The sequence below is a fragment of the Artemia franciscana genome, chromosome 5, assembly GCF_032884065.1.
Source record: "Artemia franciscana chromosome 5, ASM3288406v1, whole genome shotgun sequence".
In the NCBI taxonomy this organism is placed as follows: domain Eukaryota; kingdom Metazoa; phylum Arthropoda; class Branchiopoda; order Anostraca; family Artemiidae; genus Artemia; species Artemia franciscana.
In genome coordinates this window covers 21,360,572-21,487,596 of record NC_088867.1, presented here as the reverse complement: position 1 = coordinate 21,487,596, position 127,025 = coordinate 21,360,572, and the positions used below count along the sequence as shown (strand labels likewise).

Sequence of the window (127,025 nt, the reverse complement as noted above, 5' to 3'; positions counted from 1 at the left end):
ACTCAAAGTTGTTTGAACTTCTGCTTTTTATCAATATTTTATTAGTAAATGCTTGAAAAGAAATCGACGCCATTCCACTGATTCAAATTGAGAATTCAGAGACCCATCTATACCAGCTAGATTAAAAATAAGATAAAATAAAAACACAATTATTTGCCTTCTTTTGTAAACAATATTTCAAAAATCTATTTTTCGTAAATGATTACTCCGACCTTTGAAGGAGTATTTCGACTCATGTACATAGTTTTAAGTATTTACTTATACGAACCTTTATTGCTCAACATTCACCATTGCTCAACATTCACCATTAGTGCATTATGAATGTCAACATTCTCCGGTGAAAGTCAATATAAGCATATTTAACAAATATTTCGGACATACAGCAATAGACCATGTTTTTGTTGGCATTCACCGAAGGAATGCCAACATTCAACAGATTTCAGACATTCACGGTAAAATATATTCGAATGCCGATTTTTGGCCTCTTGGCAGAAAAAAATTGAAAAAAAATGACAAATTTGTCCTTCTAAATTTTCGTAACCTGACTCCACTGGTCCTGGCTGCATACCCCTAGATACCTTCCCAACGTCATAGACCTTAACATGCTATCACTGATCTAGACAGCGACAGATAGTCTGATTTGATGAAAGTCTGTTGTCATTCAAGACAACATATATATCAGTCATATATATCAGTATATATATCAATCAATTTTCTTAGAAGCACAGGAGCATTTTTCATGATTTGTTTTTCTTCAGTACCTTGTTCATGTGTTTATTTTTGTAATGACAAGCACTTTGTGCTTATTAGAGTTGGTGATAATACACAAAAATATAATATTGGAGCACATCCCATACTCAGTCGTCCGAGGCTCACTTTGGGAATGGGATAAGTGATCAAATAAGGGATCGACAAGTAATTAATTCATGGCTGGCCTTTGGTAACTAATAGGATATCGTGTTATAAGCTACTAGTTACAGATAGTTTATAAGACTCCAATTGCACTATGGGGACCTTAATAAATAACATTATTTGACCTGTGTTTTTTCTTACCTGCGTCAGTTCCAGCTGTCATTACATTTACAAATATGCGAATGTGGAAATGTGGAAGTCCAAAATCCAAATCCGGTAAGTATATATCTCCGAAATAGGGTTGAATTTCCAATAAAGTTGGTATTCTAGGGACTTAGAAGCCACTCATTGCATGCATGAATAAACAATTCCAATATCTGAGTCCCAAAACAAAACACAGTATGTTGCCAAGTAACTTTCACTTCCCTCTGACCAACGTATCGGAGAATCTCCAAGTCGTTAATTACGCTGAGATTGTTATTACATTAAAGGCACATTAAAACGCGGTAGGGTATATTAATTCAAAACAAAAGCAACTACGAAGGAAGAAATAAATTCTACAACAAACAAGAATAAAAAACAACCATGGAGATAAACTTGGAATAAACTACAAAATTTACAAAAATGTGTGAAAGGTCGCAATACACCACCTCCCCTTCCCTGGAAGAATGTAAAGTGTCAATTAAGCTTTGTGTGGTGTCATGAACAGTAGAAAAGTCGATACAGATTCCGTTTATCGCTTCAAACACTCTCATAACTATAGACAAAGCCCGACAGTGAAGTCATTTGAAAGGAAAAGATACGTGAGTATCGCCTAGATCCTCCTTGATTTTGAAAAATACCTTGTTTGAAGATATTTTTATTTAAAACGTTCTCTTTGCTATTTTTATAAAAAATTGACAAAAGCGACGAAGTCCCGTCTAAATATTGAGAAATGCATTCCCCCTTTAAATTTGTGTTAATGTATTTCTACTGGAGCAAAAAATATACACAACATCTTAAACATTAATTTAGGGAAAATATCAAAAACACAACTATCTATTTTGGGCCAAATATCCCCTAAGTCTCACTCTAAGAGTCTATTTAAAAGATCTGGATGTGCGTATCTGGACCTTCAATCATAAAGTCTTTCTGTAAATACCAATTTTCTTTATAGCTTTGTCTGAAAATTACTGAAAAAAAAACTGAAAATTAGTCTTTTAATCATATAATTTTTTTCCCTACTTTGTTGATAGGTTTCGATAATCAGTTTGGAGTAACTCTTTTGAATTAACACAGTTACTTGAGACTAACTGTACTTTTATAACTTTATTTTCAGAATGGTTAAAAATGGTGAAAAATCGGGAACCCTAACATTGAGAGAGAGTTCATCGGGAAAAAAAAAATTAAAAGTTCCAGTTCCCTTTTTTTGGTGACCAAAAAAGACTGGACAGAAGCTAGCCTCCCTCTCACACTCCACTTCTCCCCAAAGACATCCAACAAAAATTTTGTGATAGTCATTTGGCTCAGCATAGTTGAAATGTGCATTAACCGGGAAATCTACAAAAATTTTCTTGGGAAAAATTTTCCGTGGGGACGAGTGTTCCCAGGAGAATTCTCCAGGATAAGTTTTACACGGGGGAATTTTTGGAATTCGTATACATAATTCTTTTTATTCGTCTTATTTTCTCATTGGCTACTAAATTTTAAATGTAGCCAAGAAAGAATTCGTAACTTTTCCGTGGAGGTGACGGAGCTATTTTCCAAGGGGGCAATTTTCCCTGGGGAATTTGTCCGTGGAAGCAACTTTTCGGGGGGGGGATATTGTGGGAAAAAATTCTCTGCAGAAAAGGAGTTCCTGCATGATTTAGAAAATGATGAGAAATTCAATACAAAAGCAAGTTGTTTTTTTAAATAAAAGTTAGGAAAATTATCTAGTGAGAGTCATCCGTGGATAATTTCTGGGGGAATTTTTAACGAGGTAAAAATTGTCTGGGGAGAATTTTTCGAGTGTGTGTGTGTGGGGGGGAATTTTATACAGAAAAAATCTGTAGGAGGATTTTTCTTGGGGGAAGTAAACATCAGGAGAAGTTTTTCAGGGCGGGGCAGATTTTTTCTGCATGATTTAAAATCAGAAAGTTTTTAAAAAAAATTAAATTAAGAAGCAACATTAAAACTTAAAACAAACACAGATTATTCCGTATATCAGGGGGGGCTGTCGAATTTTCAGTCCCCCCTCTTTAAAACAGTTCGTGGTAACGAACTGTAGTAAGGAGCGACCCGGCTCAATAGTAACCAAAACTCTAAAAAATGGAATTTTGATACCAATACCTACATCAAAAAAATTGCATTTTAATGCTGATTTTAAATATATAAGTTTCATCAAGTTTAGTCTTACCCATCAAAAGTTACGAGCCTGAGAAAATTTGCGTCATTTTAGAAAATAGGGGAAAACAACCCCTAACAGTCATAGAATCTTGACGAAAATCACACCATCAGATTCAGCGTATCAGAGAACCCTCCTGTAGAAGTTTCAAGCTCCTATCTACAAAAATGTGGAATTTTGTATTTTTTTGCCAGAAGGCAGATCACGGATGCGTGTTTATTAGTTTCTTTGTTTTGGTGATCGTATCGACCCAGTTGTCCTAGAATGTTGCAAGAGTGCTCATTCTAACGGAAATGAAAAGTTCTAGTGCCCTTTTTAAGTGACCAAAAAAATTGGAGGGCATTTAGGCCCCCTCCCACGCTAATTATTTTACCAAAGTCAACGGATCAATATTCTAAGATAACCATTTTATTCAGCATAGTCGAAAAACCTTATAACTATGTCTTTGGGGACGACTTACTCCCCCACAGTCCCCGTGGGAGGGGCAACAAGTTACAAACTTTGACCAGTGCTTACATATAGTAATGGTTATTGGGAAGTGTACAGGCGTTTTCAGGAGGATTTTTTTGGTTGGGGGAGGGGTTGAGAAGAGGGGGATATGCTGGGGGAACTTTCCATCAATACTTTGTCATGGGGGAAGAAAATCTCCATGAAGGGAGCGCAGTATTTACTAGCATTATTTAAAAAAAAATGAAAAAATAAATATGAAAAAGTTCTTTCAGCTGGAAGTAAGGAGCAGCTTTAAAACTTAAAACAAACAGAAATTGTTACCCATTTGAGGGGCTCACCTCCTCCTAATACCTCGCTCTTTACGCTAAAGTATTTTTAGTAATTTCAACTATTTATTCTACGGCTTTTGAACCCTCTCATATATGTAACAAAAATATGAGAATACAAAAGTTCTTTACGTAAGCTAATTTATAAGTTACGTAAATCTTTTACTGATAAAAATATTCGTAAAAAATTAAAAATTCTAGTTGCCTTTTTAATTAACCAAAAAATTGGAGGGCAACTAGGCTTCCTCCCCCGCTCTTTTTTTCTCAAAATCATTCGATCAAAATTATGAGAAAGCCATTTAGCCAAAAAAAAAATGCAAATTTTGTTTTAATTATTCCTCTGCGGAGAGCCAAAATCAAAACATGCATTGATTCAAAAACGTCCAGAAATTAAATAAAAAAAAACAAGTTTTTTTAACTGAAAGTAAGGAGTGACATTAAAACTTAAAACGACCAGAAATTACTTCGCATATGAAAGAGGCTGCTTCCTCATCAACGCCCCGCTCTTTACGCTAAAGTTTTTTACTGTTTTAAAAAGAAGAATTGAGAGAAAGAGTCAAACTTTAGCGTAAAGAGCGGGGATGACTCTGTCTATCAATTCTTCTTTTTAAAACAGTAAAAAACTTTAGCGTAAAGAGCGGGGCGTTGATGAGGAAGCAGCCTCTTTCATATACGAAGTAATTTCTGTTCGTTTTAAGTTTTAATGTCGCTCCTTACTTTCAGTTAAAAAAACTTGTTTTTTTTTTTTTTAATTTAATTTCTGAACGTTTTTGAATCAATGCATGTTTTGATTTTGGCTCTCCGCAGAGGAATAATTAAAACGAAATTTGCATTTTTTTTTTTTTTTTTTTGCTAAATGGCTTTCTCATAATTTTGATCGAATGATTTTGAGAAAAAAAGAGCGGGGGAGAAAGCCTAGTTGCCCTCCGATTTTTTGGTTAATTAAAAAGGCAACTAGAACTTCTAATTTTTTACGAATATTTTTATTAGTAAAAGATTTACGTAACTTATAAATTAGCTTACGTAAAGAACTTTTGTGTTCTCATATTTTTATTACATATATGAGGGGGTTCGCCCCCTTTTCAGATCCTCGCTCTTTACACTAAAGCTTAAATTTTGTCCCAATTCATTAAGAATGACCCCAGAATCAAAAAAGCCGTAGAATAAATAGTTGAAATTACTAAAAATACTTTAACGTAAAGAGCGAGGTATTAGGAGGAGGTGAGCCCCTCAAATGGGTAATAATTTCTGTTTGTTTTAAGTTTTAATGCTGTTCCTTACTTCCAGCTGAAAGAACTTTTTCATATTTATTTTTTCATTGTGTTTTTAAATAATGCTAGTAAATCCTGCGCTCCCTTCATGGAGAATTTCTTCCCCCATGACAAATTATCGATGGAAAGTTCCCCCAGCATATCCCCCTCTTCTCAACCCCTCCCCCAACCAAAAAAATCCTCCTGAAAACGCATGTAGCCTACACTTCCCAATAACCATTACTATATGTAAGCATTGCTCAAAGTTTGTAACTTGTTGCCCCTCCCATGGGGACTGCGGGGGAGTAAGTCGTCCCCAAAGACATAGTTATAAGGTTTTTCGACTACGCTGAATAAAATGGCTATCTCAGAATTTTGATCCGTTGACTTTGGTAAAATAATTAGTGTGGGAGGGGGCCTAGGTGCCCTCCAATTTTTTGGTCACTTAAAAAGGGCACTAGAACTTTTCATTTCCGTTAGAATGAGCCCTCTTGCAACATTCTAGGACAACTGGGTCGATACGATCACCCCTGGGAAAAAAAAAACAAAACAAAAAAACAAATAAACACGCATCCGTGATCTGCCTTCTGGCAAAAAATACAAAATTCCACATTTTTGTAGATAGGAGCTTGAAACCTCTACAGTAGGGTTCTCTGATACGCTGAATCTGATGGTGTGATTTTCATTAAGATTCTATGACTTCTAGGGGGCGACTTCTATTTAAGACTATTTATTTATCTATTTATGACTTCTATTTACTAAAATAACGCAAATTTTCTCAGGCTCGTAACTTTTGATGGGTAAGACTAAACTTGATGAAACTTATATATTTACAATCAGCATTAAAATGCGATTCTTTTGTTGCAGGTATTGGTATCAAAATTCCATTTTTAGAGTTTTGGTTACTATTGAGCCGGGTCGCTCCTTACTACAGTTCGTTACCACGAACTGTTTGAAAATTGAGGTGCTAACGTATTATACGAGAAACATACTCGAGAACTTGTTCACGAACATGAGACATTACCTGTTCTTTATGATGCCAATAGCGGATTATTAGCTTCGGCTGTGAAAACTAAAACAAAGAATTATGGAAGGGGGTCCGCCCAGAGTGCGTTATATTGAGTAAGTAACCCAAACTAACCTAACCAAACCGAAATACCAACTGAATATTTAATTAAAATATAGTTACAATGTATTTTTCCACCGAGCCTTTTAAGCACCCTGTCTTTTCATTAAAAAGTGAGATGCTAACGTATTATACGAGAAACATAATCGAGAACTTGTATCGCGAATATGAGACATTACCCGTTCTTCACGATGTCAATACCGGATAATTAGCTTCGGCTGTGAAAACTACAACAAAGAATTATGGAAGGGGTCCGCCCAGAGCGCGTTATATTAAATGCGTAACCTAAACTAACTTAACCAAACCATATATATATTTAATTAAAATATAGCTACAATGTATTTTTCAACCGAGCCGAAGCTAGTTGTCCGGTATTAACACCGTCAAAAACGGGTAATGTCTCATGTTCGTGATACAAGTTCTCGAGTGTGTTTCTCGTATCTATATATATAAAAATAAGTTGTCTGTCTGTGGATGTGTGGATGGATGTGTGGATGGATGTGTCAGGTGACGTCACCTGAAAAAACTGGATTAGGTGACGTCAAAACTGAAAAAACTAAAAAAAGGCAAAAACTACAAAAAAAAACTAAAAACTAATAAAAAAAATAAAAAAGCTAAAAAACTAAAAAAACTATAAAGGTAAAAACCAATAAAAAACTAAAAAAAAAACTGAAAAAACTAAAAAAAGGCAAAAACTACAAAAAAAAACTAAAAACTAATAAAAAAAGTAAAAAAGCTAAAAAACTAAAAAAACTAAAAAAACTAAAAAAAGGTAAAAAACTAAAAAAAATAAAAAATAAAAAAAAACTAAAAAAAAGGAAAAAACTGAAAAATAAGCTAAAATAAAGGTAAAAACCAATAAAAAACTAAAAAAAAAAAGGAAAAAACTAATAAATGACGACACTCAAAGAGAAAGCGACCAGGACAAAAAACTAAAAAAAAAGGCAAAAACTACAAAAAAAACTAAAAACTAATAAAAAAAATAAAAAAGCTAAAAAACTAAAAAAACTAAAAAAAGGTAAAAAACTAAAAAAACTAAAAACTAAAAAAAAACTAAAAAAGGTAAAAACTAAAAGAACTAAAAAAGAAAAAAATAAATGACGACACTCAAAGAGAAAGCGACCAGGACAAAAGGAATGTTCGATTAGCAATCAACAAAGCACCGGGACACAGGGAGTATAAATGACGACCAGGACACAAGTAAAAAAAAAAATTAACAAAACTAAAAAGAAGGTAAAAACTACAAAAAAACTAAAAAGAAAAAAAAACTAAAAACTAATAAAAAAACTAAAAAATCTAAAAATCTAAATAAACTAAAAAAGAAAAAAAAGGAAAAAAATAAAGGAGAAAAACAAAACTAAAAAACGAATGTATATACAGACCGGTACACCGGGATACAAATGACGACCGGGACACAGGGAATATAAATAACGACCGGGACACAGGGACACAACTACAACGGGGACACCGGGGGAAACAGGGGGATATAAATGACGACCGGGACAAAAAAACTAAAAAGAAATAAAAACTAAAAACTAATAAAAAAAACTAAAAAATCTAAAAATCTAAATAAGCTAAAAAAGAAAAAAAAAGGAAAAAAATAAAGGAGAAAAACAAAACTAAAAAACGAATGTATATACAGACCGGGACACCGGGATACAAATGATGACCGGGACGCGGGACACAGGGAATATAAATGACGACCGGGACACAGGGACACAACTACAACGGGGACACCGGGGGAAACAGGGGGATAACCTGACAATCTATTTATATGCAAAGACAATGGGACAGCAAAGAATGTTGTATATTCGCAAGTTTTACGTAGTTAAAACCATATATATATATATATATATATATCTATATTCACAGGTGGGACATAGGGACACAACTACAATGGCGCGTAACTATTATGGCGCGTAACGACTTACGCGCGCGGGGGGGCTTGGGGGGGGCGCGAAGCGCCCCCACCAACTAGGTGTTGGGGTGGCGCGAAGCGCCACCCCAACAGCTAGTAATATATAAGTATCAGACAGTTCGTGGTAACGAACTGTAGTAAGGAGCAACCCGGCTCAATAGTAACCAAAACTCTAAAAAATTGAATTTTGATATCAATTGCTACATCAAAAGAATTGCATTTTAATGCTGATTTTAAATATATAAGTTTCATCAAGTTTAGTTTTACCCATCAAAAGTTACGAGCCTGAGAAAATTTGCCTTATTTATGAAAATAGGGGGAAACACCCCTAAAAGTCGTAGAATCTTAACAAAAATGACACCACCAGATTCAGCGTATTAGAGAACCCTCAAGTAGATTTTGAAGCTCCTATCTACAAAAATGTGGAATTTTGTATTTTTTGCCAGAAGACAAATCACGGGTGCGTGTTTATTTATTTGTTTGTTTTTTTCTTTTTTTTTCTTTTTCCCAGGGGTCATCGTATCGACCAAGTGGCCCTAGAATGTCACAAGAGGGCTCATTCTAAAGGAAATGACAAGTTCTAGTGCCCTTTTTAAGTGACCAAAAAATTGGAGGGCATCTAGGCCCCCTCCCACGCTCATTTTTTCCCAAAGTCAACGGATCAAAATTTTGATAGCCATTTTGTTCAGAATAGTCGAAAACCATAACAACTATGTCTTTGGGGATGACTTACTCCCCCACAATCCCTGGGGGAGGGGCTGCAAGTTACAAACTTTGACCAGTGTTCACATATAGTGATGGTTATTGGGAAGTGTATAGACGTTTTCAGGGGAATTTCATTTTGTTTGGGGGTGGGGCTGAGGGGAGAGGGCTATGTTGGAGGATCTTTCCTTGGAGGAATCTGTCATGGGGGAACAGAAATTCAATGAAAAGGGCGCAGGATTTTCTACCATTACTATAAGAAAACAATGAAAAATAAACATGAAAACGTTTTTTCAAATGAAAGGAAGGAGTAGCATTGAAACTTAAAACGAACAGAGATTATTACGCATATGAGGAGTTCTAAAAATACTTTAGCATAAAGAGCGAGGTATTTAGGAGGAGATAAATACCTCGCTCTTTATGTTAAGTATTTTTAGTAATTTCAACTATTTATTCTACGGCCTTTCTGATTCAGGGGTCATTCTTAAGGAATTGGGACAAAACTTACGATTTAGTGTAAAGAGCGAGGTATTAACGAGGGTACAAACCCCCTCGTATACATAATAAAAATATAAGATTATGAAAGTTTATTACGTAAGTTAATTCTTAAGTTGCGTATATTTTATACTAATATAAACGTTCATTAAAAATTAAAAGTTCTAGTTGCCTTTTTAAGTAACCGAAAAATTTGAGGGCAACTAGGCCTCCTTCTCCACCCCTTATTTCTCAAAATCGTCTGATCAAGACTAAGAGAAAGCCATTTAGCCAAAAAAAGAATTAATATCCAAATTTCATTTTAATAATTTATGTGCGGAGAGCCAAAACCAAACATGCATTAATTAAAAAACGTTCAGAAATTAAATAAAAAAAACTAATTTTTTTAGCTGAAAGTAAGGAGCGACATTAAAACTTAAAACGAACAGAAATTACTCAGTATATGAAATGGGTTGTCCCCTCCGCAATCCCTCGCTCTTTACGCTAAAGTTTGACTCTTTGCCACAATTCTACTTTTTAAAACAATTAAAAGCTTTAGCGTAAAGAGCGAGGGATTGCGGAGGGGACAACCCATTTCATATACGGAGTAATTTCTGTTCGTTTTAAGTTTTAATGTCGCTCCTTACTTTCAGCTAAAAAATTAGTTTTTTTTTTTATTTAATAAGTACCAAAAGTGAAAGATTGTATTTAAATTATGTGGATTCAAAAAGCTCACAGCTCCCTCGGGGTACAAACAAATTAATATCTTTCTTAACTCTGACTTAAATCGACTAATTAGGACTAGATAGGCCTATTTTATTAACTTTAGTAATTGCACATTTCAAAGAGCTGTGGTTTGTTTGCGCTTAAAAGTACAATGTTTAAGGTTCAGTGTCTCTTTTTTTTGCAAATTCTATTATCATTTTATCAGATACATTGTGCTGGTTGCGCCAGCATCATTAACATCATCTAGGCCACGATGCCAAAAATAATGTTAATATTATTGCATCTTACACATTTGTGTGGTTTATTTTCTTTGTGATATAATTTCATCAACACATTATTAAATACGTTTCTTGCTTATTCAAGTATCTTATTCATATTATTGCTCACTATTATTCAAGTGTCTTAAACGTGTATCTGGTTCATTTCTGCTGTAGTATTACTTTTGAATACTTTATTAATTAAGTTTCCATAAAGTACTTACCCATTTAATTTATACATAACACATGATGCGTGCGGCTCACACATGTGAGTGGGGAAGGGCAAGATGGACTTTGGCACATAAAATTCAAAGATTTTAAAATTTTAATAATAATTCAAATGCTTATTTTTCATACAATTCACCTTTTTACTTTTTAATTCCCCCTATAACCCATCTGTAAATTAAAAACTGATTGGTATACAGGGCTGCCACCACTGTCAGTTCCTAAAGTGCTACAGTTGCCCAAATTTGCCTGCTACACAGTGATTTTCGGTGCTACAGTTACAAAATTGACCGTAATAGTGGTAAAATCGCACTTTTGTGCTACAAACGGCAACCCTGAGTACGCGCTAAACATAATGAAATATTGATAAAATAGCACTTTCGTGCTATAGGTGGCAACCCTAGTCTATAAGAGGCTAGGCTTGGACCTGAAACCAGATATTGGATTAGTAATGAGAGCAGAGTCCGACCCCAAGCTTAGCCACTAAAAAAATAATTAACCCCGATTTAGAATTTCCTAATTGCCGAGCTTATTTTATCGTAGCCTACCAATCACCAATAAAAAAAATATTCAAAGGTAAATGGTGGTTGCTTTATGTACTTCATTATCGCGAAAGTTCATAAGTTATCTTAGAATGGATTCAGTCAAAATGACTTAAGAGGAGACAGTGCTCGAAGGTAATAAAACCTTTCGATATTCATCCACATTTTAAAGGAATATCCTCAAGGAACTGCATCGTAATTCCAGCATCATATGCAACCTAATGAAGTATAAACTCTAGCCCATAGTAACCGAAAACATAAAAACGCGGTTTGAAAAAGAAAAACAAATGTCTAATGAGGAAAAATCACCATCCGGAGTCAATTCAGAAATGGTAACTCTTATTTCGGCTAATATTATTGGTGAAATTCTAGCGGAAAAACAAATTTATCGGAATTTCGAAGATAGCCAAGGACCCTTGAATATGACATCAAATCAAAAATGCGTAATTGGAATCACCATAGTCAAAAATCCGGGTGAATTTCAGCTCCCCTCTTGACCAACAAGGAGTATCATGTCTGCATGGGAATAACGGTTTAAATTAATCAAGTATTATAAAGCTAAAACTTCAAAAATGTAAAAAAATTGAATTATCTAAATTGCACCTAAATACTCACATATTGTGTTAAATGCATTCCTTGCAATCTACTTCAGACTCTTAACAGAGTGTGATGTAGATTTAAAAGATATTTAGCCCTTGAGCCCTGCCTCCTGTACTTTCAAATCTATACTTCACGTTTTGGGTCTTCTCCCCCCCTGATTTAAGGTTCTCACAACTTGACCTACTCTCCATCCTCTTGACGCAGATATTAGTAACAGCTTAAAATTGAAGGAACTAATGTTTCGTTACAATGACCATTAAATTGCAAAATATTAAATTGAAAGAAAATTCATCTAAATTTTGTTTTGCAATTGGACCAGAAAATAATGCTTGAGAATGAAGTTGACTCGCAGAGCGTGAATTAAATTACTTGTATTCCTGCCACTTTTTTCCAAGCTCTTGCTAAGTCATGGCGTTTTGTCTTTTTTTTTCAAGTCACGGACTATGAGCCTTTTTATATTAAACAGGAAATGCCTTAAATCTCATCATCCGAGTCCATTCATATCGCTGTTATTAGCTTGAAGCTTCTGCTTATGAAACAGCATCCGTTTCGTGACTAACAAGGACGATTCGTGCTTTCATATGATGGTCAGAAGGACTTTCCCGGGAATACCGAGGTATGGGAATGCCAGGCGTACCCAGAACAACTCATCAAAATGTGGGTGATTACCATCCTATAGATAAAAACTAGGGATATCATCTGAAAATAAGGAATAAAGAGACATTATATAGTATAAATTAAGTTAAATAGTTAAATCGAATGAGATGGTGGAAAATATACGTTTTGGGACTAATATAGGGACTTTGGCACCAAATAGAAAATGCTTTCAAAATTATATCGACCAAAGGAGTTCGTTTGGTGGCAAAGGCATAGGCAGGGAAAGGTAGTCTGAAACCTCTCTGAGTATCCTCTGAATCAGGAAATACTAAGAAGTCTTGCAAAGGGATTTTTCAAAATGAAAATTTTAGGCCTCAGATGCGAGGCTTTTTCGCGGCATGATATCAATGAGTTTATTTTTTTAAATTACTATTTTATTATTTCGAATGAAAAAGAAATATGAAAGAGTTTGATTTGGGTAAGGTACAATAAATTATTGATAGGGGGACCAAACACTGTTTTGTGCAAAATAAACAAACCTAATTTTGATAGCAAAAAAACTCAAGGAAAAAAGTATTTTTTTTTTCTTATTAATTAAAAAAACTCTCCGAGAAAGAAGTTTTTTAAAGAAAAGTAAAGGTCCTACTAAACTTAGGATCAGCAGAAATAGAAACATACAATAACTCAAACTCAAAATGGCCAGAAATTACTATTAAAGAATAAATGAAACCCAAAACGAACATAAATTAAAGTAACGATGATAGGAAACAACCATACAATAGGAACTAATATACATGAATAAATAAATCTTAAAACGATTAAAACTTAAATGAATATGCAAATCAAGCTTGAAAGAACAAAAATCACTACAAAAAAGAGTTCGGATTTTGCCTTATTCTCTCACTGTAAAATTTTAAAACCTACGGGATCATTGGCGCTTTACTAAAAACTACATGTGTTTTGGAGAGTCTTGGAAAGTACAAATAAAATCAAACTGAATGTTTAATAGATGATTCAATTAATTGTTGAAAGATCATCAGTACAATATTTAATTTCACTGTAAATTTATTTCCATTCTCAATTCTGTAATAACTGGAAAAAACTATTTTTTATATAATTCTTTTTCAATGAAGCACCAATGACGCAGTAGGCTTTAGACTCTTACAGTTAGGGAAGGGGGCAGTATCCAACTCTTGTTTGTAGTGAAGCTATACTTGTCTTGAATAGTCTCGGAAAGAACAAATGATATTAAACTGAATATTTGATATATTATGATATTAATTGCTGAAAGCTCATCATCTCAAAATTTAATTTTACTGTAGTTTTTATGTTTATTTTCAACGTTGTAATAAGTACAAAAAAAGTATTTATGATATAATTTACAGTATAAGTACAGTGAGAGAAGGAGGCAAAACCCAAGCTCTTGATTGTAGTGATTTTTGTTCATTTCAAGCTTGAGTTGTATATTCAATTTAAGTTTCAATCGTTTTAAGATTTAGTTACTCATTTATTTTAGTACCTATTGTTTTATTTATTTCATTTCTGTTGGTTTTGGGTTTAATTTATTCTTTAGTAGGAATTGCTGGTCATTTTGAGTTTGAGTTATTGTAGGTTTTTATTTCTGCTGATCTTAAGTTCAATTCTTTACTTTTCTTTAAAAACCATCTTTTTCAGAAAGCTTTTTAATTAATAAAAAAATTGCTTTTTCTTTGAGTTTTTTGGATATCAAAATCATGTTTGTTTATTTAAAAAAAACAGCAATTTATAATGTTATATCTAACATTCAGTTTGATTTTATACACACTTTCCAAGACTGTTCAAAAAACATACAGTTTTCAACAAAGCGCCACTGGTACAGTAGGTTTTTGACTTTTACAGTGAGAGAAGGAGGCAAAACCGAAATTCTTGTTTTTAGTGATTTTTTTTTTAGTTTCAAGCTTAATTTGCATATTCAATTTGAGTTTCACTCGTTCTAAGATCTATTTATTCATTTTTATCAGTACCTATTGTATGTTTGTTTGCTATGATTGTTTATTTAATTTATGGTCGCTTTGGGTTTCATTTATGCTTCAATAGCGAAATATTTTTGTTTAATTTAAGCTTGATTTGCATGTTCAATTTAAGCTTTACTCGTTTTAATATTTTTTTATTCATTTATATTGGTACCTGTTTTCTTGCTATGATTATCTATTTAATTTCTGTTCGTTTGGGTTTTACTTATTCTTTAATAGTAATTTCTGGTCAATTTGAGTTTGAGTTATTGTAGGTTTTCATTTCTTCTGATCTTAAGCTTAATATGGCTTTTACTTTTCTTTATAAAACTCCTTGGTCGGAAAGCTTTTTTTTTTAACTAATTTCTTTTCGTTTTTAATTGCCAAAGTTTCAAGTTTTTCAAAATTCCCTATCTCTAAATATTTTTTTTTCCAAAATAAATTAACTGCTTTGTCAGGAACAAGTAAAACTAAACTTAATATTCAATATATAATGACATTAATGACTGAAAGCTCACTAGCTCAAGATTTTGTTCCACTCAGGGCTGGATTTAAAGCTTTGACACTGCTAAGCCCAAGTGTTTTTGCCGCTCCGTTTTGACAAGATTTTTTTGGGAAATTCTCAAAACTTCGGGAATAGTGAAAGTCGCATGCCTTTTGAGCGGATTGGTGAATCCTAGTCTGGTTTCACTGCAATTTTCATTTTATTTTCAATGTTGTAATAGGTACAAAAGAAAACATTTGTAATATAATTCATTTTAGTAAAGTGCCAAATACACAGTAAGCTTTATGCTTTTAGGCTACTGTTAGGAAAATGGGCATTAAAAACCAAAATCTTGTTTGTAGAGAAGAAAATAGGTGGCTTGAATAGTTTTGGAAAGAGCTTATAAAGTGATTTCCCGTAATTTCAGGATTGGAATATCGTTTATAAGCATTTTTCGGTAGGGGGGGGGCATAGAGAGACAGGGCGAGATCCCATGATTTATCAATCATTGATGTTTTTAGGGGGAGAGAGGGTATCAGCCAATGGAAGACCAGGACTCTTTTCCCATAAGCTTTGGAATAAAATATTGTTAATACATTGTTTTTTTTTGGTGAAAGGTCGGGCAAGGGAGGACAAGGGGGAAGTTTCTACAATTTTTGGAATAAAATATCGTTAATAAGTTTCTTTGGGGGGATAGGCGGGAGGCAATGCAGAGAAGGCCAGGGGTCAGCTCCCTTAAGTTTTGGAATAAAATGTCGTTCATAAGTTTTTGATTGGGGTTGGGGGTTGGACTTATGTGTCTTTGAGCTATTTTCAAAACCCTCGCATAAGAGCCTTATATACCCCAAGGATACAACACTTGCCCCCAGGCTCTTGAGAGATGTGTGACCCTGGAGTTTTTATTATCCGATCTTTTTACCTATTTTAATAAAATGGTTATCTCAAAAATTCGATCGGATGGATTTCGGGTAAAAAGAGCAGAAGGGTTAGTTACCATTCAGTCCCTTTTGGCTCTTAAAAAGGGAACTAGAACTTTTCATCTCCAATAGAATGAGCCCCTCATGATGTTTATATGATCATCTCTTCCACAAAAACCTAATATACCTCAGGGCATAGTTTCCAACACTTGCCCCCGGTTTCTGGGGGGCGGTTTGAACCTTTGAGTTTTGTTACATGATCTTTGGTCTTTTATTGACATTTGACTTTCGATTGGAAGCATTTGAGGAAAAGATGGCTGGTACGGGGGGTGGGCTAGTTACCATCAGATTACTTTTGATTCTAAAAAAGGAAACTAGTAGTTTTTAATTTCTACTCATTTGAGTCCCCTTCGAAGGTTACCTTCTCCATAAAAACCAAATAAGCCCCCAGGCATAAGTTACAACCCTTCCCTCGGGATCATGGGGGGTTTATATTAACCCCGAAGTTTTTTTTTATACCACTCCTTACATAAGAACCTTATATGTCCGCGTTGAATAACTTATAACACTGGCCTCCAGGCTCTGAGAGGCTATGTCAACCCCGAAGTTATTATTGTCTTATCTACAAACTGTCTTGAGCAAAATGCCTATCTCAAAATTTTGATCGAATGCATTTGGGGAAATAAGGCTTTGTAGGGTGGGGATCTAGTTACCCTCTGATCACTTTTGACTTAAAAATGGCACTAGAAATTCCAATTTATAATCGAATGAGCCACTTCCGAAGTTTTTACTACCATCCCTTCCATATAAACCTTATATGTCCCGGGGGCATAACTACCAACAATTGCGTTGTAAATAACGCAAGTTGACTGTTAATGGCTTTTGACTGTTAAAACGAGAACTGGAACTTTGAATTTCTAATCATTTGAGTCGCCTCTGAAGTTTATGCAACCATCTCTTCCATAAAATATTATATGCCCCCGGGACACAAATTACAACCCTTAGTTCCTCCGATTTCTGGGGGGGGGGGGGTAATTTGATCCCGAATTTTTCGTTATATGACCATTAAACAATTTCAAAGAAAACACCTATCTCAAATTGATCATTTGGAATTAGCGAAAAGAGGGTACGTGTGTGGAGGGATGGGGTAGATACCCTCTGATAACTTTTGACTCTTAAAATGTAACTGAAACTTTCAATTTCCAATCAAATGAGCTACCTCAGAATTTTTACGACCAGCCCTTACATAAGAACCTTATATGCCCCCGGGGCATAATAAAGAATATTTGCCACTGGGCCTAGTTGGTGTGTCGACCCCGGAGTTTCTGTTATCTGATAATAGAACTATTTTCAATAACATGGCAATCTAAAAATTCTTATCTGATGGGTTCGGGGAAAAAAGGTGTTGGGGGGGGGGGGTTTGAATTCTGATCTCTTTTTACTCTTAGAAAGTGAACTAGAATTTTCAATTTACAATAAAATGACCCCTCTGAAGTTTATACGAGCAGCCATTCCATAAGAACCATTTATGCCCCCTCGGTATAACTTATAACATCTGTCCCTGGGCCCTGGAGGTTTGTGTCGACAGCCGAGTTTTTGTTATATGATATTTGAACTATTTAAAAAAAAACATCGGATAAATCTGGGGAAAAAAGAGCATGGGGGCTATTTGCCATCCGATCACCTTTGACTTTTTAAAGGGCAATATAATTTCTGATCGAATGAGCCCCTTCAAAGATTATACGACCATCTCTCGATATGAAGTGCCTCCGGGAATAAATAAATAAATATCGGAGCTTTATGGCCATATGGTTGGTGGGGGGAGGCTATTTGCCATCGGATCACTTTTGACTCTTATAAAGGAAACTAGGACTTTCAATTTCTAGTCATTTGAGTCCCCTTCGAATTTTATACGACCACATTTTCAGTAAAAACCTTATACGTTGGCCCCAAAGGTTTGTCATATGATCGTTGGAGTATTTCAAACAGAATGGCTATTTCAGAATTTTGGTCGGATGCGTTTGGAGAAAAGAGGGTCTGCGGAGGGTGTATATGCCCGCCGATCACTTTTGATGACTCTAAAAAAGGTAACTAGAACTTACAATTTCCAATATAAGCCAACTCTGATATTTATGCAACCACCCCTTGCATAAACATTATGTGCCCCTAGGTCATATTTACAACAGTTTCCCCAGGCACTGGGGGGTTGTGTCAACCCTTGAAATTTGAACAAAATTGCTATCTCATCATTTTAATCGGATGTATTTCAGGAATAAAAGGCCTTTGGGAGGGGGCTGTTAGTTGCCCTCCGATCACTCTTGACTCTTAAAAAGGGCTCTATAAGTTCTGATTTACAATCAAATTAGCTCCCTCCGAAGTTTATGTGTCCATCTATTCCATAAAAGCCTTACATACCCACAAGCATAATTTATAACACCTGCCTCCAGGTTCTGAGGGGCGGTGTTATCCCAGAAGTTTTGTTATATAATCTTTGGTCTATTTTGAAAAAAATATTCACATAAAAAATGGCAACCAATGGCTGGTTGCCATTGGATCACTTAGAATCTTAAAATGGGAATTATAACTTTCTAATCATTTGAATCCCCTCCGAGGTTTATACGATCATTTCTTCCATAAGAGCTATATATGCCCCTTGGGCATAAGTTATAACCCTTCCCCGGGCTCTGGGGGGATGTTGACTCCAAAAATTGTGTTATCTGATCGTTGGACTCTCAGATGCGTTTGGAGAAACAAGGGTGCGTGTGCGTGTGTTTGTGGGGAGGTAGATACTATGTGATCCCTTTTGACTAATAAAAAGGCACCTAGAACTTTCAACATCCATTCAAATAAGTGACCTCTGAAGTTTATACGAGCATCCCTTCCATAAGAACCATATATACCCCCAGAGCATAACTTAAAACGCCTATCCCCGGGCCCTGGAGAGTTGTGTCGACACCAGAGTTCTTGTTACCTGATCTTCGAACTATTTTTAACAGAATTGCTATCTCAAATGTTTATCGGATACATTTAGGGAGAAAGGGCATGGGGGATTAGTTGCCATCTCATCACTTTTTACTCTTAAGAAGGGCACTAGATCTTCCGATTTTTAATTGAATGAGCCCCCTCCGAAACTTATTGGAACACCACTTCTATATGAAATGCCTCCTGGAAAAAAAATTAATAAAACATTGGATTCGTATGGCTTTAATATAGCCAACGCTATAGCGTTGCCTCTAACCAACGCTATAGGGTTGCCTCTGATCAGTTTGTATTGTTCCAAAGCGTGGGAAGGAAAAAAGAAAACAAAACTGGTGTAAAAATGGCCTAATGTTCAATAGCCAAATCTATATATCAATCAATCCCTCGCCCCCAAAAGAAAATCTTTAATTTATATCAAGTAGAAAATTTTGAAATCCAAAAGAAACAGCAACTTCTGATACTAGTTGACAAAGATTTTCAAATCCTAACATAGGCAGGATAAGTTTTACAGCTGGGACTAAATTTTGACATTTTTGAAACCTGAGAAATAAAAACGGATTTCGAAATAAGGGAACCTAACACATTTGATAGTCTGGATACACCTTAATATATTTGGGTTCCTAATGCGTCTTAATACTCAGCTGAACTGACTGTCGCTAACTTGTGTGGTCAATGAGACGAATGGATTGGTTTCTCCGCTTTAAGTTATTTAACTTTAGTTGTGTGCATGTTAAATTGTGCGAAAATGGTCTCAATAACGCAAGTCTGGCTGTTGTGTTGTTCCTCCCTTAGTAAACATTAATAATTCATCCAATACCGTAGGATAGTTTAAACAGCAATAGATTTCTATAGGATTTTCTAGCATCTTGTTCTTGAAAGTGTTAAGTTGTCGTTATGCGATCTGACGAAAACCGGTTAGCCTCTGTGCAATTGGTTATGAATTGCGTATTTTGAGTGAGAAAAACTACGCTGCCGGTATATTTCAATTAAATATTGATGTATAGAGGTGGTTAGGGGCTAGGTTAGGTATTTATTATATTCCGTTTAGGGCGGCCTGCTTTCCATAATTTTCTGCTGTAGTTCCCAGAACTTTGTTTCTGAAGCATTATATTTTCATTATTTTTCGGTATATTTTATTAGAATTAACCTAACTTCACTTCTTGGGTGTGTTCCATATATATTGCAGGGGAAGCAGATAAGATCAATCGATTAAGCTTGTTTTAGTTTGAGAGGGGGCACCGTAAATTCAAGATTCAGAAAAAAAGTCTTATAACGCCTCTTGACAGCAGAATTGCAATAGTTGCAACACATAAATATAACAAAAGTAGCGGGAAAAGATTGTTCAGTTAATCCGTTACTTTTTGCCAATTAAACTGACCCAATTCGATTGTTCTGACGCCAGCCACGAAAATACGAAACAAATTTAATTTCATGGTCTTTTTTGAACCCGCATCAACAATCGGTGATTTACCTATTTTGTCTGACGATATTGCTCCGTAAAATTAACAGGAAAATAGTTTTATTTTTTTTTTCCTACTACATTTTCCACGCTTTTTCCTTGTGGAATTGTTAAGTTTCCTAGAATCTTTTTTTGAAAAATGTTTTTTTTCAAATTTTTCAAATTTTTTTACTTTCTTTAAAAATAATAAAAAATTAAAAAAAGCTTTTGATTTCAAAGTTTCAAGTTTGTTTGTTTTTGTGAATTTCAAAATTTAAAAAAGATTCGAATTAATTTTAAAAAAAATCCTGATTTTTTCTAACGAAAAAATTACTGCTGTGCAGATCATTCAAGATCTATCTACAAATTTGTATTAAATGAAGTAACTTGTGACATTTCTCTAATTTGGTAGACTTCTAGAAACTAGTGCTTTGCTGAAAACACAAAACTGACGCAAAAAACAGGATGTCCTCTTAGGAACAAATAAGTCTAACAAGACTAATTTATAAGGCCCTCAATAGTCACTAACCGGCCATAATCTTTATGACTTTTAAGCATGCAGCGATAATTTTCTAAATAACTCAAGTGAACTGAGTTTTCCGTAAAAAGCGCAGGGTATTAGAACTTTACAAATATAGGAAAATATCTCCAGATTTATTTGGCCTAGTTTTGTAGATATACCTTGCATAATCTTCAAAGTAATAACTTTTGCTCTTTATAAGTTTGAGCTTCACTCTCTACTTGCGTAAGAAACACTTTGTTGTCTTTTTTAATGAAACATTTTTCTTTCTTTTTTTAATATATATATTAAATCTTACAAACTTAGGCAATAAAAAAGTCAGCGTGAGCCTACTAAAAAAATTGCATAACCCACTTCTGTTTCTTACCTGCATCGACTTAACCTGCCTTGCATAAACTGTGATTACATATATGACTGTAAACCATATATTAGTGTTATAATTATAATTATATATTATTGTATATTTTATTACAATTATATAATTATATATTATATAATATTATATTAAAATTATATTATATATTATTAAATGCAATAATGTAGCTATAATTATATATTACAGTGAATAAAACTGTTCGTGAATAAAAATCAGAATAAATTAGATGCCATCTTTTATTTTGTCTGGGTTATATTTAGCTGTTGAATTTTAAAGTACTAAGGGCAGTGAAAATAAATATGTTTTCTGGAACTGGTTAAGTGGAATTTCATACAACCTTAGAAACAGCCATGTTGCTTATTCATGTTTTCATACATGGCTTATCCTAAAAATTTTAGACAAGGAATATGCAGACTAAGAAATTGCAAAAAAAAAATATTTGCTTTAGTTACACAAACATAAACTTATAAATTTTATGGAAGCATAACATTTTGATAAAGATAAGAAAAAAGTACCCAGAAAAGAAGAAAAATCGAAATTCTTAACTCCCTTTTCTTGTTAAGGTTTCCTAAGGATTTTCTTTTTAACTCCCTTAAAATTTGATACGAGTTACATCGTATGCAACTTTGTTATAGAAATAAGAGTCGGAGGCATATATTCTAACGGTTATATTTGAGAAATTGTTACAGATAAAAAACACTCAGTTATTCCAATATATAAAAAATAAATAAATAAATATAGATAAATAAAAAAATTAAATTTATTTCATTTAATATTTTTTTTCAAAATACATTTTGTAGTTTTCTCCTAACATGAAGGCTGCAGAAGATGTAATTCAATTTAGATTATAATGGTACCCTTCCTGTACTTGCCAGACTTTCTATTCCAGAAATAACACCAAGAAGTGTCACTTCCGGTGCAATATGGCACTATCCGAAGTAGTTATCAAGAAGATTTATAAAAATCATGTAGATATGAGCAGTAGCTGGTAAATCAGCAACAAGAAATCTCTCTACGATTGGTAGCCTGCTTTTCCTGGCAAAAAAACGAAGAATCATGAAGATTCTTTCAGAACATGAAGAATCAGTTGGGTACATTAGAAATTTCATTCCTTGGCATTATGTCCCTCTTTGCGCAAAAGTTGATGAAAAGCCGATGTGGGGTTAATGGTGGAAGACGGCACTTGACTGGGGTGCAATCTCTTTTTCATGTAAAAATGACAATAGATATTGTGATTTCTGTCCAAATGAACCCTCTTCCAATATTGTACGATCGCTAATTTAATACAATCCTTCCTGGTGAAAAACCGGAAAACAGGAGACACATCATTGCTACTCATAGAAAAAGTGTTTTTCTTGTTTTTCCAGTTGGGGGACTCTAAATCTCCGGTTTACGGGTTTCGACAATGATCATCTTTTTCAAAATTTTTGAAATCTTGTTTTCGCATTATACTTGAACTATTTAACTAAGCCTATATTATCCTGAATCACGTTTAAATAATAATAATATAAAACAAATCCGCACGAGACCAATTTTATGCTGTTGAGGAAAGCCCTTAGAAGCAGTGGCAATTTTTTTTTTAAGTAGAACAATTCCATTAGAAATAAACATTTCTTAATCAATAGCACAGCATAAGCGAAGATTGCGAGGCTGTGCTAAAAAATATTCGTAATTCTTCTAGCGTTCTATGTTGTTTGGTCTTTTGATTTAGTGGTTCTTGTTGAAAGAGAGAGAGAGAGAGGAGAGAGAGAGAGGAGAGAGAGAGAGAGAGAGAGAGAGAGAGAGAGAGAGAGAGAGAGAGAGGGAGAGAGAGAGAGAGAGAGAGAGAGATAGAGAGAGAGAGAGAGAGAGAGAAAGAGAGAAGCAGAGAGAAAAGGGGAGGGAGAGAGAGATGTTTAGACTAAGTCAACATGTAATTTTAATTGGCAATGTCATCATCTTTTGTGCAAAATTACAACGTCTGATGCGGTAGTATAGGATTAGAGTTTATTTTTAATTTCAAGGGCATAATACTGGCAAGGATTTCCTTCTATGTTTTGGGGGCTTCAGCTGTGGAGTCAAATAGCTGGCCTTGAAGTTTATTCTCGAGTTTTAACTAAAATTTTCTTAGTATTTTGTGTTTTATTTTTCCTTTTTTTGGTTTTAATACTTTTTCTTACTCTTGTTCTTCCTTGTGTTTAGGGCAATTGAGGTTGGGCTTGTGCTTTGTAATTGCGACAAAAAAAAACAATTAAAATAAACCAGGAACCGACGAAGTTTTAAGATAAGTATCTTTGCCCCTCTTCATCTCATAACATCTGACAATTCACAGAAATGGCACTCTTTGCCACTAGTCCTGCCATTTTTGTGCCTCTAAGCCTACCTCATTTGTCACTCCAGCAACCTCGTTCTCATTAGCGTACACAGAAGTGTCTAACGGGTATCCCATGCTAGAAATAAGGGATTGAGCAAAAAATTAGTATTTTATAACCAATAGACTTTTTTGTTGTTGTTAACAAAGGGGTTTTTCAAATGCTTAATGGAGATATTTTGTATGAATATAAAACGCTATCTTTGAGCCATCATTATGAATGAACATACAAAAAAAAAACGGACGAAGCCTGACGAAAAACGCCAAAGTCTCCGTTTCTTGGGCTGAAACACAATTGTTAACTAAGCGTAAGCTATTTGATTTCCAAACCGCCTGACAATCTGATTTTGCGTAAACACGGTTAAAGTTTAACAGAATGACTAGTCTCAACAGACAACACTGAAGTAATTCATGCTACTTCAAGGTTGTAAACTATTGTTTGGAGGGTACTTGTGTATTATTCAAAACACACTCAATAAGTGATGTTAGGTTCTTTCGTGAAACAAACTACGATGCAGGTACATTCTAATTAAATATTTTATAAATAGAGGTGGTTAGGTTAGGTTAAGTAAGGTATATTATATAATGCACCCCATCCCTTCCCCCTAATTTGCAAATATATTGCTTAAACTTTTGATAAAGCTAATGTAATAAACAAAATATGCTGAAAATATAATACTTTATTAGGAAAATTGTAAAATTGTAACTTAGAATGGATACTCGTAAGACTTTAAAGTCATGTTGTGTCCATTGACGCACTGTTGTGGGCAACAACCGCTTATCCTGGAAAAAATATAATTGCCTCTTTTTCAGTCTTTGGCAAATCCCAAATCTTCATTTCAAAATCTATGTTCAGACACTATCTTCTATCACTATGCCTAGCAAACTAAATTGAGTTTTGTCTTTGTGGTTATGAAACCGGATTTTCACATCGTAATTTCGCGACAGAACCGAACTTCACTTATTGAGTGTGTTCTGAATAATACACAAGTACCGTTTGGAATATTACCAGGAATATCAAATGTTTCTTTAAGAAAAACGGTCTCTTTAGAAGCATAGTGTCCATTCCAAATTTACAACTGTCCCTATGCTGCTAGTTGTTATGCTGCTATGTTATTTATGCTGTTATGGTTTTTTTGTCTTGTTTTTTTCTTTTTGTGTGTGTTTACTCCAAAGTTTAATGTACTTTGTGGGTTATAAATAAATTACTATTATTATTATTATTATTATTATTATTATGCCAATAAGGCTGAAAAACTATTACTTGGAACGTAGCTGGTGGAATCACATAAATAATTCTGAAACACCAAGTTATTTTGCTCTAATGAAGGAGTATTTTGAGTAGAATCTTATTTCATGTTGAAGATGAATCCCAGAGAGCTACAGGCTTATATAAATATACGAGGGTAGTAGTTTGTCACTTTTGAAAGAAATATACTAAAAATATAAGAAGCATCATTAGATTCTTTATTTCATTCTACATCCAAACATCATGGTCGCTTTTCTGATAATGTGTACCACCCTATTTATGTTCCCAGGTATAGCCCCAGTAATCTATATATATATAAAAATAAGTTGTCTGTGTGTGGATCTGTGGATCAGGTGACGTCATGTTTGTCCGCATATGACGTCTGAATTATTTCACACTAATACAAAAGAAGAAAAAAACTAAAAAAGGTAAAAACTACAAAAAAAACTAAAAAGAAAAAAAACTAAAAAAGCTAAAAAACTAAAAAAAAAACAAAAAAAGGTAAAAATCTAATAACTAAAAAAAAACTGAAAAAAATAAAAAAAAGGCAAAAACTACAAAAAAAATAAAAACTAATAAAAAAACTAAAAAAGCTAAAAAACTAAAAAAACTAAAAAAAAACTAAAAAAAGGTAAAAAACTAAAAAAAAACTAGAAACTAAAAAAGAAAAAAAACTAATAAAAAGGAAAAAACTGAAAAATAAAAGAGAAAAAGAAAACTAAAAAAATATGAATAAATATATATAAAAATAAGTTGTTTGTGGGTTATGTCTGTCTGTCTGTCTGTCGAGTGACGTCGTGTTTGTCCGCATATGACGTCTGAATTATTTCACACTAATACAAAAGAAGAAAAAAAACTAAAAAAGGTAAAAACTACAAAAAAAACTAAAAAGAAAAAAAAATAAAAAAGCTAAAAAACTAAAAAAAACTAAAAAAAGATAAAAAAACTAAAAACTAAAAAAACTGAAAAAACTAAAAAAAGGCAAAAACTAAAAAAAAAATAAAAACTAATAAAAAAACTAAAAAAGCTAAAAAACTAAAAAAACTAAAAAAACTAAAAAAAGGTAAAAAACAAAAAAAAACTAAAAACTAAAAAAGAAAAAACTACGACCAGGACATAAGTAAAAAAAAAAACTAAAAAAACTAAAAAAATGGTAAAAACTACAAAAAAACTAAAAACTAATAAAAAAAACTAAAAAATCTAAAAATCTAAATAAACTAAAAAAGAAAAAAAAGAAAAAAGGAAAAAAATAAAGGAGAAAAACAAAACTAAAAAACGAATGTATATACAGACCGGGACACCGGGATACAAATGACGACCGGGACACAGGGAATATAAATGACGACCGGGACACAGGGACACAACTACAATGGGGACGCCGGGGGGCACAGGGGGATATAAATGACGACCGGGACACCGGGACACAAGGAATATAAACGACGCCCGGGACACTCAAAGAGAAATCACAGACTGGAACACCGGGACACAAATGACGACCGGGACACAGGGAATATAAATGACGACCGGGACACAGGGACATAACTACAAAGGGGACGCCGGGGTGCACAGGGGGATATATAAATGACGATGGCGACTCAGGGAATGGTCGATTAGCAATCACCATCAACAAAGCTCAAGGGCAATCATTAGAATCATGAGGTATAGATCTGAATACGGATTGTTTTCCCATGGACCATTATATGTTGCATGTTCAAGAGTCGGTAAACCTGAAAATCTATTTATATGCACAGACAATGGGACAGCAAAGAATGTTATATATTCGCAAGTTTTACGTAGTTAAAAACATATATATATATATATATATATATATATATATATATATATATATATATATATATATATATATATATATATATATATATATATATATATATATATATATATATATCTATATTCACAGGTGGGACATAGGGACACAACTACAATGGCGCGTAACTAATATGGCGCGTAACGACTTACGCGCGCGGGGGGGCTTGGGGGGGGGGCGCGAAGCGCCCCCACCAACTAGGTGTTGGGGTGGCGCGAAGCGCCACCCCAACAGCTAGTATAATATAAAAACTTAAAACAATGAAGTTCTTACTTTATAACATACATGATGTTTCTACTAACAAGGTTATCATGTTTTCTTCGCTCAAATGAAGGAGTATCTTGAGTAGAATAGTATTTCATGTTGGAGATGAATCTCAGAGAGCTACAGGCTTATATAAATATACAAGTGTAGTAGTTTGCCACTTTTGAAAGAAATATACTAAAAAAATGTAAAAAGTATCATTAGATTCTTTATTTTGTTCTACTTCCAAACATCACGGTCGCTTTTCTGATTAAATAAAATAATAAGTTTTTTTAAATGAAAATAAGGAGCGACATTAAAACATAAAACGATTACTCCGTATATGAAAGAGGCTTTTCCTCCTCAACGCCTCGCTCTTTACGCTAAAGTTTGACTCTTTCTCTTAACTCTACTTTTTAAAACAGAAAAAAACTTTAGCGTAAAGGGCGGGGCGTTGAGGAGGAAAATCCTTTTTCATATAGAGAGTAATATCTGTTTGTTTTAAGTTTTAATGTTGCTCCTTACTTTCATTTTAAAAAAACTTGTTTTATATATATACATATATATATCTATTAGTGTATCGCACTCCGAGATAAAACATAATAAACATAAAGCAGTAAAATTCCTAAAGACCATTGTTCTCTCATATCCATTCCTTAAGCATTTCCAACGCAAAACCAATTTATTTACATATATTTAAATAAACCATAATTTGTCAGTAGCTATCCTAAATTTTACATTCACATAGAAAGATTGTACATCTTGTAAAATGGCAGTAATAAGTAATAAATTTACACTATCAACTATGATTACTAGACCACACTTGGCCGAGTAATAGCGGTGTTTCGGAACTTAGGACGTTTAAAATCGGCGATGATGAGTGATTAAGACGGATGAAAGACAAAATCGCTGACAAGGTTATAGCTATTGCTGAGTATAGAGGCAGGGTGCATAATTCTTTAACGACATAAAGTTTGGCCGACATTAATCGAAAACAACAAGGAAAACAGCCAATACCGTTTCTGAATATATATCAAAAATGACGACACAGCTGAGGAAAGAAAATTCTAAAAGCAAAATTACTCTATGTTGCGAATATTTTTTTCTGGTCGAAATATTGACAAATTTTCTTCGCTCGTTACTTGCGACAAGCCTATGAAATTTTTTGATGACGTAACTCTTTGACATTAAATACCTTGGAATTGTAGCTTATTTAGGGGGACCTATTGAACCTGAAGCTGTATTATATATTACTTTTGACATCGAGGAGCCGATTCAAACTATCGGCTGAATACGTTTTATTTTGCACTCTAAAAGCCTGAGCTCAACTAAATACCCGACTTGAAGAAAATATCGCTGAGTCGGCTCGAATTTTAATCCAATTAAATACCTTGGAATTTCGGCTGATTTTGGGGGATCTATGGAACCTGAAGCTGATATATATATTAGTTATGACATCAAAGAGCCGATTCAAGCTATGGGTCGAACCCGTTTTATTTTACATTCTAAAACCTGAGCTCAACTCAATACCCGACTTGAGGAAAATATCGCCGAGTTGGTTCGAATTTCCACTCGAGTTAGAGATGATCCTCCTGCCGATCCGATGTAAGCTTAAATGACACTGATCCTTTAAATTTAAGTACAATAAAGTTGACCTTATTTGTCAAAACCACAGTTGTCATTGAATCCTTTGTCAATTTGTCAGGGAATTAAGATAACTTTTAACTTTTAAAGAGAATAGTTAACTTTTCCTCCAATCTTTAAAAGATAGCTGGGCCATCAAACAAAGAAGCTGTAAAACGAAACTACTCTTCAATCAAGATTTGTCAAAGAGTTAAGATCCATTTTTACTAAAAAGTGGGAAATATTGAAAAGCTATGCTTAATCTGAAGGAAAAATATATTCCCATGAGGCAAAATATATACTTCTATACGAAAGTTATAAAGTTTCCCAGAAATAAATTTTCTAGACTTCAACTTCTATTCTTGTTGTTCATTAGAAAAGGTAGTTTTTACACTAAACATAAAATCCATTATTTCTCTCAAAATATTTGATTATAAGAACAATTTGGTTCTATGTCTCTCATTGACATAGAACGGAATAATATCAAATAATATTAGAATATTATTTTGATATTATATCATGCATGAAGGAAGCTGAGAGGGTGGCTATTCTCGAAGAACATGATAAATTTAATACGCGGAAGCCTAAATGGTCATGGAATCCGGGTCTAAAATCAGTGAAAAATAAAGCCAAATTTTGGCTACGTATTTGGGTTTCTTGCGAACGACCACGTAGCGGTGTAGTAATTCAGCTTAAACAGAAAACTAAATTAGAGTATAAAAAGTATTTACTGTCTGCAAAATATAAAATTTGCAAATTCCCGTCAAGTAATTTACTTTGGAAAAAAGTGGTAAATTCAGAAAAAATTGATGACTCTTCGTCAACAAGTAGCCCAATTAGTTCTGCTGCTTGGTGCAAATATTACGACCAGATTTTTAACACTTTAAACCATTATGTTCATGCTACTTTTATGAGGCTTCTTATTTCTGCGCTTCCCACATCACTCCGCCAGAGCCAGATCCTCCCAGTTAATTTAGTTTCGGTGGCACAAGCTATAAAGAAGCTTGGCAAGGAAGCTTTTCTATTGTATCTGCCTCCATGGTATAGAAATAGGAACCTCATATCTGTTTACAGTCTCCCGGATATCGGGTCGAAACTTACGGAGCTTGCTGGCAAAATACCCCAGTCTACTTATAAGTATCTGCCCGCCCACAGTGGCCTTACTCGTTTGCTTTAGTTTCTTGTTCTTTCTGTTTTGTGTAGTGTTTGTTTTTTTTTGTTGTTTTTTTTTTATTGGTACTCCGCATTGATTTTTTGTAGCGGGTCAAAAATAAATTATTATTATTATTATTGAATAATCGACACATAAGCACTTAGCTAATAAAACTCTCAAACTATGTACGAGCGGTGGTGTCAGTTAACGGACATTTAGGAGAGGGAAGGGGGCAAAGCACATTTTTCGATATCAAGGGGGGGAATTTATCGCTTTTTTATTTTTTTCAATGAAAATATTACAAAACGGCATTTTTTATTATAACACTCCACAAAACTATCTTGAAAATCCAGAGGGGGGGGGCAAATATAGGGTGCAAAGACCTCCTCTGCCTTCCCTGATATCACTGCGCACGCCATTCTGTTGTATTATTATTTATATCGCTACGTAGCCCCTTGTATGACGACAAATTTCTACACCCTATTTACCTGAAACGAAAAGGCAGACAAACAAGCCCAAGTATGCAGCTCCTCATCCTGTGAATATGAACAAACAACAAGATTATTGTTTATAATGCGCTCTTCTTGAAAGAGACTTTTCCACAACAGGAAATTTTGAGGGCTTCCATTGGCTGGATCATAAAGGACAATGGGCAAAGATTTCTTGATTCAAGTGTCCTTTATAGTAAGTACCTATTTATTGAATTGGACACACAAGTCGATCGGATATTTTAGTGCAGAAGGTAAGTGGGGCTCAGAGTCGATGTGTGCCTCAGAAAGTCCATTCATACTCTACCTTTGACCAAAGAAACTGATACCACCAGTTTCAGGCAGTCCTGAACACTTTCGTGGAAAGGTCAGAGAAGGGAACAATCCCTATAAAAATCCGTTTTGAGACCTAGTGGTGGAACAGGGTTAGTGTTGGAGAGGCCATATATTAAAAATTCTTGTAATATTCTCGATCCACAATTCTATTAAAATCTTTCTACTCTCCCTTTCTGGTAAAAAAGCTGGTGATCAGAGCACTGAGTGTCTTAACAGGACCGCTGGTCCTTTTACGGTTCTTCAATGATGTATATTGAAGGTTCTGGCTCTAAAGGCATGCAATATGCCTGTTGTTGTGTAAAACAGTTGGGGATGAACGGGATGGGGGGATGATGGCAAGGCCAAAGGCACAATTTGGTTTCCTAGTCATATATATTAAACATCCTGGCATATAGGTACAACATGCACGTCATTATAAATAAGTAAGGTGGATAATGGAGGATGTTGGAGGGGCCAGAGGCATTAAAGAACCCATGGCTCAATCTTGATCTTTTTTTCGGGCAGTTTTGAAATCCTTGCATGATTCTGCTGCAAATAAGGTCCAATATGGATTACTTTCAGGTAAACAAGTTGTCAATGAAAAGAGCCGGGTTGTGTTAAAGTGGCCAAAGTTCTGAATAAAAATAAAAGGGGCCTGAATTAGGACTGTGTCTGCTTTTGTAAAGAGTCCCTATTCTAACAATGTCTGACATGTACTGCTACAATTTAAATACCTGTCCCTAGAAATTTTCCAAATGAAGTACCTCATTAACCAAATATAGAAAATTACACTAAATACTTTTTATGAACAGGTTTGATAAATTTCTTTCCTTAAACTATTGCTTGCTTATTTGGAATATAGAGTTCTGTCAGTTTTAGATTTGTTTCGTACTTCAAACGGGAAAACTTTGTAAAGCAGGGAAGGTCGGGGTGTGGTGGGCGATCGGAAATATCTTATTTGTTTATGAATAGAAAACGGAAATTTCATGTCCTCTAGATGCCACTTAGAATAAGGAGTGTTTGACATTTTCTTTCAGATTTTTCTGAAATCTAGATTTATACTTTTGGTCAAAGTGTCCGAAGCCAGCCAGCTTGATTCGGCTACCATGGGGCTTGAACCGGACAAGCTTGAAAATTGCCAAAAATCAACCTGTGGTTTTATAGAAACACTAAATTCTTCCATATAACAGTTGTTGTTTTTTTTTACTTTGAATAAAGCTGTACAGACTTTTTAAAATGAAGATTTAAAAGAATTAAAGATATGCAGCTTGGGTGAGAAATCAAATTCAAGGAGAAAGCTTTGAAGCACTCTATTGGTCTCTCAACAGGATAAAGATTTTGGCAGACTTTGAAGAAAATAAGATAAACCCACGCTTGCAACATTTCCCAACCCTGAGAAGACAAAGTTTTCGCTTTTTTTGGCACGAAAATGATCGTAGCTACGCCTTCTGCAATACCTTGGACTAATCCAACATTACAGTGGGTTGACTTCTTTAGCTGGAACTTGACAAGGACATAATCTCTTACTGACAAAGGATATGTGCTGAATGGCACGTGATCATGGTTGTCTTCTTCATCAAGATGTAATGATCCATCAGATGAATCATACAGCTTGTGATCCACCACAGGTGTTTCCACACACATTTTGGCAAAATTTGAAGTGAGCACCTACGCGTTTTTCACAATAAGTCTCTTTACTTACTGAATATAGAAACTAATTCAAGAATTTTGTAAGTAAGAGGGCATTTAGTTACTAAATTTAACATTCAATTAAGATTCAAGATTCATCTAACGTTTGAGATTCATGATCGTAAGCAAAGAAATAAAGCCCAAATTTACTCTTATCCATGCAGGATAGAACCAGAAGCCCTCCGATTCAACTCGAAACGTACTGCCAAGAACACTTGAATCAAGAAAATTTTGCGTTGTCCTTTATGATCCAGCCACTGGTAGGCTTCAAAGTTTCATATTTTGTAGAATGTTTTCAGCCAGTCAGTAATGTCGTACTAATATTTCAGTAGCTCACTTTTTTTTAATAGAGTAAATGGGCTGATTGAAATATATAAAGTAAAAGCACTGAAAGAAGATCACATCTCAGTCGATAAAACTAAAATAAAGTAATTTAGTTGTAGTATCACCCGGCTTTTGCATCCATTAAATGACTAGCCAGTTGGTAAAATCCATTCCCCCCCCCCCCAAACATTTTTGCTAGTGATACCACTGATCTTACCAGACCAAGTCTACGGGAAATAATTGCTCGTACCTCTTAGTCCCAATCTGTTATTTTGTGCACGTCCACCACAGGGCAACCAATCTACAGCTGCCGCTAATTTGATTTTTTCAAATTATTTTCTTTAACCTTTGTCTTACTCTGCTATGATAACTCAACCCCCCCAAAAACACAAAAATATTAAAATAAATAGAAATACAAAAATAAATGCTATGGGAAATTTTACACTATATATTCTACCTGATATTATAGAATAGGCTACTTAAATATTTTTACTTACGAAATCTTGGAGATGAATCTCCAAGCTCATGGTCGTACCAGGTAAGGAGGATTTCACAAGATGGTGGAGTGAGATAATGCGGAATAATGGATTTGGAGTAGATAAAGAGGTTGCAAAGATGGTAGGTAAAATTTTATGAGATCAAGAGATACAGGTTTGGCAGTATCAAAGAAGCCTTTCTGATTCCCTGCGTCTCTTCCTGTCGGTGAAGGAGACATGGGGTGAAAAGGTCTTGTTCAAGGTGAATTTGAAAAAGAAGAATTGAAGTATATAACTAAATTAAGGGGTAATCACCTACCACTAGGGGTAAAAACAAAGTATTTAGGGAGGACGAGAGGGAAAGATTGTCCTTACTTTTGCCCGATGTGTGGAAGCATGAGCAAGAGTGTGGGTCATGTGATGTACAAGTCTGTAGAATTGAGTGAGTTAAGAAATTAAGTGCACAGAAAGTGTAGGTTTGATGACTGATGGCCGGTGAATGTAATGGAGATACATGTTCTGCAAGTGTTAAAATTTTTAAGACGATTTCTTAGGTTGGCAATGGAGCACAGAAGTAGGGTTTTGATACTTGTGTTTTTCTTTGTTTATGCTATGCTTATTTAATTTATTATTTAAAAGGATTCCTGAAGCATTTCTGATGCGTCTGCTTAACAGCCTGTGTGGACATAGTGTGCTGTGAATTAGTTTTATAAAGTTTTTATATCCCAAATTTCTCGCCTTAATATCCTTAGTTGTAACTTCAGCAGTATTAGCAGCAGCATTAGAATTGGTTTTAATAGCTTAAGCTCTGGTGGTAGTAGTATTAATAATAGTGAAAGTAGCCCTGTTATTTTCAACAGCAACAAGCACAACGAGGCCTGTTATTCTCAACATCACACACACTGTTCCCAAGATATTTCCGTTACATCATTTTGACAACCTGCATACAGATGACGTGTTGTGACTCAAATCAACTTTCCCCATCCATATTCCTTGAAAATACCACCTTAATAGCCTTAGGCATAATTGTACTAGTAGTCACAGTAGTGCTATTGATATTTCTAGTAATAGTATTGATAGCAGTAATGTTAACATATTGCTTTTTGGTCAGTAGAACATGCCTCTCATCAAGTCCTGGAAGTTTCAAATTAATATAATTAGGCATTAATGTTACTTTGCAGATATGTCCTTTAGATAACCTTTATCCTTCTTGAAATTTTCATTTCAATGCTTTTAACCTTACAAGTAAGATTAGTAGTAGTGTGCTTATATTGTCTTTTGATGAGACGATCTTCACCTTTAAGCATTATCGTAAAATTTCAACTTAATAACCTAAATAGATTCTTGAGATACACTATTTTTGAAAGTGTGAATACACATAGAGTCTTTTGATTTAGTTCAAATTTTCACTCAATATTGTAAATAGAGTAGTATTATAGTAGTAGTGGTGGTAATTGTAGTAGTATTGATAGCAGGCAAATATTGCCTTTTGGATCATCGCACTTATCATTTCCTGTATTTTCCAAATTAATATACCCAGTTATTTCTGTGTTATAACCTTTTGCCAATCCGTATAGCCTACCCTTTACTTGGAAATTACAGTTCAAATATGCATACCTTTCTCAACAACATTATGTTAAACAATGAATGAAATGCCTAATTTACAGCCCTTGACCTGAAGATTCGGGGGAGATGGACATCCTTAAAGACATTATCACTTGACCTTTCAATAAGGCTGACCAAAAAATATCTCTTAAGATTTCGTGGATATTGTTTGGGGAATGACAGGCTTGGGGGGCTAATTGCCCTCCATTCATTTTCACTCTTAAAAAGGGCACTAAACTTCCCACTTGCAATCAAATGAGCTCTATCAGATTCAAAGTTTATACGACCACCCGTTCCATAAAAACCTTAAATGCCCCGGGGCATAGCTTACAACCCATATCCATGGGATCTGGAAAATTGTGTCCACCCTAAAACATTATTAAATTATCATTGGAGTAATAGTAACAATATAGCTATCTCACAATTTCAATTGGATGTGTTTCGGGAAAAGAGGATGTCTGGGAAGGGGTGGGGGCCTAGTTGCTCTCCATCATGTTTGAATCTTAAAACAAAACCAGAACTATGCATTTTGAATCAAGTGATCCCTTCTAAAGTTCATACAACCACCCCTTCCATAAAAACCTTTTATGCCCCTGGAGCACAACTTACAATTCTTACCTCCGGAATCTGGGGGATTCTGTCAACCCCAAATGCATCATTATATTATCTTTGGAGTGTTTTTGAACAAATGAATATCTCAAAATTCCTATCGGATGTATTTGTGAAAATACGACGTGGGGGGACTGCCTTAGATTACTTTGACTCATGAAAATAGCACTATCATATCTGATTTGCAATCAAACGAGCCCAATCTGGAGTTTTTAAGACCAAGCTTTCTATATAAACCTTATCTGTCCTCGGGCATTGCTTACAGCCCTTATGCTGAGAGTTGTAGGGGGAAGTCATCCTCAAAGACATAATTTCCAGACCTTTCAACTACGTTGAACCAAACGGATATCTAAAAATTTTGATTAGATATTTTTGAGAATTGAATGGCGTTGCTGTCCTCTTTTCAGTTTTGACTATTAAAATGGGCATTAACCCTGTCGATTTCCGATCGAATGAAAAGTTTCTACGACAACAAAGGGCCATCTCAAAACTTCTATCAGAAACACTTCGGGAAAATACGAGGTGTAGTGGGGGGGCTGTATCCACCCTCCGGACACCCTGAATCTTAAATAAGGCTCTAGAACTTCTGATTACCAGTTAAATGAGCCCCCTCCGAAGTTTATACGATCGCCCTTCCTATATAAACCCTATATACCCCCAGAGCATAGCTTACAACCTTTGTCCTAAGGGCTGTGGGGGGTTGTCATCTTCAAAGGTAAAATTTCCTCACTTTTTAACTACGTTGAGCAAAATGGCTATCTCCAAATTTTACTGGATTTGCTCTTGGTAGTGATGGGCGTGGGAGGGGGGTTAGTTTCCCATCATAACTTTCGATGTTTAAAAAGGGCACTGGCCTTTCAAATCAGTTTCAGTACTTGGCACATAAAATAACATTATTTACAGCATGCAGTAATGGGGAGCTTTCAGATGAATTCTCCTAGAAATCTAATTTCTGAACCCTAACACTGAATTTTACATCTATTCCAGGGACAGGTGTAAAGGTTTTAGACTATTCATCACCAATAACATTGAATTCAAGCAAATAATAGTAATTGACTGAATAATGGTTTTAGCTTCCGACAATTTTGAGGACATATTCCAATCATGTAGTTATTAATGATACCCAATTGTATGTGAAGTTTACTTGTCTTACAATTAATCAATTAAAGTGAACCTATTTAGCTGGTTCACTTAATTCACGCGATACACCCTGTTTTTATCAATAATAAAAGCTATTCCTGTTATTACTGCGGTCTTCACACCGGCAAAAAATAAATTACTGAGCCGGATTTGCGGACATTCTTGAAGTTCAAATTCTATTGGAATTTTCATCTATCCATCTATAGTAGTGTCGGTTATATTTATTTTGGATTAGATTATATATTCTAATGTTAGATTGTTCTGAATCTTATTTATTTCTTCATAGGGATTTACGTTCGTTTTATATTGAATTATTATACAGCTTTATTTGTGCTCGTTTCAGGTGTGAATAATTCTGCTCTACTTTTCGTTGAAATTTTGTTGTTGGAACCGCTTTTTGAATTATTGATTGAAAACAGTTAAGTAAAGTTAAGCGGAAAGGAAAATTTGTTAGAATTTGCCTTTCCTTCGTATTTTGATATAACAGCTACACTAAATAGATATTTTTGATAAATAGTATATCTTCTTTTCAAATTATCCTGTGGCATAATTAACTTCAATCAACACAAACTAGATACTTATTTATTTTGCAACTATATTTTTTGCTACTAGATAAATACGGATTTGTTTTGTAGACTTTAGCTTCAAAAAGAAGACACCGAAAATTAGTAGGAAAAAAAAATACAGATATCAACATCAATTTCAGCCAGTTAAAAAACCGCAATGTAACCAAATTACAGCTTTTAAAGACAGTGATTTACATTCTAGGGGAAATAAAGAAAGACCCTCACTCAAATTTCCTATATTATAGCATACAATTATATTTTGGGCTTTTTCGTTCGTTCTTCTCGCTAAAGCCTTATTGTTTTAAAAAGTAGAGTTGTGAGAAAGAGTCAAACTTTAGCGTAAAGAGTAGGGCGCTGAGGAGGGGACAACCCCTTTCATATATGGAATAATTTCTGTTCGTTTTAAGTTTTAATGTCGTTCCTTACTTGCAGTTAAAAAAGCTCGTTTTTTTTTTATTTAATAACCAATTAAATTAATTGGCTGGTAGTGCCAGCTTTGTCTTTCACTGAGACTTCTTGCCTTTACTAAGCAAGCATCCCAAGTGGTATTTGAAAATGTAGCTAACGAAGGCCTGGATTTACTTTTGAGCAAGTGACCTCCCAATCACCCCCCCCATGTATTTTGCTCATCAAGTATTCATGAAATGTCTCTATATTATCATATTTTTTGTTCTCCATATGCACAAATTCTTCAAGAAAATTAAACTCAAATGCCATTCCACATCTGTACCATTTGCTCACCCTCCATTCCTGTCAAGTTTCTTGCTACTAATCTTCGATGTAATTGATTGAAACCTAGGCTTAGTTGCTGGTGAGATGATCCAAACTGAACTATTTTGCGCCTAGGACTGAGACTGTGAGACCAGTGTGAACGGGAAGTTTCTGCCAAGTCGTAGTCGTTGTCGCAACTACGACTGCAACTAAGCCCCGTTTGAATGGCCACTAAGAATGGACAAGTATCCACTAAAATTAATACTTGTACAGGAAGGTCGTCGATGCGGTCAAACTTAGCGAGGTGAACAGTGAACGTTTTGGTAAGATCAAATTAGCGTTTGATATTTCACGAAAAAGCAGAAGAGATTTGGACATCGATGAATTTACAGTACAAAATTTAAAAAATAAACTTAGCAACTAGACGTTTGGTCAAGGCCGTATCCAGGGGGTAGGGGGTTTGACCTCTCCCCCCCAAAAAAAAAAATGTTTGCCCGACTCATAAAGCCGTGTAAAAATTTATATAAACAGATATTTAAGCCTTTTTGAAAGTTTTTTCGCGAACCCCCCTCCTCCCACCCGGAAAAAGATAGATACGGCACTAAAAGCATATTTTGTTTTTGTTTTCAAACATTTTTCACAAGAGCAGGAGACATATTCGTTCCGGTCCCAAACACGCTTTTGACTCATTCAAATAATAGGGAAACGCTTATAGATTTTGTTCGTGGCATTTTACTGGACTATTTAATTCATAGTGTTGTTATTACTGTTAAATTAAAGTATCTTTGAAATAGCCAGATCTTAGAAAATTCATTTCCAGAATACCTTGACAACATTTTAACTAGACTACGTTTGAGCTTTCGTGAAGCTCAAAGAACTTTGGGGGACATGTGCAGAACTGGGAGGAGTGTATATTCAAAATTCAAATTATGCGTATAATGCTGACAAATTTAAAAGAAAGATTTGGACTATTTTCCAACAGATAAATTTGATTAGCTAAATTGGGCGTATTTGTCTCTTAGTCGATACACGATGTGCAAAAAAAAGTCCACTGCAATACAAACAATCCTTTCAGGGGGCTACTAATCCAGCATGGATCGTTTATTTGTATTTGCTAAGGATGGAAACAGTTTTAATAGCTGCTGACCCTAACTGAAAATTTTAAAAATGTCATAGTTCTTACTTCTTTCAAATAACTTTAAATCATCTATCAAATCTGTGATTACTGTAATTCTTGTTCAGAGCCATTAAAACACTGGACGAAGTCCAAAAGGATTTATTTGGCGTTAAATTTGAGCTCTCAGATAAGATTTATTTAAAGGATAATTTATAAAGCCACTTATCGTCAAAGATTGCAACGAGATTTCTTAGCTGTAATGCAATTGTGAAGCTGAGTTATTTATAAGGACATGCAGTAAATTTACCTGTGCGGTAATACACAATTTCTTCTTTACTAAACAACCGTGAGAAAACTAATTAACTTGAGCTACCGGTCTTTTCATTTTTACAAAGTTCATTAATATACTCTCTCAGTTGTGTTTCTTTACGCTGTCTTCGATTTGTCCTTTGTTGGGCATACCTTAAAACACCTGCTCCAAGTCAGCAATTTTGGTGTCTATGTAGATCATGATCACAAAATTGACACCTTTTCACGTACTTTCTATGAAACCCTTGCCAGAAAAAAAGTCTATTGTCAAAGTTTCATTTATTTTATCATCTGTTCAGATGATGACTACGAATCAAACACTTTTTAGTGTGTTTGATATAAACAAACACTTACCAGAAAGGCTATTGTAAATATATAAAAATAATAATAATATTTGACACACCAATAAAAGATATTTCTTTGAGTGTCATTACTAAAAAAATTTATTTCAATCTTCAATGGTTTCAGCCATCACCGTTTACTGAAAGTAAGACTTGGACAAATCATGAAAACGTAATTGATAACTACTGCAAAAGGTAGGCCTACAATTTTTTTTTTTCCGGAACCAGAGAAAAATCAAGATTTTTCACACACATAAAATAATTTACTTTACCAAAAACACGCTATGTACGGGGAGTTGCATAAATTTGACTGGGGATGAGATATGTACACAAAAACATTCCCACGGGACGGAAGGTAGAAATATGCAAAAATTTTCTCGCCTCAAATGAGTGTTTTTTTTCCCCTAATGTTATAAGATTTCTTAGGTTTTTTGTTAGCTATCCATTGCCAAAGAGGAAAAGTCCCAATCTACCCCCTCCCCTTCTATAGGGCTTTCCATTTAAATACTTGCTTTGTAGAATAATTTCAAGCCAATCGGAGAAAAAAGCCTACCTACATCGTGGTTTAAAACTTTGTGTTGAAGGGTCTAATAACCCACGTTGCACCCTTAAGAGCCAAGTGCCTAGAAGTCAATTAGAGATCGAAAGTCCTTGAGTGACCCCATAACAAACAAGGTGTCACATACTTTTTAGGCTAAAATGGTGACACTGGAGCCTGGGGGACGGGTGCTGGAGGACAAACGGGCTTAGTTTGATCCTCCATTGATAGATTTCAGGAATCTTTAAGTAATTCCAGCTCTGATCTAGGCATTACATGTCTGCCGTTTTGTAAGAGAGAAGAAAAAGTGTTGAGGGTATGGCAGGCATTTTAGGAGCCAATTGTTAACTTTATTTTCCCAATGATTCAGAGGCTGGTTAGGTTATTGAAGGAGAGCATTAAACAATGTGCCACCTACCTGGGGCTCTTATATAAAAATATTCGCCGTGAAGGGAGGTGGTACACCTTGCAATCTTGAAGTTTGCTTTATTATTTATTTGGTTAAACGCTATAGCTCCAAACTGGGACTTGTTTTTGCATTGAGTCAGGACCTCAGAAGTTTTGCAATGAGAAAAAAATCAAGCTCTTATTGTCCCGGATTACCAAAATGACGCAGCTTGGACTTAGCTCATCAAGTAGCTCATCAAGTCAGGACTGGGTTTCTTTTTTTTTTTTCACTGAATCAGAACTTACCTTGTTCTTACACTGAGATTGAAAATCCTTGAAATCTGTTAGTTCAAACAAGGTACAACAAGCCGATATTTCGGCTAGCAGATTTGGAGGGATGGGTGGGGAATAAAAGGAATAATTTACCTAATTTGCACCGGAATAATTGGCAAATCAATTCTTTGTACGATTCCAGGTTAAATAACTTGGCGACGAGTTCACTTTTTTTCCTTAAGTTTAAGTTTCAGATGTTGGGGTTAAATAGCAAACTCAAATGCCATGATGGTACCCGGAGGCAAAAAAGGCGCAGGAACTGGCCGGTTATGTTCTGATCTCTTTCGCTATTCAATACGGAATTAAAACTGTTAATTTCAATCAAAGGAATCCCTTTACAATTTCCTAAGACTATCTATTGTAGACAAAGTAACCCGAGGGAATGATTTGATGAATATCTTACCCTTTACCCTTTTTTTGCATGCAACATTCTATTTCGGTTTCCCTTTCGCCTATAAGATGCAAGGATAAACTGGAAGGAGGCCAACTGTACCGCCTTGACAACGTTGTTGACCGTCAAGTATAACTCTCCAAATAAACCCTGAATAATTCTCGTTCGAATGAGGGTGGGTTTTGAGCCTACAGTGCTACCTTGACCCCCTAGTTATACAGATTATAAATAAAAAAAACAATTTTGATTCGTACGTGCAGCTCTTTACGAAGTGGTCACTGGTGGTTTCGTTTGAGCAAACAAAATAATGAATTTCTTCCTAATTATATTTTTTTTAAAGAAAATTGACTTCTATAGAAGACATTTAACTAAGTTCTATTTTTTAAAATTAAAACTTTTGGTTTTGCTATCAATTTTAAGGATAAATGGTATTCGGGATTAGTCTATTTCAGCACCACATGGATAAACGAAATTACACAATTCCAGGCTGCACAATGAAACACCATAATTCCTAGCTGTCAAATATGCATCATCAGCAACGTTTTGATCTAGTCCCTTTTCAAGAAGATATTTATCTAAAATAGAATCACACTCACCATAATGTAGACAGTGATTTACAGCGGTGCTCTCTCTGAAATTTTCTAATCATAGGAGTTCAAAGGCAAAAATAGGAAAAAGAAAAAAAAAAAAATCAGTTTTAAAAGCCAGAGTGAGCAGGGACAACGGTGTCCTTTAAGTGGTTACTTATAGTGTGTGGTTGCTTCTACATTACTCTCATAAACTGTTGAGAGTTGGTAATTTGCAGGAAGAACAGACATTTTTATTTGTAGCACGACAAAATTCAGAAACGTCTGGAAAATCAAAAGACAAAAAAAAAAACTGAGGATGTGAGTCGGACTAGGACAGACAAAAAAAGCCATTCGTTAAGAAAAGTGAATAAGAAGTTTTTGGGATCCAGACACATTGTTTGGAAGAGAAGAAAGAAGAGGCCTTACAATTTTTTCTCCGATTCGAACAAAATCGACGCACTTTCTTTACACAAGAACCAGTGCAAAATTATTTGCACTCGATGGTTTTTAGAAGGCTTAGGGAGGTCTGAAAACTGCACAGCGTTTACAGAAGCAGTAGTAATAGTAGTAGCCTTGAAAGGTCCTAAATTCTCCTCAAGATACCCTGAAATCTTCAGCTTAATACTCTAAGTCTGCATGCTTATAAACTGCATGCTTATAGCGTGTTTTATTTAGTTCAGCACCGCCCTCGCCATTTCCTGAAAGTTTTGCCTTAATACCCCTAGCATTAGAAACTGTAGTGCTTGTAGTAGCAGTAGTATTAGCAGTACTAGGAGCATTGGAAGTAGTAGTAGTGAAGTAGTAGAAATAGTATTCGCATAGTATCTTTTTGGTTTGTTCAAAATCTTCTCAACATGCACTGTCGGTACTTTAATTCGCTTCATATATGTATCGCTGATGCGCTCTTTTGAGAACCTGCACGCACATACTATGTTTTGACTTAGTCGACCTGTTTTGTAGCCTGTTTGCACATAGTTTGTTTTGATTTAGTTCAATTTTCCGCTCAATCTTTCCCCGTGTTTTTACCTTAACTCACTTAGCTTTAGTAGTAGTTGTAGAAGTAGGAGTAGTAGTAGTAGTATTTGTAACAGCAGTAGCATCCACATATTGCCTTTATGTCAAGTCAACATTCCCCCTATCAAGCCCTGAAAGTTCCAACTTAATACCATAAGCCGTTCCCAAAATATTACTGATGCACACTGTTAATAATCTATAAGCAGATAGAATATTTTGATTTAATTCAGTATCCCCCTCAACGTTCCCTGAAAATTTCACTCAAATACTCTTAGCCTTAGTAGCAGTCACAGTAGAAGTAGAAATTGTAGCAGTAGTAGTATTATGAGTAGCAGTAGTAGCAGTGTGTACACATTTCCTTTCGGTTAATTGACCAACCCCTTCATCATTCCCTGAAAGTTCCACCTTAAAACCCTAAGCCATTCCTGAGATACACTCTTTTGACAACTTGCATGCACATGATGTGTTTTGATTTAGTTCAACACTCCTCTCAGGACTCTCTGAAATAATCACCTGAATTCCTTGGCAAAATTTGATGGGGGTGTCATCCACAAAGGGATAGTAATTGGACCTTTCAACTATGCTGAACGGAATGGCTATCTCAAAAGTTTGATTACTCTTTTGAAAAAAAGACATGGGAGGGGGTGGGCTACACTCCAGTCCATTTTGATTTTTAAAAAGGGTGCCAGAAATTTCAATTCCCAATCGAATGAAATCCCTCCGAAGTTTCTACGACAACTAAGTCCAAAAGTGCCTCGGTAAAAAAGAATTAAAATAAAATATAAACAAGTAATATATAGAGACCACTCCGCTGTTTACTTAAGTATAACTTTTTACGCTGTTTATGATGACATCAATATTATTTTTTTAACTTAACATCTAAAATACGTGCTTCCAAAATAAATTGTCGCGCAGAATCTTATAAAATTGAGTAAAAAAAAACTTTCAATCAACCCCAGCAGGCATGTAGACAAGATGGGTTTTTCACCCCCTTCCTCCAAAAATACCGGTATTTTCGAGACGGTTTTTTGTTTTCTTAATCTTTTACGTTGTTCAATATTGTAAAACTACTCGTGGAATATATATATATATATATATATATATATATATATATATATATATATATATATATACATATATATATATGTATATATATATATATATATATATATATATATATATATATATATATATATATATATATATATATATATATAAATATATATATATATATATACATATATATACATATATATATATATATATATGTATATATATATATATATATATATATATATATATATATATATATATATATATATATATATATATATATATATATATATATATATATATATATATATGTTGGAGGTATCTCATCTTAAGACCCTCGTGAGTGAAAAAATAATGAAAAAGTAGAGATATTAGAAGAATGGAATTTATAACTGCTAAGAATAGTTAACGCGACCGCACGCAGATCGTTACTTTCTCACCTAACCCGACGGCAAACGGCGTGGTCGATTCGTTCCATAGCATCCCACTAAGGGTAATCGGATACATAAATTGTAGCAGTAGAATATTGGGTGCTCTTCCATTACAACAAAAGGGTCGCCCTATCAAAACCTTCTTTTTCGTAAGATTTATATACGTGTTTTAACTTTGCGGTATTCCACCGACATCATCCCATTCTTTAATAATAACTGCCGCCCTCAGTCCTTATTATGTGATGACTTAATGCTTCCTCCTTTGATTCAATTCTTCCGCTAGGATTCAATCTTTAGTCTTTGCTTGACAAACAGCACTTGGGCCTTTTTTTTCATTATCATAGGGTACGACGATCTACTACACCAAGAACTAACCCTGCAATTGAGAGTTGATCAAACATAGAACTAATGTAAAAAAAAAATTAAGTATTTCTGATGAAAAAGAAGAGCAAACTTGGAACTTTGAACCGAACAAAAATTATGGTAACGAACTGTAGTAAGGAGCGACCCGGCTCAAAAATAACCGAAACTCTAAATCAAAAGAATCGTACTTTTATGCTAATTTTAAGTATATAAGTTTCGTAAGGTTTAGTCTTACCCATCAAAACTTACGAGCCTGAGAAGATTTGTTTTATTTTAGAAAGTAGGGGGAACAACCCCTAAAAGTCATAGAATCTTAACAAAAATCACACCATCAGATTCAGCGTATCAGAGAGCCATACTGTAGAAGTTACAAGCTCCCATCTAAAAAATTGTGGAATTTGTATTTTTTGCTAGAAGACAGATCACGGATGCGTGTTTATTTTTTTATTTTATTTTTTGCCCAGGGGTGATCGTATCGACCCAGTAGTCCTAGAATGTTGTAAGAGGGCTCATTCTAACTGAAATTAAAAGTTCTATTGCTCTTTTTAAGTGACCAAAAAAATTGGAGGGCACCTAGGCCACCTCCCACGCTCATTTGTTTCCCAAATTCACCGGGTCAGAATTTTGAGATTGCCATTTTGTTCAGCATAGTCGAAAAACCTAATAGCTACGTCTTTGGGACGACTTAATCCCCAAAATTCCTGGTGGAGGGGACGCAAGTTACATGATTTAACCATTATTTACATATAGTAATGGTTATTGGTAAGTGTACAGACGTTTTCAGGGGGACTTTTTTGCATTGGGAGAGTCGGGTGTGGTTTGGAGGGAGGGGTTACGTGGGAGGATCTTTTCACGGAGGAACTTATCATGAGGGAAGAGAATTTCCGTGAAGGCAACGCAGAATTTTCTAGCATCATTAAAAAAAAATGAGAAAATTAATAAAAAAAAGTTTTTTTCAACTGGAAGTAAGGAGCAGCATTAAAATTTAAATCGAACAGAAACTATTGTGTATATAAGGGGTTCGTCTCCTTCTCAATACCTCGCTCCTGACGCTAAAGTATTTCTAGTAATTTCAACTATTTATTCTAATGTTTTCCAATTAAAGAATTGGAACAAAATTCGGACTTTAGTTTAGAGAGCGAGATATTGACGGTGGGGACGAATACCCTCATATACGTAATAAAGATATACAAATATAGAAGTTTATTGCGTAAGTTAATTTGTAAGCTAAGTATATTTATTACTAATTAAAAAAATCTTAAAATAAAATCAAAAGTTCTCGTTGCCTTTTTAATTAACCAGAAATTGGACGGCAACTAGGCTTCCTCCCCCATCTCTTTTTTTATTATATTCGTCCGATCAAAACTATGAGAGAGCAATTTAGCCAAAAAAAATTAATAATCAAATTTTGTTTTAATTATTCATGGGTGGTGAGCCGAAATCAAAACATGAATTAATTCAAAAACGTTCAGAAATTAAATAGAAAAAAAAGTTTTAAAGGTGAAAGTAAGGAGCGACATTAAAATTTAAAACGAATTGAAATTATTCTGTACATGTAAGGGGCTGTTCCCTCCTCAACGCCCCGCTCTTTACGCCAAGGATTGACTCTGTCTCACAACTCTGCTTTTTAAAACAACAAAAAAGCTTTTACGTAAACAGCGGAGCGTTGAGGATGGAACAGCCCCTTTCACATACGGAATCAAACAGTTAGTGGTAACGAACTGTAGTAAGGAGCGAGCCGGCTCAGTATTAACCGAAATTCTAAAAAATGAAATTTGTTACCAATAGATAAATCAAAAGAATTGAATTTTGCTGATTTTAAATATGTAAGTTTTGTCAAATTTAGTTTTACACATCAAAAGTTAAAAGCCTAAGAAAATTTGTCTTATTTTCAAAAAAGGTGAAATCACCCCCTAAAAGTCATAGAATCTTTAAAAAATCACACTATCAGATTCTGCGTATCAGAGAACACTACTGTAGGAGTTTCAAGCTTATATCTGTAAAAATAGGGAATTTTGTGTTTTTTTGCCAGAAGAAAGATCACGGATACGTGTTTATTTGTTTATCTGTTTTTGTTATTTTTTTCTCCAGGGGTGATCGTATCGTCCCAGTGGTCATAGAATGTCATGAGAAGGCTCATTCTAACGAAAAATAGAAATTCTGGTGCCCTTTTTAAGTGACCAAAAAATTAGAGGGCAACTAGGCCCCCTCCCACGCTCTTTTTTTCCTAAATTCATCAGATAAAAATTTCAAGATAAGCATTTTGTTCAGCATAGTCAAAAGATTTAATAAATATGTCTTTGAGGACAACTTAATCCCGCACAGTCCTCAGGGGAAGGGCTGCAAGTTATGAACTTTGCCCATTGTTTACATATAGTATTGGTTATTGGGAAGTATGAAGACGCTTTCAAGGGGGATTTCTTCTGGTGGTGGGGAGATGGATACGTGAGAGGATTTATCCATGGAAGAATTTATTATGGGAGCAGAGAATTTCCATGAAGGGGTGCTGGGTTCTCCAGTATTATTTAAAAATAAAATGAGAAATTAAATAAAAGAACAAGTTTTTTCAACTGAAAGTAAGGAGTAGCATGAAAATTTAAAACGAAGAGTAATTATTATGTATATCAGGGGGTTCGTCCCCTCCTCAATACCTCGCTCTTTACACTAAAGATTATTTTTTTGTAATTTCAGAAGAGCTATCTATTCTAATTAAATGACCTTTGTTATCCAGGGGACATTCTTAAAGAATTGGAACAAAATTCGAACTTTAGTGTAAAGAGCGAGATATTGACGAGGGGGTTAACCCCCTCATATACGTAACAAAAAATACAAATATAGAAGTTAATTGCGTAAGTTAATTCGTAAGTTATGTATATTTATTACTAATAAAAAGCGTTCTTCAAATAAAATTAGAAGTTCTAGTGGGTTTTTTAAGTAACCAAAAAATTGGAGGGCAACCGGGCCCCATCCCCCTTTTTTCTCAAAATCGTCCAATCAAACCTTTGAGATAGCCACTTGGTCAAAAAAAGTAAAATTTATGTGCAAATTTCGTTTTATTTATTCATATACGTTGAGCCAAAATCAAAACCTGCATTAATTCAAAAACGTTCAGAAATTAAATAAAATATAAGTTTTTTACTGAAAGTAAGGAATGACATTAAAACTTAAAACGACAGAAATTATTCTGTATTTGAAAGGGGCTGTTCCCTCCTCAGCACCCACTCTTGATGCTAAAGTTTGACTCTTTCTCACAAGTCTACTTTTTAAAAAATAAAAAAAATTTGCGGGAAGAGCGAGGTGTTGAGGAGGGGACAGCCTCTTTTATATACGGAACAGTTTCAGTTTGTTTCAACTTCTAATGTCGCTTCTTACTTTCAGTTGAAAAAACTTTTTTTATTTAATATTCTTGAAATCAATAGGCAACGATAAGATAAAGCCATGAGGCTTCAATGTATTATGTTTTATTTTTTTTTAAGTTCCAGAGGCAGTTTATATGGAAGTGGTGGTCACATAGACTTTGGAGGGATTCATTCGATTATAAATTGAAAATTCGAGTGCCCTTTTTAAGAGTCAAAACTGATCGATGGGCAGCCATTCCCCCCCCCCCCCATTCATTTCCTCAATTGCATCGACCAAAATTTTGTTATATCCATCTTGTTCAAAATGGTCCTAAGGTCGAATAGCTATACCAGCAGGCTTGACAATACCCCCCATATTCCATGAGGCAAGGGCTGTAAATTATGCAAGTTGTCCATTGTCAACATAAAAGGTAGTCTATTGGGATTAATTTAAACACTTTTTCTGCAAAAAAAGTTTTTCAAAGAAACGTAAAGAGCTCCATTAGGTCAAAAATGAGCAGAAATAAAGTTAAATAATCTTCCAGGCGCAAAACTACCACAATTCACTGTCAATAAATAAATGAAACTCAAAACGAACAGTGCGCTTGACTGGAAAAAAAAATGAACGTGGATTGTCAGTTTCATATACATATAGTGATATTCATTCCTTAAAATCTTAATAGTTTTTTCATAAAAGTAAAAAATTAAAACATTGAAACGTGATTTGTTTTTAGTAAATCGGAAATAATGTTCTTGTCTTGAGAAGGCATGGAGGTTATCAGCCCTTCTAATTTTAATTTTTGCTCGGTTTGAGTTGACTCGGCTGTGTATTGTAATTTATGTTCGTTTTGAGTTGCATTTATTTATTGATATTGATTTGTGGTAGTTTTACGCTTGGAAGATTGTTTGACTTTATTTCTGCTCATTTTTGGATTATTGGAGCTCCTTACTTTATTTTGATTTTTTTTTTTGGAACAAATTCTTAAATCAACATCTGTTCGTATTTTATTGATATAGCCTTTTTCGTTAAAAAAAATATTTTATGTCTTTTCGGTTTTTTTTCTATAAGAATCTATAGTTTTGCTTGCTATTAGTATATTAGGAGAAACTTTTTCAACCATTTTTAATCCTGACACAAATGGTATTTTTTAATTTAGTTACAGCTCCTCAAGTTTATCTGAAAACCCCTAAACTCCTTTTATTTATTTAAATTGTAAAAGCAGAAGAAGTAATAGTAGTAGTCCCGAAAGCTTCAACTTAGCACCCCCAGTCGTTCTCGATACATTGCTGAAGTGTCTTGTTGGCAATCATAAGCAAAATACCTATTGATTTAGTTTAAAACAGCATTAGTTTTAAAGTACAATGGGCCATTTGCATAATTGTAGGTGGTTGACATGACCAATATCCTTAAAGACATAGTTGCCGGATCTTTCTACTATGCTGAACAAAATGGCTGTCTGGAAATTTTGACCGGGTTTGTTCGAAAAATGGATGGGCTTAAGAGAAGGATGACTTACCCTCCATTCTCTTTTTACCCTTATTTAATTAAAAAAAATCAAAAAATAAGTTTTTGAAAGAAAAGTAGACCTCGATTAAACCGAAATTGAGCAAAAATAGAATCAAATAATCTACCAAGCGTAAAACTACCACCAATCATTATCGATAAATAAATGAAACACAAAACAAACAAAATTACAAGAAATAACCGAGTCAAACCCAAAACGAGCAGAAATTAACATGAGTAGGGTTCGAAACCCTGCCTTGAAACTGCTACTATATCCTCTTGTGAATACTTTCAGGGAATGTTGGGGGGATTCTGAAAAATCAGGGTAAATTACTTGATCTTAGATTTACTTATTTTTGGTTTAATGGAGTTTCTTTTACGTTTCTTTCTAAAACTTATTGTGGAAATAATGAGCATGAAGGGGAGACTGGTTGCTCTCAAATGACTTTGACTCTTAGAAAAGGCCCTATAACTTCCAATTTAAAATCAAATAAGCCCTATTTGAAGTTTATACGACCGCCCATTCCATAAGAGCCTTTTATGCCTTCTTGGCATAACTTACAGCTTTATCCCCATGGCACTGGGGTTCGTGTCAACCCTACAAGCATTATTATATGTTCTTTGGACTATATTCAACAAAATCACTATATCACAATTTCAGTCAGATGCGTGTCGTGAAAAGAAGGGTTTTTGGGGAGGGGAGGGGGTTAAATACCCTCCATCACTTTTGACTCTTAAAAAGGAACTAGAACTTCCAATTTTCAACCAAACGAGTCTCTTCTAAAGTCAGACAACCATCCCTTCCATGAAAACCTTAAATCCCCCCCGGGGTAACTTACAACCCTCACCTTCCAGACTCTGATGATTTGTATCAACCCCAAAAGCCTTGTTATATTATCTCTGGACTATTTTAAATAAAAATACTGTCCCAAAATGTCTATTTGATGTATTTCGGTAAAACCCCACGCATATGTGTTTGTGTGTGTGTGTGTGGGGGGGGGGGTTTACTGCCCTATAATCACTTTGACTCCAAAAAAGGGCGCTAGAAAATTCTGATTGCCAATCTAATGAGTCCCCTCCGAAACATATACGACCGCTCTTTCCATAAAAAAACATTATATGCCCCCAGGGCATAACTTACAACCCTCGCCATAAGAGCTATAGGAGCAGGGTTATCTTCCTCAGAAATAACTCTTAATCTTTTGGGGGCATATCTCCAAATTTTGATTGGATGTCTCTGGGGAAATTATGAGCGTGGGGGAGGGGCTGGTTGCTTTTAGATCACTTTTGACTCTTAAAAAGGGTGCTATAACCAATTTCAAATCAAATGAGCCCTATCTGAAATTTATATGACCATCCATTTTACAAAAACCTTATATCCCCCTTCTGGTCTTTAGGGGGTTTCGTCAACCCTAGAGGAACTGTTATATGTTCGTTGGACTATTTTGAACAAAATTGCTATCTCACAATTTCACTCAGATTCTTTCGATGAAAAGAGGAGTAGTTTGGGGAAGGGGGTGCTAGCTGCCCTTTATCATTTTTGACTCTTAAAAAGGAAATAGAGCTTCCAGTTTTCAAATAAACGAGCCCCCTCTAAAGTTTGTACATCCATCCCTCCCATAAAAACCTTAAACGCCCCCAGGGCGTTTAAGGTTTAAACTTACAACCCTTACCTTGCCAAACCTTTCTGGGTTTGTTTCAACTCAAAAGCGTTGTTATATCCTATCTGGACTATTTTGAGTAAAATCGCCATTTCAAAATTTCTATTAGATGTATTTGGGGACAATACGACGTGTGCGTGTTTGTGGGGGGATAGCTGCCCTCTGATCACTTTGACCTTTCCAAAGGATACTAAAGCTTCTGATCACCAGTCCAATGATCCTCCTCCGAATTTTAAATGAATACATTTTCTATAAAACCTTATTTGTCCCCAGGATGTGAATTACAACCCTTGCCCTATGGTCTGTGGGGGGTAGTTATCCTTAAAGACATAATTCCTGGACCTTTCAACTACGTTGAATAAAATGGCTATATCAAAATTATGATCGGAAATGCTTGAAGAAATGATGGACGTGGCGTGGGGGCATCTACCCTCTGATCACTTTTGACTATTAAAAAAGGCACTAGCCCTTTCAATTTCCAATCAAAACAACCCTTTTTAAAAACCTTATATACCCCAAGGCATAACTTACAACCCTTGCCCTAAGGGTTGTCGTCCTCAAAGAGATAATTCCCGGACCTTTTAACTACGCTGAACAAAATGGCTATTTCAGAATTTGATTGGATGTGTTTGGAAAAATGGTGAGTGTGGGAGGGGGGTTTGTTGCGCTCCAATCACGGTCGACTACTAAAAAAGGCACTAGCCCTTTCAATTTTCAATCGAATGAGCCGTTTTTGAAGTTTCTACGACAACTCCTTTGATAAGAAGTGCCCTGGTTTAACTCCTCCCCCCCCCCAAAAAAAAAAGAAAACATAAAAAAATAGTACATTGTGACGACATCGTTCTTTACTTAGGCAGCGCTATTGCACTGCCTATGAAAAGGACAATGTTTTATGCTGGTCTCCTAAAAGGCTAAGGGTATTAAAGAGAAATTTTTTGAAAATGTGGAGGGATATGTCAAGCAAAATTAAAACATTATATATGCAGGAAGGTAGTCAAAAGGGCACAACAGTAAAATCAATGGAACAACTATGGGTATTAAGTTGAAAATTTAAGGGCATATTGAGAGGGATTTTGAAAATAAAACCGAGGGCTACCAATCCCCCCTACTACATTTTTAGATCCCTCCTAACACTGCTAGAAATTGAAAAAGCCATTTTATTTTAAAATAATCAAAAGGTCTAACAATTACGCCTCCGTGGATAGGATGCCCCCAAAGGCCCTATGGCATGAAATGTAAATTATGCATTTTGTCCATTTTTAACATGCAGGATTTATCATTAGGAAAAAGGGAATGTCTGATCCTGGGTAAATCCGAATAGGCTAAGGGTATTGAGATGAAATCTTGGGGAATGTCGAGCTAAATCAAAAGAATCTATCTACATCCAATTTATCAAAAAGGCGCATCCGCAATATCTTAGGAATAGGTTTGGGTCCTGCTTTAAATTACTACTACATCCTCTTGTGAATATTTACAGGGAATGTTGAGGGGGATTCTGAAAAGAAACTCAAACCCAATATCTGCATGCTGATTGTCAAAAGGGCCCATCAGCAACATCTCAGTATCGGCTGAGGGCATTAAGTTGAAACTTTCTCGACATTTAGAATAGTCCTTGGAGGGCAAAAGGCCTCTTTCTGTCCTTTTGAGACCCCCCTTAACACTGGTCAAAATTATGAAATAGCCACTAACAAATAAATCTTCAAATGGAGATAGATCCATTTATTTAGACAGTGAAAAAAAGATACAAAAGTCCAGATATTTTGATCGAATATACACCGATCGTCATCAGTAGAATTAATGATCAGTAATTAATAGAATTGTTTTTTGTTTTGTTTTTTCTACTCTCTAAATAAATCGATTTATCCCCGTTTGAAAACTTACTTGTTCGTCATAGAACGGGAGTGTGGTCTAAGAAGAGAATATCTAATTTTAGGTGTTACGCAGGAAATAGCCACTTTGTTCAATCAAGGAGGCACACTCGTGCCTCTATAAAGAGGCGACACACGACAATGTTAAGCGATCTTCGGTTCCAGTGGTCGCAGAGGGATGGGGAGGGATGTATTTCGTAGCCCGAGCTCCAACTAAGAAACCTGCAAAATTTCATCCCCCTCCAACTTTTCCTTCATGGGGAAAATCTGGCCGAAAGTTTCGACCCGTCAACCCCAGCCCCCCTTTAACGTTGTCCGATCGGGCTGAAATTCACAGTTAAGGTCCCCTAGGGCCCAGGAGCTTATCCGCGAAATTTCAGCTTGATCCGATAACTCCTTCCCTGTTTTCCAGAAACCACGCATAGCCACTTAAAATTCATTTACTTTTTTTTCCTAGACGCCTACAGGTCACATCCGACATCGGATCTGGGTGTACGAAGAATCATTCGATGTGGAATTCTCCGAGTAATTTTCCTGGAAAGTTTTGTAGGAAAATCGTAACCCCCCGAAAGTTTCGACCCTCCAACCCCCCCCCCCCCCTCCCTTTTAACGTTGTCCAATCGGGCTGAAATTCACAAGTTAAGGTCCCCTACGGCCCAGGAGCTTATCCGCGAAATTTCAGCTCGATCCGATAACTCCTTCCCTGTTTTCCAGAAACCACGCATTAGCTATTTAATTAACGGATTTCTCTCCATAAGAGCCCATGTTAATTTGAAATTTTTAAAAGTTATTGAGAAGTTATATTTAAACACATCCAAGTTATTAGCTCAGTCGGTAGAGCGTGAGACTTTTAATCCTTGGGTCAAGGGTTCAAGTCCCTTACGGGCGGTTTTTTTTCACAACATCAAAAAAATTTTGATAACACCTGGACAGCTTATCATTTGAGAGATAACAGAATATTAGCTTCTTATGAGCAAAAGAAACATTTCGGTCATTCTATCTATTTTTTTTCTATTTTATACAATGATTTAAAAGCGGGGGGGAGGGGGGGGTCCTCTCCTAATTCCTGTACGAGGAGTACTCCTGTACGAGGAGTACAGGAATTATTAAATTACATCCACCATGGATTGTAGAAAAACGTACAGAATTAATATGAAAAAAAATTAAACCTGTACAAAAGAGTCTTTAAAAGCGGGGGGTTTGCCCTTCCTAATAGTCTTCTTATAGTCCTAATCCAAGTTCCTCTCCTAATTCCTGTACGAGGAGTACAGGAATTATTAAATTACATCCACCATGGATTGTAGAAAAACGTACAGAAATAATATGAAAAAAACTTCGTTTTCTTAAAGAGTTAAAGAGGCTGCGTCCCAAAGTCGAACCTTAAAACGTACAGGAATTAGAAGAGGCAGTTGGGGGGTGCCGCCCCCCAAACCCCCAGCTTTTAAAGACTCTTTTGTACAGGTTTTTTGTTTTTTTGCTAACCCCCCGCTCTTGGCTTCGGAAAGGCCCTCTTTTAATTAACAAAAAATTGAAATGAATGAATAATGGAATAACTTCGAAAAATGTTAAACACAAGAGGACAGGAGAACCATTGCGCCGAAACTAGTAATTAGTAACAATGAAGTCAACCCACAAAAAAAAACCTGTACAAAAGAGTCTTTAAAAGCTGGGGGTTTGGGGGGCGGCAGCCCCCCAACTGCCTCTTCTAATTCCTGTACGTTTTAAGGTTCGACTTTGGGACGCAGCCTCTTTAACTCTTTAAGAAAACGAAGTTTTTTTCATATTATTATAGTCAAAAGGTCTAATAACTATGCCTCAGGGAATGGCATGCTCTCCATAGCCCCTGGAGAAAAGTCAGTGAACTATGCAATGTGCCCATTGTTTACATATAGGATTTATCATTGGGAAGAGGGGGGAATGCTTGATACACAGTGTGTAGGAAAGGCTAAGGGCATTAATATAAAACTTCAGGGAATACTGAGGAGGATGTAACACTAAATCAGAAGACACTATATGTATCCATGTTACCAAAAGGGTGTATCTGTAACACATTAAAAGTGGATAAGGCATTGATTTTACACTTTAAATACCACTATAGCTACTACTATTGTAGTTACAGCTGCGACTACTTGCAACTGTGGCTATGACTACACGAGACTACTTGCATTTGTGACTACTTGCAACTTCAACTTTCCTCTATTTGAATCCGGGACTATGTCCACTTCGTATATCTAGGTTATCGAAAGGGTATGTCTGCCTGCAATATAATAGGATCGGCTATGGGTGATAACCTTACGCTTTTACGACCACTATTACTACTACTACTGTGACTGAAACTGCGATTACTTGTGACTGCGACTATTTGCAACTGCGGCTGTGAACACCTGGGACTATTTAGAAGTTCGACTACTTATGGCTGTGGAGGTGACTATTTATATATGCTAATGCGGAATACTTGAAACTTTGAATGTTTGTGACTCTAACTACTTGTGACTGCGAATACTAGTGACTGCGAATACTAGTGAATGCGATTAATTGTGTCTATGACTAAGGCTACTTGGGATTGCAACTGTGACTACGACTGCCACTGTTCGCAACTGTCAAACTTCCGACCGCAATATCTTCTGACTATGACTACTTGTGGCTGTGGGTACTTAATCCTAAGAATGCTTGTGACTGAAACTATTTGGGTTCCAACTTTTACTATTGCAACCAAAACTATTGAACTAGATCAAAAGAACGTAACGACCCCCTGCTTGTAAATTTAAATTAAACTGTAATATTCATTGAATATCGAGAGGGATGTTGTAAATCAAAAGACTCCAGGTACATCCAAGTATCAGAAAAAAAAATAATTAAACAAAGCTTCCGGAAAAGGAGTTTTTCAAGGAACAGTGAAGAGCCATATTAAACTTAATACCAGATGAAATTAAAACGAGTAAGACTACTATTAAAGAATAAATGAAACAAAAAACGAACAGAAATTAAAATAAACAATCATGGCAAATATAAAGATAAGAGGCACAAATATAGATGAATAAATAAAGCTTAAAACGAGTAAAAATTAAATTGAATGTTTAGTCAAAATTAAAACGAGCAAATATTACTACAAACAGGATTTGGATTCTTTCCTCTTTCCCTTCTCCTAACTGTAAAAAACTAAAGCCTGTTGCGTCATTTGTATTTTACTAAAACAAATTATGTGACAAATATTTTTTTTATATTTACCACATTAAAAAAAAAACAATACAATAAAATCTTGAATTGATGAGTTTATAGGAGTTATTATCATTGTAGATTAAATATTCAGTTTATTTGCAACAGTATTTTCAGTCCACTTCATTATTATAGTGACTTATTTTTTAGTTCTTGTTGTGGGATTGAAGAACAAAAGCAGACTGTTCAAGATACATTTAGTTGTCAATAAAATGTAAACGAAACAATAGGCTTTAGTCTTTTACGGTTAGGGGAGAGGGAAGGTGAAAGTAGCCAAAATATTATTTGTAGTAATAATTTTTCGTTCTAAGTTTGACCTGAACATTCAATTTAATCGTTTCAAGATTTATTTCTTCATCTATACTTGTGCCTCTAATCTTTATATTGGCTATGGTCGTTTATTTAAACTTCGTTTCGTTTTAGGTCTAATTTTTTATTTTATTTCTTTATTTTCTTTATTTCCCTCAAAAAATGAGGAGTAGGCTACAATATAATATAAAGAAAAGACAAATGATAACGCTTAGAATCAAAAAATATCTAATATTGATCAAACACTTAAAAAGAGAAAAAAAAGATACAAAAACACTTGCTAAATAATTTAGCCTATAGATCATCAAGAGCCAGAACTGTTACTAAAAAACAGAAATAAATTGAGGCCTAAAAGGATAATTTTCGCCTTGTCTTCAAATGTTTTATATTTTTTCTTTGTACAAACTGCAGGATCCTTCACTTTAAGCTTTAAAACAATCTCAGTGTTACTAAAAGAAAGGGGGAAACCAAGCAAAAATTTGCAAAATTTAAAATAAGAAACTCTAATGGGCGAAAGATCAGAAGGTCTGAAATTACGGAAGAGGAGGGACGGGAACAATACGTGAGGCAGAGCAACAGCGCTATACATACGACCAAGGACGTCCCGACGGTAAAAACCCCGAAAACGAATTAAAAGACCAAATACCTTGCGTATTTTCATCTGAACATGCTGAACCAGCGACTGGTTTAAAATCTCTTTTCGAAGCAGTATAAGTTAATCCCAAATAAGTGGCTATTGGCGACGACTGGAAAATAACAACATTACCGCAATCGAGAGTCGCCCTGACATTATCCTCCAAACAATTTACAAAAAAATTGACATTTTTCAAAACTGATAGAAAGGCCCAAACCTTTTAAGCAATTAATTAAAGTATTAAAATTAGAAACAAGACTAGACTAGGGCCGGCTTAGAAGGATAATGTCATCAGCATATGCAATGTAAGACAGATTTCGAGATAATGAAACAAAAGAGCAAGAAAGAGAATTAAGGGCAGTAGCTAAACATGAATTGAATATATAAGGAGAAATAATTCCTCCTTGTCTAATTCCTCTACCCACTTGAATTAATTTGGACTGAGATGAAGACGAACTCGGATAAATACGGATCTTTAATCCAGAATACCAAGAGCGAAGGACTCGAATCACAGCTAGGGGCAATCCAGCATGAATTAAAGCGAGCAGTGCAGATGCATGAGAAATGTTATCAAAGGCCCCTTTGATACCAATCAAGAGGGCGTATAGCGGTTGACCAGAGGTTCTGGCTTCTTCAATAACTTTGCCGAAAGATGCATGGGCGTGGTCACATCCCAAACCTCTCTTGAAACCAACTTGATTAGAACCAACGTCAAGAATTTCAAGAAGATCCTTCAAACACAACGCAAACACTTTCCCAATCATAGAACCCCTAGTAATTGGCCTCTAGGAACTACAAGATGACTAGTCTTTCTTCCGGCTCTTAGGAATAGGCGTAACTATGCCAATATAGAATGACGATGGTACTAAACTAGTAATAAGTAAAAGGTTGAAAAATACCAATAGAGTAATAAGAAAAGAAGAAGGAGTAAGTTTGAGGTGATTAATAAATACGCCGTCATGATCCTTAGCCAACTGCGCCTTTAATGTTTTGATTGCTTTACATAAAATATCCTCAGATATCCTGTAATCAGTTGAAAAATTCTTCAACCTTTCATCTAATTGCAACACAACACTGTTAGAATCGTGCGAAGTCGACAACTTAGAAAAATAATTTTCCCACTCTTTTAGCGATGGTGTGGAATTAGTATCAGGCATGTTAGTCCGCACATTGCCTCGGAGAATTTTCCAAAGGAGATTCTTGTCCTTGTCGTTATCAATATTTTTGCTCGTTTTGAATTTGAATCACCGTAGGAATTAATTTTTGCTGATGTAACTTTTAAAAAGGTTTAAAAGGATTTCTTTGTATAAGGAAGTTATTTCTCAAAATGCCTTTTGAGATCTGCTGCTACTTTTGAGGAGTTCAGAGGCGTAGTTAGGGTTTCCGCGTCCGGGGGCAATGTTGATCCACGGCTGGAAGGGGTTCAATTTATTTTCCGAAATTCCTACAAATTTGTTTCCGCAATAATCTTTGACCTTCGAGGTGAACCTACATAATTATTATCATTCTTGAATCCCCTTTAAATAAAGAGTTTTTCTCACTGCAAAGTTCTTTTTCAAGACGTGTTTTTAAGCTTTCTGTTACTATGGGATGTGGTTTGCTCTTTTCTAAGTTGCTCCAACCACGACTCTGGACTGAATCAGCTTTGTAATTCTAGGAAATTAATGGAAATAAATGTGATAAAACTAAATATCTAAAAGCAGAAATACTACTATTGTGAGTAAATAAGCCACTTTCATCTAATCAAACCACAAAATAGAAGTGCAAAATTGCCCCCTTCCCTGGTTTTTATTCCCTGTGAAAATTTTGAAATGATCTTTTTCTGCTCTCCAAGAGCTTTAATATACCAACAAAAGACCGAAAATTTTATTATCACGCCATAGATGAAATTCAGTTCTATCCATCTACCAGATTTAATATTTAAATTTAGAAGAGAGGTTTTTTTAGGCTAAAAATACATCAAAAATTGGTTGAAAATTGTTGTGAAAATGACGATTATCTTTTTTTTTCTAGTTTAGATCCTTCTCTAAGAGGAAGTCTAAGTAATATCAAACGGTTTGTGATAACGAACTGTAAGTAGGGAGCAACCCGGCTCAATAGTAACCTAAACTCTATAAAATGGAGTTCTGATACCAGTAGATATTTTAAAAGAATCAAATTTTTATGCTGATTTCAAATATGTAGGCTTTATTAAGTTTAGTTTTACTCATCAAAGGTTACGAGCCTGAGAAAATTTACCAGATTTTCGAAAAAAAGAAAAACTCCCAAAAAGTATGAGAATCTTAATAAAAATCACACCGTCACATTCAGTGTATCAGAAGAAAGATCAGCCAGAAGAAAGATAAAAAATAACTGTTTATTTGTTGTTTTTTTATGGAGGGGTGATCGTATAGACAGCGGTTCTAGAATATCGTGAAACGGCTCTTTCGAAGTTAAAAGTTTTAGTGCCCTTTTAAAGTGACCGAAAAAATCACAGCGCAACTAGGGCCCCTCCCGTACCCTTTTCTTCTCAAAATGGTCCGGTCAATATTTTCAGATAGCCATTTTGTTCAGCATAGTTGAATGGCCGGATAACTGTGCCTTTGGAGATATCATGACCTCCCACAGTCCGTAGGGAAAGATCTATAAGTTACAAAATTTGCCCATTGTCTACGTACAGTATTTGTTAATGGGAAGCATGCATAAATTTATCGGAGAGGGGCGAATTTTCTGCTGGTGGGATTTTCCATGGGGATAATTTTTGGTGCGAAGGGAAGTTTCCAGGGGGAATTTTACACTAGGGGAATTTGCCAGAATTCCTATACGAAATTCTTCTTATGTCATACTTTTTCATAGCCGACTCAATCTTACGCGTAGAGGTGTTAAGGGTAATTGTTCGGGGTAAATTTTCACCAGGACTGAATTGCCTAGAGAGTAAATCGGTGGGAAGGAGGGATTTGTCTTAGGAGGTGAAGCCAGATTCCCTTACATTACTTAAACAACAATGAGAAAATAAACTAAAAAACAACTTTTTTTCAGCTGAGAGTAAGGAGCAACATTAAAGCTTAAAACGGCACAGAAATTATTATTTATATGAGGGGAGTGCTTATTACTCAACACCTCCCTTTTTGGGCTGAAGTTTGAATTCTGTTCCGATTCTTTAAGAACCACTCCCAGAACACTGCTTGTTTAATTAGAATAATAAGTTTTTTTTTAACCTTTAGTGTAAAGAGTGAGGTTTTGAAGAGGAGCAACCCCCTCATATGTGCAATAATTTCTGGTTAATTTAAGTTTTAGTGTTGCTCCTTACTTTCAGTTAAAAAAAACTTTTTATTTATCTAATAATAATATTGGCTAGATGAATGGATAGATCTAAAAATCGCTTTTGCAACGATGTAGGTACTTTGTCGTTTTAGTGTAAGTTACGGCTGAAGGCTTGTCACAAAATTGCTTGTTTTAAAGGGAACATATACCTTCATTGAGAAACGAAAAGTTTTTCAGGATATAATACAGAACATTATATGAGGCATGAAATCTGGCGAAAGATTTCAGGGATGGAGATGGACGAAGGTCTTGGATTAAGACGCTTCGAATATTTCTGGTTTTTCAGGGGGGGGGGGTTATAATCAGCCTAACACCCTCTTCCACATTGCAAGTACCCATGTTGCCAAACTGTCCTAAGGGAGATTATAATTTGCCACTTGGGATATTTCAAGAATGGGATTTTATCAGACATAGTCGCTTGGGTTTGTGCTTAATTTTAATCAATTAGTAAATTATGCGTAAACAACAAGTAGAGAATAGGAATTTTTTTCGTAAGACAATAGACCTTTAACCTTAAATGAACATTTTGACCCTATATCCAAGGGCTGTCCTCAGCAAAACCACAAATGAAAATATAAAAGAACTTAAATTAAAATACGACTATTTTAGCTAAAAAAAAAAAAATTTAAAACATGGTCATATTTTAACGTAAGTATCTTTTATGTTTTTATGAGGATGGCCCCTGGATATAGGGTCAGAATATTCATTTAAGGTTAAAGTTTCACTGTCTTACGGAACAATTCCGTAAATTCTACTTGTTGTTCGTGTTTATGATGGAAAGGCAGTGTGGTCTTCGTCGCTATAGTAAATTAAGATTTACTATTAAAAAGCTATACGAACAGAAATTATGTTACCAATCCCTACGTGTCAGGGATGGAGAAACTATTTAGGAACTCGTCTTTTCTCTGATTTGAAAAGTAAGGCTTACTTTGATGTGGCTATAAATGGAGCCACTAATCCCTTAATTAAGAGTAAAAAATGTTGAGGTACAAAGTTAAATAGATAAAGGAATGATATTCATCAAAGACTGTATGAAACAGATTCAAGCTACACATAAATATTATTCTTACTACAACCAGCAATAGTAGTTAAACTAGACGATTTTTGAAACGAATTACCCCCCCCCTCCTCCACCACCCGAAAAGGTAATATGAGTGTAACTCTATTTCTTGATTCAGAAAAATAAATCTTGTAAGTAGTATCTAAAAGTTAATAGGAAGCCATTTCTTTTTGTTTGTTGACACCGTCTCACATTTATAAAGGAAAGTATATCCTTTTCTACTTAAAGCATGAATTGTAGCTCAGATGATTAAATGAATGAATTATGTCGCATGCTGAGGCCCAGGTGCTTATTTTATTTCACGGATAGGGTTAAAAGTAGTATACAAGAAATATGAAACCACATTTATCTACTTCCGGATACTGTTGGCAGCCTAATTTACGACCTCGGCGGTGTTCCTTTGTGTTTGTGTGTTTTTTTGTTGTTTTTTTTTTTTTACCTGTAATACAAGTCTAAGTGTATATAGCTAAGATTCAAAAGTTTTTTCTTCCATTAATTTTACTCAATAGCTGTAGGCATCCTAATTACTAATTTCGCTTCAGAAATATATCTGCTGAAGACTATGGCAAAATTTCATAATCTCGATTTTATTTAATTTCTTTTTTAAATTGGAAAAAAATTAGAGCGATAAAAATAAATTTCTGTATATCAAAAAATGTATGGAAGGGAACTGTCAACTCCGTGCCTTCTTTTCTTCCCTAGCTTGTTTTATTTGAAAAGATGAAACTTTATGCTTTAACAAATTTTAATTCATCTTTGAATCCAGCTCAAATCTAAGTAAATGCCTTGCCAAGATCTAAAGGTGAAGTTGTGTGCACTCATAGCCATAATTTGAAATACAAAATCTTATGACCCCCCCCCCTTATATGCAGTTTCGTGTCAAACTGTCTTATATTTTAATAGGGGTATACAGAAACAAGCACAGGAAATATAAAACCGAAGAAATCGGATAACCGGAGGAGTTAAAATACAAAATGGATTTTTAACTGAGAACTTTTATTGTAAGTGTTTTATTGTTTTTTATTTTTTCTTTGCTGAAGACGGCCCTTAGATATAGGGCCGAAATATTCAAATAGGTTTTGTTGGTTCACTGTCTTGGGAAAAAAAAATTCCTCATTATTCTCTCTTTTGTTGTTGTATTATGGAAAGGCAGTGTGGTCTTCGTCATATATTATATATATATATATATATATATATATATATATATATATATATATATATATATATATAAATCGTGGTCCAGCAAACTCCATGGTTTGCTCTTTACTAGGTTGCAACTTCAGCTCGACGATAATTCCCTTGAATTTTTTATCTTCTAGGAATGACAATCTAGTAGAATTTCTAGCAGTAGCACCAATTAGAGAGGAGGCTTATTCTACAAAATATCTTTCGAATCATTTAATCGTTAAAAATGGAGAAAGTGAAAATGCCCCTTTAACTTTGGATTTCAAAAAAATCTTTCTTAGCATCTTCGTACGTAAAATCGAAAACAATCCTTGTTCCAGTTCTATATTTTCGTGAATTTAAGTTACTGGTGTCAAACCAGAGTCTAATTGGGACCTAGTTTTGAGGGGCCTTTCGCTTGCTGAAATATGAGACATTAGGTATGAACTTTTCTTTCCATATTTTCCATTCCTGCTTTACATCTCCAAGATATTACAAGTATTTCAAGAGCAGAATTATCCTGCGATTATTTGGATTTTCTTACATGTCCCACAAACACAAATTTAATGGATATTTTATTTGATAGAATATTTTTTTGTCTTTCTAAATACAGTCTGCAGTTTCACCTTAATCAGCTTTTGAATAATCTGAGAAGCTTTTTATAACACTTGGTATCTACCAAGTGACGTATAGCAACCGCAAATTCTGCCGGTCTTTCTGTCGCTCTGTCTGCCCTGCTTTTGCTACTTTAGGCACTTCCAGGTAAGCTAAGACGATGAAATTTGGCAGGCGTATCAGAAACTAAACCAGATTAAATTAGAAATTGTTGTTTCCCCAATTCAACCATCTGAGGGGGAGTGGGGGACGGTTAAATCGGAAAGTTAGAAAAAATGAGGTATTTTTAACTTACGAACGGGTGGTCAGATCTTAATGAAATTTGATGGTTGGAAGGGTATCTTGTCTCAGAGTTCTTATTCTAAATCCCGACCGGATCTAGTGACACTGGGGGGGGGGGGAGTTGGGGGGAACCTAAAATCTTGGAAAACGCTTAGAATGGAGGGATCGGGATAAAACTTGGCGAGAAAATAATCACAAGTCCTAGATACGGGATTGATATAATCGGAACAAATCCTCTCTATTTGGGGGAGTTGGGGGGGATGAGTTTCAATTCCGAAAAATTAGAAAAAATGACGTATTTTTAACTTACGAAGGAGTGATCGGATCTTAATGAAACTTCATATTTTGAAGGATCTTGTGCTTTAGAGCTCTTACTTTAAATTTCGACCAGATCCTGTGACATTGGAGGGAGTTGGAGGGGGAAACTGGAATTCTTGGAAAACATGAAAATTGGGGTATTTATCTACGAATAGGTGATCGGATCTTAATGAAACTTGATATATAGAAGTATCTTATTTCTCAGATGCTCCATTTTCGACTCGAATCGGATCAGGGACACAGGGGGTTGGAGGGGGGAAACAGAAATCTTGGAAAACGCTTAGAGTGGAGAGATGGGAATGAAACTCGATGGGAAGAATAAGCACAAGTTCTAGATACGTGATTGATATAATTGGAACGGATCCGTTCCAATTAAGAACGGGTGACCGGATCTTAATGAAATTTGATATTTAGAAGGAGCTCATGTCTCAGAGCTCTTACTTCAAATCCCGACTAGATCTGTTGACTTTGGGGGGAGTTGGAGGGGGAAATCGGAAATCTTGGAAAACGCTTAGAGTGGAGGAATCGGGATGAAACTTGGTGGTTAGAATAAGCAAATGTTGTAGATACGTGATTGACGTAACCGTGCTGGATTCACTCTCTCTGGGTAGTTAGGGGGGTGGGGTTCAGTGCTTTGGCGAGTTTGGTGCTTCTGGATGTTTTAGGACGATGAAAATTGGTAGGCGTGTCAGGGAGCTGCACAAATTGACTTGATAAAGTCATTTTCCCCGATTCGACCAGCTGGGGGGCTGAAGTGAGAGGAAAAATTAGAAGAAATGAAGTATTTATAACTTACGAGTGGGCGGTCAGATCATAATGAATTCTGATATTTAGAAGGACATCGTGACTCAGAGCTCTTATTTTAAATCCCTACCGGCATCAAGCCTCTGATTTTCCTTTTAAATCAATCTATTTATTCTTAGAATTTTGCTAGAGCTTATACCATATGAGCTTTTGGCTCTTCCGGCCTCGTCACAAGTGCCATATGAGCTCTTAGCTCTTTTTTTTTTCAAGTAGGACAATTTTGCTCTGAGGTGGAGAACGCTCACCAGCTACTAGAAATATTAGGGCAGGATATATTGTTTCTAGGATATTGAAACTGTGTTTTCTTTATTCTACATGGACCGAACACTTATGTTGACACATTTAATCTTATGCTCCGTAATTTCATAGATTATTTCAAAGTAAAATTTGTTCTTAAAGAATTAAGCTGATATTTTCTTCATATTCCAGATGCCCTAATTACACTCTTAAGCTAAGGGTGGATTCCCCTTCTCTTAGCATCCACCTAGACATAGCCTACATAGTTGCATACAGGCCCAAACTTCTCGAGAGGGTGCTGGATGTTTTTTTTCAAGAAGAGGAGGGTAAAACTCACCAAACCCATTCGTTAAACATCAGTTTTGTTTACCTTTCCAATAGGCAAGGATCTCATTGCTATCAATGGTGGTGAGCAGAATCTAAAAACATATTATCGTTCAGGCATTGCTAAGAAATGAAGCTTGCTTATAGAGTAATTTAGTATTTAGTATGATTTTTCACAATTTAGTATGATTTTTCACAAAGAACTTTTAGCTCTTTTCTACAATTCTAATGCTACTATAATTAGTAGGTTGACACAAATGGGGCTCTTAGAGATATCACAAGAATCTTCCAGCTGGGGTGGAAGGATGGAGGAAATAGAGTCTATAATTTGTTTTGCTGTTTTTTTCTTAGCACCACCTCTTCTTCTCTCGGTGGTACTATCTTCTTTATTTCCCAAAACTAATAATAGCATGGTACTTTTTGAAAAGCTTCCTATTCTAATTAAACGATCTTTGTGTTTCAGGATCCGTTATTAAAGAAGCGGGACAAAAAGTCAAACTTTAGCGTAATAAGTGAGGTATTGAGGAGGGGGCTATCCCGCCATGAAATTTCATACATGGAATAATTTCTATTCGCTTGAATTTTTAATGCGGCTCCATGTTTTCAATTAAAAACAAACTTTTTTATTTAATTTTTGATATTTTTTAATAATATTGGGAAAACTGGCTCCTTCTCTATATAAAATTCCTTCCTCCCACGGAAAATTGCTCGATGGAAATTTCTTCCTACGTTAAATCCCCCCTTCGACCATCTACAAATGTTGAACTGAGTTGGAAAAAAGAAAGTAAGACAAATAAAAAAAAAAATTGTATAGAAATTCTGGCAAATTCTTCCAGTGTAAAATTTACCCTGGAAAGTTCTTTCCCCAAAATTTTCTTCCCATCGACCCCCCTAAAAAATGTCTGTATATTTCCCATTAACAAATTCTATACGTAAACAAGGGGCAAATTTAATAGCTTACTACCCCCTTTCCAAGGGCAGTGGGGCCATGCTATCTCCAAAGGCATAATTATTAGACCTTTCAACTACGCTGAAGAAATTGACTTTCTACATTTTGATTGGACGAATTTGGGGACAAAGGGACGTGGGAGGGGGCTAATTGTCTTTTCATGTTTTTGGTCCCTCAGAAAGAGCACTATAACTTTTGATATTCGTTCGAATGAGCCCTTTCGCGGTATTCTTGAACCTAGGGTTCGATACGATCACCCCTAGAAAAAAAAAATAAAAACGTATGCGCGATTCTTCTCCAGGCAAAAATTACAGAATTCTACATTTTTATAAAAGGGAGCTTAAAATACCTACAGTAGGGTTCTCTGATACGCTGAATCTGATGATGCGATTCTCATTAAGATTTTTTACCTTTTAGTAAAAAAGAATTTCCCCCTTCTTTCGAAAATCACACAAATCTTCTCAGGTTCCAAAAAGGCTTTTTTGAAGCGATCTCCTCGTACCTCTTTTTAGTTGGAAATCAGTACCCCATCTAAAACAAAGTACCTTTTGAATGAGCAACGTATTTTCTTCACAGATATCTACACAAGAAATCAGAAAACCCGTTACCCATCAAGTAGTTTGACCCCCTTTCCACTAACAATATAACATGTCCATTCATGAAATATACATTTTAGTCTTATGTTTCTCAACATGTTTCGATCAAACTTCGGGGTATATTAACATAAGATATTTGGAATTAACGTGCTGTTTTGACTTTAAATAACACCCAAAGCCCTCGGATTACAAAATGACTACTTTTGGTTTCTGCACTGACAGAAAAAAGTTGCCTAGAGTTACGAAGATTTTGGAATATTGGTGGTCAAAACGGACTTTACCAATCGATTATCAGAAATTTAAGCGAAACAGCTGTTTCAATTTACCTCAGCCAAACCACAAAACCCGCTGTTAAATTTCTGATCTTTACGATTCATCCAAGGGGCTAACAAATTTCTGCCACCTGGTGTACATCTCGGAGCGCCTCGTACGCCGCACAGTTCCACCACACGTTGTTCAGTTCCTCCTAGACTTGGCATGTTTCAGGCACACCTGACACACTTTCACCATGACCAGCATGCACCGCCTGAAGTACGTGATTCATGGAGGTCAACCACCCCTCGGATTCATTATGAGGTTTAGAGATTTATATTGGCAATGGTTAGCTATTTTGAAGTTGTACGGCCTTATAAGCTGCTGTGGCCTTAATTTTTTGTTCCAAAAGATTTTCTTTCTTGGAAATAGAAAAATTTAAGGGATGGCCCCATAGTAATGTTGAACATTTAGTCCAACTTAGTTCCAAAAGATTTTTATGGGATAATAGTTTTTACAGAATTTTATTCGTATAGTAAACTAACAACTTTCCAGTACTAATAATGTATTGCCAAACATTTACTTACATCTTTGCCAAACTTTTATGTGGACAAATAATCTCCATGAAATCCTGAAGCCATAACCCCTTAAATAAACGCCAAAATTACTGTTCTACATGATTTAAAAGATGGTTTTGGCGTCTAAAAAACAAGTAAATAAAAAAGTGCAACACTGGATGCAACACACTGCTTTATTATTTTTATAGCATAATTAAACAACACATAAAATAACTATACAATTTTGTTTGCATACAAAAGGTATTTTCCTGGGGTCTTATTATCAGCAATTGTTTCTTGCTATTCGCTTTTCATTAACAAATGTTCTCTTGCGACCAACAGCAGGTTTGTAGCCAACAATTAATGGTTAAAACGGCTGGAAAATAAGAATATTGTTCAATAATTTTGCATAGAGGTCTTTAAACTTATGGTCATAGTACTGACAGGTTAATAATGCTACTACTGACAATTCACTGCAGCACCACGCCATCTCAGGACAATGCAGCTACACACGCTTCTCCTTTATCCAATCTATCCATAACATATTGCTTAACACCTTTCCAAGAAGTTCCAATTTCCCTTAGATACTTCCTTGCGACCGCCTCCTATCTATTTGAGGGACAACCTGCTTTTCGTTTGGCCCTAGATGGTTGGCCGAAGACGACGATCTTTGGTAGTCTTTCATCCTTCATATGGGATAAAATAAATAATCTACCATAAGCTACAGAAGAAAATAAGCTATTTATTATTGAAGAAAAAAAATTAAACTGAAAAAAACTTTCATCCCATGAAGTTTTTTGGCAAAACACGCTGATCCACAAAATGTCCATAAGCAATCTTTTACCGCCGTAGACAAAACATAAGAAGAAAAAATGCATAGCCAAGTAATAAATCCAGATTTGACGCTATTACGTTTTCCGAAATCAACGCAAGAGAGGTGACACAGTGAAGAGCGACATGTATTCCTTGTGTTTTTTCTTCGCATCATTACGTAGAACGAATGATGGTAGAAACACATAGGAAGTTGGAGGGGGGGGGCTAATCAATCGCCAACTAAAAGTTACATTTCTTTTTTTCTCGGCCAAAAGGGGTGAAAGGCCACCCAACCATCATTATAACATCACTTGTGCCCCTTGGCCCTCCCGATACCAAGCATGAGACTGAACCAAATTTCTAGACCACCAATTCAGATATAAATGTCGAAAAGCTCATAAAATGAACCTCTAGTGTGACTTTTGATTTGGTTCAACACCTCCCTCAGCATCTTCTAAAAGCTTCATGTGAATACCCTTCGCCTTCTTGGACACCAAAGGTTTCCTGATAGAAAATTCTATATGTAAACAATAGGTAAATAGCATAACTTACAGCCTTTGTACCAAGAGATCTGGAGGGGGAGGAACAATTACTGGAGGCATAGTTGTTGGACCTTTTAATCTTGCTGAAGAAAATGGCTATCTCAAAATTTTGATTAGACGTCTTTGAAGGGAAAAAGTGCGAGAGATTCTAGTCTAGTTGCCCTCCAAACACTTTTAACTCTTAAGAAGGGCACTAGAGCTTTCAACTAATTAAATGAGAGTAGTCAGCCCTATCCCGATGTACTATTGGGGTCACTGACCCCTCGTATCCCCTCTGCGGGCTTGAAGTCACCCCTATGCCGATGTACTATTGGAGTCACTAACCCCTCGTACCCTTTTATGCACTTTAAGCGGCCAGTACCCTTATGGGGCCTCAATTGGTAAAAAGCACCATGCTCTCCAACCATTCCGATTTACGACTATTGGAGTACCATTTACGACTATTTGGAGTTGTTAGTCTATTGTATCCAGCTAAAAACTTCTATGAGATTTAGCATTTTTCTGAAACAATATTAACTATTTTCTCAACGAACTCATTCAATTGGTATAAGCACAGTCATATACAAATGATGTTGTCACAATAACCGGGCGATAAGGAAAATTCTTGGAAATGTATGTCAGCTACTATTTCTGAAACAATGCCATTGATACAAGCGGCCACTGTTCCCATTGTGTAAGGTATCTCAGGCAAATATTTTCATATAAAAGAATAATCGTCTAAGTTATTTTCATTAGATTAAGTGAGCTTAATCGAACAGGATCTCTAATAAAAGGCATCTTATAAAAGACTCTAATATACAAGAGGTTTCTGATCTATATATTTGTTTAGTGGATGTAAACTGTTTTTTATACAGTTTCGATTTATCAAATAACATTCAAAGTCCCCCTTTAGTTACCGAATTGTATGTATATCTTTAGTTTTAAAACCCCCTCCTACTAACTATAATTGAGATATTGTACTGAATCGTTGGAATACTTTGAACCTAGACCTTCAAGGGATGGTAAAGAGCAATATCAAATCTAAAAAAGAGTATTTACTGAATTTTATATGTTTGTACATCATGTATTATCATTAGTTAAAACAAACATCTATCCCTACAGGTTATTCTTAAACTGACGAATTCGGTCCATAGATTATTTTTGAATCCAAATATTAACATGATTATTAGTAGAATAATCATTATGAGCACGACATTGCCATCTCCCCTTAAAATATTTTGTCTTGTTGTCAATAAGAAAATGGATAGACACAGTATCGTGATGAACATGACAGGCCTCCATACCCCTCAGAAGGAGATGGGTAGAATATTTAAGGGGTGGGGCGGTAACTTAATTTTACTTAGATTTTCTATTTTTTGACTAAGAAATTTTTATCTAAAATTTTTTCAACTTTTTTTTGCATGTCTTAGAATCGGATTAAATATAGCCTACCTATTACAAAAAAAAGTTACTTGTGATATTTTAAGAAATACAAAATGAAAATAATATAAATATGTCAGTTATAATTATTTCTATTAGAAAAATAAAATTTTTATTGACTTTTTTTACTTAGTTTTTTTTTATTGAACTTGGAAACGGAAATTTTTTCGACGACTTAATCACATTTAATATACATATAACAAAAAATCACCTTTGATATTTTAAAAGTACAAAATGAAGATTATATAAATACGTCAATCGTGATTTTTTTTTGGGGGGGGGGGTCATCAACTTTTTTCTGGGACGTATTATTTTTTCGGACTTCGAATTTTCTTTATCCTGGAATTTAGTGAACTTACATTTTTATTTTTTGGACTTGGAGAATTTTTTTGAACTTAGCTTTTTGAACATAAAAATTTGAATTTATTTATTTTTACTCTAGGCTGAGACAAATCAAGCAAAAATACCGAGAACTTGGTCAGGTGGTAGGTCCATTGGAATCGCAATATGATGGTGGAGGATAGACGAGGATCTATTCAATTACATATTCCCGCCCATGAATGATATAATTCCGTTTACCACCGTACCCAGGAAGTTGAAATAGCAATGAGTCATGCAACCTTTATAGGGAAGGATGAGCCTCCAGGACATGTAACCCCCCCCCCTAAATTTACCAACTCTTACACAAAAATGTAGATCAAAGTTAATCTTCTCTCCGTATGTATGTGTATCTATGTGTGCATGTATGCATATGTGTCTGGATGTGTGTGCGAGTGTTAGTAAAAAAAAAATGTTGCAAAAAGTAGAGAACATGTAAACCCCCATGAATTTACCAACTCTTAAAAAATAAGTCAAATTGAACCTTCTATCCCATATGTATGTGTGTGCATGTATGCACATGTGTCAGGATGTGTGTATGAGTGTTAGTAAAAAAAGATTACGCTCGCATATTAAATGATGTGGAAATAGAGCTTATTGTTTTCAGGTTAATAAAATTCATGTTCAAGGTCGTACTTTAAACATAATATCAAACACACACACACACAAACTTCCAATATGAGGGGCGAAGTTGACGTGCTTCGTTCCCACATTAAAAACCAAATTGTCCCAAACCATGGGAAATTTCCTGGCAGAACTCAAGTTACGATGACTTGCTGCAATATGAATGACATAATCCAATTTCTCTTTCGTAAGTGTGGGGTAAGACTCCACTTAGAAACACAAAAATAAGGCTTCAACTGTGTAGTATTACAAACATCCTGACCATTCTGAATACAATCTTAGATACTGAGGACAGACCTGCCCAGTTAATTAACTAGACTGAAACGCGGTGGCGTATCTAACAGTTCGTGGTAACGAGCTGCAAGTGAGGAGCGATGCAATTTAATAGTAACCAAAACCCTAAAAACAGAATTTTGATATCAATGATAGATAAATCAAAAGAATTGGCTTAATATACGGATTCCAAATATATAAGTCTCATTAAGTTTGGTGTTACCCATTGAAAGATACAAGCCTGATGAAAATTACCTGATTCTAAGAAAAAAGAGGAAAACACCCCCTAACAGATCCATCAAAAGAATTGGCTGAATATACGGATTCTAAATATACAAGTGTTATTAACTTTCGTGTTACCCATCAAAAGATACAAGCCTGAGAAAATTAGTCTGATTCTCGAAAAAGGAGGAAAATATTTCCTAGAAGACAAAGTATCTTAATGAAAATCACACCATCAGGATCAGCGTATCACAGAGCCCTACTGTAGAGGTTTCAAGCATCTATTTAAAAGAATGTGGAATTTCGCATTTTTGCCAGAAGAAATATCACGGATGCGCGTTGATTTGTTTGTTTTGTTTTTCATAGGTGATCGTAACAAAACAATCGTTCTAGAAGAACCAAAGAGGGCTCCTTCGAGCCGAAATCAAGAGTTCTAGTTTCATTTCTAAGTGATCAAATAGTCCATAGGGTAACTAACACCTCCTCCCAAACCCCCTTCCCCTAAGTTCTTACAATCAAAATTTGAGATATTAATTTTGTTCAGCATAATTCATAGATCCAATAACTATACTTATGCTGATGATATCATCCTCCACAGTCCCTTATTGAGAAAGGGCTGTAAGCGGTATTTGGCGTATCAGTATCGGGAGTTTTCTTCAATCACGGTTTTGTGCGTTTCATATGATATTGTTCCTTCTATTCTATATGTAGAGAACCTGTCTTTGTTAAGGCTGATTATGGTATTTCATAACCAATGCTGTTTTTCCTACTTTGCCAAGAAATCATGATTAACAGCAAAAATTGGAGCAATTTTGAACTGGGATATTTTTAGTATGTTTAGGGTGGGATTTTGTAGGAGAGGGGATTTCCCATGTGAAGATCTTTTCATATGGAAGAGATTTTTAGGGAGAACAATACAGGAGAAGTTTTACGCCAAGGGGACGGGATCTTAAGCACTGTATAAGAAACTGTTACAAATTAAATAAAAACTAAACTGGAAGTGAGGAGCAACGTTAAAACTGAAAACGAACAGAAATTATTCTGCATGAGGGGGCTGCCCATCCCCAAAAGAAAATGCTTGACGCTGCCATGTTGTGTATCATAAGTTTCCCGATATTAATTGAAAAACGAGCAGAACTTAAATAAAAACAACAAATTTTTTTCAACTGAAAGTAAGGAGTAACATTAAAACTTAAATGAACAGAGAGTATTCTGTATGTGAAAGGGGCTTCCCCTCCTCAATATCTCACTCTTTACGTTAAGGTTTTGTATTGCTTAAAAAACAGAGTTGTGACAAAGAAGTAGTGTTTCTATAACAGGTCCAGAACTTACACCCTTATTTGGGCTCTAAAGATTGATTATACTCCTAAACTTACACTCTGAAGCTCTACAAAATATATCCTAAGCCTCACTAGCATAACCAAATCAGCACAAAATATGCAAAACTGGTTTACCTAGCAACCGATCCAGTCATTGGACCTTCCCTAACAACCAGATTGTCTATACTATAGAGGGTACATCTCTTTAGCATACTTTCATGAGAATCCTATTTGCATATAGCAATGACACCTTAGCAACCAACCGTAGCAACCAGATCCAATATAAGGCTGAATTTCCAATGTATTCCATATTAGCAAGAAAGTAGAATTCAGACAGAGAACATCTTGAATATACTCTTTATCATCAACATTTTATTTAACAGGAATAACTAGCAAAAATTGAATAGTTTTGTTTCCACTGCTAGAAGTTGTTGTTGGAGCTGGCAACAGCTTCAATGATACCAATACAAGGGTAAAAATGTAGCAGTAGAAATTACAAGAGGATATGGACTAAGCCTTGAATCAGATGAGATGTATGCAAGATATGTGATCTCACTGAGCAAATTCAAATTGGAGGAGCAGTTATATCCATATACATAGACTTCAAGCTGCTTTAAATGCAGTAGTTAAATATATTGAGGACATTAAGATGAATGAGTAAGTGAAAAATGAAAGATATACTGTTGTAATTATGTAATAAAAATGTTTCTAAAGCGAAAAAGTTTTTCTAGTTAGATATGTTTATTGGGTTACTATTCTTCTCTCTCTAGGAATATTCTCAAAGTACAAATAATCTTTGCATTTGTTAGTTAGTCTGCAGTCAGCTGTGAGAGCCTTAGGATTAAATAATGGACGGGATTAAGCAACATAAAATCAGGCAGTATATTATGATTTTGGAAAAAAAGTCTGAATCTAAATGATCACTTCAAAAGTTATCTGTGCAAAAGAAAATATTTTTTCAAAGAATACTTGATGTAATTATAAAAGATGAGTCTTCATCTTTGAAGATTCCGCTTTTGAGAGATTCAACTTCATCAGCTTGAGAGCTAGTGGAAATACTATAAAACTACATGATCCTCATACAATCACCACCGAGCGACATATTGCCACGGATTCATGCAACTTCACCGACTCTTCATTTATCAGTGGTGAAATTCCTTCAAAACTGGCATTAGCATTTGTAAAATGTGCTAGTGGTATTGGATCGTGGACAAGTTGCCTACAAAAATTTGAAATGTTTGGACTTTCTTCTCTTGTGTGTACAGTAAATGGAATCCCTCTCTACAATGTATCCCTTGATAAATACTATATGACACTGTAAGAGGTGTCATTGCAGTCCCTTGACCGAAATTCAAACCTCTTGAAAATGGTAAAACTGACACAATGATTGCAAAACTCAAGGTATCATTGCATTGAACTTGTTTGGCAACCAAAAAATGAGTATTGTACGAACAGGGAGAGTACGTTTAGAGTGTATCTTTGCCGAGCCAGTAGCTGAGAGTATTGTACTAATCTCATTAAATCAATTTGAATTTGAAACTTGCTGGAAAATCATTCTCAAAGGCAGTGTTCTACTAGTCCTTACACCATGAATACATCAAATAATCAGCGTATTTAATATGGATCCGCACATGTCCAAATACAAATCCTATTGTATAGCCTCAGATTTCCTTGAAAAAATTCAAAATGTTAACAATACCCTTATCATTGTTAACAACAGTCCATTGAACGTAAAGACAAGTCATTGGCTACACATCATTCAATCAGTGAAGAATATAGAATTTTTTGATAATCTTGGTCTACCATACACATTTTACACTCAGCAAATCAACAACTTTATTGAAAGCAGTGGGAAAAATTTTATTCAAAATCAGAAGAGAGAGCAGGATTTAACAACTAAAAGCTGTGGTTTTCATGCACTATTATAATTCATTTTCCGATGTCGTGGCTATACTTAAAATTAATTTCTTAGTATTTGCGTAGAAAATCCTTACTTGTATGATTTCTTAGTGAAAAACACAGTTTCAACCCTTTTTAGTATTGATTTCAGTGCCCTCCGAATAAAATTTTCGAGAAATGTTTGTAAATATGTTTATTAATCAAAATTATGTACAAAAATTGATTTTTTCATCTTTAAATTTTTTCTTCCACGTAAAGGTAGCTGCCAAGAACAACTATCGGCGGTGGATCATCTGAATTCACTGTACATTGATCTTTGACGTACAAAGTCAGGGCCAAATTTTCTACAGTACAGTTTAACTTCACTCTTATTGTATCTCTTTGTGAGGTCAATGATACTTTTTTCATTCATATTGTAAACTTCACGTGTTTCGATTTGCTTGTTTGAAACAATATTACATACAATTATTACATAGTGAAAACTGGAGCTTAGATATCCTCTAGTGTGAGAGCCACAAATCTTTTCAAGACAGGAATTACATTCATTAATTTGTACTGAATATCCTCTATGCAATTTACACATATTGCATAACCTATACTCTTTATCGTACTTGTCCACAATTGTAAAGTTCTCAAAGGATGTCCAGCTGTTCAGTGTACATATGTATAGTGGGCATGCATAGAACTTTTTTTCAAGTGTTGACTCTGTCACTGCTAAAATGAAACGGACTTACGAAGGATAAAGATAATGTTCTTTTCTAATTCTAGAGAGAGAGAGAGGAGTAATCGAGTGACATCAAAATTCAAAATCAATCAAATCGCTTTGAACAAGATCTTTTAAATTATCGATTTATTTATTTTTCTCAAGAAAAAATCATTTGGATAGAGTCTTACATCATTATCATTGGATTTCTAAGGGAGTGTTCAAAAGAAAATCCACAATAATACTTTTACCATTAGTATATCAATAATTGAGTAAATGCGTTTAGGCCACAACTTGTAAGCGTCAAACAATAATTCAAACTTGGATATTCATCTTTCATTATATCATTAAGAATTCTTTGAAAAAATATTTTCTTTTGCACGGATAACTTTTGGAAATGACCATTTAGATCCAGACATTTCTCCAAATTCACAAGATTCTGCATGATTTTATGTTTCATGAATCTATCCATTTTTAATCCTAACACTCTCACAGCTGACTGCAAACTAATTAACACATGCTAGAAGAAAGATTATTTCTACTTCGAGAATATTTCTAAAGAGAGGAACGTTAATCTACTAAAAATATATAACAAGAAAGACATTTTCGATTTCAAACATTTTTATTAGTTAATTACAACAACATATCACTCATTTTTCGCTTACTGATTCAACTTATTGTCCTGAATATATTTCTCTATTGCATTTAAAGCAGCTTGAAACTCGTGTATATGCATTATATTAAGTTTGCTGCAAAACATAACTGCTCCTTCAGTATGAGATTGCTCTATGATATCATACATCTTGCATACATCTCATCCTGTCCGAGACTTAGTCGAGATCTTCATGTAATTTCTACTGCTACATCTGGTACTCTTGTCTTTGTATCACTGCTGCGGTTGCCAGCTCCGCTATCAACTTCTATTAGTATTAACAAACTTATTATTTTTTGCAAGTGTGTCTTGTCAAACAAAAAGCCGATGATAAAGAGCATATTCAAACTGTTCTCTCTCATAATTCTACTTTCTTACTAGCATGAAACAAATTGAAAATCCAGCCTTATATTGGATATAGTTTTTACGGTTCGTTGCTAAGATCTTATGGCTGTATCCAAATGAGATTCTCATGGAAGTGTGCAAAAGAGATGTACCCTCTGTGCTATAGACAATCTGGTTGCTAGGAAAGATCCAATGACTGAATCTGGTTGCTAGGCAAACCGGTTATGCAAATTTTGTGCTCATCCGGTTATGCTAATACGATTTGGGGTGTGCTTTTTAGAGCCTCAGGGTGTAAGTTCAGAAGTATAATCATTTTCTAGAGCCCAAATAAAGGTGTAAGTTCTGGACCTGTTACAGAAACACTACTTCTTTGTCAAAACTCTTATTTTAAAGTAATACAAAACCTTAGCGTAAAGAGCGAGGTCTTGAGGAGGGGGGAGCCCCTTTCATATAAAGGATAATCTCTGTTAGATTCAAGTTTTAATCTTGTTCCTTACTTTCAGCTGAAAAACTTGTTTTGTTTACTTAATTTGCTCCTAGAATGTCCTACCCTTTCATACAAAATAATTGTTTAATCTAGATCGTCCATTGGTTAACAACATCTTAAGTTATACTACAACTATTAAAAGCGGATTCATTAGATTTTTTTAGGGAAGGATGCCGGAAGGCTCAAAATGTACGCTTATAGGCCCAAATCATCCACTTTTGACTTCAGCTTTAATCAGAAGGAGAATATGTCTCCTAGCCTCGTTTGGAGGAATATACTTGGGCTCAGGAGTGCTGAGGAGAAGCTAGCCTGTTATTCCGAAAACGGATGTTGTTAACAGGAAACGGTAGGTTTTTAGGATTGGAGAATCGCAATAAGAATTTTAACTCTTAAAGATAAGATAACACTGAATATGCCATTAAAACATTGATTAATTGCATAAAAATACAAGATTTCAGATGCAAATGAAAAACGGCGTGAAGTTTCAACGAAGAGAAGTATTTGTGAAGTGTACTACAACCCCTTCTAGCTTCCGCTCTGTAAGCCGAAGTTAAGTTTTCTTTTCTCAATGCTTCAAAAATAAATGCTCTGAAACAAGGTCAATGTCACAAAATTAGCTTTTTACGCGGATGATAAGGCTCATTCAGTTTCATTACTTTAATTTTAATGTATAACATCGCTCCTTACTTTTATTTGAAAAGACTTTTGGTACTTACGCGTTTTCTCGACAAATCTAGAGAAATAAAGTTCGGTTAATCATAATGAAATATACTAAAATACGATGAAAACATAATACTTTTGTAACAAAATTATGGAAACTAAAAAAAAAAAATTAAGTAAAGCAAGCCGCCCAAGAACGTATTATACTAAATACCTAACATAACCTAACCAAAATACTAACTCTATATATTAAATGTTTAATTAAAATATAGCTTCAGTGTAGTTTGTTTCAGTGAACCTAAGCTAATTGTCTCCGTATATAGTATGGTAAACCGGTTTTTAGTAGCAAAATTCTTGAGCGTAGTCGGGATAACACGTAAATACCAGACTTTTTCTCTCATTTATAAAAAATAAAAGCGCAAAGTTGACTTATATAATTTGAATTCTACATACTATTCTAGTAGCAGAATCGGAGCGTTTCGAGAAAATGCATCACAAATTCTCGTCGACGTTCAACAAGCCTTGGTCAAATTATCCAATACTTTATTTACATTTTTCGCATAGGATTTCTTTTCAACTGAATGGTAAACTGAAATAATCAAAAATAAATGATCCCAAATAAAAGATATTTAAGTATCCATTAACAAGTCACAAAATGAATTCACTAAAATGATAACTGCCGAAAGTTAAAGACTCTTGAGACATAGCTTTTGCGCTCAGGAATGTTGTAGAGTCCATCAGTAGACATAAACAAGAGTAACAATTTATGACTAAATTTCTTAATAAATTAATACCATTTTTAAATGTACATTTTCAAGTACATACTAAGGTGTTTGGGGCTCCGTACCTGTGCCACACCCTCATTCCCTGATATCTTGAAGCGTTTAGCTTCTTTCTAAAATTTCTCATATTTTCCATATAATTGTATTTTTTAGGGTTTTTAGGTTTCATAGTAATTTCTGATCACTTGTAAAAAAAAAAAGGTTTTCCACCCTGAGTGAAGATCAATTTATTCCACAAGATTTCCAAAGTGGACTTAACATGAAAATGCTGCAATCATAGGACTGTTCGGAACAAATTTGGAACAAATATTCAATGTGAGTTTTTTTTTAACTAAGTTTACTTAAAAATATGAATAGCTACTAGTTGGTTTGCCAAATAGTTTAAGAATCGTGCAGAATTCAAATGTAATAAAGCTGATAGAATATTGGATATTTTCAGTATAATATAGCATAATAATAAATTACTCATGGGAGTTAAATTTTGCCTTTGAAAATATTTTTAGTTAAACTGGTTCTGCATTACTAAGTTCAGAAAATTTCAAGTTGTTTAATCTAGATTACTATCCATACATATATATATATATATATATATATATATATATATATATATATATATATATATATATATATATATATATATATATATAAATATATATATACTAGCTGTTGGGGTGGCGCTTTGCGCCACCCCAACACCTAGTTGGTGGGGCGCTTCGCGCCCCCCCAAGCCCCCCCGCGCGCGTAAGTCGTTACGCGCCATATTAGTTATGCGCCATTGTAGTTGTGTCCCTGTGTCCCACCTGTTAATATAGATAGATTTATATATGTGTTTCAAACTACGCAAAAATTGCGAATAAACAACATTCTTGGCTTTCCCATTGTCTGTGCATATGCAAAGCCGTATGTACTAATAATGACGTCATATACAAACAATCTTTTTACAAACAAACAAACATGCATCCACATAACTCGTTTTTATATAGATAGATAGATAGATAGATACAATACAAATTAACTGCGTAAAACTTGCGAATAAACAACATTCTTGGCTGTCCAATTGTCGCTGCATATAAATTTATTGTCAGGTTTACCGACCCTCGAACATGCAACGTACAATTGTCCATGGGAAAAACAATCAGGATTAAGATCTATACCACATTTTTCTAATGATTGACCTTGAGCTTTGTTAATGGTGATTGCAAATACTAATGGAATTGGGAATTGCAATCTTTTAAATTGAAAAAGCAGATCCGTTGGAATCATGGGAATGCGAGGAATAAGAACAGCCTCACCCTCATAAGGTCCTGTCAAGATTGTGGCCTCTATTAGGTTTTCCATTGTTTTTTTTTACGGCAAGTCGCGTGCCATTGCAAAGCTTTGGTGGGTTGATATTTCTTAAAAGTATTATTGGTACGCCTATTTTTAGTTGTAGCACGTGTGGTGGAAACCCTGAAGGATCTATGGAATTTAAAAATTCAGATGGATAATTAACCGCTTCATTTGGTTCCAAAACTGTGTCGACTGACTTGTAAAGGACTGCCTGTTCTCGAATCTTGCTCAAAACAATATTGTTGATTTCGTGGAAGTCTATATTTTTGGGTGCGAGAATCGCTCTTTCACTTAGCCATTTATTATTATTATAATTTTTTAGAATATTCGGAAATACTTTTTCAATCAATTCATTTTTGGACGTCACTAAATTACAGAAATCAGCAGGTAGTTGTATACGTCCTGAAATTGAGTCTACTGTTTGACCAGAGTCATCGTTTTGCAATCGGACACGCATATTTGTAGTTAATTTTAATATTTTTACGTGTGCCTATAAATTAGAATTTTTTTGGCAAGCATTCATTTCGTCTGCAGGAGTTAAACTACGTAAAAATTGCGAATATACAACATTCTTGGCTTTCCCATTGTCTCTGCATATACAAAGCCGTATGTACTAATAATGACATCATATGCAAACGCTCTCTTTACAAACAAACAAACATGCATACATACAACTCGTTTTTATATAGATAGATAGATAGATAGATAGATAAAATACAAATTAACTGCGTAAAACTTGCGAATGTACAACATTCTTCGCTGTCCAATTGTCGCTGCATATAAATAGATTGTCAGGTTTACCGACCCTCGAACATGCAACGTACAATTGTCAATGGGAAAAACAATCAGTATTAAGATCTATACCACATTTTTCTAATGATTGACCTTGAGCTTTGTTAATGGTGATTGCAAATGCTAATCGAATTGGGAATTGCAATCTTTTAAATTGAAAAGGCAGATCCGTTGGAATCTTGGGAATGCGAGGAATAAGAACAGCCTCACCCTCAAAAGGCCCTGTTAAGATTGTGGCCTCTATTAGGTTTTCCATTGTTTTTTTTACGGCAAGTCGAGTGCCATAGCAAAGCTTTGGTGGGTTTATATTTCTTAAAAGTATTATTGGTAGGCCTATTTTTAGTTGTAGCACGTGTGGTGGAAACCCTGAGAATAACATCTCGAGGTAAAAACTGATCACCGACCATAACGATGGCCACTTCGTCGATAGTTGGAGCATTGTATCTACGCACATGTTGGCCAGGAGGCGTTTTGTCAGAGGAAATAACAATTTTATGCGTATAAGTAGGCATCACATCGATGGCTGTTTTGAACAGACGCACTAAATTATTATTTTCGTGGAAAAGATGTTGTAATTGGGAAACGATTGTCCTTTCAATGTTGGGAGAAATTTCGCAACGTGCATTCAATTCAGAATTTCTATCACTGATGAAGTACAATTGTAAAAATTTATGATTCTCGCCTGAGAATGGTAGAAGAGACCCTGCTCTATGATAAATTTGCCCTTTTACTTTGAAAGTAGACATAAATTGATCTGGATTTTCAATTTGGGCTCCAAACGACGTCATTTGGAAACATGAGTTGTATTTTCTGATTCATTTATATTCCTTATGTCCCGGTGTCCCGGTCGTCATTTATATCCCCAGGTTTTATATCCCGCTTATTTTTCAGTTTTTTCCTTTTTTTTAGTTTTTTTTTACTTTTTTAGTTCTTTTAGTTTTTACCTTTTTTAGTTTTTTTTAGTTTTTTAGATGAAATTTTTTTTTAGTTTTTTTCCTTTTTTTCTTTTTAGTTTTTTTATTGGTTTTTACTTTTTTTTAGCTTTTTATCTTTTTTATTTTTTTTTAATTTTATTTTTAATTTTATTAGTATTCTTTTTCTCTTCTATTTTTCATTTTTCCTTTTTTTTTAGTTTTTTTTTAGTTTTTAGTTTTTTAAGTTTTTTCATTTTTTTAGTTTCTTTAGTTTTTTTAGTTTTTCGGCTTTTTTATTTTTTTATTAGTTTTTAGTGTTTTTTGTAGTTTTTGCCTTTTTTTAGTTTTTTCAGTTTTTTTTTTTAGTTTTTTACCTTTTTTAGCCTAACCAGGATTTGAACCTGGGACCTTCATTCTCCGTTCTGACACCCTCTCTCACCGAGTGACTACTCCAGCATGTCACCCCAACACCTAGTTGGTGGGGGCGCTTCGCGCCCCCCCCAAGCCCCCCCGCGCGCGTAAGTCGTTACGCGTCATAATAGTTACGCGCCATTGTAGTTGTGTCCCTATGTCCCACCTGTGAATATAGATATATATATATATATATATATATATATATATATATATATATATATATATATATATATATATATATATATATATATATATATATATATATATATATATATATATATATATATATATATATATATATATATATATATATATATATATATGGTTTTAACTACGTAAAACTTGCGAATATACAACATTCTTTGCTGTCCCATTGTCTTTGCATATAAATAGATTGTCAGGTTTACCGACTCTTGAACATGCAACATATAATGGTCCATGGGAAAACAATCTGTATTCAGATCTATACCTCATGATTCTAATGATTGCCCTTGAGCTTTGTTGATGGTGATTGCTAATCGACCATTCCCTGTCCCAGTGTCCCGGTCGTCATTTACATCCCCCTGTTTCCCCCGGTGTCCCCGTTGTAGTTGTGTCCCTGTGTCCCGGTCGTCATTTATATTCCCTGTGTCCCGGTCGTCATTTGTATCCCGGTGTCCCGGTCTGTATATACATTCGTTTTTTAGTTTTGTTTTTCTCCTTTATTTTTTTCCTTTTTTTTTCTTTTTTAGCTTATTTAGATTTTTAGATTTTTTAGTTTTTTTATTAGTTTTTAGTTTTTTTTTCTTTTTAGTTTTTTTGTCCCGGTCGTCATTTATATCCCCCTGTTTCCCCCGGTGTCCCCGTTGTAGTTGTGTCCCTGTGTCCCGGTCGTCATTTATATTCCCTGTGTCCCGGTCGTCATTTGTATCCCGGTGTACCGGTCTGTATATACATTCGTTTTTTAGTTTTGTTTTTCTCCTTTATTTTTTTCCTTTTTTTTCTTTTTTAGTTTATTTAGATTTTTAGATTTTTTATTTTTTTTATTAGTTTTTAGTTTTTTTTTCTTTTTAGTTTTTTTGTAGTTTTTACCTTCTTTTTAGTTTTGTTAATTTTTTGTTTTACTTATGTCCTGGTCGTCATTTATACTCCCTGTGTCCCGGTGCTTTGTTGATTGCTAATCGAACATTCCTTTTGTCCTGGTCGCTTTCTCTTTGAGTGTCGTCATTTATTTTTTTCTTTTTTAGTTCTTTTAGTTTTTACCTTTTTTAGTTTTTTTTAGTTTTTTAGATGAAAATTTTTTTTAGTTTTTTCCTTTTTTTCTTTTTAGTTTTTTATTGGTTTTTACCTTTATGTTAGCTTATTTTTCAGTTTTTTCCTTTTTTTTTATTTTTTTTTTATTTTTTATTTTTTTTAGTTTTTTACCTTTTTTAGTTTTTTTTAGTTTTTTTAGTTTTTTTAGTTTTTTAGCTTTTTTACTTTTTTTATTAGTTTTTAGTTTTTTTGTAGTTTTTGCCTTTTTTTAGTTTTTTCAGTTTTTTTTTAGTTTTTTATTGGTTTTTACCTTTATTTTAGCTTATTTTTCAGTTTTTTCCTTTTTATTAGTTTTTTTTTTAGTTTTTAGTTTTTTTAGTTTTTTACCTTTTTTTAGTTTTTTTAGTTTTTTTAAGTTTTTTAGCTTTTTTATTTTTTTTATTAGTTTTTAGTTTTTTTGTAGTTTTTGCCTTTTTTTTAGTTTTTTTAGTTTTTTAGCTTTTTTATTAGTTTTTAGTTTTTTTTGTAGTTTTTGCCTTTTTTTAGTTTTTTTAGTTTTTTAGCTTTTTTATTTTTTTTATTAGTTTTTAGTTTTTTTTGTAGTTTTTGCCTTTTTTTAGTTTTTTCAGTTTTGACGTCACCTGATCCAGTTTTTTCAGGTGACGTCACCTGATCCACGATCCACAGATCCACAGACAACTTATTTTTATATATATAGATAGTTTTTTTTTTTACTTATGTCCTGGTCGTCATTTATACTCCCTGTGTCCCGGTGCTTTGTTGATTGCTAATCGAACATTCCTTTTGTCCTGGTCGCTTTCTCTTTGAGTTTCGTCATTTATTTTTTTCTTTTTTAGTTCTTTTAGTTTTTACCTTTTTTAGTTTTTTTTAGTTTTTTAGATGAAAATTTTTTTTAGTTTTTTCCTTTTTTTCTTTTTAGTTTTTTATTGGTTTTTACCTTTATGTTAGCTTATTTTTCAGTTTTTTCCTTTTTTTTTAGTTTTTTTTTATTTATTATTTTTTTTAGTTTTTTACCTTTTTTTAGTTTTTTTAGTTTTTTTAGTTTTTTTAGTTTTTTTAGTTTTTTAGCTTTTTTACTTTTTTTATTAGTTTTTAGTTTTTTTGTAGTTTTTGCCTTTTTTTAGTTTTTTTCAGTTTTTTTTTAGTTTTTTATTGGTTTTTACCTTTATTTTAGCTTATTTTTCAGTTTTTTCCTTTTTTTTAGTTTTTTTTAGTTTTTAGTTTTTTTAGTTTTTTACCTTTTTTTAGTTTTTTTAGTTTTTTTAAGTTTTTTAGCTTTTTTATTTTTTTTATTAGTTTTTAGTTTTTTTGTAGTTTTTGCCTTTTTTTTAGTTTTTTTAGTTTTTTAGCTTTTTTATTAGTTTTTAGTTTTTTTTGTAGTTTTTGCCTTTTTTTAGTTTTTTTAGTTTTTTAGCTTTTTTATTTTTTTTATTAGTTTTTAGTTTTTTTTTGTAGTTTTTGCCTTTTTTTAGTTTTTTCAGTTTTGACGTCACCTGATCCAGTTTTTTCAGGTGACGTCACCTGATCCACGATCCACAGATCCACAGACAACTTATTTTTATATATATAGATAGTTTTTTTTTTTTACTTATGTCCTGGTCGTCATTTATACTCCCTGTGTCCCGGTGCTTTGTTGATTGCTAATCGAACATTCCTTTTGTCCTGGTCGCTTTCTCTTTGAGTTTCGTCATTTATTTTTTTCTTTTTTAGTTCTTTTAGTTTTTACCTTTTTTAGTTTTTTTTAGTTTTTTAGATGAAAATTTTTTTAGTTTTTTCCTTTTTTTCTTTTTAGTTTTTTATTGGTTTTTACCTTTATTTTAGCTTATTTTTCAGTTTTTTCCTTTTTTTTAGTTTTTTTTTTATTTTTTATTTTTTTTAGTTTTTTACCTTTTTTTAGTTTTTTTAGTTTTTTTAGTTTTTTAGCTTTTTTACTTTTTTTATTAGTTTTTAGTTTTTTTTGTAGTTTTTGCCTTTTTTTAGTTTTTTCAGTTTTTTTTTTTAGTTTTTTATTGGTTTTTTCCTTTATTTTAGCTTATTTTTCAGTTTTTTCCTTTTTTTAGTTTTTTTTTAGTTTTTAGTTTTTTTAGTTTTTTACCTTTTTTTAGTTTTTTTAGTTTTTTTAGTTTTTTTAGTTTTTTAGCTTTTTTATTTTTTTTATTAGTTTTTAGTTTTTGCCTTTTTTTAGTTTTTTTAGTTTTTTAGCTTTTTTATTAGTTTTTAGTTTTTTTGTAGTTTTTGCCTTTTTTTAGTTTTTTTAGTTTTTTAGCTTTTTTATTTTTTTTATTAGTTTTTAGTTTTTTTTGTAGTTTTTGCCTTTTTTTAGTTTTTTCAGTTTTGACGTCACCTGATCCAGTTTTTTCAGGTGACGTCACCTGATCCATCCATCCACAGACAGACAGACAACTTATTTTTATATATATAGATATACATTACCTTCCTCCCACAGGAGAAACAGGTTTCTGCTCACTCCCCTGTATCCTAAAGTAAAGATTTTTCATTAGGCAATTTTTATGAAGTCTATTCTAGGTGCAAAAGAAAAAAATTATCATACTAATACTCACAAAGAAATAACAAACAATTCTAGACATTTATGTATAAGAATTAAAAAGAGCAATTATTTTCAAACAGTTCGTGGTAACGAACTGTAGTAAGCAGCGACCCGGCTCAATAGTAACCGAAACTCAAAAAACGGAATTTTTATTACAATAGCTACATCAAAAGGATCGCATTTTAATGCCGATTTTAAATATATAAGTTTCATTAAGTTTAGACTTACCCATCAAAAGCTACGAGCCTGAGAAAATTTGCCATATTGTAGAAAATAGGTAGAAACGCCCATAAAAAGTCATAGAATCTTAACGAAAATCACACCATCAGATTCAGTGTATCAGAGAACCCTACTGTAGAAGTTTCAAGCTCCTATCAACAAAAATGTGGAATTTTGCATTTTTTGCCACAAGACAGATCACGGGCGCGTGTTTATTTATTTTTATTTTTTTTAAGGGGTAATCGTATTGACCCAGTTGTTCTAGAATGTTGTGAGAGGGCTCATTCTAACGAAAATTAAAAGTTTTAGGGCCCGTTTTAAGTGACCAAAAAAAATTGGAGGGTACCTAACCTCCTCCCACACTAATCTTTTTCCCAAAGTCACCGGATCAAAATTCCGAGATAGCCATTTTATTCAACATAGTCGAAAAACCTAATAAATATTTCTTTGAGGACGACTTACTCCCCATAGTCCCCGTGGGAGGGGCTGCAAGTTACAAACCTTGACCAGTGTTTCCATATAGTAATGGTTATTGGGAAGTGTACATACGCTTTCAGGGGGATGTTTTTGGTTGGGAGGAGGGGTTGAGGGGACAGGGTTACGCGGGGGGAACTTTCCATGGAGGAATTTATCAAGGGGGAAAAAATTTCCATGAGGAGGGCGCAGGATTTTTTAGCATTCTTTTTAAAGAACAATGAAAAATAGAATATGAAAAAGTTTTTTTTTCAACTGAAATAAGGAGCAGCATTAAAACTTAAAATGAACAGAAATTATTATGCATATGAGGAGTTCACTTCCTCCTAATACCTCACTCTTTAGGCTAAAGTAATTTTATTAATTTCAACCGTTTATTCTACGGCCTTTGTGATTCAGCGGTCATTCTTAAGGAATTGGGACAGAATTTAAGCTTTAGTGTCAAGAGCGAGGTATTGACGAGGGGATGAACCCCCTCATATACGTAATAAAAACACACGAATATAGAAGTTCGTTACGTAAGTAAATTCGTAAGTTACGTTTAAAATTAAAAGTTCTAGTAGCCTTTTTAAATAACCAAAAAATTGGAGGGTAACTAGGCCTACTTCCCGCTCCTTTTTTCCCAAAATCGTCCGATTAAAACTATGAGGAAGCCATTTAGCCAAAAAAAAAAAAAAAATATGCAAATTACGTTTTAATTATTCATGTGCGGAGAGCCAAAATCAAAACATGCATTAATTCAAAAACGTTCAGAAATTAAATTTAAAAAAAGTTTTTTTAACTGAAAGTAAGGAGCGATATTAACACTTAAAACGAACAGAAATTACTCCGTATATGAAAGGGACTGTTCCCTCTTCAACGCCCCGCTCTTTACGCTAAAGTTTTTTACTGTTTTAAAAAGTAGAGTTGAGATAAAGTCAAACTTTAGCGTAAAGAGCGGGGTGTTGAGGAGGAAACAGTCCCTTTCATATACGGAGTAATTTCTTTTCGTTTTAAGTCTTAATATCGCTCCTTACTCTCAGTTAAAAACTTTTTTTTATTTAATCTTTTTTCAAAACCACTCTCGAATTCACCTCACTGTGGGTCATTATTTTGATAGCATTGTTTAAAAAAAAAAATCGTCGATATTAAAAAACTTGAACTTACTGACTTTCCCCAATCTTTGTTTTGCAGCAATGATCAGATCACCTTTGCCAACTAAATCCTTCAGTAATCTACACTATTTCTCGTGTAGAGAAATAGATTGGGGACAAGGTCCTAAAAAAAATGAAGCCAGAAAATGATTGGTTTGTAAATTATACCTGAAACTTCTTGGGTCAAGTGGACCCGAAACGCATTTTTTTCTTATGTTCACCTGAAAATGACACTTTAAAAAAATAATCAAACTTTTTCAGAGCGGCTCGAAACTTGAGAACGCAAGTCCCTGGCTTAGCGGATCCTAACACACAGAAAATGTTTTTATCTGTAGACAAGTTTACAAGTTACAAGTTTTTTAACTGAAAGTAAAGAGTGACATTAAAACTTAAAACGAACAGAAATTATTCCGTGTATGAAAAGGGCTGTCCCCTCCTCAACTCCCTGCTTTTTAAGCAAAAGTTTTTAATTGTTTTAAAAAGTAGAAAATGTCAAAAAAAACTTTAGCGTAAAGAGCAGGGCGTTAAGGAGGGGACAGCCCCTTTCATATTCGGAGTAATTTCTGTTCGTTGTAAGTTTTAATGTCACTCCTTACTTTCAGTTAAAAAACTCGTTTTTGTTAATTCAATTTTTGAACGTTTTTGAATTAATGCAGCTTTGGATTTTGGCTCATCGTACATGATAATTATAACGAAATTTGCACATTAATTTTTGATTTTTTCGCGAAATGGCTTTCTCAACGTTTTGATCGAACAATTTTGAGAAAAAAAGGGGTGAGGGAGGAGACCTAGTTGCCCTCCAATTTTGGTTACTTAAAAAGGCAACTAGATCTTTTTATTTTATTTTTTTACTAACGTTTTTATTAGTAATAAATATAAATAACTTAAAAATTAACTTCCGTAAGGAACTTCTATATTTTTATTACGCATATGAGGAGATTCGCCCCCTCGTCAATATCACGCTCTTTAAATTTTGTCCAAATTCTTTAAGAATGACCCCTGAATCACAAAGGCCTTAGAATAAATATTTGAAATTACTAAAAATACTTTAGTTTAAAGAGCGAGGTATTGAGGAGGAGATGAAACCCCTTATTTACATAATAATTTATGGTTCGTTTTAAGTTTTAACGCTGCTCCTTACTTCCAGTTTTTATTTATTTTGTCATTGTTTTTTTAAGTAATGCTAGAAATTCCTGCACCCCCTTCATTGAAATTCTCTTCCCTCATGATAAATTCCTCCATGGAAATATACTCCCACGTAACCTCCTCCTTCCGAGCCACCCATCTCTCCCCCAATGCGAGAGAATCTCCCTGAAAACGCCTATACACTTCCCAATAACCATTATTATATGTAAACAACGGTCAAAGTTTGTAACTTGCAGCCTCTCCCCCGGGGACTATGGAGGATTAAGTCGTCCCCTAAGACTTATCTATTAGGTTTTTTGACTATGCTGAACAAAATTGGCTCTCCCAAAATTTTGATCCGGTGACTTTGGAGAAAAAATGAGCGTGAGAGGGGGCCTAGGTGCCCTCCAATTCACTTAAAAAGGGGACTAGAACTTTTAATTTCCCTTAGGATGAGCCCTCTTGCGACATTCTAGGACCACTGGGTAGATACAATCACTCCTGGAAAAAAAAATAAACACGCATCCGTGATCTGTCTTCTGGCAAAAAACACAAAATTCCACATTTTTGTAGAAAGGAACTTGAAACTTCTACAGTAGTGCTCTCTGATACGCTGAATCTGATGGTGTGATGTTCGTTCAGATTCTATAACTTTTAGGGGGTATTTCTCCCTGTTTTCCAAAATAAGGCAGATTTTCTCAGGCTCGTAGTTTTTGAATGATAAAACTAAACTTAGTGAAACTTATGTATTTAAAATTAGCATTAAAATAAGATTCTTTCGATGTAACTATTGTTATCAAAGTTCCGTTTTTTAGAGTTTCGGTTACTATTGAGCCGGGTTACTCCTTACTACAGTTCATTACCTTGAAGTGTTTGATTATCGAACGGGCAAAATGATCCATATATTTTTTTTCGGGGGGGGGGAGCCATGAGTCCCACTTCAACAACTGAGCCAAAAATTTTGTTGTCCCTGATCACTTTGAAACTCACAGTCGTATTTCCCCAGGCTAAGAAAAATTTAATATAAGCACAAGTTTTCTTAAAGGCACGGTCCCCCCAAAATGGGGACCCCTACTATTGACCCCTCCCCCCCCAAAAAAATATAATGAGCTCAAAACTTATATTCTTAACTCATGGAGCCAAGAGGACCTAATGCACAAGAAAAAAGAAACAAACATTGGTTTCCTCAAAAAACTGCCGAAAATCTTCTTTTTTTAAATTCCTTAAATTGCACCAGTAAATTCCTAGGCAACGGGAGCCAATGTACTAAGTAAATTTAGATTGGAGGGTTGACCCCTCTTAAAATTAGGCAAAAAACAATATTTCTGATTAAAAAAAAAATCTGAAACTAAATCGAATACAATTTTGCCCGACTAAAGGATTTTTAACTGATACTAATAAAAAAAAAATTCGATTAACTTGGAACTTTCATCTGTATTTCATTGGGCCAAAAGTACCCCGAGTCAGCAAAAGGAAAAGAAAAACACACTGGTTTGTCCAAGATTGGGGCCAAAAACGGCAAATAAACCCTTTTTTCTGAACAGATTGAAATTTAAAACCACAAGTCTCAAAGCTAGGTGGACCCGTTGTACGAGAAAAATTCTGGGTTGCAGGTACGGTTCCCCACATTAAATGAAACCAATAAAAGGGCATTAGTTTCCTAATTAGCTTTAAACGTTTATGGATTGTTGCCCTGGGCCAAGGAGAATGTATATTATTGTTGGGGGGTCTTTTTAAGAGAAATGAGCAAAAAACAGAGATAAATCCCAGGGCCAAGTGGAACTTAACTTAAGAAAATGTGTCCCGCCAATTAGAGCTAAAAAAGGGAGGATATTTATTTCGAACGCATATTTGGAAAACAATACATAGATGTTTTCAAAGGGGCTTGGGAGTTAAATTCAGACAGGACCACAAGTACCTTAACAAACACTTGGTGGTATCGGTTCATGGCTATCAGAGATTGGCCTTAAATGTGTTCCGTCTCTTAAAGGCTTGGAATCTACAGGGCATGTGGACAGGGCTGGATAGACCCAACAAAGATAATAATTTGAAGTTTGGTTGTATACCTGAAACTGGACCAACTATTTTGTTTTCTCCAACTGGTTTAAACTTACAGGGCGCAGAGAAGGTAACAAAGAAATATCAATGAAGACAAAACAGTTGAAAGTGGTTTGTTGTTTTGAATCGTGACGCTCAAAACAGGCCACATTTGTTTTTGTTTCTCCGATTGGTTTTCAACTTTGGGCGAATACACAAGACAAAGCGAAACTAACACGAGAAAAAGTTTTGAAAAAAAAAGGCTGTTTGGTTTGTGACTCAGCTAAACGGGCAAACACTTTTGTTTTCCTCAATCTGTGGGAAACTTTCAGAGTACATAGACTGAACGTCCCAAATCGGTTGCAACGATTCACGGCACAAGATAAAATGGGCCTGTTTTTAGTTGATCTGTTTAAAAATCTTTGGAATGTAGGCAGAGCCAAAAAAACCTCCTTTAATACAGAAAATTAAGGAAACAAATCTAGTAGCACTGATTCATGTGGGTCCAAATATTTTATGGCGACCAAACAAAATTCTTTTTTTACAAACAACCCCGACATACATTTATAAAATAAAATTAAGTACAGTTACATTTTTAAAATAAATAGTTATAAAAATAGTCGTAAAAAAGTTGTAAAAAAATACAGTTAGGACCACCGTCCTAACTGTATGTTAGGACCTTTCTAAAGGCCAGAGCGTCACTTGCGCTTTACTGAACACAAAACACATTGAAAAAAAAATCATCACTATGATATTAACAAAATCTAAAATTTCCGAGACTTCCAGGAATTAACCTCATTTTGATCTAAACATAAAATCAATTTTCATTAATCTTAAGAGAATGAAAATTTCGTTAAATATTTTTCCGCAACGCTGCTGTAAAAAACAAAAAAAAACGGAAAGTGTTTCATTATATTTGCTTATCGCAGAATGTAAGTTAGTTGTTATGTGTAATATAAACCTATTGGATTACCTTAGCTCTAACATAACAGACAAGGTTAGGCCCTACATTGAAAAAATTGCATAAAGTTTTATCCGCACATGTTAAAATTTCTTTTTGTAGGCTATCAACGTTCTTTATGCTTGAATGAAATGTAATCAAATGGAGAGGTTATAAGAAATAAATTGTGTTTTTAAAATCTTAAAATCAAATTGAAAGTCATTAACGTTATTTTTCTGAAATAAAAAAAAACATTTGTTTTGATCGTTTTGAAATTTAAAGACAAGAAATACTCATACGCTAAACTTCTGTTAATTCCCAAAGATATTAATATACTAGCTTTGGATTGCGATTTCAAGGTTGAAAGCCTGAATCCGGAATTTTTGGTTTCAGTAAAACCCACGTGTCTACTACAAAAGGGAAAAAAAGTGTTATGATTTAGACCCCCTCTTTACCATCAATGACTTCTGTATGTTTTAAGCTTGATAGCCTACTTGCTTTCTCATTCTTTTTTTAAGAGGTCTTTTTCATATAATGAATGTAAAGGACACTAACCAACTTTATGAGATGAAGAATATGACAGACGAAATTTGGCAATTAGCTGTAATAGGGTAATCATTGTAGGTATTTTGAATCCACAAACGTTTGCGGGTACATACCATCTCCATGAATCTTACTTCATCATTTATCCTTCACACGTCGTCAAAATCATTTACTTATTCAACCCATTCAAGGTACGTAGGCTATTTTTCTTTACACCTCAATGGCTACATGCTGTTTCGGTGACATCGGCTTCATTTCTAATAGACCATTAAGCCTGTATAGCAGACATTATGGTGATTGCCGAATCTGGTGGTCTATACTAGGGTGGTATGTGATGGGAATTTTACATTATTCATAAGCAACCTTTGAATGACTCCGCCCCTTCCTATTATTCTATTGCAACATTATGTTTATAAATACTTCCGCAATTATTTCTAGTAACGTACATTTTGGAATATTTGGATTAACTATTCTGGCAGCTCGTGATTATGAAATATCGGCATGCATTTATTTTCCCTTCATTTTAACTATTTTTATTCATTGTTTTTGTTTTACAAATGACCTGCTGCCACTTATGTCTTGAGATTTTACATTAATATTATTATATAATACTATCACGCTCTTTGAATAAAGTCAATGAAAATTCGGTGATGTCATTTGAGGATATATGATCTCATAAAAATAAATATGTGATGAGAGAGAAAGCAACAAATTATTCAAGAAAGAATCAACAACTCTTATGATAAACACAGACGCGTGTGCAGGAACCGTTTCGGGAGGAGGAGGGTGGTGGTGGTAGAAAATAAAAAATTTTAATTTACAGTTTGACTATGAAGTGCCAAGAAATTCGGGAAAATATAGGATTTTGGGGAGAGCCTGGACCTCGACTTCGCTTCCTGTGCGTACATCCCTGGATAAATCCCCAACTTGTCAACGCCATTTTATCTATATCTTGTATCAACTAAAAATATTTGTGAAGTTAAATTGAATAACATTAAAATTAATGATTAAAATTAATATTCATTAAAAACAAATGGAAATAAATGATTTTTAATTGTTTAGTGATTTTAGAAAACATTTCATTAGACTAGTTAGATAATTCAACTGATTCATGTATTGAAACACTAAAATTAGCTTACAATTTGTTCAAATATAAAAATGCTTTATTAGGCTAATTCAATTTTGTTTTAATAAAATTTAACCGTTCGGAATAATGCTTCGCAAAAACAGCACAAATTTTGAGAAAAAATTACTGTTTTTTCCTTTTCTTCCCCAATGCCATACAAACGATTTTACAGTTGAATAAGTGGAGGAGGGAAATCATTTATTTTAATGGAAGGAGGGGTCGCCTACGAGAAGAAAATGGCTTTTTAGTTGTTATTCAACTGAAAGTGATAATTTTAATGTAACTTTGTAATACACCGTCGCAAAAAACGTTAAAATGAAATAAAAATCGCTGTTGCTTAGGAAAATCTTTGAGAGCCATTATTTTTTTTTTCACGAAAAAAAGGATGTTCCTAAATGTATAGACACGTCATCCAAGACTAAAAGGTAATAGAAAAAAAAAACAATCAGTCAATCTAGTAGTAACGTATAATTTTTTCAAAGCCAGGTATCATACCTAGGCTACACATCAAATACATACACAATCAGTTCTGCCTTATGAAATTTAATTTGTTTAGACACAAATATAAAACATATAACTACCCATTCATTTCCCAGCATCAACTATTCTTCAAGGGTTTTATGAGTTGTAATCATAGTCATTTAAAATATTTAAGCGTGGCGGACAGAATTTCAGGGCGGAACCTTGCGCCACTAGAACAAACTAGTGTGTCGTATTAGATTGCGTCCTTTGGCAATTTGAATCAAAGTCGTGTCTAGCACGGTTATTAGCGATTTACTCATGCTACTGTGTTACGACACATTAAGAGCTAACCTGCTGCGTTTAATCTCGGTTTAAACAACCTATTTCCTATTGAAACAAAATCACTCAAGTGTTATACAACACTTTAATTGTGTATTTACTTTGAGTTAGCTGTCAAATTTTTTTATTCTATTTCTAAAAAAAAAAAATTTCAGTAGCCACATTTTTCTATTTTATTTCTGCTTGAATTTACCATCTGTACAACATATGCATATTGTAGTGGCAAAATATTTTTGTCTGTTCATCCATATTCGATTGATCCGATCATTATATTTCAATTCCAAACACTTAGGGTCATATTTTATTTTGGACAGTCTTTAGTGTGTATGCTTTTACTCTCTCTCTCTTCTCTCTCTCTCTCTCTCTCTCTCTCTCTCTCTCTCTCTCTCTCTCTCTCTCTCTCTCTCTCTCGCTCTAAGATTGTATGGAAAAAGCACGGTCATATACTTATTTAGGGCTATTTTTGGGATCACAATGGGGGGGAAGGGGCAATATCACTCTGCTATACTTGGAAAGCGTCAATTGAAGAGCTAAATTCTACAAACATTTTGTTTATTAGTGTTTCCTTCAGAAGAGCTCTTCACATTGACAATTAATAATCATTTTCTCATAATTATGACGAAAATATAGTATGGTGGCCATTTATATTTTCCATATCTCTTAGTTTCACCTAGCACAACTAAAATAGTGCAAATTATAAAAACAAGCAACAATCTTACCCCTTCCCCAATAAAACGGTAAAAGAAAAACTTATTTACGTCTAAATCTATTCTCATACAGATAAAAAATGAACCAATTATTTATTTACGTATTTCCAGTGTGTCAAGAAATTTAAGTTAGGTTAAATTTAACCTAGGTTAAATTTAGATTTAAGTTTGTCGTCCAAAAGTTATATTTTCATGCAGTTTGCGCTTTCGCTTACTTTTGAATGATTGGCATATCTTATGATTTATCTATGAGTAATTAAATGCTCATGGTAATGCATTTTTGATATTGTTTGCTCAAATTGAATGGTATTACACATATTACTATTGAAGTTTATAGACAAGTGGATGCACCAAAGATTCAACGATCTTATTATGCGTTGTCCGTCGAAAAATCAGACTTGGTCACAACCAAAATTTATGTGTGCAAAGTTCTACAAAAAAAAGAGAAAAAAAACTGTGGCCTTCTTTAGAATCAGGTCAGGGGGATTTTCCCTCTAATCTCAACAGTCATGCTTATTGTAGTTTAACAATATTCAGTCGGTAGGCTAAGTTTCACTTCTTTTTTATATTCTGTTATATACCCGAAAAAGGAAAGAGCTGTTTCCTTTGTGATACTACAACAAGCAAGCATTTAAATGAGGGTATTCCCAAACAGTTTAGGAAACTGATATGACAAAAATCTTTGCCGCAAAAATAATCAAATTAAAATTGAAAACTAATAACTATAAACTAAAACGAAAGTTCGGCCAATGGCATCAATCGGAGAAGGGGTTAAGTTGGGCATTTCTCCCCTAGATGTTAAAACGTACCTTTTGGTGACTATTTTAATTCAAAATGCCTTTATTTTTATTTCCGCTGAAAGAATATAAAAGCCACAAATTCCCCCTCACATTGAAAAATATATTGCCCCTACTAAATTTTGGCAAACTGGCCCCACTGATGAGTTCAACCGGATTCAGCAAAAGTAAAAATCAGAAAAAGCTTAATTTTAATTTACTGCCTTGAATTTTTCTTTTTTTAATTTAAAAGCTTTAATATTTGTTGTAGATAGTTAGATCGTTTCAATCGTTACAAAAGTTAGGGCTAGCGTTTTATACAAAACAAATGTCACTTCTTACAAAAAAAAAAAAAAAAAAAAAAAAACGTAGCCCACTATCTTGCCCTTTCGGTGAAAGTCGTTCTTTTATCTTCGATTTATGAAGCAACAGTTAAAAAAGAGGAACATACAGCAAAAGTTTTTATGCATGTTTTGCAATATGTTTTGGGACTTGGCTGGGTGACGCTAGAGGACACTAATTGCTTTTTCCCTTGGAGGTAGACTTGAAATTCTTCTCTGATCAATTGTTCATGCTGTTAGGGCTTACCTTTAGGCACTTATGGCTGTCCAACATCAGAAAAAAAGCCATATGTTCAATAGACGACATTTTTCGTTATCTTATCTGTTCTTTTTTCTTTTTTGGTCAAATCATGATTTCCAAATCGGATTGGAATCTGTCAAAGCCATTATAAAGAAGGTGATAAAGGTTTACTTGATGACTGCCAAAACAGAAACAAAGCTACGGTCAAAGCCCTATCCAAGAATAGGTGAAATGTCAGGGAGTTTTTGTTTAATTCGTAAAAAAAAAGTAACAAGAATACATACAAACAAATTTTGATATGTTTTTTGAAGTTTTTGTCCCCCCTCTCCCCCCCCGAGCAAAGGATACTTGGATAAAATCTTGGTTGCAGAGTTTTCCACACCAAGCAACTGTTTTTACTTCCCTGACACCATTTTACTTTTTTTCTTTTTTTGTATGGAATATGTGGTTTTTTTTTTTTTACTTTTCTTTGTATGTTTTGTTTGCGTTAAATTAGTTTATTTTCGTTTTTTTTTGTTGATAAAGGCTTCCGGGCTTGAACCCTAAATATTTGGATCTTTATAATAAATAGTGAAACATCTATTTTCTTAAATATTCAATGCGTTATTGAAAATTTATATCCGTTTTTCTATATTTTCAGTCCGTATTACTAGGAAATGGAAAAGTAGTGTAGGCTAAGAAACTATTAAACACAATAGCACAGGGAATTCAAACCGGTTTTAACTCAATATTCTGAAGAGAAAATAATGGGGGAGGGGAATTTTGTTGTTTTCAATAAAAATACCAAAAAAATTATCTTGGAAAATCAAGGAGAGGGGGCTGAAACGCTTAAAGGCAATAACACCCCACCCCACAATCGACACAATTAGTATTTTTCCATGGACAAAGAAAAAAAGTGAAAAAAAGTACAAAGAATATGGTCAAACATAGGGGGAATTAAGTAAGAATGGAACAAAAGTTCATTTCGGAAATTTGACCTCCTCTTAGCTTCAGCCAATCATCGAGGTCTTACATACAAATTAAAACTCAACCATTGTAAATTCAGGCTATGAACTACCTCTATACTCCCTAAATTCTTTGAACTTTAATTATTTTAAGGATCCCTTCCCTTCAGATAAAAATCAAAATCCTTTGAATTTTAAAGTTCTTGTTGTTACAAAATCCCTATTTTTTAAACATCATTAAAATTATAATTGTATTGAATAAAATGCTGCCATCTAGAAATGCAACGGATTACTATATTATTAAATATTTCCTGATTGTTCTAAAAAAAACTGTATCTTATCATATTAAATATCGAAGAAATGTGAGTATGCAAGATAGCTTTGGTTTATTCTATAACTGAATTTACCTTTGCTAAAACAACGATTATGACTTTTTGTAGAATTTTGTCATGATCAATAATCTCATATAACTTGTGACCTGTCCTTTCCCTCCTATGAAGCCAGAAAGTTTATAGAAGCACCTTTCTAATTGTTCCCTTAGCTCCATGATGTCTCACTCGAACACCTATCGACATTGTTGATTAAACACCAGACCAATTTCATTTAGTTCTGTTTCGTTATTCAATGTTTACGGTAATTCTACGGCTCGTAGAACCAAATCATTTACAGACACACGGCTATCAAACCATTCCACCACCATACCTCATATGTATTAAAATAAATCTTGACTTAGATTTCGCGCCCATTCCGTTACGGGAAATCTTATCCGCTATGCTTACTTAATCCACGATGGTTGTTTAAAAACTTCGGCGTTTTGGAACCCTTCAATTCTCGGATAGAGAGGCGTAAAATTTCAATCCTTGGCGTTAGGAAATGGATTTGCCGTTTTAGTTATGCCTCCTCGAAAAACTGTCAACACCTTGGGTATGGTTGAAAATCCGAGTAATTTTAATTGCTGTAAGTTGTTTCAAAGACAGCATACTCCAAAAAAATGACCCTACCCAAAATATATGGTTCAAAAGGCCACATAGAATAAATAATATGAGCAAACTGTTCCCAAGCCCCAAAAAAGGATGAATCGTTGAATATATTTTACATGAAATTACAATTATGTAATAATCTATCTATCGGTAGATAGATGCACCAATTTCCAAGGATTTATATTAAGGCCAGGAATTTTCAAGTGGCAAAGATTTAAAACTTAAAAAAAATCAGTCGTCTGTTTTACGCTCAAATTCTTGGTTTCTTTCGTTTTAATGCATTGTTTTCAAGACTCTGGGAAGCTAACTAGTCAAACAGTTCGGTAGTCAAACAACCCGGCTCAATAGTAACCGAAACTCTTAAAAACGAAATTGTGATACCAATGGTTACATCAAAAGAATCGCATTTTAATGCTGATTCTAAATATGTAAGTTTCATCAAGTTTAGTTTTACCCATCAAAAGTTACGAGCCTTAGAAAATTTGTCTTATTTTAGAAAATAGGGGGACACACCCACTAAAAGTCATAGAATCTTGACGAAAATCACACAATCAGATTAAGCGTATAAGAAAACCCTGCTGTAGAAGTATCAAGCTCCTATCTACAAAATTGTGGAATTTTGTATTTTTTGCCTGAAAACAGATCACGGATGCGTTTTTTTTTTTTTGTTTTTTTTTTGTTTTCCAGGAGTGATCGTATCGACCCAGTAGTTCTAGAATATCGCAAGTTCTAGTGCCCTTTTTAAGTGACCAAAAAAATCGCAGGGCATCTTGGCCCCCTCCCACGCTAATTTTTCCCAAAGTCTTCAGATCAAAATTTTGAGATAGCCATTCTGTTCAGCGTAGTCGAAAACTTAATTACTATTTCTTTGGGGACGACTTAATCCCCCACGGTCCCCAGGGGAGGGGCTGCAAGTTATAAACTTTGGCCTTACATATAGTAATGGTTATTATGAAGAGTGCAGACGATTTCGGGGGGACTTTTACGCGTTGGGGTTGGGGTGGATCGGAGGGAGGGGATTAAGTGGGAGAGTCTTTCCACAGAGGAATTTATCATTAGGGAAGAGAATTTCCATTAAAAGGGTAGAGGATTTTCTAGCATTATTAAAAAAAAACAATGAGAAAATAAATAATTTTTTTTCAACTGGAAGTAATGAGCATCATTAAAACTTAAACGAACATAAAATATTAAATATATAAGGGAGCTTGTCTTTTCCACAATACCTTGCTCTTTACGCTAAAGCATTTTTAGTAGTTTCAACTATTTATTCAAGGGCCTTTGTGATTCAGGGGTCATTCTGAAGGATTTGGGACAAAATTCAAGCTTTAGTGTAAAGAGCGAGGTATTGAAGAGGGGGCGAAACCCCTCATATACGTAATGAAAATACACAAATATAGAAGTTTGTTACGTAAGTTAATTCGTAAGGTACGTATGTGTACTACTAACAAAAACATTCGCAAAAACAAATCTAGTTGTACTTTTAAGTAACTAAAAATTGGAGGGCAACTAGGCCTCGTCCCCCACCCTATTTTTTTAATCAAAATCGTCCAATCAAAACTACGAGAAAGCCATTTAGCAAAAAAAATAAATAATATGCAAATTTCGTTTTAATTATTTATGTGCGGTGAGCCAAAATCAAAACATGCATTAATTCAAAAACGTTCAGAAACCAAATAACAAAATGTTTTTTTAACTGCAAGTACGGAGCGACATTAAAACTTAAAACGAACAGAAATTATTCCATTATATGAAAGGGGTTGTCCCCTCCTCAACGCCTCGCTCTTTAAGCTAAAGTTTTTTATTGTTTTAAAAAGTAGAGCTGTGAGAAAGAGCAAAACTCTAGCGTAAAGAGAGAGGCGTTGAGGAGGGGACAACCTCTTTCATATACGGAATAATTCCCGTTCGTTTTAAGTTTTAATGTCATTCCTTACTTGCAGTTAAAAAAAAACTTGTTTTTTTATATTTAATTTTAAGGGAAGCATGTTTTTCAAGGAAGGGGGTGAACCCGTAAAAAAGCAGCTGACTAGTAATAAAATTATAGGGAAAAATTTAACAGATTGTAACAATCCCCAAGTCTCTGGGGCCCAACACTTAGTATATACAAATATTTTTAATATTTTCACATATACAGAAAATTTTCCACGGTTAAACGCCCTCCTTAACCCATTGAGTTCAAACCATTTGGAAATGGATTCCCGTATCCAGGCTCTTCCCTGCATTTTCCTGAAGTTTGTAAGGCTTGAAGGGTTACGTGAAAACAGGTCTAATACCAACCGTCATTCGGAGGAAGAAAATGTTTCAAGTTTGATATAAAGTCTGCTTTTCGTACATCGTTAACCTCGACAAATGGACCCCCAAGATTCAAGAACGAAGACTCTTCAAGTTCGTGAAGTCTTTGCTTCTCACACAAACACTTTTCTCAACCTTTTGTTCCCGATCCCGGGAAATTTTCCAAGACAGGGAAATATGCCCACCTGGATTAACAATCCCACCTGGATTAACAATCTCTGTGGCCATATTTTGTCCATAAGAAATATAAATTATGTTGAAAAACAAAGACAGATTTAACCTAAGAATAGACCAAAACTGATTCAGTCTCAAAATAAAAGGAATACATCTCAGTCCTTTAAAAAGGGAAAGAGAAGAAAAAACTTCAATTCTAGATCGATGCAGACAGGAATTCGACACGCTACCGGTGTTCACCCGATAAACAGCGAAATAGATTCCAATGTGATTTAAGTGTGACCAATTAGAATTTGTCATGGTTCTCAAAGCTAGAGCTCATCTAGACATTTGGAATTCATGGACCCTGGTGCTATTCCAGGAGTAAAGGTTTCTGGCAGGGAACAAAAGAACCAGTGCCAGATGGTCTAAAAGTAACAATTTCATTCGCGTGTCAGCCAACCGACTTTCAGGATCTTCTTATTGAATCTTTCAAAAGAAGCTTATCCCTCATGCAAAGGTCTTTGCCTCTCTATATTCAAAAACGTGACAGCAAGAATCTAACTTGCGATCAAACCATCGTGGTTGCCCTTTTAGGGGCAAAATAGTAAAGAAGGAACCCTAGCCCATAGTGACCGAAAATTTAAAAAAGGCGTTTTGAAGAACAAACTGTCAAGTAAGGAAGCATCGCCATTTGAAGCTGATTTAAGAATGGTAACTCTTATTTAGGTTAATCTATGTGACAATTTGTATTTCTCTTTTGTATGACAGGGGTTAAGTCAAAACAATAAATATAACAAAAACTGAAGCGCAGCTCATGAAAGAAAATGATCACCCTAGTAAGCCTAAAATATATTAACTTATGCAAGATGCTGAAAATCAATCACCAAAAACATAAAGAAAAGAAAAAACATAAAACAAACCTCCCACCTCCCATCTTCAATCCATCAAACAAATAAAATTCTACAGCTGTTTTTTTTTTATTTAATAATTGATGAAACCTGAAAATTCCTCATCCACCCTTTACATAAATCCTAAAACAATGGTCTTTTCAAGCTCCAAAAAAAATCATTAGGCAAAACTATGGGGCCACAAAAGTTCCGAATACATTAGATTGTGCTTAGGCTATAGTATGTGATTTGTGCTTATTTATTTTTTTAACCCCAAAACAGCCAAATTTTGCAAATTTTTATAAATATTACGATAAAACTGACAGCGGTGGAAACTTTCCGATTGTATATTCTAATCCAGTATACAAAATGCTTAATAGAATCACATATTTCGGTTTACAACCTCCGCCTCTCCCCAAAAATAATATAGATAGTAGGTCTTGGTAGGAATGGCTTGGGTCCCAGGCCCCTTTTTGGGCCCTTCCACAATATATCTATTAAAAATGCCTGCAGTAGCACTAGTTTTAATCATTGTTACAGTCACAGTCAAGGTGGTAGTCGTAGCAGTAGCAGTAGTAATTGTACTTGCAGTAGAGGTACTCAAACGTAGTAGTATAGTCACTTTGGTAGTATCCTAGTGGTATTAATCATTTTTTGCGGTTGTATTAGACGAGGTAGTAATAGTGGTGGTAGGAATAGTAGCGCAAGCAGTAGTCGTGGTAGGAGCGGTTTTGGCAGTAGCAGTAGCAGTAGTAGACGTAGTATGACCAGTCATGATAATAGTAAGCCTGCTACAAATTGGCTGTTGGAGTTTCCCCTCAAGTGAAATTATGCAAATGTTCTTATGCTAATACCAAACGATAACTATCTTTCAACTTAATAATCATTACATTTTTGGAATCCTTGTAAAAAAAAAAAAAGAATCCTTTTAAGAAGGTCTAGGCTGCGCAATAACATAAAAAACAAGAGCTAAGAGCTCTTATGGCAGGTGCGACGAGGCCGGAAGAGCCAAGAGCTCATATGGCATGAGCTCTAGCAAAATTCTAAGAACCAATAGATTGATTTAAAAGGAAAATCAGAAGCTTACTGCCGGTCGGGATTTAAAATGAGAGCTCTGAGTCACGAGGTCCTTCTAAATATCAAAATTCACTAAGATCCGATCACCCACTCGTAAGTTAAAAATACCTCATTTTTCTAATTGTTCCTCTCCCTTCAGCCCCCCCAGATGGTCGAATCGGGGAAGACGACATTATCAAGTCAATTGGTGCAGCTCCCTATCACGCCTACCAATTTTCACTGTCCTAGCACGTCCAGAAGCACCAAACTCACCAAAGCACTGAACCCCAACCCCTAACTCACCCAAAGAGAGTGGATCCAGTCCGGTTACGTCAATCACGTATCTACGACATTCACTTATTCTACCCACCAAGTCTGATCCCAATCTCTCCACTCTAAGCGTTTTCCAAGATTTTCGGTTTCCCATCCAACTCCTCCAATGTCAACAGATCTGATCGGGATTTGAAATAAGAGCTCTGAGACATGAGTTCCTTCTAAATATAAATTTCATTAAGATCCTGTCACTCGTTCTTAAGCTGAAAATACCTCAATTTCTCTATTTTTTCCAAATTAAGACCCCCCCCACTCCCCCGAAGAGAACGGATCCGTTCCAATTATGTCAATCACGTGTCTATAACTTGTGCTTACTCTTCCCATCAAGTTTCATCCCGATCTCTCCACTCTAAGCGTTTTCCGAGATTTCCGGTTTCCAAGATATCTGTTTCCCCCCTCCAACCCCCTATGTCCCCGGATCCAATTCGAATTGAAAATGGAGCATCTGAGACATAAGATCTTTCTATATATATCAAGTTTCATTAAGATCCGATCACCCATTAGTAAGATAAAGATACCACAATTTTCACGTTTTCCAAGATTTCCTGTTTCTCCTTCAACTCCCTCCAATGTCACCAGATCTGGTCGGGATTTACAGTAAAAGCTCTGAAGCACAAGGTCCTTCTGAAAATCAAATTTCATTTAGATCCGACCAGCCGTTCGTAAGTTACAAATACCTTATTTTTCTAATTTTTCACAAGTCCCCCCCAACTCCACCAAAGAGAGCAGATCTGGTCCGGTTACGTCAGTCACATATCTTAGACTTTCTCTTATTCTTCCGGCCAAGTTTCATCCTGATCTCTCCACTCTAAGCCATTTCCAAGATTTCCGACCCCCCCCCCCAACTCCCACAACAATGAAAAAATCAACTATAAGTTTAGAGCAACGTTAAAACTTGAAACGAACAAAATTTATTCCGTAAATGAGGGGGGCTGCCTCCAACTCAATCACTCGCTCTTGTCAGATTTTTTGTCAGATTTCTTTAAAAAAAACTGCTAAAGTACATGGCCCGTTGAATTTGAATGAGAAGTATTTTTAATGAACCTTAAGACATTAGCGTAAAGAGTAAGGACAGTGAAGAATGGACATCCCCCTTCATCTACCGAATAATTTCTTTTCGTTTAAAGTTTCAAGGTTACTCCTTAATTTCGGCTGAAAGGACTAGTTTTTATGGCACTTGCCCGTCGGCCAAGTGCCATATAGCGATCAGAATTTCTGTCTGTCGGTCCCGGTTTTGCTAGTTCGGGCACTTCCAGATAAGCTTGGACGATGAGAGTTGCCAGGCGTATCAGGGACCGGACCAGATTAAATTATTCCTGATTCGACCATCCGGGGGGAGGGGTGGAGGGTTCAGTTAATTCAGAAAATTAGAAAAAAATATTTAAAAAATGTCTCCTTGCAAGCCTGCACAGTGCAGTGGACATGGTGTTAATATTCTACTCCGAAGGTCGTAGGTTCAATTTGCGACAGGGACAATTATTATAATTTTTGTCTTGCTCTGCAATTTTTAGTATTAATTTTGAATTTAATTTCAAAACCTTTTTTAAAATATATAGCCTTGACTACCACTTTTACCAGATATATCAGATTGGATCACGTTTTATGGTCATTAAATCTAGAATTTGCTATAGTATGGGCCAGCAAGCATAAGAGGAGCTAAATCCAGCGATGGATTTAAAGCGATCAAAAATTATAGAAAAAACTATTCAGCTTAAGAGGCAGAAATTCCGCCCATTGGTGCTTATCATGGTAGCCTCCGGAAAAAAAAACATTACCCCGATAACATTGCGAAATGTTGGCTCTTCCGACCTCGTCACAAGTGCCATATGAGCTCTTGTTTTTTTATTATTCAAACAGTTCGTGGTACCGAACCGTAAGTAAAAACCGAATCGGTCCAATAGTAACCGATGCTCTAAATCACAGAATTATGACAACAATGGATGCATCAAAAGAATTAGATTAATAATGTTAATTAAGCTTAATGTCACCCATCAAAAGCTACGAACCTGAGAAAGTTTACCAAATTTTGAAAAGGGGGGAAACGCCCCAAAAAGTCAAGTGATCTTAACATAAATCACACTATCATACTCAGAATATTAGAGAACCCTACTCTGAAGGTTTCAAGCTTTTATCTCGAAGAATTTTTTTTTCTTTAGAAGAAAGATCACGGATGTATGTTTATTTTTATTTTATTTTTGTCTATTCTTCCCAGGGGTGATCATATCAAACCAATTGTCCTAAAAGCTCAGGAGATAGCTCATTCAAACAGAAATCAAAAATTGTGTGCCGTTTCTAAGTGACCAAAAAGATTGAAGGGCATCTAGCCCGCTGTCACTTCCTTTTTGCCAAAAAGTCATCCGATCAAAATTCTAAGATAACCACTTAATTCAGCATAGTCGAAAGGTCTAGAAACTATGCTTTTGGTGGTGACAAGACCCTCAATAGTCCTTCGGGAAAGGACTGTAAGTTAAGCAAATTGCCCATTTTGTTCACATATAGTATTTGTTATTGGGAATACACGAAAGGTGTATTCCCAAGAAAACAAAGAATCAACATTGCAGCTTAAAACGAACAGAAAGTACCCTCTATATAAGAGGGCCTGCTCCATGCTAAGCCCTCGCTCTTTATACTGACGTTTGGCTTTTTCCCCTGGTTCTTTAAAAAAGACTACTCAAACACAAAGATCGATGGTTTAAATTTTAATGTTACTCCTTACTTTCAGTTGAATTAAAGAGGCACTAGAAGGCACTAAAAAAAGCACTAGATCTTTCAATTTCCAGTCGAATGAGCTCCTTCCAAAGTTTTTACGACAACTCCTTCTATACGAAGTGCCGTAGTCCGAAAACAAAACAAAAATAAATAAATAAATAGATAACACATTGGGCCCACTTCGCTCTTTGCTTCGGCAGCACTATTGTACTGCCTATCAAACAGTTCGTGGTAACGAACTGTTGTAAGGAGCGACCCGGCTCAATAGTAACCAAAACTCTAAAAAATGGAATTTTGATACCAATACCTACATCAAAAGAATCGCATTTTAATACTGATTTTAAATATATAAGTTTCATCAAGTTTAGTCTTATCCGGAGGTATTCAGGAGGATTTTTTTGGTTGGGGGCAGGGGTTGAGGAGAGGGGGATATGCTGGGGGAACTTTCCATCGATAATTTGTCAAAAGTTACGAGCCTGAGAAAATTTGCGTTATTTTAGAAAATAGGGGGAAACACCCCCTAGAAGTCATAGAATCTTAACGAAAATCACACCATCAGATTCAGGGTATCAGAAAACTCTAATGTAGAAGTTTCAAGCTCCTATCTACGAAAATGTGGAATTTTGTATTTTTTTACAGAAGGCAGATCACGGATGCGTGTTTTAAAAAGTTTTTTACTGTTTTAAAAAGAAGAATTGAGAGAAAGAGTCAAACTTTAGCGTAAAGAGCGGGGCGTTGATGAGGAAGCAGCCTCTTTCATATACGAATTAATTTCTGTTCGTTTTAAGTTTTAATGTCGCTCCTTACTTTCAGTTAAAAAAACTTGTTTTTTTTATTTAATGACTTCAAAGAATCAACAGTTGTTCAAACCGTTAGGTACGATCTGTAAGGTTTCTTTTACTAAAGTAGTCCATCCTAACCATAAAAAATTTGGGGGAGAATTTCCTAGTTAAGATATAGTCAATAAAACCAATGAAAAATAGTTTTTGGAGAAATATCGAAGTATAAAGTTCTAAATTAAAAAATATTACTAGTGGCGTTACAAATAAACAAAAAAAAACTGCAAAAAAATTCAAATACTATGTACAACCAAATACTTTCAAAAACTAGACTATGCTCTAAGATATAAAATATATCCTTATATATATATATATATATATATATATATATATATATATATATATATATATATATATATATATATGGAATTAAGTTTTTGGAAACCCTGTATATTTCCTGAAAGTTTTGCCAGTGAAGCTGTAACAAAATAATATTATATATCTTTCTTCTTCCCTTTCCCAACAGGATATACAGCGCATACAATAAATGGACGATTAATATGAGGTAGGATGACCGAAGATAATTTTGGGTGAACAGGAGCCAACAAGAAGAGGCAGGCTATTGTTATAAATATACCGAATCACTCAAGAAAATTACTTCCGATTATAATAGATAGTATGAAATGTGTAACAAATTTGAGAGGTGGTAATATTTTTTACAGGTTTCCGGCCATTTTCTATTTGAGATGGGACTATTACCTAACCTTGACAAATTGATTAGCAAAGTTATTAAATTTGGCGCACAAGCCCAGATGATCAAGACTTCGATGGTTCAGGTCTGGGTACAGACTCGATAAAGCTTACTAGAATCAATTTTGCATTCTGCTTTTTGTTATCACTAATGTCAATACCGTAACTCTCACCCTGCACAAGTCGCAAAAGTCACTTTGTATCAGCTTCAATCTGAAGGCTGAAATTTAACTCCTGGACCAAGGAACCATTCAATCCCCCCTAAAACCCAATGAGAAGACGGTTTTTACGTAGGAAAAGCCAAAAGGTCACACACATTAATAACCCAATTTTTCCAAAACGGCATGGTACAACGAGACTTTTGTACTATCTTTATTTAAATTTAACTTTTAATTATATTCTAGTTAATTTACCGTTTTCAACTCAACAAGTTCTTTCGTTTTTACCTTGCTTTATATCTTATGACAATTGTTATATTCACGATTTTATCAATTTATTACATGCTTTTAACAAGTCTGTCATTAACCAATCAGCTTCTTCTACTGTTCTTCAGCAACTTGTTTATACGTTTCGAAGTCTGTTTTGATGGGTTTTTAATTTTTCTGACCTAACTTTTGCTTTTGCTCTTTTTTGAAATGACTATTTTTTGATGTATTGAGATTGGAAAAATAAAAGTTTTGTTTACCAAAAAATTTTCTTTAATTGTTCTTTTAATAATCTTTTAACATTTTTTCATAGCTCGTTTCGAAGTATTTATTGATTTTTTTTTTGCAATTTTTGTGTTGCGTTAACTTTTTTACGGTAAATGCAAGTCCAGGAATATTTTTTAATGAGAACTATTCTGAGAATAAAACTTCATTTTATCGTAAAATAAATACGAATTTCAGTATAACTTCAAGGCATTTTGAATATATTTCTGTCTGTAGGGGAAAAATCTATGAAATGTTAGTTTGTTGAAATTATGCGGACTATTTCCTGCTAATACATTTCAGTTGAATTATTGCAAATAAATCTTTTTGCTTTTATATGTAGTTAGGTATTTTCAAAAATTATAACTATACTTTTGGGACAACACCCTAATGATTTTTCAGTTATCAGGAATCAAAAGAGATCCAACTTGTCTACAAGACGCGAACTAAAAGTAATCAAATTCTCGCGCTAAAAAAGTCACACTCGTCTTAACAGTAAAAAAAACGAAAAAAACAACAAAAAAAACGGCGGATCATCAGAAAACTAGATGCCTTCGAAGACCACACTGCCTTTCCATGACGAAAATATAACAATTGAAAATAGGGATGAAACCTTTTAATTGACAGTGAAACAAATATAAAATTTTCTAACTGGATATTTCGAACACATATACAGTGTCCATCATCAGCAGTAAAAATTACTGACAGTTAGGAATATCCAGCTAAAAAAAATTACTTTTGTTTCACTGTCAATTAAAAGGTTTCATCCCTATTTTGAACTGTTGTATTTTCATCAGAAAACTATACAATTTTTCAAATCAATAGTTTAAAAATAAAGTTTTTTGGGGGAGGGGCGAGTTTCTCTCCTGTCCCTCACGTCCGAGCCTAATATAGCAATAAAATTGACAATAAACGACGAAAAATTGAATAGAAACAGGGCCTTCGAGTTGCCTAAACAGGGAAACCCAAGTATAACATCTAACCGAAGCAAAGGTACCTGTATCTCAGCATTCCAGATGTTTAGAAACTTTAATTCTTTCATAGAAGGATTATTTGTGTTCTTCTTGTAGTCAAGCTCGGTACATTGTGGTTTATCTATTCATCAATTGTTAAAAGCGTGCCCCCAATAATGCCCCCTGTTGACCAGTGAAAGGTATCACTAGCCAGGCATTTATCAACATACAAAGAAAAGAATAGATAAACTAAGAGGTGTAATAGAAAAGGGGGGAAAGTGGATAATAGTCAAAGAAAGCCGCTGAATGTGTGGTCCAAGAATGGTCAGTGGACAACAGGAAGTAAGCCGCGTTAAGACACAAATTCTAAATTTTGGGTTCGTTGTTGTTCAGCAGAGATGAAGAAAAAACGGTTAGGTTTTCGTTAACCACTAACATTAAGATTCCAGAAAAGTGTTGTTTTGTCAATAGTTAGTTTGAAATTTATTGTTACTCGACATAACAAGGAATGCAAAGAGCTACTAAATTTCATGCGGAAAATCATTAATATAAGCATGACAGGTTAGGTTAGGTTAAAACGGAGGAACGTACGCCTGAAAGGGAGCGGTTGATACCGCACTGACACCTAGAGTTCCTTCAACGAATTCCAAATAATTCAATTATATTTCACTCTTTCAAACAATTTACCTGTCACTTGAAAAAGAATCGTATGCATGGAAAATATCTTATTTGAACTATCGAACTGTGTTCACTAGTCAGATATAGATGTAGGATAGATTGATCGGGTATATTACTTCAAAACTTACGGATTTTTATTTCTTTTTCTTTGTCTTTTTTATGCAGCTACCTCCAGGGACGGATCTAGACTTGTCAGCGCCCGGGAGCAAGAACGGCATTTAGCATTTAAACCAAGAACGGCATTTAATTGAAAAATCAAATTTTATTTGATCAGATTAAACAGTTGCTTTCGAGCTGGCGCCCAAGGCACGCTGCCCCCCCTCCCTTAGATCCGTCCCTGGCTACCTCTGAAAACAAAGATTCCTATGGTCCTGAAAAAATCATTCATACCAGCACACCAGTATGCTACATCTGTACATAGGGTTGGACATTTTTCTAATTCATCCCCAATGCCCTAAACATTACCACCCAGAGACAGGTCAATAGCCATATCAAAGCTCTACATCCCATTCGCTGCGAAAAAAATATTACAATCCGATATATGGCAGAGAAACAAGCCCACATTCTGTAAAAGTAAGAGCGGGACACTCCAGCTCCCCAACCATATTTTTAGCCGAGTTTGTCTAAGTAACTTAGCACTACCTCTCGTAGCCTTAACACGCAGCTATTGAATTCAATAAATATCATTAACCATAAATTCCTTCGATGGCTGAAAGCTTTTCCTTCCTCTTTAAGGTAAAATTAAGCTAAAAAACATGTAAGGAGCAACATAGAAACATAAAACAAAGATGAACTGTTTTGTATATTAGTGGGCTGCCTCTTTCTCAACCCTCGTTCTTTACGCTAAGGTCTTTGAGCTCTTTAAAAATACTTCTCATCCAAAATCAAGGGCTCTTGTGTTTGAGTAGGGTTTCCTAAAAAAATCAGGACAAAAAGTCAAACTGTACCGTAAGGATGAGGATCGAGGAAGTGGTCAAGTGTTCTGTTTCTGTTCGTTTGACTTTGATGTTGCTCCTTAACTTGCTTATTTTTAATTTAATTTCTAACTATTTTTCAAAATAGCCGTCCAGTCTTTTTGGTCATTTAAAAGGCCATAGGACTTTTGGTTTCCATTCGAATGAGCTATCTCCCAATCTTCTTTACCGTTGTTTCGATACAATCAACTCTGGAAATAATTAAAAAAACAAAAACAAAAAAAATAAAAAAAAAATAAACACTCATCTGTCATCTTTCGTCTGCCCCCTCCTAAAAATCCACATTTTTGTAGATAGGAGCTTGAAGCCTCAATAGTACGGTTCTCTGATATGCTAGATCTGATGGTGTGATATTCGTTCCGATCGCTTTACCTTCTGGGGGGCCTCCCCCTTTTTTAAAATCAGGCGAAATTTCTCAGGCTCATACCTTTTGATAGGTAATATTAAACTTAATGAATCTTATATATTTGGAATCAGCATAAAAAGTCAATTCTTTTGATGTACTAAATATTAAAAAAACAAGTTTTTTAACTGCAAGTAAGGAGCGACATTAAAGCTTAAAACGAACAGAAATTGTTCCGTATATGAAAGGGGTCGTTCTCTCCTGAATGCCTCGCTCTTCACGCTAAAATTTGACTCTTTCTCACAACTCTACTTTTTAAAACAATAAAAAACTTTAGCATGAAGAGCTAGGCGCTGAGGAGGGGACGACCCCTGTCATATACGGAATAATTCCTGTTCGTTTTAAGTTTTAATGTTGCTCCTTACTTCCAGTGGAAAAACTTGTTTTTTTATTTAATTTCTGAACGTTTTTTAATTAATGTATGTTTTGATTTTGGCTCACCTCACATGAATAATTAAAATGCAATTTGCATATTAATTTTTTTGGCTAAATGGCTTTCTCATAGTTTTGATTGACGATTTTGATAAAAGGAGCAGGAGAAGAGACCTAGCTGCGCTCCTATTTTTGGCTAATTAAAAAGGCAGCAAGAACTTTTTTTACGAACATTCTTATTAGTAATAATTATACGTAACTTAAGAATTAACTTACCTAACGAAATTCTATACTTGTATATTTTGATTACGTATATGAGGGGATTCTCCCACTCGTCAATACCTCGATCTTTACACTAAAGCTTCAATTTGGTCCCAATTATTTAAGAGCGACCCCTGAATCAAAAGACCGTAGAATAAATAATTGAAATTACTAAAAAATACTTTAGCGTAAGGAGTGAGGTATTGTGGAGGAGACAAGCCCCCTTATCTACGTAATAATTTCTGTTCGTCTTAGGTTCAAAAGCTGCTCCTTACTTCCACCTGAAAAACTTTTTTTTAATTTATTTTCTCATTTTTTTAATAATACTAGAAAATCCTTCGGCTCCTTCATGGAAATTTTCTTCCCTCATGATAAATTCCTTCATGGAAAGATCCTACCACGTAACCCCCTCCCCAGACCCCCTTTAACGTGAAAAAGTCCCCTTGAAAACGTCTGTACACGTCCCCATGATCATCACTATATGTAAACAATGTCAAAGTCTATAACTTGCAGTCCCTCCCCTGGGGACTGTGGAGGATTAAGTCGTCCCTAAAGACATAATTAATAGGTTTTTTGACTATGTTGAACAAAATTGCTGTCTCAAAATTCCGATCCAGTGACTTTTGGAAAAAATGAGCGTGGGAGGGGGCCTAGGTGCCCTCCATTTTTTCACTTAAAAAGGGCACTGGAACTTTTAATTTCCGTTAAAATGAGCCCTCTCGCAGCATTCTAGGACAATCTGAAATAAACACACATCCGTGATCTGTCTTCTCGGAAAAAATACAAAATTCAACAGTTTTCTAGATAGGAGCTTAAAACTTCTACAGTAGGGTTCTCTGATACGCTGAATCTGATGGTGTGATTTTTGTTAAGATACTTGGACTTTTAGGGTGTGGTTCCCCCTGTTTTCTAAAATAAGGCAAATTTTCTCAGGCTTGTAACTTTTGATGGGTAAAACTAAACTTGATGAAACTTATGTATTTAGAATCAGCGTAAAAATACAATTCTTTTGATGCAACTATTGGTATCAAAATTCTGATTTTTAGAGTTTCGGCTACTATTGAGCCGAATCGCTCCTTACTACGATTCATTACCACGAACTGTTTGATTATCGAACGGGCAAAAGGATCCATACAGTTTTTGGGAGGGGGAAGCCGGGAGCCCCACTTCAACAACTGAGCCAAAAACCTTTTTGTCCCTGATCACTTCGAAACTCACAGGTCGCTCCTTACTAAAGTACACGAACTGTTTGATATATTACTATTATCAAAACTGCATTTCTTTGAGTTTCGATTACTATTGTCCAAGTTGCTCCTTACTTACAGTTCGTTGCCATTAACTGTTTGAAAAAGCAAAAATGTATTCGCGGAGATAAATTAGCAGAAACTTTTTTTAGTTTGTTTCACTAACTAAGTTAGTGACAAACAGGATCACAGGCATGACAATATTTGGTATGGTTGCTGAAAAACTCTTGTTTTATATACCTAAAATACTAAAATAGTGATGCAACGATGCAAAAATTTGGCCCAATTCTTACACCAATTCCTCTTCAGTCCCAATTTTCAGCCACATTGAATGGGCTATTATTTATCAATTTACTGCTTACTTCGGCTTAGCGACGAGCTTAGGGCTATGATAGCCCCCGGCCTTCTAGCATAGCTTAAACTTGGGTCATTTTCAGGCTAGATAAGAGATAAGATAATATTTATTTGCAAAAGGCTATCACAAGCTCTAAAGAGCCGAATTCGCTTTATATGTCACTAAAAGCTAAGAAAATAAAAATAAAATCAAAATAGTACATTAAGTCAAACACTTTTAAGTGTTTTCAAACACAAATTAAAAGGGATTGATTCAACCTTTGTTTTTTACTTAATTTATGCTTGTTTTCCGACTTTGACAAGACGAAACTAAATTTTATTTCTTAATCAGAAAAAAATATATATACCAAAATTTGGCACTTTCTCCTCCAGTTTTGTAACACTTATTTTATTTTATAACTGCACCAAGGTTTCTGAAAAACAACAGCAAAAACGAAGAAACCATCCACTTATTATCACTTATCATACATGCCTTTTCAATCGAGCAAAACAAAGGCCCATCTAAAATAATTGGATCACAGAAGAAAGCTTTTAATGTCATTTTAGACCATCAAAATTATCTATCTGATAAGCTGGCACATAGCATGAAAAACCAAGTAAATACTTATTTGAAAAAAAAATTAACAAAGTAGAATTCCCCCACAAAGGACTGGTCATTACCATATAATCTCAAAGGCAGGACAAAGATGGTTTGAAAAAGTCACGGGCATTAACATACACATTCTGCTCTGGTGGAGTTTTACAGAACTTCATAATTAGCAGCAGAATTTTCACAAACCTTGAGAAGCATATAAGTATAGTGAGGGAACAAGCTAACACCGCCAAGCCATCAGCATAACTAAAATTGTTCATGGATACAGATCCAATATGCTTTAAAAAAAAAAGTCCATTAGCACTGGGACACTTGTTTTTACAATAAATATACATAAAAAAAGGGTAGGCCATAAAAATCCACTTGCTAAAAATAAAAATAGACTCATTTCAGAACCAAGGCATACAATAAAATTTTGCCTTTTGAACTACAGAAGGAGTCTCAATTAAAACGCAGCAGGAGGCACTAAGAAAGATACATAGCAATCAATAAAAAATTGAAAAATAACATAAAAATACTCTATTCCCCTTTCCCAAAAAGCATCCAATAAAATTTTTAGACAATCATTTTGTTAACAATAATTCAAAAATCAGATAATAAAACTCTGGGGTCAACACAGACCCCCAGGGCCCGGAGGCAGGCTTTGTAAGTTATCACCTGCGGAAATATATGGCTCTTGTAGAAGGGATAAACTTTAGAGAGGGCTCACTGGATTGGAAATGGAAAGTTCAAGTTCATTTTTAAGGAGTCAAAAATGATCGAAGGGCAATTAGCGCACCCCACGCCCTTTCTTCCCTGAGCCCATCCGATAAGAATTTGAGATAGCCATTTCGTAAAAAATACTTTAAACATCAGATACTAAGAATTATGAGGTCGACACAAACCCCCAGAGCCCGAGGACAAGTGTTTTAAGTTATGCCCCAAGTGCATAAAAGGTTTCTATGTAAAGAGAGGTCGTATAAATTGCATAGGTGGCTCATTTGACTGGAAATTAAAGTTTTAGTTACCTTTTTGGGAATAAAAAGGGATCGGAGGGCATCTGATCCCCTCCCCCACGCTCTTTTTCCCCAAACGTATCCAATAAAATTTTTAGATTGCCAGTTAATTTGAAATAGCCCAACAATCAGATAACAAAAACTTAGGGATCAACATAACCCCCACCCTCCTGAGCCCGGGAGAAGAGCTGTAACTTATCCCCTGGGCATACAAAGTTTTTATGGAAGAAGTGATCGAATTAATCTCGGAGGAGACTCAAAGAATCAGAAATTGAAAGTTCTAATTCCCTTTTAAAGAGTCAAAAGTGACCCGCTGGCAAATAGACCCCCCCTCCCTGCCAACCCTCTTTTACCCAAATGTGTCCGATTGAATCTCTTATATAGCCATTTTGTTCAAAATAGACTAAAGATTATTTAAAAAAGACTCCAGGGATAACAGAGCCCAGCAGAACCTTGGGGCAAGTGTTGTAAATTTTGCCCCAGGGTCATATAAGGTTCTTATGGAAGGGATGGTAGTACAAATTTTGCTTCTCAAAATGTTGAGATAACCATTTTGTTCAAAATGGTTTAAAGATCAAAAAACAAAAACTCAGGGATCAAAACAACCCCCTTGAGTCCGAGGGAAGTATTATAAGTTATGCCCCGGGGGCGGATAAGACTGTAGGCATCTAGCTCTCCCCCCATCCTGCCAACCCTCTTTTCCCCAAAGGCGTCCGATTGAGTTTTTTATTGTTCAAAATATACTAAAGATTATATAAAAAAGACTTCAGTAATAACGCAGCCCACCAGAACCTGAGCCAGGTTCTTATGCAAGAGGAAAAACTTTGAGGGGACTCAAATTACTAGAAATTTAAAGTTCTAATTGCTCTTTTTGAGAATCAAAAGTAAACTGATGAAAACAAGACCCCCCCTCCCACCCAATGGCTCTTCCCAAAATACGTCCGATCAATATTTTGAGATTTTCATTCAGTCCAAAATAGATCAAAGATCATAGAGTAAAAATTCCGGGTTTACACAGTCCCCCTCCCCAGAGCCTGGGCAAAATAAGGTTTTTAGGGAGGGAATGATCGTATAACTTCGTTGGGGGCTCGTTCTATTGGAAATTGAAAGTTCTAGTTTTCTTTTTAAAAGTCAAAATTTTTGAGATTATCATTTTGTTAAAATCGTAAAGATCGGTTAACAAAACTCCAGGGTCAACACAAACCCCCAGAGCCCTGGGGAAAGTGTTGCATGCTATTTCCAAGGGGCATATAAGGTTCTTATGCAAGGATTTTGAAAATAGTTGAAAGATCAGGTAAGTTAAACCCCCACGCTAAAACTTTATTAACGATATTTTTCCAAGGCTTAAGCAAGCTGACCCCTGACCTTTTCTGCATGCCCCCCCCTAAAAAAAGTGTTAAAGATATTTTATCCAAAAGTATGGCAACTCACACATGGCCCTCCAAAGCCCGAGCCCCGCCCTCCCAAAAAAAACAACAACTTATTAACAATATTTTATTCTAATAATTATGGGAGGTGACCCCTGGTCCATCATGGCCCGATATCCCTCTGTCTTCAAAACAATTATCGATGATCAATCATGAGAACTGACCCCTGGCCTTCGCTCCGTAGCACGACTCCCCCTCCCAAAAAACGACTTAGTAACAACATTTTCTTCCAAAAATCGTGGGAGCTGACGCAGTGCACTTTCTCCATTTCCCCCTTCCCCAACCAAAAAAAAAATATTAGCAACATTCTATTCCAAAAATCATGGGAATTCATTTTAATTTTATCAACTCTTTCCAAAACTTCTTCAATATAAACTAAAGTATGGCTACTACCCGTTTCCCAAATGGTAAAGCATAAGGCCTACTGCGTAGATGGCACTTTAGTTAAACAAATTATATTACAAATGTTCTCTCTTGCACTTGTTACAACGTTCAAAGTAAAATGAAAATTGTAGTGAAACCAGACCAGGATTTACCAATAGGTCCAATAAGCCCTATGGCTTTCACAGTTCCCAAAATTTTGAGGATTTCCTCGAAAATTTTTCAAAAACGAAGCGACAAAAATGCCTCGGTCTAGAAGCGTCAAAGCTTTAAATTCATCCCTGGGTGAAACAAAATCTTGAGTTGGTGATCCTTCAGCAATTAATATCATTATATATTAAATATTCAGTTTAATTTTATATTTCTTGCCAAAACTGTTAAATTATTTTGGGATAAAAAATTATTTGAAACAGGGAATTTTCAAAAACTTGAAACTCTGGCAATCAAAAACAAACAGAAATCAATGAAAGAAATTTTCCAAAAAAGAAGTTTTCTAAAAACAAAAGTGAAAACCATATTAAACTTGAGATCAGAAGAAATAGAAACATACAGTAACTAAAACTCAAAAGACCAGAAACTACTATTAAAGAATATATGAAACCCGAAACGAACAAAAATTAAATAAACAATCATAGTAAAAAATATACAACAGGTACTAATATAAATGAATAAATTATCCTTAAAATGAATAAAGCTCATGCTGAATATGCAAATCAAACTTTAAACAAACAAAAATATTTTGCTATTGAAGTATAAATGAAACCCAAATCCAACAGAAATTAAATAAACAATCATTGCAAGCAAACATACAATATGTACTATTATAAATGAGTAAATAAATCTTAAAACGAGTGAAAACTTAAACTGAATATGCAAATCAAGCTTGAAACAAAAAGAGATCTCAACAAACAAGAGGCTGGGTTTTGCCTCCTTCTCTCCCTGTAGAGGTCTAAAACCTACTACATCATTGGCACTTTACTGAAAACAGATTATATAATAAATATTTTCTTTTGTACTTACTACAACATTGGAAATTAGCAACAGTAAAATTAGATTTCGAACTGATGAACTTTCAGCAGTTAATATCATTATACATCAAATGTTCATTTTAATTTTATTAGTTCTTTCCAAGACTGCTCAGGACAAATATAGCTTCACTGCAAACACGAGTTTGGATATTACCCCCATCTCTAACTGTAAAGCAAATTCTGAACTCATTGAAAACGAATTATGTTACAAATATTTTCTTTTCCGGTAATTGCAGCATTTAAAATGAAAATAAGATTGCAGTGAAACAAAATATTGAACTGATGACCTTTCAACATCAAAAGCATTATATATCAAACATTCAGTTTAATTTTGTTTGTACTTTCCAAGACTATTCAATACACATATAGTTTTCGATAGTCCCAATGATGCAGTAAGCTTCAGATTTTTACAGTGGGAGAAGGAGGCCAAGCGCAAACTCTTGTTTGTAGATATTTTTATTTGTTTTAAGCTTGATTTGCATATCCGATTTAGGTTTCACTTGTTTTAAGATTTATTTAGCTCAAGTTCATTTTATTCTTTGACTATAAATATACAAAAATATTCACAAAACATCCCCGGCAGTGAGACTGGCAGGAAAGCCGGGTGACAATACAAACGGTATAAACATACAAACCCAGAAGGAACGGATGTCATCACACTTCTCACTCTATCCCACACCAAAAAATAATTGTCAAAAAACTTTTATTAAAATTATTGTCATTATTTATCCGATAGGTGAATGGCCGGGAGCTACTCACAAATTAATATTTACTAATTAACAGAGCTTTGATTTTAGTTTTTAATGTTAATAGCGATAGACTCTGATCAAAATAAGATCCATATATGTGTTCCAATAATTTTTAATTGTATTTTTAGGCAAAAATCCAGACCGTTCGGAGACAATGAAAGGCACGGGAAGCTTACTTAAAGGACAACGAGTATTGTACGGTCGGACTGAGGGAGGGCTGGAAAAAATTATTTAAAGCAATCTGGTAGCAGATCCTTTAGATAACGGACACGGAAAAGTATACATTGAAAAGCTAAAATTTGTCTAACCAGAATGATATATAAATAAATGCAAAGACTCTTCGTTATAGATTTGCCAGGAAGAGAAACTGGGGAATAAAATAACATCTTAAGGATTCTCATTGCTTTATTTTGTAACTTCGCAATAGGAGAAATATGTGACTGAAACGTACTCAAATAAATAATCGAACAATAACTAGTATACGAATGAACAAGAGAAAAACAGATTGAATTTAAAGCATAAAAAGGAAGAAAAAATTTAAGACGATCCATTACACCTACATTCCTTCCTAACTTAAGCCTTAGACTAGTGATATGAGCTTTCCAGCTTAAATTCTGGTCAACAATGACTCCAAGGTACCAAGTTGTTTGCACTCGTTTTATTTTTATTACTTGACCTCCAAATGTGACTTCAACCTCCTGTAACGTTGGTACTGCACTAGAAGCTCTTGGAATAGAATTACTTGGGGCGGCAAAAGAAATGAAATCAAAAGGTGAAATCGTATCTTTCAGAGTGTGCCACAAAGGGACTGATGTTTGGCTTGAAACAAAAGTTTCTACTGCACCTTCTTGGTCTCGTGTTTAATTAGTGTCTCTTTGTTTTCGTATCTTCAGTTAATTGCATTGGACAAGTAAAGTTTATGATTTGTTTCCGCGAATTGTTATTTTGTTTTCCATGTGCCCTATTCCACTGTTTCTCTTTCTGTTTCAGTGTACTTTCTTTTTATGCTTTCTTTTTTATCTATCTTAAAAAAATACAAAGTTCTTTTTCTGCTGCTTTTCCTTTTACAGCACCATTGTTTGGTATTGAGCCTTTGATCTCTTCGAATGGATGTCCATCACCAGAGGATCCGGTATGTCGCGTGCTTTTCACTATGTCTCATGCTTTTGATACTATTTGGCAATTAAATTAAAAGCAAATTATTTTGTCAAGTAATTTTTTGATATGTCTGATAGACTGAAACGGTTTGAGAGATATTCTACTGAGTTGAGTAAAATTTAAATTCAATAAATATAGGTGATGATTTAGCCCGAGACCCTTTTGTTGGTAATTTACCACGTAACAGGTATCTTTTACCTGAAGAAATTAGTCCTGTTAATAATGGCCTTTTTAATTCACTTCTTAGAAACATTCACTTCTCTCACAGCCGACCGAGATCAAAACAGGCTTCGTTTGCTGTTTAGATTTGATACCGTGTTGACACAAATCAGTAACATTTGACAACCGAGGAGTGATGCGGTAGCAATTCATCAGATTGATAGGTTCTGTGACTTCAGGTTTGTTTCGAATTTAGTTTCAAACTGAAACCTGAATCTTTTTCTTCGGGAAGCCCGTGAATGAGTAGATTAAGCTTTCTTTCTTTCATTTCGAAGGTTAGCAGCCACTTTTCCAACGAACCTGATTGTCTTCTGGTCATCTAAGGCTAACTCAATGGTCTCATAACTCAGCTACATCGTCTAGAACCTTAATTTCTGCCAAAATTGAGTCTAGCTTTGTAGAAACTTCAGCTTGTGCCGTTAGGATTTTGTCCAACTTCTCACTGATCAACTTATTGAATTGATCAAAGGACGACTGGGTGACTACTGACATTGTAAAATTTCAGCTATAATACGCGAAGACTGAATAGTATTAGTCTTCCATTATTCTCTTCCGTATACAAAATAACAAGCACTTATCTTGAAAAATGGGCAGGCCCAAGGTAGTAGTGGCAATTAACGTTGGAAAGGTGGCCCAGTGGAACGGGAATTGCGGGACACGGTATACCTTTTCCCAGCAGTTTAAGGACTACAGTAGAGCCGGTACCGCTACGACTCTTCTGTACCATTCCCGCTCTCTTATACAGGGTTAGAAAGCTTGATGATTTTGAACTCTGCTGCCACAAAATAGACTGTTGCGGCAACAATGTCGACAAATTAAATTGCACTGCTCTAAAAATTTAAATATTCAATCGGAGCAAAGAGTCAAATAAAACGGTACCTTTTGTCCTGATTTTTACCACTGTTCAATTTGTTGGTACATGTACAATATATATATATATATATATATATATATATATATATATATATATATATATATATATATATATATATATATATATATATATATAGTCCACTGTCACTGAATTAAAGCCAGAGTTTGTTCAAAAAACTTGTAAAAATCGACGATTTTCACAGGTGGAAATAAATATTGTGTGCAGTGTTGACGCTTACGAAGGGGGAACTGCCCCTCTCCTGCTTTCATATTAGGGTTACGTTAATGTCTTATTATACCGATTAATCAACGATTCCGTTGATTTTTGAATTAAAATGGAAAAGTTGTGGCATCAAGTAATGGCTAATTGAAAAAGCCAAGACAGATAGTCCAATTGAGTGAGAAGCAAACTTGGCATTACACTCTTTGAATGCTCAAAGTTAATAACATTTCTTAATCTCTTACTGTACTCAATTTCACTAATTGCGCAATCCAATTTGACTCGGAGTTAAATCCAGTTTATGTCCACAAAGTTCAAAGACCAAATCATTTACTCATTTATATTAGTACCTATTGTATGTTTGTTTTCTATTATTGTTTATTTAATTTCTGTTCATTTTGGGTTCCACTTATACTTCAAAAGTAAAATATTTTTGTCTGTTTTAAGCTCGATTTGCATATTAAACTTAAGCTTTCCTTTTTTTAAGATTAATGTCTTCGTTTTTATTAGTACCTGTTGTATTTTTTGCTATGATTTTTGTTTTTGTTTAATTTCTTTTGGGTTTCATTTAGTCTTTAATAGTGATTTCTGGTCTTTTTGTGTTTGAATTATTGTAGGTTTCTATTTCTTCCGATCTTAAGTAAAACATATCCTTAATTTTTTTTAGCAAACTTCTTTTTCGGAAAGTCTATTTTAATTGGTTCTTAAAAATGTTACTAGTAAAGCGCATTTCATCTAGTACATTCTTAATTTAAATATTGTTGCTTCTTTGTCAGAGGAAGAAGGGCTATAAAAGCGTGATCTTGCAGAATTATGTAAATAGGGAAATTTTTCAAGGCTTTATAATTCTGAAATAATTTGAAGTCCCAAATACTGGGCAAAATATTTCTAATTCAGTTCCTGATTTTTTATTTATTGGTACAAAAATTTGTCAAAAACACCTCCAAACATCAAAACCAAAATAAAACGCCAGATACCAGAAAGTAAAAACATGGATTGGAATTTTTACCAAAAACAATAAATGGCTTCTAAGGTGTCAATAGAGTTAACAAAGCTGTCAACAAATTTAATAAACTGTTTTCTAAACACTAATTGTTAGTAATATTTAGGAGTTGTTAGCTATTGTTTTTTAAACAGAAAAAACTTAAAAAGGTCTATTTTTATAATTCCAAAATATTTCAATCTGAGGCTAAGACTCTGCCAACAATTTGATTTGCAAGATAAATTCTCTAGTTTTTTAGCTAATTAAATAAAAAAACAAGTTTTTTTTAAACTAAAAGTAAGGAGCGACATTAAAAATTAAAACGAACAGAAATCACTCCGTATATAAAAGGGGCTATTCGCTAATCAACGCCCTGCTCTTTACGCTAAAGCTTGACTCTTTCTCTCAACTTTACTTTGTAAAACAGTAAAAAACTTTAGCGTAAAGAGCGGGGCGTTGAGGAGGGAACAGCCTCTTTTATACACAGAGTAATTTCTGTTCATTTTAAGTTTTAATGTCGCTCCTTACTTTCAGTTAAAAAAAAACTTGTTTTTTTATTTAATTTCTGAATGTTTTTAAATTAATTCATGTTTTGATTTTGGCTCTCTCGCACATGAATAATTAAAACGAAAATTGCATATTAATTTATTTTTTGGCTAAATGGCTTTCTCAAAGTTTTGATTGGACGAATTTAAGAAAAAAAGGAGTGGAGAAGTAGGCCTAGTTACCATCCAAATTATTTGGTTACTAAAAAGGCAACTAGAACTTTTAATTTTACAAACTTTCTTATCAGTGAAAATATACGTAACTTACGAATTAACTTACATAACCAACTTCTAAATTCATATGTTTTTATTACGTATAAGAGGGGGTTCACCCCCTCGTCAATACCTCGCTCTTTACCCTAAAGCTTAAATTTTTCCCAATTCTTAAGAATGACCCCTGAATCACAAAGGCCATAGAATAAATAGTTGAAATCAATAAAATTACTTTACCGGAAAGAGCAAAGTATTAGGACTATTGAGCCGGGTTGCTCACTACTACAGTTCGTTACCACGAACTGTTTGTCAATGCCTTATAGCTTCTAAAACTGGAATTCTTAGGGATTAATTTCTTTTTGGAGAGCAGAAACACTGCTAGAATAAGGTGCCAAACAAAAGATTAAGCATAACATAAACTCTAAATTCATTCTTTATACAATATTAACACATAAAATGCATGTTAAGAATCAAAATATAAAACACAACTTTGGTTCAAAAAAATTAATTACTTTCAATGGCATAGGTCAACTAAGCTAATAAGAAAAAGGAGAGACTAAAACTTTACAATGCAGAAGATGGAGGGTATATCTTGAATAAAACAGGTTGTAAAGTAGGAGACAGTGACTTGGAGAGGAACGTTAAGAAACACAGCTAAAAACACTAGTGAATATACCTAGAACTGTCTCGAATAGAGGAGAGGATGCTACAGTCATAGATTATACAAGAATTAGCAGAAAAGTAAGGAGAGTAAATAAGCCATTACATAGTTAGTGTGAATCAAGGTGAGGTGAACTAGTGGTCATGAATAATATTCCCATGAACAATAAGTAGCTTTTTGCTACTTATTCTTCTCTGGGTATATAATGCTTGATGTGGTATAAGCCAAGAGAAGGACCTGTAGACCTATAGAAGAAAACCTGTTAAAAAAAGTGATTCTTTGTAATTTACATAATAATTATAGCTAACACATTCTACATGCAGCCCTGCTCTACTTTAGCCCCAACCCTCCTAATATGGAAATCTATAGCTGAAATTACATATTTTCTATTGATTCTGCCAATCTATTTCTCAACCCTAGTACCTGTTAACTGAAGCAACTGTGGCAAAACAAGAACTGAAAAACAAGTAAAAGGTGGCAGAAAACATTGGAAATATATAACTTGTGCTATATATTTGTAAATTAGGCATGTTAGGGGTATATTTTTTGTTGTTCATATTTTAACTTACAAATAAAGTGAATATACCACTTGATACCTTTTTGTATGTTCTTTACAAATATAATAATTGCTTCTATTGCAAGTTCAAATTTAAGCACTTTTTGACCTTACTTAACCTAACAAATTTTGGCAGTGAAAAACATACATTATTTTGTCAAAAAAATGAGAAAAAACACATACTTTAATTGAAAATTTGGCATCAAAGAAGAAGAAAAACAGCATAATATTACAAAATTTATTAATCCAACTTAGTTGAGGAAAATCAGTGCTCATAGATTATACAACATTTAAAAAATGGATTAATAATGAAACAGTAAGTTTGAGACCAATGTTTTAGGCTTTTTTATACCCAAAAACTATTTGGGTATATTTTGGTCATTTTCAAGAGCCCAAAAAGATTTTAAATTTGAACTTGCAATTGGAGCACTTACTATGTTTGTAAAGAACATAAAAAAGGCATCAAGGGGTATATTCACTTTATTTGTAAATCAAAAATATGAACAACAAAAAATTTACCAATTATTAGTATAGCTGCATGATTTTCCCCTGGGTATGTAGGCTAAGTGGAAGGTCACTTATACCTGATCCTGTCCCTAATGTTTTTACTTGGTTGAAAAAAATCCAAAGAAAGTTCCCATTGAAAAGGAAAGAGACCAAAAGTGATATTGAATTTGTCATAGCTTGGAGGTTTGCCCATTCAGTCTGTTTAAAGAAAACAGACTCATAATTGAAGCTTTGTTCATTTCAATCTTAGGGATGATCTACATTTGTGACACTTCATTAAATGGTTGTAAAGGGATACTTTTATTTATTTGTATTGTTTGTTTTCTACATGATTTTTTAAATCTTTAAACTGATATACATTTCTTACAGATTAATTAGTCACACCACAATTCCATTTGCAAGTTTTAGCCAACTTTGTAACCCTGGTCTCAAAATTGCATATAAATTTATTGAAGCTAGGAAACATAGAACTCCTCTCTGTTTAAAAGAAAATGGATGGACATAAGTAGGTTTTAATACACTAAAGTCCTAAGGCCATGGCAATTAAAACAAAACAATAAGATTAACTTTAAAATGCTTGACATTACGTAAATATAACATTCACAAAGAAAAATCATTCACAAAATTTTACTTTTGTGCTCAGTTGCCAACCTGACCAATTGTCCTAAATTTTTAAACCTTGCAAAACATTCACCAGCTACCTCTTATGACCTACACTCTTATCTGTACATCAACAATTCATTGAAAAGGAAGGACCACCTTACTGGCATTTCTTCCTTTGTACTTTTATTTAATGGGTTTAAAAGAAATCTTCTATGGCTAAGTAAGAAGCCCAGTAAAGGACCAGGTGGTCCTTTAGCCAGGAAGTGCAATAGGAAGCAAGGGGCCAGTCATCGTATGCTTTTGCATGCCCTTCCTGCTTACTGACCCCAGATTTCTCTAGGTAACCTGTTAAGTTTGGGCCAATTCTGGCTGAAGTTACAGAGTCATGTCACTGACCTTTGTCCAAATAAACTGCTAATGCCAGGAATTAAACCTGTGCTCTTTGGATAAAGGATTCTCAACCTAGAGTGCCAGCCACTTAGGAAGGAACACAAATGTCACCAGAGAACAAAATTTATTTGGAAAAAGAAAATATTGAAAAAAAACAACTCAAGTCATAGTTGCTCCCATTTTTCACTACTGTCCCACAAACAATATGTATTTTATTTAGACAAATAAATTTTAAGACAGGTATCAACAAAACTCTATCAGGGATTGTATTTACTTAAGATACTATCAGCAATATGAATGCTTAGTTTTGTGATATTCTAGTCTTGAAATAATAAAAAAAGAGAAATTATATGTTCTATTTGTTTTCCACCAGCCCATTGGAGAAAAATCATTTGTGACAACAATATACCCATGGTTGGCTCAGAATCTCTCTAAAATGCTTTAAACAGAAGGAATTTTAAAAACAATTATACTGATCAGCAAGAAGAATATTAACATAACTCTCCAAACTTGGCACTTTTTAAGACAATTTTTAGCAAAGCAAGTGCAAAACTTTAATGGTGTTCTATGTCATCAAAAAAAAAAAAAAAACCCATTAAAATGTGTCAGATGTATTTTGATATAAGATGCCTCAAAGACTTTTAGTTGAATCTATGAAATAAAGGGCCAGGTATTCCTTTACATTTTATACAACATGTAAAAAGAAAAACAGTTCAATTTTTTTCACAAAAGAAGGAGCTATATGTAAAAAAATAAATGTATTTTTAACAGAAAGCAACTGACATCAATGAAATCAAATATAACAAAAATCCATGGAGAATAAATAATATCAGCCATATATTTAACCTATAATGAGATGGCATAAAAGATTATTTCTAAAATTAGAAAAAACCAGTGATATGGCTTTAAGTTCTGCTCAATCAACAGGAATTGTCTTTTCAGAACTAAGGCCAGAGAAAAAGAAACTGATAACCAAAACATAAGGCACCAAAAAATTTCAGGGCCCTCTAGAGGGAACAGAAGTAGAGGTAGGTAGCCTACTTCAAAAAACCTTCCTGGGACATACTTTAGCCTGTAGACACATGCCTGAAAGTTTCATTTTCCTAGCCTAACCTCTTTCAAAGATAGCCAAAAGTAGAATTTTACCCCTACTTTACCTTAAAAATCCAGTTTCAATAGCAATCTTAACAAATATAGACTATATAAAAGGCTATAGGTATTGGCCTAATCATTCTAAATTTTTTCAACTAAAAATTACATGATGGTTTAGAAACTAGGCCTATTTGATATAGTAATATTTGACTAACACACCAATGTGATAGCTGCCTTCCTAAGAACCAACCTTTTAAATAACCAAAAAACTTTTCTTCTGACTCCTTATGAAGCTTAGCCTATGCAAGACGGGCCTAGAACACCAAAAACCTTTTGGATCCTAAGGAATATGCATAAGATTACTTACAGGTCACTGAAAAGCTAAGATTATTTCCACTATTTACAGTTTCCTTGTCTTTTCTCTAGACTTAACGGTTTCACATGTTTATCCATTTAAAAAAATATGACGTCACGTGTCCTCAACGGACAAGTAATCCTGAGGGTTCAAGGGGGTAATTCGACTAAAGGCCTTTTTTCGCGTCAACCAAAGAGACTGTTTGAGCTCAACCACTCGGTGTGGTTGAGCTCAACCGCTGTTTTTGCGTGAAACAGTGACAAACCAGGTTGTCATGAAAAGTGATTTTGCGTGAAACAATTGACTGGTTGAACTCTAATTTAACCAGAACTGTCATTGTTTTTAACCGTAGGGTTCTACCATTCATAATTGTTGGTTGACCTTTTCAGGCGTAGATTTCGAAAAGAAGAATTCGTAGGCTATAAATAAGTCTATATAAAATAAGAATTATAAGCTGACAAATAGAATTCTAGCCACGCAAAAGTAAGGTTTAATTTTGTTTTTTTTCGTATTAG

The 127,025-nt window shown here is 34.6% G+C and overlaps 1 long non-coding RNA gene across 1 annotated transcript; it reads right to left on the bottom strand.

Annotated features, from left to right (window-relative positions):
• Window positions 1-67,501: 67,501 nt before the first annotated feature.
• On the bottom strand, window positions 67,502-126,629 carry LOC136027094 (uncharacterized). The gene is made up of 2 exons (XR_010617495.1): window positions 126,523-126,629; window positions 67,502-67,697 (listed from the first exon to the last, which is right to left on the bottom strand). It is a non-coding gene; the product is annotated as an uncharacterized LOC136027094 (long non-coding RNA).
• Window positions 126,630-127,025: the final 396 nt, after the last annotated feature.